This window comes from Myotis daubentonii, chromosome 18 (assembly GCF_963259705.1).
Source record: "Myotis daubentonii chromosome 18, mMyoDau2.1, whole genome shotgun sequence".
Classification (NCBI taxonomy): domain Eukaryota; kingdom Metazoa; phylum Chordata; class Mammalia; order Chiroptera; family Vespertilionidae; genus Myotis; species Myotis daubentonii.
Genome location: NC_081857.1, coordinates 38,559,475 through 38,694,379, shown reverse-complemented (window position 1 = coordinate 38,694,379; position 134,905 = coordinate 38,559,475). Strand labels below are relative to the sequence as shown.

At 53.2% G+C, this 134,905-nt stretch overlaps 8 protein-coding genes, 1 long non-coding RNA gene, 1 other non-coding gene and 1 pseudogene across 21 annotated transcripts; 6 read left to right on the top strand and 5 right to left on the bottom strand.

Moving 5' to 3' along the window:
- The first annotated feature begins 8,449 nt into the window (after nucleotides 1-8,449).
- Nucleotides 8,450-9,891, top strand: GPR61 (G protein-coupled receptor 61). The gene has a single exon (XM_059673670.1). It carries the CDS (start codon nucleotides 8,465-8,467, stop codon nucleotides 9,818-9,820), a length of 1,356 nt encoding a protein of 451 aa, XP_059529653.1. The 5' UTR covers nucleotides 8,450-8,464; the 3' UTR covers nucleotides 9,821-9,891.
- A 4,409-nt stretch (nucleotides 9,892-14,300) lies between these two features.
- GNAI3 (G protein subunit alpha i3) lies at nucleotides 14,301-52,018 on the top strand. Of its 2 annotated transcripts, none has more exons than XM_059673668.1 (9): nucleotides 14,301-14,548; nucleotides 35,298-35,340; nucleotides 35,456-35,597; nucleotides 38,017-38,174; nucleotides 40,505-40,633; nucleotides 44,409-44,538; nucleotides 44,962-45,115; nucleotides 50,554-50,767; nucleotides 50,857-52,018. In XM_059673668.1, exons 1-8 carry the CDS (start codon nucleotides 14,431-14,433, stop codon nucleotides 50,742-50,744), a joined length of 1,065 nt encoding a protein of 354 aa, XP_059529651.1. In that variant the 5' UTR covers nucleotides 14,301-14,430; the 3' UTR covers nucleotides 50,745-50,767; nucleotides 50,857-52,018. The 2 variants fall into 2 exon arrangements, with proteins under 2 accessions (XP_059529651.1, XP_059529652.1); XM_059673669.1 differs by having other exon boundaries at nucleotides 50,554-50,773; nucleotides 50,864-52,018.
- LOC132220511 (uncharacterized) lies at nucleotides 45,122-47,812 on the top strand. The gene is made up of 2 exons (XR_009449800.1): nucleotides 45,122-46,818; nucleotides 47,080-47,812. It is a non-coding gene; the product is annotated as an uncharacterized LOC132220511 (long non-coding RNA).
- A 5,098-nt stretch (nucleotides 52,019-57,116) lies between the features above and the next one.
- Nucleotides 57,117-57,250, bottom strand: LOC132221447 (U11 spliceosomal RNA). The gene has a single exon (XR_009449994.1). It is a non-coding gene; the product is annotated as a U11 spliceosomal RNA (small nuclear RNA).
- Nucleotides 57,251-58,680: 1,430 nt separating this feature from the next.
- On the bottom strand, nucleotides 58,681-66,941 carry GNAT2 (G protein subunit alpha transducin 2). The gene is made up of 8 exons (XM_059673671.1): nucleotides 66,824-66,941; nucleotides 65,119-65,161; nucleotides 63,817-63,958; nucleotides 62,747-62,904; nucleotides 61,366-61,494; nucleotides 61,045-61,174; nucleotides 59,565-59,718; nucleotides 58,681-58,917 (listed from the first exon to the last, which is right to left on the bottom strand). The coding sequence occupies exons 1-8, from the start codon at nucleotides 66,939-66,941 to the stop codon at nucleotides 58,727-58,729; spliced, it is 1,065 nt and encodes a 354-aa protein (XP_059529654.1). The 3' UTR covers nucleotides 58,681-58,726.
- Nucleotides 66,942-76,754: 9,813 nt separating this feature from the next.
- AMPD2 (adenosine monophosphate deaminase 2) lies at nucleotides 76,755-89,356 on the top strand. Of its 4 annotated transcripts, none has more exons than XM_059673621.1 (18): nucleotides 76,755-77,129; nucleotides 81,737-81,867; nucleotides 82,049-82,179; nucleotides 82,875-82,943; nucleotides 83,031-83,142; nucleotides 83,298-83,544; nucleotides 83,766-83,907; nucleotides 84,026-84,115; nucleotides 84,275-84,404; nucleotides 84,544-84,738; nucleotides 84,819-84,950; nucleotides 85,151-85,314; nucleotides 85,579-85,705; nucleotides 85,792-85,955; nucleotides 86,193-86,313; nucleotides 86,545-86,718; nucleotides 86,877-86,987; nucleotides 87,086-89,356. In XM_059673621.1, the coding sequence occupies exons 1-18, from the start codon at nucleotides 77,120-77,122 to the stop codon at nucleotides 87,293-87,295; spliced, it is 2,460 nt and encodes an 819-aa protein (XP_059529604.1). In that variant the 5' UTR covers nucleotides 76,755-77,119; the 3' UTR covers nucleotides 87,296-89,356. The 4 variants fall into 4 exon arrangements, with proteins under 4 accessions (XP_059529604.1, XP_059529602.1, XP_059529603.1 ...); XM_059673619.1 differs by lacking the exon at nucleotides 76,755-77,129 and adding an exon at nucleotides 77,813-78,076; XM_059673620.1 differs by lacking the exon at nucleotides 76,755-77,129 and adding an exon at nucleotides 77,816-78,076 and having other exon boundaries at nucleotides 83,358-83,544.
- Nucleotides 89,357-93,233: 3,877 nt separating this feature from the next.
- LOC132220484 (glutathione S-transferase Mu 1) lies at nucleotides 93,234-99,573 on the top strand. 2 transcript variants are annotated; one of them, XM_059673623.1, is made up of 8 exons: nucleotides 93,234-93,358; nucleotides 93,646-93,721; nucleotides 94,136-94,200; nucleotides 94,490-94,571; nucleotides 94,667-94,767; nucleotides 95,556-95,651; nucleotides 95,736-95,846; nucleotides 98,688-99,573. In XM_059673623.1, exons 1-8 carry the CDS (start codon nucleotides 93,323-93,325, stop codon nucleotides 98,943-98,945), a joined length of 825 nt encoding a protein of 274 aa, XP_059529606.1. In that variant the 5' UTR covers nucleotides 93,234-93,322; the 3' UTR covers nucleotides 98,946-99,573. The 2 variants fall into 2 exon arrangements, with proteins under 2 accessions (XP_059529606.1, XP_059529608.1); XM_059673625.1 differs by having other exon boundaries at nucleotides 98,468-98,842.
- A 700-nt stretch (nucleotides 99,574-100,273) lies between these two features.
- Nucleotides 100,274-105,871, top strand: LOC132220485 (glutathione S-transferase Mu 1-like). Of its 2 annotated transcripts, XM_059673627.1 has the most exons (9): nucleotides 100,274-100,423; nucleotides 100,670-100,748; nucleotides 101,144-101,208; nucleotides 101,477-101,558; nucleotides 101,654-101,754; nucleotides 102,811-102,906; nucleotides 102,991-103,101; nucleotides 105,223-105,317; nucleotides 105,653-105,871. In XM_059673627.1, exons 1-8 carry the CDS (start codon nucleotides 100,388-100,390, stop codon nucleotides 105,310-105,312), a joined length of 660 nt encoding a protein of 219 aa, XP_059529610.1. In that variant the 5' UTR covers nucleotides 100,274-100,387; the 3' UTR covers nucleotides 105,313-105,317; nucleotides 105,653-105,871. The 2 variants fall into 2 exon arrangements, with proteins under 2 accessions (XP_059529610.1, XP_059529609.1); XM_059673626.1 differs by having other exon boundaries at nucleotides 105,223-105,871.
- A 6,523-nt stretch (nucleotides 105,872-112,394) lies between these two features.
- LOC132220937 (U4/U6 small nuclear ribonucleoprotein Prp3-like) lies at nucleotides 112,395-116,651 on the bottom strand (annotated as a pseudogene).
- Nucleotides 116,652-116,786: 135 nt separating this feature from the next.
- Nucleotides 116,787-119,728, bottom strand: LOC132220939 (glutathione S-transferase Mu 5). The gene is made up of 8 exons (XM_059674689.1): nucleotides 119,576-119,728; nucleotides 119,145-119,220; nucleotides 118,823-118,887; nucleotides 118,061-118,142; nucleotides 117,869-117,969; nucleotides 117,448-117,543; nucleotides 117,249-117,359; nucleotides 116,787-116,981 (listed from the first exon to the last, which is right to left on the bottom strand). The coding sequence occupies exons 1-8, from the start codon at nucleotides 119,621-119,623 to the stop codon at nucleotides 116,883-116,885; spliced, it is 678 nt and encodes a 225-aa protein (XP_059530672.1). The 5' UTR covers nucleotides 119,624-119,728; the 3' UTR covers nucleotides 116,787-116,882.
- A 2,401-nt stretch (nucleotides 119,729-122,129) lies between these two features.
- EPS8L3 (EPS8 like 3) lies at nucleotides 122,130-133,945 on the bottom strand. Of its 6 annotated transcripts, none has more exons than XM_059674683.1 (19): nucleotides 133,801-133,945; nucleotides 131,556-131,620; nucleotides 131,375-131,439; nucleotides 129,809-129,967; nucleotides 129,385-129,534; nucleotides 129,211-129,266; nucleotides 128,737-128,876; nucleotides 128,546-128,661; nucleotides 128,192-128,315; nucleotides 128,044-128,105; nucleotides 127,741-127,815; nucleotides 127,236-127,384; nucleotides 124,609-124,690; nucleotides 124,342-124,376; nucleotides 123,859-123,952; nucleotides 123,569-123,694; nucleotides 123,243-123,316; nucleotides 122,578-122,763; nucleotides 122,130-122,405 (listed from the first exon to the last, which is right to left on the bottom strand). In XM_059674683.1, the coding sequence occupies exons 2-18, from the start codon at nucleotides 131,584-131,586 to the stop codon at nucleotides 122,580-122,582; spliced, it is 1,722 nt and encodes a 573-aa protein (XP_059530666.1). In that variant the 5' UTR covers nucleotides 131,587-131,620; nucleotides 133,801-133,945; the 3' UTR covers nucleotides 122,130-122,405; nucleotides 122,578-122,579. The 6 variants fall into 6 exon arrangements, with proteins under 6 accessions (XP_059530666.1, XP_059530670.1, XP_059530668.1 ...); XM_059674687.1 differs by having other exon boundaries at nucleotides 122,631-122,763; XM_059674685.1 differs by having other exon boundaries at nucleotides 131,556-131,615; nucleotides 133,801-133,941.
- Nucleotides 133,946-134,905: the final 960 nt, after the last annotated feature.

Here is a 134,905-nt window from a genome sequence, read left to right as displayed (position 1 = left end):
AATGTAAGTATCTGACCTCCTATGACCCTTTCAGCTCTGCTCTCCTGACTCCATTTTGGGGTTCAGAAGTAGAGGGGTAAAGCTCCCTGGGGATTTCACCCCCCCCCCCAGGCCTGAGCACCCGGAATGACCACACCTAGGTCCTGGAGGTGACAGAGTTCAAGGCCATGATGGGACACGTGGCTGAGTCAGCTGTGGCTGGGCTCAGAGGATGAGGAGGCGGCTGGCTGGGGGAGACAGCACCTCCAATGCAGAGCAAGTAAAGCGCCCAGTTCTCAGGCTCCAGGAAAGGGTTTCGGGGGCCCCCTTTCCTTTGCCGTTTCTTGTCCTCTTCCTTGTCCCATTCCCAGACTCAGTAAACATAGACCTGGGATTTGATCCCCGCCGATCGGCTGTGTGTCTCTGAGAAAGTCACTTAACCTCTCTGAGCCTCAGCCGTAAATAAAGTTACTGAAACGGACTCAGAAGACCCTTATACAACTACTCATGTGAAAGTGCCCGGTCCTGTGCCTACGGCGAGGTCTCCCTGCTGAGTGGGGAGGAAGACAGTGGGGACAGACCGCCTGGCAGGCCGCAGGACAGGTGGCTCATGGTGCCTGGAGGGGGGGTGGGCATTCAGAAGGGCAGGCCGACGGGAGGGCGGTTGGATGGGAGGATGGGCAGAGGGCATTGTCCCAGCAGCCCCTGCTGCCAGGGAGGAAGGGCCGCTCCGCTGCAGGCCTCTCCACTCTGTAGCTCTCAGGGACCCAGGAGCTGTCTGCGAGTTTTTCTTTGGGGTCCAGGCTTGAGCCCCCGCTGATGGATAGGGGCGGGCGGGCTGGGGAAGGCTCCCTGGTCTCATAGCGGCCTGGCCTGCACATGCACGGTGGGTGTTCCTGCCACTCTTCTGAGCCCGGTTCATCTGAGGCCCCCAGTTTCTAATCTGGTTGGGAAGGGTTATTTTTGGGTCCCTGTAACCTAGCAATGGGCTCACATGACCAGCGGCAGCTGCAGGCTGAATATACCGTTGGATCTTGGCTCCTGGCAGGGGGTGTCGGCCAGACTGTGGGGGAATAAAGGGGAAGAAACGGCTCTCACCTCTGCTTTCCTCATCTCCTCTCATCCTCAGCCCGGCCCCCAGGTGGCGGGCGGCAGGGTGGCGCCTGGGCAGCTGGGGGCTGAGCTGCAGGGGGGCGGTCCCAGCTGGGAGCCTGCTCTTGGCCGGGAGGGCTGGGTGTCCGTGGAGATGGAGTGGGTGCAGGGAGGAGCCGATGTTGGCATCCTGGGGGGAGGCCGGGCTGGGAGGAGGCGTTTGAACAGACAGTCTGGGCCATGGAGCGTCAGGGACCCTGGTCGGGGCCGGGATCCCAGCATCCGCTCCTCCCCTCTGCCCCCTGATAAATGGTTGATATTAAATTGTTAATATTCCTGGGAGAGAGGACACCTTAGGCTGCTCAGTGTGGACGGATGTGTCAGCCTCCTTCCTGGGAGCAGGCTCTGGCCGAGGCCGAGAGAGCGGAGGGGGGCGTGGGTGCCTCCAGCTGGCGAGGGCAGGAGGGAGGGGCTGTGGGCACACAAAGGGCGTTCCATAGGTATTTACTGAACAAATGGACGCGGAAGGATGAACTTGGTCCACTTCAGGGTCTCATCTGAGGGGACGGGAAAGGGTGGGGTGTGTGGGGCGGGTGGACATAGCCCTGTTAGGAGGTGCTGCTGGGCAGGGGCGGGCAGGGCTGGTCAGGAGGAAGCCTGGGGTGGAGAGAGCAGACCTCAGCCGAGGGCTGCCACCGCCCGGGCCTGTGACGGGCGCCCACTCCCGGGCATGCATGTAGTGCGGGCCATGGGTCTCTGGGTGGTTCTCTGGCTTGGTCTTTCCCCCTCCTCCCCGTGCGAGGCTCTGAAAGGACCGGCGGGGTGGGGCGGCAGGTTGTAATTTCAATAGCTCTCCAGATTGAGGTAATTTAATGAGATACAGTAGGAGGGCCTCCCAGATTGGGCCTTCAGTGACTCGTGTCACCATCATCACGATCACCCTCATCCTCATCGGCACCAGCTGCCTCCAGGCCCGGATGGGCAGTGTTTCCTCCCGCCAACCCCCACTCCTGAGCCACTGAGAGGACCCTCTAGGTCAGTGGTTCCCAACCTTCCTAACGCCGCGACCCTTTAATACAGTTCCTCATGTGGTGGTGACCCCCAATTTCATTGTTGCAAATTGAACATAATTAAAGCATAGTGATTAATCACAAAAACAATGTGTAATTATATATGTGTTTTCCGATGGTCTTAGGTGACCCCTGTGAAAGGGTCGTTCGACCCCCAAAGGGGTCGCGACCCACAGGTTGAGAACCGCTGCTCTAGGTGGCCTGGAGCCACCTGCCTTCCCGAAGGCTCGCTGGGCGGGACCTCAGGACCTGGAGGCTTCCGCTGGCCAGGGTGCCTGTCCGACCTCCCCAAGGCCACCTTTGTATTGCAGGGTCCCTGTCCCTATTAGATTAGCTGGAGAGCGAAGACCTTTGCCCATTTTATAGAGAGAAAAACTAAGACACAGATGGCCACCCACCGAGAGAGGAGAGCGCGATCAGAACCAAGGTGTTTTTGTTTGTTGGTTTACTTTTTAAATACATTTCTATTGATTTCAGAGAAGAAGGGAGCGGGAGAGAGGGATGGAAACATCAGTGATGAGAGAGAATCATTGATCAGCTGCCCCCTACTGGGGATCATGTGCCCTGTCCAGAATTGAACCATGACCTCCAGGTTCATAGGTCAACACTCAACCACTGAGCCACACCGGCCGGGTCAGAAGCAAGGTGTTCTGACCGGCCCAGTGCCCTTCCTCTAATCCTGTTCCGATGAGCCTGAGTCCACTCTGGTCCTGCTGGACCCTTGGGAGGGGCCTGCCAGTCGGGCTGGGCCCTGGGGGCGGATGGTGCTGATCGGTGACAGGCTTTCCAGGACCTCGGAGGGTTTGATTGACACCGAGATGATCCTGCCAGCACGACAGCACAGGGTTTGATGAAAGTCTCTGCTGTCTGCAGGGTTTAACTGGACATTTCGATTGGATTTCCCCGCGCTCAGGCATCTCCAGTTCTGGCGGAGGCTGTGCCCTGGACAGCAGCGGCCACCACAGGGCTTCAGCCGGAGCCTCAGTCAGGCCCCCCGAGAGGCCTGGGGCACGGAGGAAGGAGCAAATGCTTTGGCTTCAAACAGACCTGGGTTCAAATCCTGACTCTGGCATCTACCGCCGTGTGATGGGGGGAAGTCTCCTACCTCAGGCACTGATTCCTCTTCTGGAAAACAAGCGAGGAATGGCCACTCATGGAACCGGCATGATCACTGGATGAACTGCATGGCAAGGGCCTGGCGCTCGGGAGGGCTCAGAAAGCACGCCGGGCACGAGATCACCGAGCAGGTCGGGCTGACAGCGGCCGCTTTGCTGTTGGCCGGGCGCCCGGGCAGCTGCCTTGCCCCCCTGAGCTCCCTGAGCCATTTGTTGTTCTCTGGCCCTGTGGGTTGGCCTGAGAAGTCATTCTGACCCCCCTCCTTTTCTGTTAGAGACGGGCGGAGGCTCTGGGTGGGCATGTCGAGGGCAGAGGGCTCCAGAGTGGGCATTGTGCCCAATTCCTGTCTCAGCTCATGGCTCTGCCCTGTGTGGCTCTGGGCAATCTCTTCACCTCTCCGGCCTCAGAGACATGGCTGCCTTGGCCGGAGGATGTCCGGGGGGTCAGTCCTGTACTAGGGGCGCCGACCCTTTTCTTCACAGCTGGGGGAGCCACACCCCTTCCTCTCGCCTCCAAAGGCTCCTCACTGGGCCTGGGACCCTCCAGTCCTACAGACCTAGACCCATCGGAGCCTCCTGCCTGCGTGCCTGGCTCTGCCTTCAGGGAGCGGCTGGTGCCGACCACAGGGGGCTCCCAGGCTGTCAGGCCCCCTATCTGTCAGCTCTCGCAGCCCCGCACCAAGTAACATACATCCCGAGAAAGCCATGATGCCATGCTGGTGAGGGGCAAGCGCAGAGCTAGGAGCTAGGATGAGGCCTTGACACCCCCTCCAAGCTGCCTGCCACGCGGACCCCTGCCCTCTCCACCTATTCTGCAGCTTCCGAAGGAGCCAGCCCCGGGCCACCCCTGGAGCCTGGGCCCCGCCAGGCCTGGGCCGGGCTCTGCGCTGGCGCCTGCACTGACTGGCTGGCTTACTCAGAACCGCGCCAACCCAGCCTTCAGGAGCCTCGGGGAGCATCGCTCCTGCATCTCCTTGACCAGGCAGGACACGCAGGCCCGGAGTGGGAGAGGCCCAAGGTCACAGCGCCGGTCCGTGCGGGCGCCAGGCCTTCCACGCGGCTTTTCCGATGCCAGGTCCTCTCTTCACCTCGCCTGGCTGCCCGGGGCGGTCTCCCCTGCCTCCCATCACGCGCCCCTCTGGGCTTTTGAGGTGCCACCCAGCAGCCCGAGAGAGGTGGGCAGGGCAGGGCCGGCTCCTGGGTGCCCTGCGGGGGGCACTGGCGCCTGAGTGGCTCTGAGGGGCTGGGTGGGAAGTGGGAGGCCATTAGGACCCAGAAGCTCTGGGAGCATCCTCCCCGCCGCTGCCTCTCACGCTCACTGCAGTGGCTCCGGCGGCAGCAGCCTCGGAGCCGGGAGGAGCTATCACATGGGACCGGAGCTGCCGGGCAAAGGTAGGAGTTGCCGACGAGGCCAGGAACGGGGGCAGAGGGGGGCCTGGGGCTGGTGCCGAGGGTTCCGACGGGAGGCGGCTCTGTGTCCCGGGGACCAGCCCACCCTACCTCATGCCAGGGCTGGCTCCCCGGTATCCCGAAGGCAGCACTGGGGTGTGGGCATCTCCGAAGCCTAGAGATGGGGCTGACCTCCTGCCAACAGGAGTGCCCACAGTCCGCAGGCAGAGAGGGTTTCCCATCTCTCTCCCCCCGGGTCACAGAGACGGGTCCCCACGTCCCAGGAATGGGTCCCTGGGCATCCAGGCCGATGGGCAACTCTGCATCCTGGGTGTGGGCAGCTGTGCCAGGGAGGGGGCTTGCGGGTCCCCGGAAAGGCCGGTGGCCCAGGCGGGCGTGCCTGTCTGAAGCAAGGCCGGGCTCGGTGCTGGGGAGGGCAGCTCGGGCTGGGAGACAGGTGCCTGTGAAGCCCACGGTGCCCTGTGGCCTCGGGCTGGGCACTGCTGGGCGTCTTGCACCCAGCAATGAGGATGTTTGTGACTTGACCATGTCCTTGCTTGAGGCCCAGACCTCGGCCCCGGGGGTGGCAGAGCCCTCAGGTCCTGAGGTGAGGGCGGGGGCGGGAAGGGAGCGGTGGATGAGAGCCTCTGAGAGGCAGAATGATGTGAGCAAGGAGGGGACGGAGGCCGGCTTGCCTCCCACACCGGTGCCCCCCAGCCCGCTGCTCCCATCAGCATCAGCGAGCGATGCCGGGCAGGTCCATCGCTCCATCTGTCAGGAGGGGGACCCCTGGGACTTAGGAGTCGGTGTGGAGACCCTGGCGAGGCCGAGGGAGCTGTGGCAAAGAGAGATGCCCGAAGCTTTCTTGTCTAGGGCTCCATGATGTCTGCACGGCACCCACCCCCTGCCCCCATCTCCACGTGGCAACCATGTCTGCTTCCCTCCATCCGGGACCCAGGGGGGCCCTGCTGGCAGCCCCGATGTCCATCAGCCCCGGGGGGCCTCTCCCCCTTCGGCTCCCAGGGCCTGGGAGCCACGTCTCCTGGGCCCCTCTCCCAGGTGGAAGGGCTGGGAGTCATGGCCTGGGAGGAAGGGGCAAGCGTGCCCCCTATCTTTCCTTCTGCATTTTTCCGGGGAGACTGTCTTACGAGAAGCTGATGTCTCCACTTCGGGGCCCTCTCTCCCCCTTCTCTGCAGCCTCGGAATCTCTGTGGCCATTTTAGCTGTGAAGTGAGCTTCCGGAGGCCCCTGGGGACAGGCGCGTCTGCAGGCACTTGTCCAAAGTTGGGGCTGCCTTGCGTCCAGGAGCCCAGGGCACCCTTTCCCGGAGCGGCTCCTGGCTGCCACACAGCTCACTGAGCCTTCTTGGAGGAGGCATTGGCGGCAGGGATTCAGACGATCGATTTGAGTTTGATTCCATTCACAGATTGCACTGAGCACCCGGTGCCTGCACGGTGTGCTAGCCATCGAAGGGGTGCAAGGTTGGCGGTGATGCCCCAAGCCAGGGGTGGTGTTGGCTGCAGGGGGGTGGGGACCCATCTGTCCCATGCCCATGTGGTCCTCTTTACTACAGTCAGAGAAATGATGGTGCCGGTGGTGTTTTTTAAATGTTTTCAATCCTCACCCCAGGATATGTTTTTATTGATGTTAGAGAGGATGGGAGAGAGACTGAGAAACATGGATGTGAGAGAGAGACATTGATCAATTGCCTCCCGTACACGCCCCGACCTGGAATCGAACCTGCGGCCCTCCAATGTATGGGACAATCCTCCAACCACCGAGCCACCGGCCAGGGCCCAAATGATGGTGTTTTCACACTGAGCAACACCAGGCCCTCGGTAGCCCAGGAGCTCACAGTCATCACAGTTGTCACATGTGGAAACCTGGGAGGTCGGCTAGTCCAGTCCTCCCTTTTCACAGACGCGGAAAGTGGGACCCGGGCGACTGGTGACTTGTCCACAGAAAGCCCACCCGACGGCATGCCCACGGGCTGCCTCTCGGCTGCACACTCAACACACTAGACAGAGGGGTCTGGACTGCGGGAATAGCATCTGGGGAGGAAAACAATGAAACTTACATCGGGCAACGATCCCAATTGTGTGCAAACACAGCAGGGCACGGAGCACATGGAACCGCTCTGAGCTGCCATTGGATGTGGAGGCAGGGGAGATGCTGAAACCCCAGACTCCCTCTCCCAGTTTCTTCTCTGCTTCATGCTCACTGACCTTCACCATCTAAGTCATCTGCCCACTCTCGAACCTACCCTCTTACCCAGATGCCTGCTCCCCCTTGTCCCCCCACTTCTGTGATGTGGTAACAGTCCCGGAACAAGAGGGCTTTGGGCCTGGGGTCCTCCGGTGGTCATCTCCAGTGACCAGAGACCTGGGGCCCCGGGGGTTGGGCGGTTAGGGACAGCGCCCCTCCCACCTGCAGGGACACAGTGGCCTTGGGAAGTGACCGAGTGGGTGGGGAGGACAGCTTCCTAGTGACTTCTGCCCTTCCAGCTTTGGGGGTAACTCAAAGGGCTGAACGCCCAGCTTCCTTTTCTTTCTTTCTTTTTTTTAATGTATTGATTTTAGACAGAGAAGAAGAGAGGGAGGGGGAGAGAGAGAGAGGTTTGTTGCTCCACCATGTCTGCATTCTCTGGTTGACTCTCGTATGTGCCCTGACTGGAGATCAAACCTGCAACCTTGGTGTATGGGGACGATGCTCCAACCAGCTGAGCTGCCCGGCCAGGTCCTGCTGTTCCTCCTTACCCTCCCCCAGTATCAGCCCTTTGCCTTGGGGACGGCGCCTTAGAGCCGTCTGTCCCCTTCGGGGATCTCCTTCCAGCCCCAGAGCAGGGAGAGACGTTTTTAGAGACGGTTCCCATTCGACAGCTACTCACTGAATGCCCACACGTTCCGGCCGCCGTGGAGGCACCACTGAACTCGGCGTGGCTCCCGGCCTTGCCGCGTGCTCGCTGTGTGACCTTCGGTAAGTCACTGGCCCTCTCTGGGCCTCCATGCCAGCGACGGCAGAACGGAGATCAGAATGACCCCTCCCGGACAGGGCTGCGTGAGGAGCCCCTCCACAGCGTGCTCGGCACAAGGCCTGGCGGGCGGAAAGCCTCTTCGAACGTCACTGCTCATTATCAGTCTCCTTATTACCGAACCTCAGGGCCCCGGACACGGTTGTGAAGTCGGTGTGATTCCCTTCCTTTGCAGATGCCTTGACGAGGAAACTGAAGTTCGGAAGAGTCACTGCGTTAGCCATTCCCAGACCTCGTGTTCCTTCTGCCCCCAACTGCACCTGCCGCTGCGAGGAGACGAGAAGTCAGGAAACGGATGTGAACAGCCTTAAACCCGGGGCACTGTCCCGGCGCCCAGCAGGACCCTGGGAACAGGGCACGGATCCAGACTCTCGGGATAAGGCGTCCTAGAGAGGGGAGAAGGGTATGGACCACAGAGGAAAGAAGGTGGTGACGCAGGAGCCGGAGGCCAGTCAGCGGGTGGAGTGTTGAGCGGGCGAGGCCCCCCCATCCCTCACGTCTGTCTCCTCCGAGGTCATGGTCACCGAGGCAGAGCCTGAGCTACCTCCTGGCGGAGAGATGAGCTCCTGAGCCTGTTACCGGCCCGGGGCTCCCCACAGCCGCCCGCCCCCCTCCAAGGCTGGCCCCCGGAGCCTGTCGGAGAGACTCCAGCAGGGGGTGCCCTCTCCCGCCACCCCCGCTCACAGCGCTGGGAAGCCGGGGCCTGGGCCGGCCATCCCAGGGCCACTGGACTAGGATGGGGGATGGGCCTGTGACAGGAGGTGCCCTGGGTGTCCTCTTCCGGCCCCATGGAGTCCTCACCCATCCCCCAGTCATCAGGGAACTCTTCCACTCTGGGGAGGGCCCCCCAGACCCCGGGTCCCTCTACCGCCAGCGGGGCCCCGGAGGTGGGGCTGCAGGACGTGGCCTCGGAGTCCGTGGCCCTCTTCTTCATGCTCCTGCTGGACCTGACCGCCGTGGCCGGCAATGCCGCTGTGATGGCCGTCATCGCCAAGACCCCCGCCCTCCGGAAATTCGTCTTCGTCTTCCACCTCTGCCTGGTGGACCTGCTGGCCGCCCTGACCCTCATGCCCCTGGCCATGCTCTCCAGCTCCGCCCTCTTTGACCATAACCTCTTCGGGGAGGTCGCCTGCCGCCTCTACGTGTTCCTGAGCGTGTGCTTTGTCAGCCTGGCCATCCTCTCCGTGTCGGCCATCAACGTGGAGCGCTACTATTACGTGGTCCACCCCATGCGCTACGAGGTGCGCATGACGCTGGGGCTGGTGGCCTCCGTGCTGGTGGGGGTGTGGGTGAAGGCCTTGGCCATGGCCGCCATGCCCGTGCTGGGGAGGGTCTCCCGGGAGGAGGGGGTGCCCGGCATCCCGCCAGGCTGCTCACTCCAATGGAGCCGCAGTGCCTACTGCCAGCTGTTCGTGGTGGTCTTTGCCGTCCTCTACTTCCTGCTGCCCCTGCTCCTCATCCTGGTGGTCTACTGCAGCATGTTCCGGGTGGCCCGCGTGGCCGCCATGCAGCGCGGGCCGCTGCCCACGTGGATGGAGACGCCCCGGCAGCGCTCGGAGTCCCTCAGCAGCCGCTCCACCATGGTCACCAGCTCGGGGGCCCACCAGACCACCCCCCACCGGACGTTCGGGGGCGGGAAGGCGGCCGCGGTCCTCCTGGCCGTGGGGGGCCAGTTCCTGCTCTGCTGGTTGCCCTACTTTTCTTTCCACCTCTACGCGGCCCTGAGTGCTCAGCCCACGTCCACGCGGCAGGTGGAGAACGTGGTGACTTGGATCGGCTACTTCTGCTTCACTTCCAACCCCTTCTTCTATGGCTGTCTCAACCGGCAGATCCGGGGGGAGCTCAGCAAGCAGTTCGTCTGCTTCTTCAAGCAGGCCCCGGAGGAGGAGCTGAGGCTGCCCAGCCGGGAGGGCTCCATCGAGGAGAACTTCCTGCAGTTCCTGCAGGGGACCGGCTGCTCCACGGAGTCCTGGGTGGCCCGGCCCCTCCCCAGCCCCAAGCAGGAGGCCGCGGCTGTGGACTTTCGAATCCCAGGCCAGATAGCTGAGGAGACCTCTGAGTTCCTGGAGCAACAACTCACCAGCGACATCATCATGTCAGACAGCTACCTCCGCCCGGCCCCCTCGCCTCGGCCTGAATCCTGATGGGCTGCTGGACTCGCGGAGGGAGGTGGGGCCGGGCCGGTCAGGACTGCAAGGAGCGCCTGGCAGGGGCTGCGGGGGCTGCGCACACGGCCTTTGCTTAGTGTTTTCTGGTTTGGGAACAGAGCCAACAGGATGGACATGTTTGCTTTGGACATGGCTGTGATCCTTGACTACTGGGGGAGGGGACCTGGTGAGATGGTGACGAGAGTCAAGGGTCACGAAGGTGAGAAGATTGCTGTCTCTCCACCAGTGAGCTTTCCCCGCCTGAGGAAGCAGGGGTGCTGTGAGGGTAGGAGCGGGAGGAGGGGGGGCGGCAGGCCGGGTTTGGAGTCGTCCTGGGGACCCTTTAGGATATTTCATTTTTCAGGGTAATTGTCCAGGGCAGTAACTGTCCAAGCAAGGTAAGAAAATGACCCACGTGGTCTCCTCTCCTGGCTAGGTTTAAAAAGAACTATCGCAGCCCCGTGTTTCGATGTGAGTAAATAGACCTTTTTCTAGTTTTAGGCCTGCGGTTTCCTTAAGGTGAGAGGACCAGCTGGGCATGATCCTTCCCTGAGTTCGGCCAGAAGCAAAGGGAAACAGCAGTCAGGGTGCTGCTCTCTCCTGCCCTCTGGGAACAGCCCTTCTGTCCTATTGCTCCGTCTCTCTCCCGCCCGTGGGGCATCAAGCTGGGGCTTATCTCTGCAGAGGCAAGAACAAGACAGGATGGCTCTTCCTCCTTGTCTTTTAGGACGAAGAAGTGGGAAGATTGGGGGTTAGATGGCTGAAGGTGGGGGTTAGTATTTGAATTGCTAAGGTGGTTGGGTACAGAGAAGCTAGGTAATCTAATACCATAAATCTTTTTTCCCCCCCTAGGACTGGCCTCCCTGATCTCTCTCCTCATGGCCGTGACCCACCTCCAGCCCCTGGACCATCGGGTACAGAGCCTAAGTTTGGGAATGGGTTGGTCGGGTGGGGTTTCCGTGGTCCATTAAATGCCTCCCTGCTCCCATTCATCGCTCTCAAAATTAGCTTCAGTAACAAAGACTTAAATCTCTCTCCGATCGGCAGCCCCGGGTTGGAGAGAGGGCACAGGAGTGGGGCTCAGCTGTTCAGTGGTGGAGGCTGTAGGAACTGTGTTGGTTGGCATTGGTGGCGGTAGTCTCACGGGCAGGGGAAAGCATTGCACTTCCCTCAGCCGAATCAGGTAACATTACGGGGTGAGGCAGGACCAAGGGGTGGTGTGGTCTGTACTTGAACAAATGCCTGGCTCACTGAGCATCAAAGGGGAAGGTGGCCTGGTGGGAGTGGGATCGTGTCCCCTTTGAACAGCCAATAAATACTTTTTATTACAAAAGTTATACTGATATCAACATTGACTGCTTCGGTTCGATTCAGTGCATCATAGTTGAATACCCACACAGAGGATGTGAAGACACTGTCTTCAAGAAGTTCACAGTCTAATTTGACCAAGTACCTTGTATTTTTTAAAAAATATATTTTATTGCCGAAACCGGTTTGGCTCAGTGGATAGAGCGTCGGCCTGCGGACTGAAGGGTCCCGGGTTCGATTCCGGTCAGGGGCATGTACCTGGGTTGCGGGCACATCCCCAGTTGGGGATGTGCAGGAGGCGGCTGATCGATGTTTCTCTCTCATCGATGTTTCTGACTCTCTATCTCTCTCCTTTCCTCTCTGTGAAACATCAATAAAATATATTTAAAAAAATATATATTTTATTGATGTTTTACAGAGAGGAAGGGAGAGAGAGTTAGAAACATCAATGAGAGAGAAACATCTATCAGCTGTCTCCTGCACAGCCCCTACTGGGGATGTGCCTGCAACCCAGGTACATGGCCTTGACTGGAATCAAACCTGGGACCCCCTCAGTCCTCAGGCCGAAGCTCTATTCACTGAGCCAAACCGGTTAGGGCAGTACCTTGTATTTTTACAGACCATTTACCATCTGGTAAAGCCTTACAGAGTTCTGTGAAAAATATACTGGAGGCTAGATGCACATGGTTCTAACTTCTGAAAGTTCTGTCCGTTGCAGCAAGATACTGGCACAGAGGTTTCCTGCCGATTATGGAAAGTGTGTGGGTTTTAAATGAAAACTTAGTTGAAAAAAAAATAATAATTGATTAAATGAAAATGGGCAAACAACTTTCCCCCTTTAGATCTAGGAAAATTTCCAGGTTTTTGTCTTCCTAGTCTAGCGCCTATTACATTGAAGAAATCCCTTAGATACTATATACACCCAGGAGTCTTTTGTGATTGCAAAACATATCCTCCCCTCCCTTCCCTTTTAAGATAAACTCCTCTAAGGGTGGAATCTCGTTCCTAGGTGAGGGAAAACCTCTTCCAACATCACGATCTGCAGTAGGCCCTGAGCACTGCCAGCAGGTGGCAGTGTGAGCCAGTGGAAATAGAAAAGGTGCCTCTGTGTATGGCGGTGGGGGGTGGGGGGGGGCGGTGCAGGGCCGAGGAAGGGGGCATTAAACACTGTCTGGGAGCCGTCTTGTTAAATTATTTTGCCTTTTTCTTTGACTGTGCCCAGCAACCCTGCTTCCCCATACATCAAAGGAGAAAATTTTAAGTGCAACGATAACTCTAATTCAGGCCGAAATTTCCTGACACCTGTGATCTCACTGGCGTTTATTACAGACTTTGACATACGCTGGTTCGTTTGCCTTTGATTTTTCCCTGAGAGAATCATGAAGGAGATATACATTTCTCTTCTCTTTTGCTAAGAACTTTCCCAACAGTTTCTGCCCTGACCACCTTCCAGGAGTTTTCTCGACGCCAGAATTGCTTGGTCTAGTTCGATATGTAATCCTTAGCTGGGAAGGCTGTTCCTGGAAATATTTGGCCCCTAATCCCCTGAAGAATCAGCAGGTTGAGACAACCCATCGGTCGCTGCTTTTTCCTGCACCCTGGTGGTGCTGGGCTAGCTCTCAAGCCTAGATGAAGACCTTCTGTTGTCAGGTCTCCCCAGGCAACACCTTACAGAGGCGAGAGAGAAAAGAGGTGAATCTGGGAGTCACACAGACCTACGTACTCACTGTGTGAACTTGGGAAAGATGCTTAACTTCTCTGAGCCTATTTCCTCATCTGCAAAAGTGGGGACAACATTACCTACCTCACAGGGTTGTTGTGAGGATTAAAAGAGATGACATAGGGAAGCACCTAGCCATACCTGGCAAGTAGGTCCTCAATAAACACTGGTTTTTCTTCCCTTTCCTCTTGCCCTTTTCCCCCATTAGTACTGATTATGGGAAAACATGTCCCTTTTATTCTAACAGTCATTAGGGAATGAATAGGAGTCTTGTCAAACTTTGAAAAAACTGGTATAAAGTTATGGGGGTGGAGGCTAAGGTGGCTCTCGTGGAACCTTTCTAATTATTGAATCATCACCATAAAAACCTTTCTTATATTCTAAGGCTTAGGTTATATTAGGGAAATAATTTTTAACCACAGGGAAAAGTTTTTGGGGCTACAAGAGTTCCCCTCCCTAGACTGTGTGGTGGAGAGTAGGTGTGGGGCTCTTGGGAGAAGAGGTAATGTAGGGTCACCTTCGAGGTAGTACCCAGATTATGAGTGGAAAAGGCTATCAGCCTGGGACTTTCATAGGGGATTTATTAATTTTCAAGTGATCCTAGAACTGAAAGGCCAGTTTTACTAGAACTTCCCTTTTTGTGTGGCACCGCAACAGGAAATTTTAGGAGATTCACAGGGTGCACTGGTTTGTTTCGGGTGTGGGGCTGAGGTTGACTAGTCCGGGTAGAAGAGCTAAGGCCCCTAGCTGCGGGGCGACGACGGCTCATCCCGGGAAAGGCAGCGAGGACATGCTATGGAGGAACTACCCGCTTACCTTCCAGGGAGAGTCTGCCAGCGACTTCAAGGAGCCCTTTGCCAACAACGCAGTAGCTGGACAGTTCTCAGGTCCACACAAACCTGCACGTAACGGCCCACGGACCAGGAGCAGGAGGCGGCGGACGGAGGGGGAGAAAGGGATCGCTCAGGTCCCAGGCACGGTCGGCCTGACAGATCGCAGCGGTGAAGCGTGGCCAGGACCCGGCTCTGAAGTCTGCTCCCATCCCACAGACCTGGCTGCGCAGACCCGGCTGGAGAACATGTCCTACACTTGGCCAGGGACCCCGGGTTTGGCCAGTGAGAAATCCCCAGGCGGGTTGTGGGTTCTTAACAGGAGTCCACCTCCCCAACCCTCATCCAAAGCGGGGCTGTGCCCTGGGGAGGGCGCCATGAGCTGAAGCCAGTCCACGGTTTTTCTGCATTTATTTAAAAATGACAACCGAAAACATGCAAAGGGACTAAGGCGAGTTCCACGGGACCCGAGCAGCCGGCAGAACCACCGCCGGGAATCGCCATCCCCCACCCCTGTACTTCCGCTTCCGGTTGCTCCTCCAGTTTCCCCAGCAGGAACAGTTCTAGCCGTAACGGCCGCGGGGCGTTTCCGGAAGTGTCGTAAACGCAGGATATCCGGTTTCTCCGGGCGCTCCAGGAGCTGACCGAGAGGGCCGCCGCCCAGCAGCAGACGCCGACTCGGCCGGCCGACCCGCAGTCTCCGCGGTGCGTGAGTGAGCCCGGGCCTGGTCCCCTCTCCCGCCGCCGCCATGGGCTGCACGCTGAGCGCCGAGGACAAGGCGGCGGTGGAGCGGAGCAAGATGATCGACCGCAACTTGCGTGAGGACGGGGAGAAAGCGGCGAAAGAAGTGAAGCTGCTGCTCCTCGGTGAGGGCCTGTGGGCGGGGCCGGCGGGGCTTGCGGGGAGGCCTGGGCACTTGGGGGCCGTGAGGGGCGTCCGGCCGGGCTGGCGGGGAGGACCCCGAAGCGGGCGGAGGGCGTGGCGGGCCGGGGCCCGGGGTGGGGTCGGCGGCTGGTCTCCGCCGGGCGGGGTGCGGGAATCGGGCTGGCGAGGGTGTGACTCCGAGCTGGGCTGCCTTTGGCGGAGAGAGTTGGGAGCGCGGGGGAATGGGACGGTGTTGGGTGCAGAGGAAAGGCTCCTACCGGAAGGGAAGGGGCTGGGGAAGGCTTGGCACGGGGGTTGGAGGGTGGGTACCAGGAGGACGGGGCACGGTGTGGGGGGCTTGCATATGGCTTGAGAGTTCGGAGCGAGGGGATACTTGATGGCGGGGCAGAGCCGGGGGGCTTGAGCGGTGAGTGTAAATGGAGGGGCTGGGCCAGAGCGGTCGCAGCTGGCCCCGCGGGTGACGGAGAGGGGGCCTCTGAACAGCAGGGAAGGTGGAGGAACCCTGGCTTACCCAGTACGGCGAAGGTGTGCGGTCGAGCCAACTGACAAGTTCTCGGTACAAAGGAAGAGTTCGGTTGCAGAGGCTGTTTATGTTTTCCCACCTTTTCCCACCCTTTTTACCCTCCTAAGGTTTTATCACCCCTTCCCTTGGTTTTGCAAAGGGGAGATGGTGTGAGCCGAGGCTTGAGGTTGGTGCCCACAGACGTGGTGGACCGTCCAGCCCGCGTTGGCGGCCGCTGAGTAGTGGGTAGGGATGATGTGCGGTGGAAACGGGGTTACCTTAGGGTCCATTCAGGAGCCAGACACATCACATTTACTGTCCAGGCTGGGACAGGCTTCTGGTGAGCCGTTCTCTCTCTCTCTCTCTCTCTCTCTCTCTCTCTCTCTCTCTCTCTCTCTCTCTCTCTCTCTCTCTCTCTCTCTTTTGGTCCCTTCAAACTAAAAACATTGATTTCAGTTTACCCCACATTCGTTTTAAGTGGCTTTTAGGTGCAGTCAGATGCATTTTACTCAGCGTGATTAGTTTAAAAAACATCGGAGAGGCTGGCTTCTAGAGGCTCAGTAAACGCTATAAAGAACCCTAGCGTCAGCTTGTCAATAAATCAAGCCAGTTGTTTCCTTATAAGCATTTTCTAGGGATCTGTTGGAGAAGAAGTAGGAGTTGTGGTTTCTGTAAGCGGTAGAACTTTATTTTTTAAAACAATTGATTTTTGAGGAAAAGAAGTTGCTTTAAGAGAGGTGCTCCACCATCACCTAATTCTGCACTCCAGGCTGTGCTGGGTGCCCCGTTCCTCTCCTCCTGTCAACCTGTTTGGTGGTTTGTAGGTTGAGAAGCCCTGGTAACAGCTTTCTGGATGGAGGGCGCAAGTTACACATGAGAGCTTGAGCTTCCAGACTGCGTACCTGATCTTTCAGAAAGCATGAATTCACGTCGTAGTTCTAGACTGCCGCTCTCTGTGTAACAAGTATCATTGGGGAATGAGCATGGCCCCTGGCACATGCTCTTTAAATACTATTAATCCTGGGCAGACGTTGCTCCGTTGCTCGTTGCTCGTTGCTCATTGCTCCTTGCTCCGTGGGGCTTTTCAGGTGTTTGATATAAATCACAATACTCAGGGCATTAGCTGGTTGTAAAATTAAAGGTGTCGCTCGTCTTCTGTGTGTGTTTTGATTTATATTGCCCATCCGAGATCCCCTGAGGGCATTAGCCTATTGTAGTACAGTTGCAAACTGGGAGGCTTTCCTCCAAGTGGCTGGATTTGACAGGTGGAACTTGTCCAAATGTCTACAGAAATCTTTATTCAGGACTTTTAAATAGTGCATTTAATTAAGAACAAAATGAAACCTATGATGACTTAGGGAACCTCAAAAGCTGTAAGTAAAAATCGAAGTACTAAAGCATTTGCTTTCAATTTTTATCAATTTCATTGTTTTACGTGAGTTTTTTAATATTCTTGAGCAAGTTTAATCAACCACTTCAAGTAGGTGACAGAGACAGATGCTCTTGCTGGAACCATATCATAACGCACATATGAAATGCCGTTTTCTTCCTTGCTGTTTCTATAAGCAAAATGCACCCATCACAGTATACAAAGAAAGGATTTTCCTTTTGCTGTAGAATACCTCCTGGATGTCCATGTAAGTCGTTTTTACTTCATCACTGTGAAGCTGTCAAGTGTAGTCTAAGTTGTGCTCTATTTACTTGCCCCTGTCTCTCCTGGCACATAATAGGTGCTCATTAAATATTACTGTATTTTCTTCCTCACAGGGATATAGTTTAGCACAGTGATTAACAACATGGGCTCTGCAGTCAGGCTGTTTCATGTTCTAATTGTCATTCACCAGCTCTAACCTTGGGAAAGTTATTTACGCAATTCTCTCTCAGCTTCCCCATCTTTTCAAATGGAGAAAATAGAGGTATTTCATAGCATTGCTGTGAGGATTACATATCGTAATAATGTGAAGTAGAACACAGCTTGGTACACTGTATTAGCTCAGTGAATATTAGTTATTTTTGTTATTAAATCAAAATGAATGTTACAGATTACAGGTAGTATGAAATTCAGATTAAGAAACTAGTGTGGGCTGAATTAGTTAAGGAGCACTTCTGTGTTATAATTTTTTATTACCTTTTATTTGAATTTCCTTTAGATATATTATTGGAAGGATCTTGATAGTCCAGATTAGTGTTTAATCATAATATTCTATAGAAAGACAAAATTATATTTTGCAAAGCTTTCCAATCAGAGTGCAGTGCATAGGATGGCAAACAGGTGTGCTGTTTGCAAACTTTTAAAATAGTTTTGAAATTTTAAATCATTTTTATAATTTTTCATTACAACCGTTGAAATGGTAATTTTGGTATGATTTCCTCTGTAAATTTTCTGAATTTGGTATTGAAAATATTTCATTTGGAAGATTTATACTAATTAGTATTTAATATCATCTGTAATACTTTGTGTTTGATTTTTCATGTCATCATTTTATGATATATAAAAAACATACCCAGCTTACCTCAATAAGCCTCACAAATATTATCATTTTCAGTGTGTGCCATGAGGTGGCATAGTTGGGACGCACTGGTATAATGGACAAGAGCACTGCTTTTGGAGTCACATAAAACCAAACTCAATTCCCACCTCCATTTATTAGCTGTGAGACCCAGATCATGTAACTTAACCATGTGTGTCTTAATTTTCACACGTATAAAGTGGGAATGATGATGCCTGTTTCATAACATGAAATGAGATGAAGTATGTAAAATACTCAGCAAACAAATTTCAGTAAATGGTGACCTCTGTTATTACTATGTGAAGCTTATCATTTTAGCTACTTTTTTCAAAGGTGTTTCAGGCAGAAATCGAATTATTTTTCAAATATTAATATACCCTTTTTAAAGATCTCCAAAGAAATTTAGTAAATATCAATCCTTTATGGTGAACAAATTAAATATTATCACTTAGTTTTGTAAGTTCTTGCCTGATCTATTCCTGTACTATCTCCAGGTTTTCATTTCTTGTAGTTCCTCTTAGCAGATCTTGAGCAAACATACAAAATGAGGGTGATGCTTTATTCTTTAGGATTCTGCCAGTGGTGGCATGGCAGAAATTAAGTTACATGCAGATAGTTGGAATCATCTAATCCACTTAAACCCGTGTTATACAATCGATGATTCACATTTAGATATCTGCGTATCACTGGCTGAATCTGCTCATTAAAACTTAGGCAGTCCTTTGATAAGTACCATATTACATTATGTCCTCATAAGATGATATCCTTTGCAGTGTTTGCCATTTTTTGGCATAAGATTCATAGACAGTTGTTAAATTTCTTGTGAGGATGCATCTTGTTTCTGAGAAAGAAAAAAAACTGGCATAAAAAGTAGAAATTCACATTATAAAAATAGGTTTGTTTTTTTTATAAGCACTTACTGTTCTTTGTGTCTTTTATTTAAATGCACTCATCATTCTGCAGTCTGACAATGTGGTCCTTTTTAGGAATTACAAGATTGTAATCTTCCCTGAATAGGCTAATTCTGTAGTGATGACAGAGAGAGTAGGGTGCTTAGTACTTACTAGAATTTATAGGGTATGTAACCTTTTAATCAGGGCTGCATTGGTGTTGTTTTAAAAAGAATTTTTAGCCTATTAAACTTATTTGCAGTATTACCAAGAAGTCTTTTAGTTCTGTGGCAGTTGTCTCTATGAAAGTGGTTCCTCTTTTGGAGAAGGTTGTTGAAACCCGAAGACCTGTGTTCCTTACTCAGTTCCTCCTCATGGTGCTGAGCCTCATCCCCACTTGCTGGGAAAGGAAAAGGGAGTGGATGGGTCTTGGCAGGTACTTCCTCTTTTCCCCCAACCCTCTCTTTTCCTTTCTGGTTTCTTCCATGGCATGCTTTAACAAACAAACAAACAAACAAACAAACAAACCAACCTGGGGTTTATGTGATTTTCCTGGGGAGAGGAGCCATGGATTCGATCACGTTCTTTTCCCACAATACTGTCTGCCCTCCATTCTTTAAAGTCCCTCATTGGGACCAGGAGAATCAGTAGCCATGCAAAAATGGAAAGTTGAAAATGCAAAAGAAGAAAACTAGACACTGCGAAGAGTCTTTAGTTCCTCTTTTAGAGGACAGTTTTTTACTTGGAATTTTGAGAAATCTCTTTCCTGTACCTCAGATGGCTTGTCTTTCTCCTGTTTCCCCAATGAATTCGTTACCTACAGGCCCCCGCTTCCCTCAGGTGGATAAACCCCATATAGAACTTACCTCCCCACCCCCCTTCTCTCCCCAAGTCCACCTGTCGGGAACTTGCCTGTTCTGGCATCATCGTTCTCAAGTCTTCTTGGCTGAAAACAGATCTAGATTTTTAACTCTTCTCTTGCTCTCATCCTTATAACCAGTCAGTCACCAAGTCCTATGACTCATTTGTTAACCAGATATTGGAGTTACTGGACCTGTAAAATTTTGTTGTTATTGACTGACTTAGGGTCCCATCATTTTCTTTTTCTTAGTAAATGCATTTTAAAAATATCCCAAAGTTCCATCTGTTGTGATTACTATGCAGTTCCCTTTCCTCCATGAAACCTTTTTGATGTTCTGTCCATCTCTTTGAAATACCATAGTACTTTTTATGTCTCTTACAGTCTGTCTACCTTATATTATGATTATTTTTATACTTACCTGCTCCTAACTACATGGTCCTTGAGAGCCAACAGGACTAGGTATTTCTCATCTTTATATTATAAATAATGCTAAGGTGTTTTGCCTGTAAGGAACAGGAACTTTCTCACACTTGTCCCAATCAAGGAGGAGTTTATTGAAAGGATACAGTGGGCAACTTCATAGGCATGAGACATCCAAAGACAGACAAGAAATGAATAGAGCCAGGTCCCGTGTGTAAGGATTGTGATGCGTGCTCTCTCCCCGATTTCTCCTAGGACAGAATAGTCATTTGTTCTGTTTTGTTGGTAAGTCACCTCTTCAGATCAGCTTTCTCTGCTCACTTATGACTTCTTTGGCTCTGCCCATCCCCACCCCCAATTTTCAGCTTTGGCTTACTCTGACACCTCTGGCTCACACACTGCCTGACCTGGTGGTTAAGTGCTTCATGTCATCCGAGTCAGGTTCCCATGATCTCCATTTCAGGTTCCTGGGAAAGAATGTCAGATTGGCTCAGCCATGTCAGGTGCCCACCACTGTCTAGCCAGCTGTAGTGGGAATATGGCAGGATTGGTGAAGTATTATGAGTTCCGTAAGTCTTACCCTTTCCAAGGCTGGGGGGGGGGGGTCAAATTCTCTATTAAAAAGGCACACCTAGGACCCTGAGTCCTGCAGCTTGGTGGGACCCAGAAACCCGCCCACCTTTGCCCACCTGTGCCCACCCCGCGCGCACAGCCTCCTGCTGACTGGTCCTTATGGCGTGATGACCACAGGCTTTTTATATAATAGATGGATAGAGAGTTAATGATTAATAGATGACAATCCTACGATGTAGTGGACACTCATTAAATACAAGTTGGAATGAGATGAAATATTGAAGAACTAACTGTATCCCTGCTTTAGCCCTAGCTGGTTGCTGAGTGGTTAGAGCGTCGGCCCACAGACTAAAGGGTCGTGGGTTTGATTCTGGTCTAGGGCACATACCTCGATTGCAGGCTTGATTCCTGGCCTTGGTCGGGGCGTGTCCAGGAGGCAACCAGTTGATGTTTCTCTCTATCTCTACTCCTCCCTTCCACTCTCTCCCAAAATCAATGGAAAAAATATCCTGTTTTTCATTAATTCACAAGAACATGCCTGCTAATTCTCAATATTAAGTTGTCATTGTGTATGGTTGGCAGATGTAATTAAATTCAAACTTGAGGTAGGGTGCAGGATGTTAAACTCCCATAATCAACACATCCAACTCAGAATAGTTATTTAATTACTATTAAATAACCGAATTCACCTGAATTTAATTACTTTCTATTTTAATTCAGGAGCTAATTTTTTAATGCGTATAATCAGTACAGGACCTGTGCTTCATCATCCCTGCTTTTTCCTGACTTTTTCCCCTACTATTTTTATGAGCACCAGAAAATTGTCCAAAACTAAGGGAAGTGGTAAAACAGACGATTTTGCTCCTTGTTAATAATCTTGCTTATAGGTTTTTTGTTTGTTTGTTTGTTTAGGGAGCAGGTAAAAACATGGCAGGGCAGATTGCTCATAGATTTGAGCTATCATGCTCTGTCTTATGTTTTGTTGGCTTAGTGTAGTTTTGTTTTATTAGGGATTGGGACTTGTCAGGGAAAGTGGGGAAGGGAAGAAGAGATGCTTTAAGTACCCAGGAGCGAGAATGTTAGCACAGAGACAGATGTCTAGAGCAGTGGACTCTAAATTTGTTCAGATCACCGGAGCTTTTTTAAAATTTAAACAGAATACAGAAATAAAGAGACTGAAAATTTGGAGATCAGTCCTAATCGCTGAGCTTCATTTTCCTTGTTCTGCATGAGGTCTGATCTCAGGGTCCTTTGTCTGTGGAGTTAATATTATCAGCCAGAGGGGGTATTTTAGCAAATTATAAACAGGGCTGTTTTTTTGTTTTGTTTTGTTTTGTTTTTTTTAATATATTTTATTGATTTTTTACAGAGAGGAAGGGAGAGAGATAGAGAGTTAGAAACATCGATGGGAGAGAAACATCGATCAGCCGCCTCCTGCACATCTCCACTGGGGATGTGCCCGCAACCCAGGTACATGCCCTTGACCAGAATCGAATCTGGGACCCCTCAGTCCGCAGGCCGACGCTCTATCCACTGAGCCAAACTGGTTTCGGCAAGAGGGCTGTTTTTGCGTTGCTAGTTCTCTTATTCTTGAGTTTGATCAAACTTAGTTTAACATAAAGCTGTTTAGGAAGATAGTTAAAAACTGAGGTTAAAAACCTGAAAGACATAAATTACATAAAGTGCCCATAGTGTAAATGTTCAAGAGAATGTAAAGAAAAGAAATTGTTCTAGTATTTGATTTTAACCTCCAGTTTTTAAACTGTCTTACTTTTTGGTATATTTCTTTTTCAGTGTTTAGCAAGTTAGAGTTATCTTTAAGCATTTATCTATCCAGGCTATCCTGTTACCTGCTTAGCAATCATCTGTATCATTTCTGTAATTCAAGCTACTTGAACTGAGTAACATTGTGTTAGGATCCCTGTTTAATCATTCTAGTTTTGATACAGTGCTCTGTGTAAATGAAATATCCAATTTTCCATGATTTGCTATTAAGTTGTAACAGAAATGAATATATCTAATATGAACTAATCAAAGAAGCATTCCAAAAAGACCAAGTTTGTTTGACATGTATATGAAAAATGGCCTAATGATCTTAGACAAGTTTCAGGAGGATGTAGACTTCAGACATGAATTTCCTTTGATTTCCAAGTTAGACTTGGAAGATACTTAAAAGTTTAAGAAAGATTGTCCAAGATTAGCTGAGGTATTAGTGTTCATTGTTTGCTTCTTTTTGTCACCAAGTCTATTCAAATGGTTAATGTTTTTAATATTCACACGAAAGTCTTAGGGTTTTTTTTTTTAAGTGATGTTATTATTTTACATCTCAGAATTGCTTAACTTAAAAGTAGACAGTGCTCTAAATTTTTTCTAGCTGCTCATGGAAACCTACAGCTGTAGAGTCAGGCATGTCTCACCATGATCAAAACATACACTCTATTTATATATTTAAATTGTGCTTGTATCTTCTGTTTTGTGCCGGTGGCCTGAGGTTGACACTTACTATACTGGTGATATAGGAACCTTTACATCAGAGTTCTTTAAAATTAGTGGGGTAGCTTGATTCTTGTCATCTTATAATGAATCTTTCTGTAATGGTTGGGTTTTAAAACTAAAACAGTATTCCATTGAATTCCAAAAACTTATGATGGAATGTTGCACTGTCCATGGCTTTCGTTTTAGTCATGTATTGATATCCCTAGTTTAAAAATTTTTTTTCTTATTAAATGGATAGTGTTGTATGGAAATGGATTTTGCTGGGACCTTGGAAATTACATTTTACAAATTACTGTAAGTTATAGAAAGATGGTTTCAGAGTAACATACTTTTAGTAGAGCATGTTCTCTCTGTTTCCTTAAGTTAAAACATGGGAATCATTAACTTCAAAACAGGGCTCTGTTTGAGGCAATGCTGTAATTGCTACCATGACTTACATAGTTAATGTAGTTCTGATGTCTGCGATTGATAGTGCAGCCTTAAACACTCTATGGAAGTGATTTCAGTGTTGAGGTACGCATTTTGGGAAATAAAATATTGAACTCCTTCAGTTTAATGATGGAAACCTCTTTTACCATTTTGCTGCATTAATATAGTCTCACATATTTTAGTTCATTTCGGGTTGTTAAAAATAATTTCGTTTCTTCCTCTACTTCTAAGAGAAGTATATTTCTTATTCTTTTAGTATTTGTGTTATTATGGTTGTAAATTAAAATCCACATTCATGCCCTAACCGGTTTGGCTCAGTGGATAGAGCGTCGGCCTACGGACTCAAGGGTCCCAGGTTCGATTCCGGTCAAGGGCATGTACCTTGGTTGTGGGCACATACCCAGTAGGGGGTGTGCAGGAGGCAGCTGATCGATGTCTCTCTCTCATCAATGTTTCCAACTCTCTATTCCTCTCCCTTCCTCTCTGTAAAAAATCAATAAAATATATAAATAAAATAAAATAAAATCCACATTCATGTCCTCATCAATAACTGTAGTTCTTTCAACTTTTTCTAGACTACTTAAAAGTTTTTTTTAATACACTTTTTATTTTGGAATAATTTTAGATTTATAGAAAAGCCACAAGATGGTGCATAGAGTTCCCGTAGACTGTTCACCTGGTTTCCCTTAATGTTGACATCTTAACACAGCAATGGTACATTTGTCAACACTGAACTTCACACTTCATTGGGACTTTAGCAGTTTTCCACTAATGGTTTTTTTTCTGCTCCAGGATCCAGTCCAGGGCACCGCATCACACTTGTCAGGGCTGCTTTCAGTTGAGCTTTTTGGCTTTTGGTGAGGCACTGTCCAAAGGAGCCTTGTTTATTAAGCTACTATGATCAGCTATCTCTGATCGTCTTATACGTGCTCAGGTACTTTCCTAGCCAGGAGATTACAAATAACTGAGAAATAGAGCTCTGAAGCAATTCGAGCTGTGGAGATACACGAGTAAACAGTGATAATATATGTGGAATGTGGTTACAGAAGGAGTAGCCAAGTTCTGGAAGGAGGTGGGGAAGAGACATATCAGGGAAGTCCTCCCAGAGGAGGCGATGTTCGAGATGGGCCTTGAAGGGTAAATAGGAGCTCTTAAGGCAGAGACTGGAGAGAAGCACACCCAGACAGAGGGGTAATAGTGCGCACAAAAGCTCAGTGATATCTGTGAGCCAATGACTGGGTTTGCCTGGAATGAAGGGTTGGTGTAAGAATGGAAGAGGTGAGGCTGGAGAGGTATGCAGGGATTAGAAGGGTGCTCATTTGAGTATTTTACTGCCCTATCTCACAAGAAAATTTTGAGGTGGGGCTAGTAAGAAATGTACCTTTGCAAAATTCATTTTCAGTGGTGTATGTGTACAAACCATATAATTTAGGGTTAACATCAAATGGCTTTTTGTTGACCTGCTTTCAAAGAAGTGAAAGGAAACTTACTCACCAGAAGCCAAAATTAGAATACTGAGGCAGCCAGAGGCTAATCCCCTCCTTGCTCACAGGCGCCTGCTCCCTCAAGCATTCTCTTTATATTCCACAGAAGTGAGGAGGAACCCACACTTGTCCCACTCACATGGCCAGTTGCCCAAGGAGAACACCGGATCTTTAGCAGCACTCAAGTTACTCGTTCATGTTCTCAAGTGATAGTGTTTTGAGAAGAGCTATTCAGCTAAGTGAGCTGCCTCTTTTTCTCTCTTAAACCAACATCTTCCATAGGTGATTTATGAACGTTAAAGTGGCCGTTAGCTTTCTGCTTTATAGTTTACTAGTGGCCTGGTGCACGGATTTGTGCACATTAAAAGGAAATTAATTAGAAGGTGGCCAGTGGGGGGCCAGGCTAGCCGGGGCCAGACACGCCCTGGAGCCAACCTCCCACGGTCCCTCCTCACCAGATTTGGGTGACGGTGCCCAGCAACAACATAACTCATGACCGAAGGTGGAATCATGCGGCCCTGCGAGGAATCGGGCTCCCTCCTCTCTGGTTCCGGGGTGCGTCACCACCACAGCTGCCAAGTCACTGCAGCTCTGCAGCTCCTGCGTTGAGCGTCTGCCCCCTGGTGGTCGTGTGCGTCATACCTACCGGACAGTTGGACAGTCTTTTAGCCTTTTATATATATATATTAGAGGCCTGGTGCATGAAATTCATGCACAGGTATGGTCCCTAGACCTAGCCAGTGAACGAAGTGCAAGCATCTGCCATGGAAGGGCAGGTCCCAGCTGACCTCTGGGCCTTGGGCAACACCTGGGCCCCTGTGTGCCCCCGTCCGCCTGAGTCCCCACACGGAGATCCAGTAAGCACGGTTGGACGCTGTGGGCTGGGGCGCAACGTGGGCCTCTGGGTGCCGCACAGAAGCTGGGCAGGCAGCACGCTCTCTCCCAGCCAGCCTCAGCAGACCGGCTCCTGCGTGAACCCACAGGGAGCTTACTGGTCCCAGCGGTCCCGGCAGCTGTGGCCCTGCTCACCCGGAAGCCCACTGGGGCCAGCAGCACCTCCACTGCCGCCCGCTGCCAGTGTCTTGTCGCCGATGCCCGTCATGCTTTGCACAGTCCCCTGGTGGTTAGCACACATCATAGCAAGTGGTCAAACTCCTGGTTGAGGGGACAATTTGCATATTAGGCTTTTATTATATAGGATAAATAAGGCTTGTAAAATGATAGGATTGCCCATGTAATTGGAGAAAGATGTGAAACTGTACAAACCATATACTGTTGTGTAAGGCAGACATATTTTGGTTGTTAGGGTTTTGGTTTTTTTTAATGCCCTCCCCTCCCTTATTGCGTATTCACCTTCTAGAAATATTTCATGGAAAAGTAATTGATGATAGGAAGAGACTCAGGTGACTTCAAAGATGACTGGGCATCTTTAATGTTTTATGCTGGGTGATAGCTGCACGGATGTTTTTTGTTACACATATGTCACAATTACTCCCTTTTATGTATTCAATATTTAATCAAACCAACTTAGGATTTTTTTAAAGGCCAAAAAAAAGGTAATTGATTCTAATTAACTTAAAGCTACTTCCATTCAGTTTTTATTTTTATGTTTTGTTTTGCTCACAAGAAATAGAAAACGGATTGAAGCCAGCTCAGAGAGTTGGGAGGGAACTGTTAGACTGGAGAGAGGTTTTCCGGGAAAGCAGGAGGAACGGAAGAGTCGGGCCGTGGGAACTGAGGCAGCGCTGGCATTGGCCAGGCTCCCGTTGTCTTCCCTCTTTCGGCTTCCTGTTGCTTTCTTGTCTCTTCCTCTCCCTTCTGTCTCCTTGGTCCCATCCATTCTCTTTCCCCACCTTCTGTCTCTTCTCTTGTGTGCGCTCTCTCCTCTCTCATGGCGCCTGTACGGCTCTCTGCACATCTGTCTGTTCACTTTTCTCTAGGCCAGCTTCCCGAGGCCCTTCCCTTTCTGACGTTGATGTGCGTGAAGGCCCCCTAATGGCAGCCTGGGTTTCACACATTGCAGCCTAGTAGTTCAGGATTCCTTTTTCTCCATTTCCTTGTACAGCGTCCTCAGTTAATCTGATTGGGGGTCCTACTCATCTTTTGGAGCGAGGTCGAGCAGGGTGCAGGTCCTTTGTCAGCCTTGCCTGGGTGACTCCTGCTTCAGGTATTCACTTCCTGATCAATCACAGGGAGGGAGTGGCCCAGAACATGTCGGCCATTGCAAGTTTTATCAGAAATTTCTTATATACACTTCAAACCTTTTGGGCAATTGTTTCCTAGAAAAATCTTTTCAGAGAAGAGACCGTTTTCTCTGCCCCAGTCACACTCACTGCCATCTTTTACCCTTAAGTATTCATTCATTTACTCATTCACTGCACAGGTAGTTCATGAGGACTCACTGTGTTTCGGGCCCTCTCTTGGGTGTTGGGATACGGGGTGGACAGGACAGATTCATAGCAGCTTCACTGAAGTGGATGGTGGGTGCGCGGGAGCTGGGATAGGCCTAGTGAGATGTGGAGGGAAATAGGGGGAATAGGAGAGGTTTGTGAGTGAGTCCAAATTTATTGTCAGGTATAATTGTGGGTGAGAGGTGAGGGCATAGCCAGGAATGGGTGTGGGGCTGAGTAAAAATAGCAGAGGAATGGAAATCTGTTTCTGTTACCTGCCCACATTGAAAATTCCATCCATTGCAACTGGCATTTGCAAAATGTGATTAGGTAACCATTGAATCTCATGGAAACTCAAGCCACTCATCATGCCCGCAGTTATGTGCCTACCTGTCCTAGATGGAGGCTAGATACAGGGGGCGGGGGCGGGGTGTGTGTGGGGACACACAAAAAGAAGGCACTCAGTTGTGCTTTGTAAGAGCGCTTTTGAGCATAGGACTACTGGAGACCTAAATAAGTACAAACCCAATTCATTAAATTAATTTGACCAAATAATTAGTGTGACAATGTTTGACACAATCCTGTAGGATCAGGTTGGGCCTGGTCAGAGTGCCCTTGAGGGAGAAGTACAGTGTGGAAGAGTGTTCAGGTGGTACCGAAAAGAGTTTCATTGCCATTTCATGAAGGCCAAGGAAACCAGTTGGCAGCTTAGGAAAAGTGAGGAGAGTAGGAGCTGGGAGATAGTCGGCTTTTTAGAGGAGCCAAGAGCTGGCTAGAGATCAAGATAAGGTGAGGTGGCTGGGAGGGAGAGTTTGGAACTGAATTTTGGAAACTAACCTCTGGGACGGACACTGAAAAGCAATGAACAGTCTAGACCAGCCACCAGAGCGGGAGTAATAATGTGCAGAGAGGATGGCGCGGGCTTCAGCAGAGAGTGGAAGTTTGAACTAAGTAGGGTTTGCAAGGATTTTTTTTTTTATAATATATTTTTATTGATTTTTTACAGAGAGGAAGGGAGAGGGATAGAGAGTTAGAGACATCGATGAGAGAGAAACATTGACCAGCTGCCTCTTGCACACCTCCTACTGGGGATGTGCCCACAACCAAGGTACATGCCCTTGACCGGAATCGAACCTGGGACCTTTCAGTCCACAAGCCAACGCTCTATCCACTGAGCCAAACCGGTTTGGCTACAAGGATATTTATGTGCAGAGGATGGGCAGGCTTAGAGGGACAGTGGGCTGGGTGGAACAAGGCATTCTGACACTTTAGGCCAGTGATGGTGAACCTATGACATGTGTGTCAGAGGTGACACGCGAACTCATTTTTTTTGGTTGATTTTTCTTTGTTAAATGGCATTTAAATATATAAAATATCAAAAATATAAGTCTTTGTTTTACTATGGTTGCAAATATAAAAAAAATTCTATATGTGACACGGCACCAGAGTTAAGTTAGGGTTTTTCAAAATGCTGACACACCGAGCTCAAAAGGTTCGCCATCACTGCTTTAGGCTAAGGAAACTTGCTAATTTCACACGAAAAGCAGTTTCTAACTTCTCCCACGAGATCGTAAGTTCCTAAGCTTATCTGTATTTGAAGTCTCTGCCCAGCAGTTTCTGACACATACAAGAAATGCTTGTGAGGGGGGAAAAAGACTGAGAAACAATTTTTATTTGCTCTGTGACATTTTTCGCATCTGTAATTCTGCTAACCTTTTCTTTTACTGAATTAGGAAGTGACTGGTTGTTGTATTAAGAATGGTACCTTGAAAAGCGTTCTGAATGAAATGTCATTTTTACCTTAATCTGAATTTTTACTGTTAGCTACTCTATGCCTGTCAATAGAAAGGAATCAGTGGGAGCCATCGATCATCTTGTGATTGGGACGAGCATGGCCTGTGGTCCTGAGATCCTTAGTTAAGGATATTCATTCTTTAAAGAGCAGCAGCTAACTTGAATATTCTGCCAGTTGGAGATTATGTCATTACAGAGCCCCCTTGAGCATGAATAGAGGTTTGCTGCCAGACACCCTTTCCTCCATGTTCTGCACTGTCTGATGCTTTCTGTTCTCTGTCCCTTCTTGATCAGGAGTGCCTGTTGGAGACATGCTGATCACTGGATTATGGTCACTATTGTAAATGGTTGGGTTAATAGGATGATGTGACCCATGGTCTGATATCAAGCCTACGTGTGTCAGAATTAGAGATTGAGTCTGCTGTTAGCTTTATCGAGTCATTATAACTATAGTGTTAGAGTGCAACCACGGAGCACCTAGGCACAGCCCTTCACAGTTGCTATATAAGGAGACAGTGAGGCCAGGTGGCTTGCCAAAGGTCCTGCAGTTAGTCATGGCCGAGCTAGGACCGAAGTCTACTCTTCCACAGTGTTTATTATGCCATGGTATCGTTCACTAAAAAAAATATTTTTAAGTGCCTGAGTTGTAAATGAAAGGTGAGGATAAGTTAGAAAAATCAAATTTATTTGCTGGTCACGTTTTCAACCTTCCGTGGTACAGAAGTCAGGTGTTCCCATTTGTCTGATAATGGGACCTGTAGAGACCCAGAGAGTGTCTTGGTCCAGCACGGGCTGGTCATCCACATATAATGCCCTGTCGGGACTTAGCTACAGACCTCCAGAAGAGGGGCAGTGCTCTAGCTATAATCCGGGCTTTTAGACACTTCAAGATTTCTCCATGGAAACAGATACTTAAAAGGAAGGAGACAGAGATGTTTCAGGTGCCACAAGAATCGCCACTAGTACACGAGGTAGTGGTACAAGGACAAAACACAAGGAAACGCCGGATACTGATGGGTGAGAGGTATGGGAGAGAAGGTAGAAGGTAGTATCTAGAGCCGAAAGTGTATTTAAGGAAGAGAGTTTTTTTGTTGTTGTTGTTGTTGTTCCTCTGGGTGGGGTGGAGAAAATGACTCATGCTTTGACATAGTTTGCTGTAGTTTTTAGGTTATAAGTTGCTGTTTAAGAGTGTGAGTCCACGTTCCATCTAGGATTTGATTGTTGGGAAACAGCTGCTACTGGGATTTTGAGCCAACATCAGTGTCGAAGGAGTTTTTATTAAATTATATTCTTTGGGCCCTAACGTTACTTGGTGGTATTCTGACAGTGGAAACAGCATTCACAATGATGGCTGGTTAATGTTTACTGAATACTATCGTGTGTCAGGCTCTGTTCTAAGCATCATCAGTTGACCGTTCCACAGGTAAGTAAATCTTATCCCTGAGGGCACAGCAGTGTAAAGGAGCAGAATACGTATCGCTCATGCTCCCTCTGTGGACTGGCTTGATGTTTCCTTCTAGTCAAAATGAAAGAGGAAAAAAGAGAAGGCGTCAGGTGACACTGTTTTTCGAGGATCAGCCCTCTTTCAGGGTTTAAAATCAGTGTGTATATAAGCTAAACATGTTTATTTATGTGATAATTATTTATATATGTTAGCAATTCCCTGGACTTAAAAAAAAATCGTGCAAAGAAATCACGTGGGGAGGGGACGGGAGTGGGGAGGAGGGGAGTCATTGGTGGGGGAAGGAGACATCTGTGATACTTCAAACCATAAAGATAAATAAAAGAAAAAAGAGAAATCATCAGCATTTCTTATCTTCCATCCCCATAATGGAGTGTGTGTTGTGGGAAGAAGTGGGTGGGCGTGTACTATGGTGTCTCCTCTCAAGGAGCTCCTTAAAAACAGACTTAGAATGCGTTTAGGTAAACGCGATGATTCTAGAGCAGAGCGTGTGCTGGGAAGTTGTTTTTCATCTAACCGTCGGTGATTATGCCAACCTATACACACACTGCTTGTTCTGTTTGATTGTTTCTAAGCTGATTTTCTAAACAGTTCTACCCCTTTATTTGCTGCACATTGCCTTGCTTCTTGTATGAGAGCAAGACCATCTAACTTAGCTTCTTCTGCTCTTTTTCTTTCAGAAATCCCTTAGCTTTGGCCCTCATCCTTTCTTCCTATTGATATAAGATGACATTTAGCTATATACCTTTTCAAGTCTAAATCTTCTAAGTCAAACTGATCCCATTCTCTCCTGTCTCTGGGACCTTTCGGACTTTGCTCTCCTATACACCCTACCCCCTGCCCAGTTCCATCCCTTCTGCTACAGCGTCATCTCAGTTCTTCTCTCTAGGCCATGGATCCGGTCATTGCACTCCCTCTGTGTGGATCCCATTCTTTACATCCTTATGATTACTGCCCTGGTAGATTGAAGATGGGCAGATGAGTCTCCCCTTAAATTTGGTGAATTTTGAAGGAAGGTAGGTAAAAGGATGTAGATAAAATTAGGAAGTTCCAAACACCATATCTGTATTGGGAGGGGAAGGTGAGACATGGGAAGCATGTGGGGAAAACCTAAGAGAGATGTTACTAGAAGGGGACTCACTACTGCAGCAACAGAGCACAGAGGATTGAGGTAAAAATGAAGAGTCCAGCCCTAATAAAGGGTTACAGAAGATGTTAGAATTTGGATCATTATTAGATAAACTGGTGCCTTTTAGTGGTGTCATTTGGAAAGAATGAGAAGGAAGGGGGGCTTTGAGCTGAGATGTGAGGAGTAGAAAGGATTAACTTGAGAAATGCATAAGGAGGAAGAAGATTTGGTTACAGCCTGATGTAAGGAGAGAAGAGTGAGTGAGTTCCAGGTGACTCTTAGATTTCATACTTGGAAGAAAGGTAAGCTGGTGGCACTTTTCATGGTGATCTAGAAGTCGAATGGGTCCAAGCCTTTCGGTAGAAAGCAAATCAGTCTGTATTTGTATAAAATGCCCTGAAACGCCCACTCAATTCTGTGGTCGGTAAGAGGTGCCTTCTTTTAAGAGATGGAACTGGGTACCTAATAAAAGCTTGGGTGAGCACTGGCTGGTTTGGCTCAGCGGATAGAGCGTCGGCCTGCGGGCTCAAGGGTCCCAGGTTCGGTTCCGATCAAGGGCATGTACCTGGGTTGCGGGCGCATCCCCAGTGGGGGGCGTGCAGGAGGCAGCTGAATCTATGTTTCTCTCTCATCGATGTTTCTGACTCGCTATCCCTCTCCCTCTCCCTTCCTCTCTGTAAAGGAATCGATGAAGTATATTAAAAAAAAAAAAAAAAAAAAGCTTGGGTGAAAAAAATACATATACAAATACATACATTTATATATAGTGTTATAAGAGAAGGACAAACTGACATTTTATCAGGTAGCCTTGGAAAAGCATAGAGGTAGGGCAACATATAGCTGGTATGCTTTTTAATTTTCTTCCCCAGAATTGAAATCGAATCATTAGGTTGTGTGTGTTTTTTAAGATATGCAAGGGAGAAATCACTTCTTTCTTACAGTGTCCTTAGAAAGTTCTCTGCGTGCTACTTGAATATTAACTATTTTAGTGCTACCCCTGATAATTGATTAGGTGATAAGAACAGAGACAATGTCACAGGTAAAAATCCTGTTTGATTCTGTAAAAATGTAGATGTCTGAAATGTTTAAGTTATTTGAGTTTTATTTTCACTAACATTTTTGGTTGATAGAGTTGAGAAATATTTAGTAAAGGATCATACATAATAAACATTAGTCATTTATCTGTTCAGCAGTATTTATTTTCATGATCGACTTATGTTAGGTTTAGTTTTAGGTCCTGGGAATACAGGGATGCATAAACCATCATGGAGCTTATATTTTAGTGGAGAAGACATAAAGTGAACACGTCTGTAATGTGAAGAAGTGACAGGTGCTTCAAGAAAATACAACACAGAGTGAGGGGGGAGAGGGCGAATGGGATGGAGCTTTTTAGGTAGATTAGTCAGGGAATGCTGTTCTGAAGGAAGAAGAAGATTTTGTAAAAACTTATTCCAGGCAGAGGGAATAGTGACTGCAGAGACCATGAGTCAGTATCAAGCTCACTGAGAACCTGTTTGGTATGTTTCCTGACTGACAAGAGCAGAGAGAACAAAATGGAGAATGACGGGAGTCAACAATGAAGAGGTGGACGGGCCAGAGCGCAGTGGGCCTTCCTGCCCCGGGATCTTACTTTGAATGTAATCGGAGGCGGAGGAGAGTTTGAGGTGGAGTTGTGACATGATCTGATTTACATTTACAGATTTCATTCCTGCCACTGAGGGGAACACTGACCATAGGAAAGGCAAGGTCTGAAGCATTTAGGAAGTCTTTGCAGTAATCACCTGTGGTTTCCAGTGTACTCATCATGATCCATTGTGGGGCAAGAAGAACCTGTTAGAACTATGTATTTATTTATTTAAAAATTAGACTTTCCTAATATTTAATATACATATTGGTACTGGCACCCACATTTCATCTGTGTGTTAATTATATGTCACCATTTTTAGCTTGAGCGACTGAGTCAGTGATGGTGTCATTTACTGAGATAAGGAAACAGGATGGGGCGGGCTTTGGTGGGAAGGTAGGGAAGCAGTAGCTCAGTTTGGGGCATTTTAAGTTTGTGATGTCTAATAGGAAGCTAATGAGATAGATATACCAGTAGGTAGTTTCCATAGATGAGTCTGGAGCCAAGGTTAGAAGCCAAGATTAAAGATCTAAATTTGGAAATCATTAGCATAGAGGCAGTATACAACAACTTTGGAGCCAAACTGTGTGAGTGCACATTTTTAGCTCTGCTGCTTACTGACTGTAATTGTGGACAAGTTAACATCTCTCTGCTGTATGTACGTCATCTGGGGATAATAATATCTACCACACGGGGTATTGTATTCATTGGGTTAACACAAGCAAAGTGCATGGAATTGTGTCTGGCACTCAGTACTCACTAGCTGTTAACTATTATTATCACTTTATGACTGGTGTTTAAAACACCAGTTAGATGAGGTGGCCTAGAGAATGAATGCAGACAGAGAAAAGGGCCAAGGAAATAACCTTTAGAATTCAGACAGGAGGATGTGGGCTCCAGAAAATATTTCAAGGGGAGAAGTTATCAATGTGGACAAGTTCTGTTTAAGAGATTGAGTAAGATGAGGAACAAGAATTGGCCATTGGCTTTGTTAACATGGAACTTGTGAGACCTGGGGAAGTGGTTTCAGTCGAGTGGTGGGTATGGACATCTGCCTGGAGTGGGTTAGGAGAGAATGGGAGGCACAGAATTGGAGAACATGAGTGTAGACAACTCAAGTGTTTTGGTATAAAGAGGAAGAAAAAATGAAGAGGTGGCTAGAGGAAGATACATGGAGTCGGAAGGTAGGAGGCGGGGTATGTGTTGATTTTAGGATGGAAGATAATCGAGTAACTCTGTATACTGATGAGAGTGGCCCAGTAGGAAGAGAAATCTCGATATTTGAGTGTCATGGGATAATTGTAGCAGCCAAGACCTTGAGTAGGTACAGTGCAGTGGATAAGTGCACAATTCAAGAGATTAGTCTCAGACATTGGCAGAGACAGTTCATTGATGAAGGTAGAGAGTATTCATGGAGGTACACGTAGATTGGTAGATTTGGTTATGGGAAAATGTGTGCATGTTTTTCTTTTAGTTCTTTAATCTTTCCAGTAAAAGAGAGGCTGAGAGTCAGAAGAGGGGTCAGTGTTAAACAGGCATCTTGGAAGGTGGGAAAATGCATTGGCTGGGGAAATGCAGGTGGAATGAATCTCAAGGAGTTCAGCGGGCCCCCCTTACACTTGTGGTCATTAAAGTGGTTCTCGCTGGATGAGGAAGGGACCGTGGGGCTGGGGTATAGAGTGGAAAAGTGCTGGGGACAGTGCCTCCTCTGCTTCTATTTTGAACTTTAGTCCCATGGCTGAGAGGATTGCTCTTGGAACATTCCTCAGGTCCCTGGGGGTTGACAGAGGAATTAATCAACGTGATTAGGCCAACCATGAATCATTTCATTTTTGCCTGTGTTCAGTGTCTGTATCCTGTTTCTTGTAGAGGGTGAGTTCCTAGAGGTGTTGGCCTGTCTCCTGGAGAAGGCCTGCTTTTCACAAGTGGTATGCAGTAGGCCCTGGGACACTCTCAATGAATTTTACTTGGTTGCTGAGTTATGTAAAGAAAGTATAAAAAAAACTCTAATGGAGAAGCTCACTGGTTTTTCCTGATAGAAAGCCTGACCAAAGTTTTCCCCAGGGCCTGTGGTTTCCATTAATCTGGAATTACTACTCTTGTTGATTTCATGCTTTTGTGTTTGATTCCCGATGAGTTCAACATTTGGTTTCCCTTTCTTTCAGGTGCTGGAGAATCTGGTAAAAGCACCATTGTGAAACAGATGAAGTAAGTTGAGACATGGCCTTTTGTAAGACTGCATTTCCACACAATGCATGAAAGTTCACAGGGTCTTTCCATCTTAGGTCCATCGTAATGATTTGTGGTTTTCTTCTTTTCCAAGAATCATTCATGAGGACGGCTATTCGGAGGAAGAATGCAAACAGTATAGAGTAGTTGTCTACAGCAACACGATACAGTCCATTATCGCCATCATACGGGCCATGGGACGGCTGAAGATTGACTTTGGGGAAGCAGCCAGAGCAGTAAGTGCCTTTCATTTCCTCTCCCCCTTGCTCTTTTTCAGTAGGTGCAGTTAAGCAAAATTTGCTTCGCATTTTAGGGAAATGAATTTAAGCAACAAGGTAAGATGTAGCAAAGTACTATGTGCTCATTTGAGAAGTGTTAGCAATCTGTTAGGGAGGTGTTAGCTTGTCAGGTCTTTAGGAAACGGGATATACTAGGGTTCTGGGATAACTTTTATCCACCTCTTTTACAGCATTGTGTATTTTCTTATAGTAGCAAGTGAGAGTCAGTTGATGGGATGTAAAAGAGGCTGCCTGGACATGTAGCTCTGCTTTCTGAGGTGTAGAGACTTAAGGCAGATATCGCTCCCCCAGAATATACTTGATAAGGACTGAAAACCATGTCTAAATTTTAGAGGCAGTTTTCGGTATTCAAGAATACTGTGACCCTGTACTACATTGAACTATAAAATCAAAGTTTCTCTGTTTTATGTGTAAGAATTTATATTTATAGCTCCTCTACTGTCCTTCTAGTTATTTATGGTTGGTCAGAAGGTGAATGGGAAAGAATAGAGCTGGGTGTGGGGCAGGTTGTTTTTCATGTCTGCTTAGGGTGAAGGTATGAAGTTCATTGCAGAGAGGGGCCTCTTTACAGACCTTTATTAAGAAGGTCTATTGTGGAGACGCAGGATGGGTCAGTGGAAGAGATTAAGTGGTAGGAAAGTGTTTCCTCCTGAAACAGTGTTTACAAAGTCAGGACAGCAAAATTATGATACAGTAGCTCTCTCTCTTTTCAAGTTTCTAAAATTAGAACCATAGTATTAAATTTAAAAAGTAATGCTTATTGAGGTGTTTTTAATATCTGCATGAGTATGGGTCAGATTTCAGAACCAGGGGACTATAAAGTCTTCAAATGTTAAATAAAGACTCTACCATCTCTGTAGAAGGGCCTGCTCACTGTTGGGTATTTGCCAGTTTATGTAATTTTGCAGCTTTTCTCAGTCATTCACTCCTTTATGTTAAATACTTATCTCTGGAAAGAAAGGAGGGCAATGCAGATGTTAGATAAAGTTTCGTAGAAAGCGCCGAAACCGGTTTGGCTCAGTGGATAGAGCGTCGGCCTGCGGACTGAAGGGTCCCAGGTTCGATTCCGGTCAAGGGCATGTACCTGGGTTGCGGGCACATCCCCGGTGGGGGGATGTGCAGGAGGCGGCTGGTCGATGTTTCTCTCTCATCGATGTTTCTGACTCTCTGTCTCTCTCCCTTCCTCTCTGTAAAAAATCAATAAAATATATTTAAAAAAAAAAAAAAGTTTCGTAGAAAGGGTTGGGCCTAAAAATACAGTAAGGAAACAGGAAAGGATCTTACAGGAGGAGTAGTACTCGGCAAACACCATGAAGGCCGAAGACCTCGAGTTAGGCAGAATTAATGGGGTGCACTCGGGTTAGTTTTGTGTTGCTTCGCTTGCGCAGGTGGATTCACACATCTTCGGAGGTTTGGGCTGTGGTTGCCCCTGTGGTTGGAAATGCTCTCTGCTGGCCACTGTGATACAATTGATTGCTACCCTCCCCCCTTTTTCTTTACCAAGAATATGCTTCTTTCGTTTCTGTGTTTGTAGAGTCATTTGGAAATCTCCTGAGGCAGGTATTAGATTTGAGTGGGGAATCGTCCCATGAGACTGGTGTTCTTTTTTATACCATCTGACAACTGGGGCTGAGAAGAATAAAGCAGACCAGTCACAGTTCTCCTAGCCCCTTTCGGTCCTCTCCCCCCACTCCCGCATTTGAGGGTTAAAAACTCTGCTTGTACAGCTAGGTCCCTGACTCAGGAAGTTTTGATCAAATCTCTCTTTGTAGCTACTTTTCCTTTTGCTGCCTTTCCCCCTGTCTTATTAGAGGGTTAATACTGTGCTGGCAAATCCAGAGACTGCGTTTGCCCTGGGGGATTTGTGTCTCCCACTGGGCTTCCAGACTTCCAAAATGCCTCCTGCTCCTGTCTGACCTGAAGGGGGAAGAAGAGAACACTTTCTCCTTAAACTGATTCTACTTCCTTGGACGTGTGCAGGCTTCACCTCTTACATGCTAGTCTTCATTTCTATTTTTATTGGAGACTTCCTTGAACAGAATGCAAATGAGTTACATATGTCTGTCTCACAGGCCAGTTTTTTTCCTGCCAAAATGTATGCGTAACCAGGATGGAGATGAGTAGGCCAGTCAGAAGGAGATCTTTGCAGGGGATGGTGGTCTGTGGAGGGAGTGGGGTAGGGGTAGGGGCGTGAAACCATTCCTCAGTTCAGCTCTGCACTTGTGACTGTAGTGGAGAAGGGGTGAGACTCAGTGCCTCTTTAGAAATAATATAACGTATGATGCTCGTGTGTGTGTGAAAGTAAGAGACTCTTGTCACGTCTTTAAGAACTGGAGGACCATCTGTCTCTCTTCAGGATGATGCCCGGCAGTTATTTGTCTTAGCTGGCAGTGCCGAGGAAGGAGTCATGACCCCAGAACTGGCAGGAGTGATTAGACGGCTGTGGCGAGATGGTGGCGTGCAGGCTTGCTTCTGCAGATCCAGGGAGTACCAGCTCAACGATTCTGCCTCATAGTAAGTCATTTCCCTCCATCACAGAAAATAGCTCAGTTCAGTGCCCATCCTTACGGAAATGGGGAAGTAGCAGACACTCTTGAAGTCTATGGATTCCTTATAGAGATGGTTTCAGTTCAGTTGGAGACCCTTGGTCATTTTGTATGACCTGGAGAAAAACATTTCCTCTTGGAATGTAAGTGGGAGACTTGGCACCATGAAAGGAGCTCTATGGTAGTTGGTAATCAGCAGGGGAAAGTGGTGAGACATCTCCTGCAGCTGGCTCCTGGTTCTCTCCCAGCTCAGGAATCCCTCTGTGCACCAGGGCTTTGCATCGATTGCCAGCAAGCGAGGGAGTTTAGGATTGTGACTCCCTTTCTATGCATCCACCTCTGTGGCTGGGTTACAGTATGGATTTCCCGGGGACTGGTCACCACTGATAAATCTTTTGCCAGATAACGCAATAGCAGACTTTACATAGAAGGAGATGTTGAGTCTTGGAACGAAATTGAAGCATCTGTTTGTCAAGGAAATTCTCTTGGTTTATGTGCTTTTAGGAAATTTGTAATGAATACTTATATTAAGCTATAATGTGCTATCCTGTTTTGCTTCTTTTACATTTTTACTTATCATACCTATATTCAGAATGTTGTTTTTTTTAACATGCATTTTGGGGGCTTGGTGAGTTCTTGTTACTTGTATTCATTTTTTTACTAAATGAAGACACTTTTAAACGTTAAGGTATTTTCTCCAGTATTATATTGTCCTACTTTCCCCATTCTCATTCCAATGTAAGTTGTTATAGAAGAAATTAAATATTTGAAAACCTTATTCTTCAAGAGAATATTTGACTTGTGAACCATTTCAAGATTCTTGCCCATCTTTTTTTAATATTTTTAAATTGCAGCTATTGGTAATTTAAATAATTCTCCCAGTAGTCATCAAAGCTAGATTGTAGTTGTTTCTTCCATCATACATTCAATAATCTCTGAATCCTCCAGCCACACCTGAAGACATGTGATTTATGGAGGTGCTGTTTTTGTGGGGGTTTTTTCCATAATTGTTGATCTAAGCTTGACTGGCTCCTTATTAATGACTAGGGGCCCAATGCATGAATTTGTGCACCTTGAAAGGAACTGTGGGCTGCAAGGCTGTAGTGGGCACAGAGGTGGGTCTTGGCCCATCCTGTGCACCCCTGCCCGGCCCCTCCCACCATGCCTGGGTCCCCTCTGCTGGCAGCCCCGCTGCCACTCCCGTGCGCTGATGCTGATGGTGCGATTAGCGGTTGCTGCCTCAATCACCCCTCATGATTAGGGGGAGGTGGAGAAGCCCTTGGGTGATTGGGGCCAGCAGCCGTCACTCGCACCCGCTGACGGCGCCAAGTGATTGGGACCAGTGCCAAGCACCGGCAGTGGGTGCAAGCGGGGCCATCACTGGCAGCCAGTGCGAGAGGCAGCTGCTGGTCCCTATCGCCCCTCAGGAGAAGGGGGAGGTGGAAAAGCCTTGAGGGGCGATCGAGGCCGGCAGGCACCACAGTGCCGAGCGATGGGGGCTGACGCCAGGCGCCGGCAGCGGGGACAAGTGGCGGCTCCAGTGCTGGCAGCGGGTATGAGTGGGGCCAGCGCACAGCAGCAAAGAATTTTCAGTAACCACCAGAGTTTCACCCCAATGACAGTGCCCCGTGCCCCGCTTGGTCTGGTGCCTCCACTCACCTGCTCCACCATCCCGCCATGGCCAACTCCCGCCATGTTCCATGCTCTGCTGCCTGCTGCCGACGTCCGCCATGGGCTGTGCACGCCCCCTGGTGGTCAGCACACGTCATAGCAACTGGTTGTTCGGTTGTTCTGCCATTTGGTCTATTTGCATATTAGCCTTTTATTAAATAAGATTCTCTTACAATGGTTCCACCTGTTCTTCTTCATGTCAGGCCACAAATTTTTAGAAACCCTGAAATGAAAAATTTAATTTAGTTGTGAATCAGTCTTTTAATTATTGTATGACAAATTAAATTTCTTTGAAGGTATTTATAGTTTGTTTTGGCTTAGATTTTTTAAAAAACCCACAACTTTCAGTTTCATAAATAAAAACAGGAACTACTCGTTCTTATTGAGCATAGTTCTCTTTTTAGTAATTCACTGTTCTTTAAAGTCCTATCAGTTTTGTGTGGTGTTTATAGAACCTACTCTGTCCTCTGCTAGGCTCACATTTTCTTATTTCTGTGATAGGAAGATGTGATTCTGTTGGGCCACTTTAGCTCAGGATCTACTTTTGGCAGGAACTAGTTTAGTCTGTTGACTTGCTGTGCACATGGTTGGCCTCACCAGGTAAACATAAACGTGTATTTTATTTAGTTACCTAAATGATTTGGAAAGAATATCCCAAGCCAACTACATTCCAACTCAGCAAGATGTCCTGCGGACAAGAGTGAAGACCACAGGCATTGTGGAAACGCATTTCACCTTCAAAGAACTGTACTTCAAGTAAGTCACCAACACAAACATCATTCTTCACTTAGTTTCTCTCAATCAGAGTGAAAGTTCTCTAGGCAGGAGCTCTTGGTTTAGAAACTTACCGTATTCATCAGCCTGTATTTGAATGTTTCAACTATAAGAGTCCAAGCATTTCTTTTTTCTCCAAGTAGCATAAATACTTTGTCCATTTTGAGGAACTAAAATCAAAATTAAGTTATAACTTGGGTGTCAATAGAAGTAATCATATGACTACTACTGTGTTTTATTTTATTTTTTATTTTTATTGATTTCAGAGAGGAAGGGAGAGGAAGAGAGAGATAGAAACATCAATGAGGAGAGAGAATCATTGATCGGCTGCCTCCTGCATGCCCCCTACTGGGGATCAAACCCACAACCCGGGCATGTGCCCTGACCAGGAATCGAACCAGTGACCTCCTGGTTCATAGGTCAGTGCTCAACCATCGAGCCATGCCGGCTGGGTGCGATGTGTTTTGTTTTTAATTTTATTCTCTTCAGCTGCTTTTTGTTGGAACCACCAAAACAGGTATTGGGTGTTTATCGTTTAGAAGGGTAACAACAATTCTAAAAGGGCAGGAAACCAGTTATGTGGCTTTGTTCGGCCATTTTGGCATTAAAATGAAAATGCTTTTCTCACCAGTGTCAGTCCTCTCTTCCTGGTTGCATATCCCTTTAAGTTTAGTGGAATGGAGCTAATGTAGTCAGGACTCTTGGACTGATCTGTGCACAGTATATGCACAACTGAGTTTTTAATCCAGTGCAGAGTGGAAAATATTTCTGGGGATAAAGATACTTGGAGAGGTACGATGACATATAAACAGTGGTTGTTTTAGAGAAAATTTGAGTATTTCAATACAAAGGATTTTCTCATCAGCATTAGTAATTCTAAAATAGGCTTCAGCTCATCTCTGTGTTACTGGTCTTTTGTAAACATTAGAACTGTCTTTGGTTTCTGTTTTCTGCTTTTGTGACCTTTGAGATTAGAAGTAGACTTTCCCCCTTCGACGTCTGATGTTCTTTTTAGCTACCTCTTTATGCTTGTATGCAGGATGTAATAGTGAGCATTGTTGCATACAAATGTAACTTTTAGATCAGAACTTCTGTTTTCTTTTCTCTGAAAAAAAAAATTAATTTAGAGGATTTGTGAAATCCACAGTTTAAGTATTGGATTCCAGTTGAGGCCTTGAAATTTTAGTATACCTATTTGTAACCTGGAAATATAGGAAATAGCAGTCCAGCTGAATATTTATAGAAGAGTTCTTATCTTTAGAACTGGTGAACTTATTTAACAAGAGTGTCAGAGGCCCTGGCCAGTGTTGCTCAGTGAGTTGGATCATAGTGTCATGCACTGAAGGGTCACAGGTTTGATTCCCAGTCAGGGTCGTTGCCCAGGTTGCAGGTTCGATCCCCGGTTAGGGCACATATGGGAGGCAACCGATTGATCTTTCTGTTCTTCCCTCCCTCTCCCTCCCTCTCTCCCTTTCCCTTCCTCTCTTTTTAAAAAATAAATAAAAACACATCCTCAGGTGAGAGTAAAAAAAAAGAGTAACAGAGGCCACTTGGATTATCACCCATGAAACCATGTCTCTTTGTGTACTATAAGATTAGTAATCCATTTATAATTAAATGTCATGACCTTTATTTATTTATTTATTAAATATATTTCTTTATTGATTTCAGAGAGGAAGGGAGAAAGAGAGAGAGATAGAAACATCAACGATGAGAAAGAATCATTGATCGGCTGCTTCCTGCATGCCCCCTACTGGGGATCGAGCCCTCAACCCAGGCATGTGCCCTTGGCCGGAATTGAACCTAGGACCCATTGGTCCGCAGGCTGACGCTCTATCCACTGAGCCAAGCCGGCTAGGGCTCATGACTTTTATTTATTTAGTGTGGGAACTTTCTTGTTGATGTTGGCATAGACTGTTCTCTCATTAGGTAAATCCTACTGGTCTTCCAATGTCAGGATCAGTAGCCAGATCTAATTAAGGTGCTGTACCCACTGTATTGTTGGCATGTAGACATCTTGTTATGAAGTACTATCATTTCTTCCTTTTCCTCTTCTCTCTAGGCAAAACCACTATCCATTTATTCAAACATTTATTGAACATCTACTATATGCAAGGCATTGTGTAATTGCTAACTTGCCTCTCAGTTATGAGGTAATGTTTATAAAATGTCAATCTGTTAGTGAATGATATTGTAAATGTTAACATGTGCTAAAAGTCCACATTGGGAGCGTCATAGTGTTACACTAGTTTTATGAACTTTTTAGAAGAAAATGGAGGCGTAAACCAAAATTATTGGGGTACCAGTGTATGTCTCCCCTTGAAAGACGTCCTTGGTGAAATATATGTTGTTAGCGCTCCTAAAACCTATAGTATGACCTGTATTAAAGCCAACTTGTGATTGCGTCATTATCGGCATCATGACCAAAGTTCGGAAAAAACCACTATGAGATCAATCAGAAGAAAAAGTTGGTCATGAAGAGATAAATGACCGTTTTCTTCAAAACGCACATTCAAAAATTACTCAACTGCCTCAATGTCTTCAGGGGGAAAAAATCTCTGGAACTAGGTCCCTAGCCACTGTAGATCTGATAAACTAAACCAGCTTGGCAGAGTTTTAACCTTTAAACATTTTGTCGCCATCATCAAACATACATCTTCAGGATGTCTGACCTTTTGTCTGCCGACCTCCTCCGACCCTAGTACCAGCTGAGACACAGCTGTGCGGCTGCTTCTTGTACTGTAGGAGGTGGATGAGGACATTGTTGACAGGAGTTCAGCAGGTGACCTAGGATATCAAGTGAGCCCCCAGAAGGGAGCAGTGGACTAAAACTAACCGGGATGGAGCATGAAGTGTGCCAACACTTGCGGCTTTGTTAGTATTAATTAGGTTCAAATAAGACTGCGGTCGAGAAGCATTAGTTTTGTTTTTAGATACTGACTTGTTAAGCGTCCTACCAAAAAAACATAATTCCCTTTTTTCCATAATTAATCTCTAAAATATTTTTCTTTAAGAAAAATGTATCTCAATTATACCTAAAATTTTTTTAAAAGAAAACAAACTTTTGAATCAGTAGGGAGAGGTTATGGAGAGAATGCAAGTTGGGGATTTATATTTATTAAATTCTCAAAAGAGGTAAACCACTTGAGAGGTTGCAGTGTTTGTGGATAAGAGCCTGGGTGCTGGGGTCAGAGTGCCTGGGTTCAGATCCTCGGTCCCCATTTGTTAGCTGTGTGTCATTGGGCAAATTAGTTAACATATCTGTGCCTCAATTTCTTCATCTGTAAAATGGGGATACTTGTAGGAGTCAGGAGTGCTATGAGGGTTAAATCAGTTAATGCACTTAAGATGATTAGGATGGTGTCTGGCATCATGGTAAACACTCAGTAAATATTAGGCATCGTTATTATCTTAAGTTGTATTATTCAGCTCTTTATTTTCCCTGTCCTTTTTCCTCCCCTTCCTTTTATCCATTTCAGTGCTTACTCTGCTGGCTTGGCACATCTGGTACAAGCTGATAGCGAGGAGGCTCACTATCTCTAAAATGAGAATTTTTATTATTCCAGAGATTTATTTTCTCATGTTTTGTTTTAATTTAACCACAGATAATTATTTTGACTACACTTTATCTGCTTCTTTGTCTGTTTTTTTCCATTACACATGGGGTTTGGAATATGCAATAGTGGGAAATCCCTCACCATTTCAGTTTAGGGAGGGTGTGTGATCTTGCTGAATTTGTGCTTTCCCCCTTCCTCAGGATGTTTGATGTAGGCGGCCAAAGATCAGAACGAAAAAAGTGGATTCACTGTTTTGAAGGAGTGACAGCAATCATCTTCTGTGTGGCCCTCAGTGACTATGACCTTGTTCTGGCTGAGGATGAGGAGATGGTATGTTGGAGCCTCCATAAAAAGCCTGTCTTGTGCATCCAGGAAATGGAAACTAACTTTTAGGAAGACTTTGTGCATCCATGTGCTCATTGAATCAAAACTCACATCCCTAACTTTTTCCCTTGTCAGTGAAATTCGATTTTCAAAATATTCATTCATGCCCTATTGACTCTTAAGAGATATGACCATGAGCACATTGAGTATGTGGCAGGAGCAAGTCCTCTTATCAGCCAGTCCTTCTTCCCACCTCCTAATCTTCCAAGAATTACAAAAATGAGGACTGGCCCAGACTTTTTGTTATCAGTGTCTGACTTAATTCCACGGTTGCCATTCAGTGCTTTTAAAACTTGGTCTGTTTTTTCATGAGCAGTTGTCCACCTTTGCTTTTTGTGACTGACCCATCATCCTTTATTTCTTTCTTAGAACCGAATGCATGAAAGCATGAAACTGTTTGACAGCATTTGTAACAACAAATGGTTTACAGACACTTCAATCATTCTCTTCCTCAACAAGAAAGATCTTTTTGAGGAAAAAATAAAGAGGAGTCCATTAACTATCTGTTATCCAGAATACACGGGTAAGTGGTCATGAAAGATCTTGTTGGAAGCACCCGCCTGAGATCAACACTTAGTGACATTCCTACAACTGCCTTTTGTTTGGAACAAAGCCTGTTAGCCGTATGGGGAGTGTTTGCTGGTAGTGGAACAACATAAGTATGTGATTAGACCCCTCGAGTCTAAAGTGCTGTTCCAGACACAGATGAGTTTACAAGTGTGTTTTATATTTCTGTTCTTATTTTCTGAGGGATATAGAGAAAGAAAAAAATCAAAATTTGGCATAAATACATTCAAGAAAGTGCAAGGATAAGGTGCAATCTTTGCACTCAAGAAACTGACAGTCGTTGTAGCGAGAGATACACATGCCCACATGCAGGATTTCATTGCAGTATGAAATGTTGATGAAAGAAGAACAGAAGCAGTGGTTACCTCGATGGGGTCAGTGCAGTCTTTGTCTCGAGGAAATGACACTTAGGGTGAGACAGGAAGAGGATGAATTAGATACCACCAGGCAGACGGGGAATTTTAGGAAGAGGGAATAGCATGTATGGAGGTAAAAAGGGACATGATTTGTTCCGGAACCTGGGAGGAATTTGTTATGGCTGAGCGTTAAGTGGGGGAAGGACTGGTTGGAGAGATGGGATGCTCCTGCAGGGCCTGGTTTCTCATGCTGAGACCGTGGGGAAGGAACTATTAAAGGATTTTAATTGGGAACATGAAATCGTAGGATCTGTGCTTCAAAATGGCAATAAAGATAGATAGTAGGGGAGTTGAATTAGTAAGGACTCTCTTTGGGTGCAAATAAAAACTTTTGGTGAAGATATGGGGATATACCATAGACGTCAAGGGCAAGAGTGCAGGCATGTCTTAACAGTGCAGTTAGAACTAGGAATAGAAAGCTGTCACGAATCCCTATGTCTTTTCTCTCCTCTCTGTTTCCCACCCAGCCCCTGTGTGTTTTCTCTATTCTTCTCTCTTTACCAACTTCTTCTGCTGCTCAATTTATGTGATAAAAGATGGTTCTGCCACTGTTTCTGTATTTCCTCCATTTAAAAGACCAGGCTAGACTGGGTTCAAATTCCCCAGGTTCAGATTCCTAGGAGAGACATGGCTGCCAGGGCTGCACCACTATGACTTTTAGATCAGAGTGGGCATTTCCGAGGAAGGGGACTCTTCGCTGAGCAGACACTGTAAATGCCTTCTATGACAAGGCGAGGGTAGGGACGTGGGAAGAAGCAGAGCTACTCCCCAAGTTCTGTCTTGATTGGGTGCTGGTGCTGTGCTCTGAATTCGTATTTAGGAATGTTGGTTTTGAAGTGTCTGGAACACCCAGAGGGAGATATCTAATAGGCAGTTATTATGTTTGTCCTCTGAGCTTGGGGAGAGGTTGAGGGTTAAGGTATATTGATTGGGGATACAGTGTGGAAATGAAAATGATGACTCAGTGGATATTATAGAAAGAGGAGAGAAAAGGACCATGGATGAGATAGGAGAGTATCAGCTTCTCTTGGCAGGAGAGAAAGAAGGGTTTGTAGAGGATCCAAAAGGAAGAACCAGAAGAGCCAAAATATCACAAACTAAGAGGAGCGTTTAAGAAGTGAGGAGTGGGCAACAGTGTTGTATGCAGAACAATAAGATACACATTGGAGTGACCTCTAGTGTTGGCCGTAACTGAGAGCAGTGAGAGGAGTGATAAAAGTGGAGGATGGCCCTGGCCCGTTTGGTTCAGTGGATAGAGCGCCCACCTGTGGACTCGGGTCCCGGGTTTGGTCCCGGGTTTGGTTCCGGTCAACCGTACCTTGGTTGCGGGCACATCCCCAGTGGGGAGTGTGCAGGAAGCAGCTGATTGATGTTTCTCTCTCGTCGATGTTTCTGACTCTCTATCCCTCTCCCTTCCTCTCTGTGAAAGGTCAATAAAATATATATTTTTTTAAATAAATAAATAAAAATTTAAAAAAAGTGGAGGATGTTTGTAGGCATAGAGGTAAGAGCCTACAGCAAAAGAAAAGTTATAAAGAGTGGATGTGATGGATGGAGCGAGATTTGCAAGTGGGCAGGAAAAAAAGGAATCAAGAGTCTAGGTAGGGCCCTGGCCGATGTGGCTCAGTTGGTTGAGCGTTCCCATGCACCAAAGAATCGCTGGTTCAGTACCCAGTCAGGGCACATATCCAGGTTGTGGGTTTGCTCACTAGTCGGGATGTATGTAGGGAGGCAAACGATTGATACTTCTCACATTGATGTGTGTCTCTCTCTCTCTCCCCCTCTCCCTCTCTCTTCCCTTCCCCTCTCCCCCTCTCCTCCTCATCCCCTCTCCTCCCCCTTGCTCCCTTCCTTCTTCTCTCCCACCCTCCCTCTCTCCCTTCCTCTGTCTCTCTCAAATTAATAAAAAACATAAAAGAGTCCAGATAGGATGAGTGGGTGAACAAAGAATGGCATGTTCATGGAGCATTATTCAGCCATAAAAAGGATGCTAGCCCTGACCGGTTTGGCTCAGTGGATAGAGCGTCGGCCTGCGGACTGAAGGGTCCCAGGTTCGATTCTGGTCAAGGGCATGTACCTTGGTTGTGGGCACATCCCCAGTAGGGAGTGTGCAGGAGGCAGCTGATCGATGTTTCTCTCTCATCGATGTTTCTAACTCTCTATCCCTCTCTCTTCCTCTCTGTAAAAAAATCAATAAAAAATAAAAAAAGCAATCACTCTCAAAATTAATTTTAAAATGTTTTAAAAAAATTTAAAAAAAAAAAAAGGATGCTATTGCTGGGATGAGCTCCATAAACATTATGCTAAGTCATTGATGGCGAACCTATGACACGGGTGTCAGAGGTGACAGGCGAACTCATTTTTTGGGTTGATTTTTCTTTGTTAAATGGCATTTAAATATATAAAATAAATATCAAAAATATAAGTCTTTGTTTTACTATGGTTGCAAATATCAAAAAATTTCTATATGTGACACGGCACCAGAGTTAAGTTAGGGTTTTTCAAAATGCTGACACGCCGAGCTCAAAAGGTTCACCATCACTGTGCTAAGTGAAAGAAGCCAAATACAAAAGGTCACAATTGTGTGGTTCCTTTTATATGATACATCCAAAAAGGGCACATCCACAGAGACGGAAAGCAGATGGGTGGGCGGCTATCAGGAGATGGGTGGGGGAGTGGGATGTTTTTCTGGGGTTAACAGGCTTTGAAACTAGAGAACGGTGGTGGTGGCCTCACATTGTGAACACAGGAAACGCCACGTACTGCACACTTTGAAATGGTTGGTTATATGTTATGTGAATTTTACCTCAACTTTATAAAAGGAGTTTAGGTAGAGCAATTGAATTTGGAACCAGAGAGAAGACATCTCTAAGACCAAAGGTACAAAAATAAGTGCAGATAGCAGTAACTTTTTAAGCGAGGTGTTGAGCTAAAAGGTTAAGATAATAGTTTAAGCCCCATGGCCTCTGTTTCTCAGGGAAGTTGGAAATGTGGTCCTCTGTTCAGAGTGAGGCGGGAGGTGAGAGCTGGGTGAGTCTATATAGAAAGTAGGAGGTTGGGGCGGGGAGAAATCTTTCTTAAAGTTTCTTAGTACGTATTTTTATTGATTTCAGAGAGGAAGAGAGAGGGGGAGAGAAACATCAATGATGAGAGAGAATCATTGATGGCTGCCTCCCGCACGCTCCCTACTGGGGATCGAGCCTGCAACCCAGGCATGTGCCCTGACGGGGAATTGAACCATGACCTCATGGTTCATAGCTTGGCGCTCAACCACTGAGCCATGCTGGCTGGAAATCTTCCTTAAGACAAGTAAAAGGATTGACACTAATGTTCAGTTGGGAGTCTTCTTCACACATAGCAAAGAGCCCTGGATGTCACCGCTGTGTGTGTGTGTGTGTGTGTGTGTGACCTTCCAAGCCTTTTTTCTGTTTATTGTATCCTTCTGAAGGACTCCCAGTCCTGCTTTCCCAAGTACCAATATCTGTTCCTACCACACAGACATGTTTTTCAGTCCTCTATCGCCTTTAAATTACACAAGCCCACAGACCTGTGGGAAACCATTTCAAGCCCCTACCAAGCTATCTTCAGTTCTTTAAACATTCTGTTGAAATAACACCCTTTTCTTTGCTATTTCATGTTTATGTGCTCAGTGCTGGTATTTTTTGTTATGCTTGATGTCGGAAACAGTAGCCGCTGGTTCACAGGAATCAGTTTCTGTTGCCTTTCTCTGGCTCTGCAGCCATTTCCGAGGCTACTCTAAAGGCTCACAGGTAGAGAAGACGTGTAGGAAGCAGGTGATTAGGGTGTTAATTACAAATGTTGACAATGGGATTTGGTCCTCCCTCCCCCACCCACCTCCACCTTTAAAAAAATTACAGCATTATTGAGGTATAATTCACATACCATAAAATTGACTACTTAAAGGTGTACAATTCAGGGCCCTTTCCATTTGCATCTGTTAGTGTACCTTTGGTTCTTTAAATTATTGCATCAAGGCTCTGAGACTAAGCCCCTTAACACTGGAATGATTTTGAAAAGAAGCGTGACTTACCCTTTTGAATTATTTCACACTAGAGGCCCGGTGCACAACATTCGTGCACTCGGGGGTAGTGGGGTCCTCAGCCCAGCCTGTGCCCTTTCACAGTCTGGGAGCCCTTGGGGGAAGTCCAACTGACGGCTTAGGCTGCTGCGGAGGCGGGAGAGGCTCCCACCACCACCACTACACTTGCCAGCCGTTAGCCTGGCTTCTGGCTGAGCATCGTTCCCCCTGTGAAAGCGCACGGACCACCAGGGGCAGCTCCTGCATTGAACATCTGCCTCCTGGTGGTCAGTGTGCATCATAGCGACTGGTCATTCGGTCCATATTACCCTTTTATTATATAGGATCTCCTCAGGGAGTACAGGCTTTGTGACCGTCTAAACCAGCGGTTCTCAACCTGTGGGTTGCGACCCCTTTGAGGGTCGAATGACCCTTTCTCAGAGGTCACCTAAGACCATCGGAAAACACATATATATAATTATATATTGTTTTTGTGATTAATCACTATGCTTTAATTATGTTCAATTTGTAACAATGAAATTGGGGGTCACTACAACATGAGGAACTGTATTAAAGGGTTGCGGCATTAGGAAGGTTGAGAACCATTGTTCTAAACAATTGTGTTCTAGAAATATATGCTCCTACTCTCCTAGTTTCCTTTTATACTTCTTAGGGTTTTTTTTAGCCAAAAAGTCTAAATGAAAGGGGAAAGAGAAACAGTTTGTTTTTCTGGATCTTTGTGTATGATGATTTTGTTCAGTTTATAATGATATGAGTCCACTCTGAAGAAAAACCTAATGGTGATGATAGAAATACAAAAATGTGTCTGTATCCCATTGGCCCGCGTGCCCTCTCCTTGTTGGTAAATGAGGAGGCTCGACGTAGCTGAGTTCGGGCAGCTATTTAATTTGAACTGAGGATGTGGGGTGTCTGCCTCAGGTTCCAACACGTACGAAGAGGCAGCTGCTTACATCCAGTGCCAGTTTGAAGACCTGAACAGAAGGAAGGACACCAAGGAGATCTACACCCACTTCACCTGTGCCACCGACACCAAGAACGTGCAGTTTGTTTTTGACGCTGTCACGGATGTCATCATTAAGCACAACTTGAAGGAGTGTGGGCTTTACTGAAGCGAGTGGGCGTGGAACCAAAGGTAAAACTTGGGGCAGTGGTTCCCAGCGCTGCGGCCATGTCTCTCGACTCAGTAAACGTTCTCTAATGGAGAATGTTCTTCTTTTCCAGTTATTACATGTGGAGTATTGAGACCAGACCTCTCCTGCTGTCTCCTTGGCAGCAGCGAGCATGACCGGGACCAGGGAAGGCGGCAGCACGCAGAACTCTAGCGCTCTTTAGCACAATCTTCTGTAGTAGGGACTCTTAATTGACACGAGATGCTCAAGTCAAACATGGAATTGGACAGCCGTAAAGTATGAATCAAGACATCACTTGGATTTCAAAAGCTCAGATGTTAGAGCAGATGTGAAGTTGAGGTGCTGCATTCCAGAACTTCAATATGTAGCTTTTTTTTTCCTTGTTAACAGACCATCAGTTTATTTTTTAAGGTTTTTCCCCCCCATCAAGAATACAAAATTTTATTTGTTTGCAAAAGAATCTTTATTAAAACACACACAGTCTTAACTATGCACAAGATATGAGCAGATCATCTTGAAAATATTCCTCTTAGTAGGAACTGCTTGTTTTTTAACTCTTGGTATGGTCAGAATATAATATTTCTGTAATTGTGTAATTCTTCAGTTATCGGGACTATAACTACAGCTTTTTTGGATGAAATGTGTGTTACTATTCTGTTGAAAATACCATAATGATTTCTAAATGGTAATTACAGTGGAGAGTTCTGTCTAGCTCTTTTTTTTTTTTTTAAGCTTAGGGTGAGGGTTTACCGGGTTTATGCTGATTACCAAATTACTAAATAAATGCTTCTGTAGTATGATAAAGTCAACTTCTTGGATACAGACATACCCAGGGTAGCTGCCAATCAAATGCAAATTGCTAAATTTTATCTGTTTTTTTTTTTAATTGCTAAATTTTAAACAGAACCAGTGACTTTGCTGCTGCGTCCCTACTAAATTGACCGCTCTGATCCTTGCTTGTCTGTCTCGGTCAAAGGGAGTTTTGTCAACGATGCCCCTTGTTTTTCATCTCCTGTGGCCTTTTTTTCTGTTGGGAAACATCTAAAGTGTATGAACAGTGCATGCTTTTACTTTGTAAATGTGGTGCCAAAGCCGTTTACCATTGTTTTTATTGTAGCAATGTTAATTGTAATAATCCTTAGGACGTTCTTTTGCCGAAACCATTGCAGTTGGGGACCTTTTTCCACGTTGTCATGTGTACAGATTTTAATCTGTTACAGTGGCAGCAGTATTAAAATGATGAGTAAAGAGTCCAGGTCTGTTCCTGTTTGTCACTAGTCCTTTCTGGAAGTATTTTCTTTTGTTTCTTTTTGCCCCTGCTGAGTGTGCTTTGGCCTTTGTCTGAGTGGGTTTAGGTAAGGAGGTTCCCTGAAGGCTAGTCTTTTGGTGTGATTGTGTTGTTGAATCCTGGCCAGCCTGAGGGGCTTATGTCCCGTCTGTGTAAGTGACAGGCCGTCACAGTCCATTTCCCAGATTGACATTTTGGTCGTGGGGGGAACTGTAGTTGCCTCTGCCTGCAGGTCCTTTTGTACAATGTACAGCAAATGTCATTAAATAGTGAACGGTCCATTGCAGAGGCAGATGAAGAGAATGCATTTTGAGCAGTCCATGTCACTGGTTTAAGCAGTGCCTTTTGGAGTCCAATCTTTTAGGGTTGGATTCTGTTTCATCTTTTGATGTGATCTTTCACTAGTTTAAAAAGAAAAAAAAAAGGTTTGGTGGTCATCGAAGCTGGTTCCAAAAGTAAGCCACAGTAGTTCAGTGCCTTTATTGGTAGTTTTTGTTGTTTTTTTCTTTCTTATTCTTTTTGGAAAAGTATTACTATGTGGATGGTGAACTGTGTTATCTAACAATTTTATTTTAGTGTTGTGAAAACGACCTAAAAGAAAGAAAATTATCAGCTTTAATTGGTGATTGACTTATGCCCACAATGTAAATAGGGATGATAGTTCTTGTTTGTTTTGAATATATCTTTTCCTTATTGTATTTTGTAAATAGAATCATCTGGAAATGAGAATTGCTCCAGTGTTATTTTAACTGTAGTGTTTCTTTAGTCTGGGCTGATGGGATGGTGTTGTTGATAGCCCATAATAACAGTTAACCCCAAAAAGTTCATTATACTTTGAAATGCATTTTGTATTTTCATTTGAATATGTCTGTGTTCATTTTTAGTCCTTCTGTTAGTGAAAAGTAGTAGTTCTCCACTTTTCTGCCTCTCACACCATTTACACATGTTCTGTGTTTACATGAAGATCAACCCCCAACCCCTCCCCCATCCCAAATAACTTACCTGAATGTACATTCCTTGGCAGACACAGGGACACAGTTGAAGTCAGTGGTTTTCAAATATGCCTTAAGCCCAAATCACCTGGATCCATCTCAGAGATTGACTCCTGGCCAGCTGGCTGGCAATCCATAACTTTAAAAGGGTTATTCTGATCACCAGGCTTGCAGATCACTATTGTATCTTGAAATACAAGATTTTTTCTTATAGTTAGAATGTAGGAATGAAACATCCTATCTACTAGCCTGGAGAAAAGATTTGATATTTGTAATTAAAGAAACAAAAAGTTGCCTGTGTCTGGCGGTGAAGAATGCTGGAGAGTTGTGATGGATCGTGTTTCACAATTCAGGTTGCCAGGCTCTGGACCATCCAAGAAATCAGCACATCTAAGAAAATTAAATTGTAATAAATAAAGAACAGTATTTACTAGACCGTAGCCGGAAGGACTGCAGTAGTAGCTTCTTTTTGTTGACAGTCATATCTTTCTCGCCTGCTTAAACCTTAGACTCTATATAAAGAGGAAGCATTCTGCTTCCTGGCCAGTCTCCTCTACCTTATTAATTCAGCCTTGCAACAGATTTCACCTCCTGGCATGAAAATCCCGAAGACATTTACAGGTTTTGTAAGTGGATCTTGAGATGCCATTTTTATTTTGGACAGTTAGATTTCTAAGTGTAGTTCAGTGTATTGTTTTATTATTTCCACTAATGGATTGTTCTTTTCACAAAGTGCTGCATTCTAAGAATGGATGGACCACATTTTTAAAAACTGCTCTCTTGTCTTATTTATTTCTTATTCTATCTATTGGTTTTATTACATGCGCATTTTAGAGTATTTAAAAATAATCGCAGGTTCTTCCAATTCTTTTGCTCAACTTAATTGTGTCCGTCCATCCTTGCCATGGTTCTCCTTGTGGTGGCTGTGACTTGCTGTGGACACTGTTTGCCTGGCCTGGCTAAGCACTCCATCCGCTTATCTATCTGCTCAGCACAGCTCTGGAGTTTCCTGTTGCGGAGCTCCTTGTGGTCTGGCAGTCACATAGAAGCTAAAGTTAGTCTCATTCCAGTTAAACCCTGCCTTTGGTTGATTTTTTCCTTCCAGATGCTCAAAAAAATCACAGTGAGTCCTCTGCTCATTTATAAAACCTAAAACAGCACTTACTCCCTTCCCTCTTATCACTTGTGAAAATTTTTAGATGTGATACTGATGTGACTTAGTTGGGGTTTTTTTTTAATGTTTTTATTGACTTTTAGAGAGAAGGGAGAGGAAGAGAGATAGAAATATCGATGAGAGAGAAACATGATGGATCAGCTGCCTCTTGTATGCCCCCTACTGGGGATCAAGCTAACTCGGGCATGTGCCCTGGCGGGAATCAAACTATGACCTCTTGGTTCCTGGGTCGATGTCCACCACTGAACCACACCGGCTGGGTGTGGTACCGACTTTAACAACAAAGTTGTCTCAGTTTCCCAGTATTCTTCTCCAGGCTTCATAGTAAAATGAGAGATGTGATCTTGACCAACCACAGCTCTGGGCGTGGTTTCATGGCCATCCACACACAAGAGAAAGCCACCTATTGATCTTGCTGTCTGAGCTATTGGGAAGGAAAGGAAAGATTCGAGGCCCTGAAGAACTGCCTTCCAGGATGGTCAGGATCTTTGTTCGGTGCCTTTGTTTAGGTTTTAACCCCCTGCCCCCACCCCCACCCCCACCCCACACACACCTGCAATTTTCTCATAACCTTTTATGAGTTACTTCTACTGAGGAACACGTACTTCTGAACAAGTCCGGGCAGGACAGGGCAGTTTTCCTGGTTCTGCGTCAAGCCTGGGTCAGGCCTGTCTTCTCAGGAATAAGGTAGTGAGGAATGTCACACAGGAGTAGGTAGCGGAGAGGCACCATAAAGATGGGGACATTCCTTGGCCAGGCTACTTTTTATTTGCCAGTAAGCAGCACTTTTTGTACATGACTTAGAGTATCTAGTTTTTACACAAAATTAAGACAAAACAAGAAACTGGGACTTGTAAACATTTATTTCACTGCATTTATTTATGCGTTGGAAATGGAAAGATTCACACACCACACTAAAAATAAAATCCTGTGACAGAGCTAACTGTAAATGTAATGCCATGAATCTACCATTCATGGATGAAGAGCGCAGCTGGCCTGAACTGGAGTGAAAGTCTTTTCTGAGGCATCTGGGACAGGGTGGGTAAGGGGAGTGATGGAGGGTCCAGTAGTAAAGGCTGTGTGTGCCCGGCGCTGTTGTTTGCCTGAAGTCTCGTGGGAATCAGCAAGGTAGCAGCGATCATAAAATAATTAGCAAGGACACAGCTGGACACAGCATCTCAGTGTACGAGCATTCACTAAGCTGTGAGGTTTGAGAGCTGGAATATTAAATTTTGTACAATTGGATTTTTCTATCTCCTAACTTCTATTATCCTCCGTTGTGTACCCATCTTCCATGTATGAGAGATTCCCCCAGGAGACATAACAAGTCACAAGACATTACCTGTTCTAATTGTTCGTTCTTGCTCCTGTAGGATGAAGGCCCTGAGGCCCCAGAATCTTAGGAGGTTGGAGGGTTGTTCTGTGTGCCGGATTCTGTTTCCCCCGTTTCCAACCAGCTATGGAATCTTTGGGTCTTATATCCCTGTTCTGTGAACTAAAAGTGGGCTTAGTTCTAGCTCCCAACTCTGATGTTCCATGGTTCTCATCACATAGAAATGACATTTAAAGGTGCTTTGTAAATATTCGTGATACTCAAGCTACACTGCAGTCCGGAGCTGCTCATCTTGTCTCAGCATCTCAATGTCCCATATTCATTTTAAAGACCTGAAATGAAGTTCAACTATATGCGGAGCAGGTGAAAGGCCTGTTTTTTTGTGTGTTATTTTAACATATATTTGTATTGATTTCAGAGAGGAAGGGAGAGGGAGAGAAAGATAGAAACATCAATGATGAGAGAGAATCATCGATCGGCTGCCTCCTGCACCCAGGCATGTGCCCTGACCAGGAATTGAACCATGACACCTCCTTGTTGTAGGTTGATGTTCAATGAAAGGTCTTTGTTTTATTTTCTGTTCACACCATTGCTTACTTTTTCATGACCAGAGGGCATCAAAAGGTTGTCAGTTCAATTCTTGGTCAGGATACGTGCCAGGGTTGCAGGCTCAGTCCCCAGTCCGGGGAGCGTGCAGGAGGTGGCTGATGGATGTTTTGCTCTCACAGTGATGTTTCTGTCTCTTTCAAAAAAATCAGTAAAAAAATCTTTTTTAAAAAAAAATTCCACAATGTGGTATGATTGGGGGGAAGTGGATTAAGTGGGATACATTTGCATGGGAGGCCTGTGTGACAGGTCACAGCTGCAGCGAGGATTCTAACCCCATGCTTCAGAGCTGCAAAGACAGACCTGTACTCTGTGTGTTGGCTTCCTTTGTAAATCTCCGAACTTAATGCCATTTAAATATCCTGAGAAGGGCCCATAGGACTCATTAGACTGCCAGAGGGATCCATATTCTATATAATAAAGAGCTAATATGATAATTAGACTGGACGGTGGGCCAACCTTCTGGAACAACCAGTGGGCAGGGCCGCGAGGCAGCCGAGCTGCAAGGGCCGAGCCCCTTGCACAAATTTCGTGCATTGGGCCTCTAGTACAAAAAATCAAAAACCACAACAAAAACCTCAGAACCCCTGTATGTAGAATTAAAGCAAACAGGTAAGTCATGGTTGGAGCAAGCCATTTAGAAAAGTCCCTGAACAGCTCTTGGATACAAGAAGTCTTACCCAGATTTTTTCTTTGACTTGAGTTTTGGTTTGTTTCCTTTTTAAAAAATACTTCTTTATTGATTTGGGAAGGAGAGAGAGAGAGAGAGACAGAAACATCAATGATGAGAGAGAATCTTTGATCGGCTGCCAGTGTCGGGGATCGAGCCTGCACCCGGGCATGTGCTCTGACCCGGAATCAAACCGTGACCTCCGGGTTCATAGATGGACGCTCAGCCACTGAGCCACGCCGGCCAGGCTTTGGCTTAAGTTTTTTTGTGTGTGTGTGGGTTTTTTTTGCGGGCGCCAGGACCAACGATCACCAGCTGCCCAAGTACCAAGAAATTATGCTTCCGAAATCTCTCGATGTCGATTCCGCACATAGAGCAATCAGGCTGCTCTACATATGCCACTCACGACAAAAGCCCTTTTTTTGGCTTAAGTTTTTAAGTGGCAGTAGGCAGAGTCGTTTTCCTTCGTTCTCCCAAGTTGGTTTCTTTTCAAGGATTCAGACTCGTGAATGAATCCAATTTTAACAGCTGCAGTGTCGTCTTCAGTGTGTTTTAAGCTCATATGGTTCCCTAGTATCAACACTGCTGGTAGCAGCCTCGGTGTGAATGTGTGCTTCTGGCAAAGAGTGTATTTTCATTTTAATTGGCACGTTCTTCGAGATACTAAATCTTGCTGCCAAGAGCCTTCCTCACTGGTAGCTGTAAAAATGCTAAATCCACCCTTCACCGCTCCTGTCAAGATAAATGCAAGCTGCGTCTCCCCTCGAAGGCGTTCAGAGGAATAATTTGCTTAGTGGTCTGTTTGGGAAGATGTTTCCAGCCAGACGTTACAGGGACCCACCCAACTGCAAAGATGTTTATTGTCTAAAGCAAGATCCGCTGCCTTTTTCTTTTTTTCTTTTAATATAGTTTATTGATTTTTTTTTACAGAGAAGAAGGGAGAGGGACAGAGAGCCAGAAACATCGATGAGAGAGATCGATCACCTGCCTCCTGCATGCCCCCCAGTGGGGATGTGCCCGCAACCAAGGTACATGCCCTTGACCGGAATCGAATCCACTGAGCCAAACCGGTTCGGCTCGCTGCCTTTTTTATTATGAAACAAATAGCAGTTGAAATGAGAATTTTAGGATTGCTCACTTGTTCTAGATTCTATGGTAGAGGAGTAGCAGCAATAAAATCATTAATACTCCAAGCTTACTTAGAAAGTGTCCTGTATAGCTGAGAAACAGTTACCTATAGATAAAGGGAACTCGGTCTTTTGGGGGTCAGAGGGGTAGTCTGCTTAATAAAAGGATTGTTCTTCTATATGTGCCTTCAAAACTAACACCTCTATTCAGTGACCTGGATGTCTGAGCTAAGGCATATAGAGGGAGGTCAGTTAGTAAAAAGGGGTGGTAGGGTTATCAAGGTTTTGTTTTTAATTGATTTTTGCTGTTTTGCTTGGGCTAGTTCATCAAAAAACCTGGTATTGATTGTCATAAATGGCAGCATTTACATAGGATTTCTTTCTGTGACTCTAACCACAGAGCCTTTCTGTGCCTTCCCTGCAGTTAGGTTTGTGATCATCAGAAGAGCCCCGTGAAGTAGTAGAGGAGTTCCCTTCACTTTACAGGGAGGGACTCGAGGCCTGAGAAATGAAATGTTTAAGTTTTGCCGTGAGTTGCAGAACCGGTCCTGGAGCCTGGGTCTTCTGGCTCCTGGCCTCGGGCTCTTTAAACTCACTGGCTACGCTGCTTTGAAAAGAATGTGCGAGAGACCGTCCAGGCATGTATACCTCACTGCCAAGGGAGCACGCATTCATTCCCCATCTCACAGTGTCGTGACCGGACATTTTCTGCTCAAAATCGCCCAGATTCCAAGCCTGTTCGTGGAAGAGACACGTGGGAAGTGATGGAGATTAGAAGAGCCCGCAGTCCTTGAGGTTTTCTTTGATGATAATATCTGTAACTGCGTCAAAGACAAATTTGACGTTTTGCGTGTCCGTAGCGCAGGTCATGTGACTGTAGATTTCTTTGACATCTTTTCGCATGTTGAGGTCAAGGAACTGGCTCTTGATATAATTCCCTGCATCCTCATAAGAGTTGTTCCCTGGTTTTCCAGAAAAATAGTGAAGAAATGGGATAAATTAACCCTTAGTTGCTCACTTACTTTTTAGGTGACTGACTTGACCCTCAAAGTGTTACGAGTCAAAACAAACGCTGTTTTGAAGGCAAGGCCGCTCCTATACTGCACTCCAGTGTTTCTCGCTTGAGTTGAGCAAAGAAATCGAGGTGAGAGCTGCCTATGTCTCCACCCTTGGTTTCTGGTAGATTCCGTTGGAATAGGCAGTCGGTGGCCCTCCTGCATCTGACATCTGCTCTGTTCCAGAGACACCTGAATGTAAACCTAGCTCTATCCACTGAGCTTACCAGCTAGGGTGACGATTCTTTCTCATCATTGAGGTTTCTAACCCTCCCTCCCTCTCCCTTCCTCTCTCAAAGCAGTAAAAATAAACTTGGACAACCTGGAACTGGATGCCCAGGTTTCTCAGCTGAGACAGCCAAGTGTCACTTGGACATCACAGAGCTCCCGAGAGGAAGGAGAGCTAAGGGAGAAGGAGTCATCAACTTGGCACAGGCAGGGGGTTTACTGAGTGCTCCTCAGAGGCAAGTTCCTTCCTGTCTCCTTGCTGTGGGGATTGGCACCACCAGGCATCACTAAGAAAGCCTTACCTTGTCCCCAGCCCTGACACCTACCATCATACTCTGGGAAGCAAATGCTGAGATGCACCTTCTTGATTTTTTCCTCAAAGAGGTCCTTCTTGTTGAGAAAGAGGACAATGGACGTGGCCGCGAAGAACTTGTGGTTGCAGATGCTGTTGAACAGGTGCAAGGACTCATGCATACGATTCTAGGGGAGGAAATACAGCAGAGACACCAGGCTGGGCTTAGGGGATGGGTGTTTGCCCCCTGCTCTGGGAGACACGAGTGCCAAATGCCAAAAGCAAGATGGGGAACAGGCCGAAACCGGTTTGGCTCAGTGGATGGAGCGTCGGCCTGCAGACTGAAGGGTCCCGGGTTCGATTCCGGTCAAGGGCATGTGCCTGGGTTGCGGGCGCTTCCCCGGTGGGGGATGTGCGGGGGGCGGCTGGTCGATGTTTCTCTCTCATCGATGTTTCTGACTCTCTGTCTCTCTCCCTTCCTCTCTGTAATAAATCAATAAAATATATTAAAAAAAAAAAAAAGATAGGGAACAGCTTCTCCCTCTAGAACAGCCAACAGACTCTGGCTTCCTCCTGCTCTTCCTATCCTGGCCGTGTGACGGGAGGATCATCGCGCTTTTCTGGGTCTGTCTCCCTATCTCGTAGGGTTATTACACAGGTTAAATGAGGTCATGTGTGGAACGTGCCCGTGATCGTGAAGGCCATGAATGTCACGCAGGTCTTTGGGAGCCAGGGCACACTAAGGATTGTGACATCCGCACGCGCTACTACCCAGGGTTGAGACTGGGCCCTTGTTAGCATGTGCCCATTTGCGTCTCCAGGATGGGTTTTTGGGTTTTTTTTGTTTTTTAATATATTTTATTGATTTTTTACAGAGAGGAAGGGAGAGAGATAGAGTCAGAAACATGGATCAGCCGCCTCCTGCACATCTCCTACTGGGGATGTGCCTGCAACCCAGGTATATGCCCTTGACCGGAATCGAACCCGGGACCCTTCAGTCCGCAGGCCGACGCTCTATCCACTGAGCCAAACCGGTTCCGGCTCCAGGATGGTTTTGGTGGGCTTCTGTGATGGGGTCCTGGGTCTCAGTTTGGGCAGGAATGTAAGTGGTGCCGAACGGTGAGGGCGGGAGAGCCCGGTGCCGCACCACACGCACTTCCGCCATTTCCTTCTCTGGGCGCCTCTTTGAGCGAGGAGAACGGGGGCTGTGTGTCTGCAGAGCCCAGAGGGCCGGGCCAGCCTGGTCTCGGGGAGCAGGCCACTGGGGTCTTGAAGGGTGCTCTTAGCTAACTTGGCTCCATCTTTTCCTCTACTGAGAAAGAAAACAAACGTAACGTGCAGCCTTCTGTCATTGCGAAGACCCTGCAAAACCGTCAGGCCTCGTAGACTTGAAGAGCTCTTGGGAAATGAGCGGCCCCGTGAGACGTTTCGCCAGAAGGTATCTAGGGTGCCCGGATGGAACGTGATCTAAGGAGACGGGAGAGAACCTGGAGCAGGGGCTAGGAGCCACTCACCACCTCGTCGTCTTCCACCAGCACCATGTCGTAGGCGCTGAGGGCCGCACAGAAAATGATGCACGTGACTCCCTCAAAGCAGTGGATCCACTTCTTCCTCTCCGACCTCTGCCCTCCCACATCGAACATCCTGAGGGCGGAAAGCTGTCCTCCAGGCATGTGCGGGGATGGCCCCAGGTCTGGTGTCCACCCCCAGGGAGGCAGCAGGTGGCAGTGCGAGGGACAGGGCAGGACACTGATTCAGGTGGGCTTTAGTGAAGGTCAGGGCGCACGCCCGTGCCCTCTGATGTCAGAGGTGCTTTTGGGGTACCACGTTCTCACCTGAAGTTCAAGTCTTTGACGGAAAACTTGGTCTCGATGATGCCTGTGGTTTTGACTCTGGATCGCAGCACATCTTGCTCATTGGGGAGGTAGTCGGGGGCCGCAATCCGGTCTAGTTGGTTCAGGTAGCTAGAGAGCAGTGGTTGGCATCGGTGACATTAAATTTTCACAGCGAAGGCCAAGAAAGGTCAAGAACCTTACCCAGAGGCATACAACTAACTTGGCGGTAGAACCAGGACTAGAATCCATATTGTTAAAGCTCTTTAGGTCCTCGGGTCTCTCCACCAGAGACAGTGTGGTGTGGGCTGGGGGCCACGTCCGTTTGAGGCAGCGGTTCTGCCCCATTGAAGTCACGTCAGGTAACTTCCATGCATTTCCCCTGGCTAAAGGGCTTTCTAGACTCTCGAATGAGGTGTGGTGGTTTTAAAGGTGCCAGGAGTTCCATCAAAAACATAGGAGTGGGTTAGGAAACTAGCACACATGAGACGCGCGTCACCGCAACGTTTATATTCTGAATCAAGTTGGAACCGTTGGCATATTGGGGCAACTTGAATGAACACTGACTTGGCTACTTGATGACATTAAGGAATTTTAAATATTTAGTTGTGATTATGTTGTGATTTATTTTTAAAAAGAGCCCTTATTTTTAGAGATACATAATGAAATGTTTAGGATGAAACGGTAAGATATCTGGGATTTACTTCAATATAATCCAGTGGGGGATGAAGATAAAATGAAATAAGGTGGCCATGAGTTGACAACAGTGAAAGCCTGGTGATGCGTTGTATTATTCTACTTTTGTATATGTTTGCCAGTTACCATTTTTTTAAAAGTTCAAAAAAGAAGGTGGTGGCAGGAGGAAGGCAGATGTGAAGTGAAGGGACCGAGAGAAAGAGAGAAGGAAAGTTAACACCGGTTCCTACTGTATGCCAGGAATTTCATGTTTACATTCTCATTTGAACCTGACTGGCGTGGCTCAGTAGTTGAGTGTTGACCTGTGAACCAGGAGGTCACGGTTTGATTCCTGGTCAGGACACATGCCCAGGTTGGGGGTTTGATCCCCAGTGTGGGGCGTGCAGGAGGCAGCCGATCCATGCTTCTCTCTCATCATTGATGTTCTATCTCTCCCTCTGCCTTCCTCTCTGAAATCAGTAATAAATAAATAAATTAAGCAATAGGGAGCGTGGGAGCTGTGGCCCATGTCCTGACCTAAAGGCATTCCGTTCCGAGCACAAGTAAAATACCACTGAGGCCCAACAGGCAACAGGCCAAGTTCAGTCCCTGGGTCTCCCAGCTTTCAGTGCCTGGAACTTCAGGCCAGTGTGATGTCCCCTAGAAGGTGACGGACGCCTCGTCCCGCCCCGTCCCCAGCGAGCCTTACTAGGCTGCCGAGTCATTGAGCTGGTACTCCGCCGCTCTGTCGAAGCAGGCCTGCACCCCGCCGTCCTGCCACAGCCTCCTGATCACCTCCACCAGCTCGGGGGGCATGGTGCCCTCCTCCAGGGAGTCGGCCAGGTTGTTGAGCTGCCGCCCGTCATCCTGTAAGGCAGAACCCTGGCTGAGAACCACAGGGAGTCCTGGCTTCCCAGGAGGCCTCTGGGAATTCTGCTGGAAGGGCGGCACTTTGCATCGCTCCCAAAGCCCCCTGAGCCGGAGGCAGTGTCCAGGGCAGAGTCCACCTAAGAAAACACTAATTTCTGAGTGGGCTTCCGAGATGCAGAGGGTGGCCACGCACCCAGTCCTGGGGTGCCCACCGGAGGGCAGAGGGCCCAGGGGCTTCCTCTGGGTGTCTCCATCCTCCACCCTTGGGCCAGAGCATGCGCCCCAGCACGTGCCCTCTGCTTCGTGGAGACCGCGCATTCGCAGGGCAGACTGACGGAGAGGTGGGCACGAGGGAAGGCAGCAGCCTGTCACCTTTGTGAGGTGTAGGAAAAGGCCAACCCTGGAACGAGGGATCGAGCTTGTCACAGTCCCACGGCTGGGCGAGGAGCCCAAGGAGCTATTTAAATGGTAAAGTAAGGCAAAGAACACATTACGGTACAGGTAGGGAGTGCAGCCCAGCTGGCGTGGCTCAGGGGTTGAGCATTGACCTAGGAACCAGGAGGTCACGGTTCGATTCCCCGTCAGGGCACATGCCCGGGTGGTGGGCTCGATCCCCAGTGTGAGGCCTGTAGGAGGCAGCCAATCAATCATTCTCATCATGGATGTTTCTCTCTCTCTCTCCCTTACCCTCTGAAATCATTAAAAACACATTTTTTAAAAGGCAGGAATTGCCTGCTTCTCCAGATGTGCACCTGCCTTCCGAACTAAAAAGATTGGAAACTCAGCAGGTGGGATTCTAGTTACACCAACTTTTCGGACCCGGGGTTCCTCCCAGCCTGTTGGCCGCTGGTCTGCTCCTTGTTAGCCTACCTCTCCCTCCAGGCTTACCCCATCCCGTCGGGCACCTACCGCACAGCTCAGCTGGGCATAGTCGATGCCCAAGGTGGACATGGCGCGGACGATGGCCAGGATGGACTGCAGCACGTTGCCGTAGATGACGGACTTGTACTCCAGGCATTCCTCCGGCGAGTAGCCGTCCTGGTGAATGATCCTGCGGGAGTGGCCCGGCCCTCAGCGGGGCCTGAGCAGCCAGGCCTAGGGCTGCGGATCTGGGAGGCTCTACAGCAGTGGTTCCCAGTGTGGGCACACGCCCCACAGGGGGGCAATTCGAGAATGAGGTATTCACGGTGCATTTTTTTCATTTCTTATGGTTCTGGGGGCCTCATATACAGCATATAAATATATATATTGTGCCCTGGCCGGTTTGGCTCAGTGGATAGAGTGTCAGCCTGCAGACTGAAGGGTCCCCGGTTTGATTCCGGTCAAGGGCACATGCCTGGGTTGCGGGCTCGATCCCCAGTAAGGGGCGTGCAGGAGGCAGCCGATCAATGATTCTCATCATTGATGTTTCTCTCTCCCTTCCTCTCTAAAATCAATAAAAATATATAAAATATATGTATATATAGTATTGTGATATATTTATGCATTTCAGTTCTCTGTTATATATATGTTTTGAAACTGCTATTTTTTCATATCACTTCATATTTTTTTAAACAATTTTTTAGGGCTTTCTTCCTCAGTACTTCAGCTGTCCTTTTGTTCTTTTATTTTTGTCTTTCACGGGTGTCATGTTCTTTGGAAGCTTGTTTAGACCAAGTGAATGGCCTTTTAGGCTTCCTCCACGTGAGTAGGATTCACTTTTTGAATAGTAAGAATTCTAGCCCTGACCGGTTTGGCTCAGTGGATAGAGCGTCGGCCTGCGGACTGAAAGGTCCCAGGTTCGATTCCGGTCAAGGGCATGTACCTTGGTTGTGGTCACATCCCCGGTTGGGGGTGTGCAGGAGGCAGCTGATCAATGTTTCTCTCTCTGATCGATGTTTCTAACTCTCTATCCCTTTCCCTTCCTCTCTGTGAAAAATCAATAAAAAAACATATATTTAAAAAGAAAAAAAAAGAATTCTATGTCGGGAGGGTGGGGGGCATCAGGGTTTTAGAGATGATTAGGTGGGACGTGGCCAGAAAGGCTTGGAACCACTGCTCTAAAGGTTCATAAGAACCTGATCTCTGTTCCAGAGTGGAGAGTTAGAGGCAAGGGGTGCAGAGGGGCGTGGGTCCCTTCTATTGACATCAGGGTTCCTTAAGGCCCAGGCGCCCCTCCTGGCCCTGCCACTCCCGCGCCCACCCCGTCCTCCGGGGGCTTCGCTCACTCACTTCATCTGCTTGACGATGGTGCTCTTCCCCGACTCCCCGGCCCCTGCGGGAGAAGTGCCCTTGCTCCAGATGTGCACCAGCCTCACCCCCACCCCCACCCCCGTCCGCCCCTCCCCCCTACGGGGCACAGCACGGGGAGGAGGGCTGCCAGCCTGAGCTCAGGCCATGCACAGCGGGGTCCTCGCTCCGCATGGTGGGTGTCTGGGCTGGGGCTCTTGGTTGGGGAGGGGTCTCCCGCGCATTGAGAGTGTCCAGCAGGTTCCGGGCCACCACCCACTGGCCGTCAGTGGCACTCCATGCTCACAGTCGTGACAGCCACACGTGCCACCAGACATTTCCAGATGTCCCCATGGGCGGGGCGGGGGCAGCCTCCTTGGAACCCAGGTAGTCGGGGAATTCCTTGACCACCCCCTTCTCTCCGACCCTTTCACTCAGGAGCGAGAACTCGGGCAGGATTGGAGGGAGCTGGATCCCTTCACTGAAATGCTGTTTTTTTCCATCGTGGAGTTTCCTTTATTGACAAAAATGCCCTAATATCCTCCTTCACGCTCCGCTCTCCCTCCATCGACACCCACAACCCTCCGGCCCTCCCCCCCCCCCCCGCCTGGGCTGCTTGCTCTAGTCTAAGCGGCTTATCCTGAAGGTGGAAGAAACTGATTAGGCTTAAAAGATCCCAGCTGGCCGAAACCAGTTTGGCTCAGTGGATAGAGCGTCGGCCTGCGGACTGAAGGGTCCCAGGTTCGATTCCGGCCAAGGGCATGTACCTGGGTTGCGGGCACATCCCCAGTGGGAGATGTGCAGGAGGCGGCTGATCGATGTTTCTCTCTCATCGATGTTTCTAACTCTCTATCTCTCTCCCTTCCTCTCTGTAAAAAATCAATAAAATATATTTAAAAAAAAAAAAAAAAAAAAGATCCCAGCTGGCCATGCTCTTCCCCTGCCTCCCTCCTCGGGGCCCAGGGACAGAGGTGTGCTCCTCCAGGGTGTCCCCAGGGCCAGGCCACACGCCCGCAGGGTGGGGCGGGCCCGGGCTTGCACACCTGCCCAGCTGCCTTCTGCACGGCCCCACCCGCCCGGCGGCCACTGTGGTTTTCCTGAGCCAGGTGGCCGAGCTCTACTGTCTTGGTTCTATTTACAGCCGCGACTTGTGTCTGCCTGACCACCCAGGTGCTGGTCTCTCTTCAGCCCAAACCCCTCATCTGCTTAGGAGCTCCTCAGGGTAGGAGCCTCCAGCTGAAGGCCCGGCCTCCCCTGGGGCGCCTGCTCCTGCTGTTTTTACCGAGAGCGAGAAGGAGCCGGGCCTCGGCAAGTGGGCCGTCCCTGCGCCTACATGACACCGACGGTACACAAGGCAGGCCTTGCACGTCCGCCATCCTCCGGAGTCCTGGACGCCGAGTCCTCTGGCTGCGTGTGGGGCCCCGTCCGCAAGCCCAGGTGTTGGGTTCGGTTAGGTTCAGAGATGGGCGGGGCCATCCTGGCCCTGGTTCTGCTCCTGGTCCAAGGACTAGCAGAACCATCCCAGCGGGCTTCGGCACCTGCATCTAGAGCTCCTGACCCCCCAGCCCGAGACTGGAATGGGAGCGGGACAGGGACCTGCCTGTCCTCCCGCCTGTGGGGTGGGCTGGAGCCCATCTCCGCCCGGACTCCGGCTAAGCTGGACGGAGCGGGCCATCTCCTTCCCCGGCTCATCTCCCCACCGCCTCACCCAGCAGCAGCAGCTTGACGGTCTTGGCCTCCTTGTCTGCGTCCTCCTGCAGCTTCCGTTCTAGCTCCTTGGACCGCTTGGCCAGCTGTCTGTCCTCAGCACTGACTCCGCTCCCCATGGCCCCCTGTCTCCTCCGGCGGCTTCTCCTCTGGGGTCTCCGGGTCTGGGAGGAGGAAGGTAAGGGAGCAGTAAACTGGGGTGGAGTGTCAGATCCGCAGGCCTGAGAGGCGGGTCTGCAGGGGCCTGGGGAGGGAGGTCTCGTCCCTGCCCCAGCTGGAGAGCTGCGTAGGCTGGGGATTGCGGCCTTTACATCCAGCGCTGTGATGGCCAAGCCAATTAAGAGCTCAGTATGGCAAAGGGCAAAGACTCCGTGTTTCTGTGACCAGGGAGGTAGCCTGCTGGGTTCGGACACAGGAGAACAGGGTGCGGGTGCCCCTCCTTTTCAGGGGCTGACCCCCTAAAAGTCTCTTTCACAGAGATTCTGGGGTCTTGTTTCAGGCACCGAAGCACACCCCTCCGTCTTCCATCGCCGCAGGCGGCCCTGGGGAGCTGCCCTTCCTTGGGAAGATTAGAAATGTTCTTTCCAGCCCGGCTGGCGAGGCTCAGTGGTTGAGCCTTGATCTATGAACCAGGAGGTCAAGGTTGGGTTCGAGTCCCGGTCAGGGCACATGCCCGGGTTATGAGCTCAATCCCCAGTGGGAGGCATGCAGGAGGCAGCCGATCAATGATTCTCTCTCATCATTGATGTTTCTCTCTCTCTCCCTCTCCCTTCCTCTCTGTAATCAATAAAAATACATTAAAAATAAAAAAGAAATGCAGACACTGAGGCCGTACCCCAGACCTTCTCAGAAGCTCCCTTTTGGGCAGGATCGCAAGTGATTTCAAGGACAAAGGAGAGGGACATGCCCCCTGGGGAGGCCAGGGCCTTGGTGTTCCCTCGCACCTGCCTAATGATGAGACTCACCTGAGTGCTTGTATTTCATCAGAACCCCGGTGCCACCGATGGGAAGGAGATCATCTGATTTCAAAGATGTTCAAATGTTATACGTTTTTAAAAGGGTGTGCTTTAGGATCCATAAGTTCCAGTAATAATGCCAATTCCAGAGCCTGAGCAACTGTATTTTACACTAATATAAAGAGTTATCGTCACATGGCAAGTTTGAAAAGCCCTGATCCAGAACAGTGGTTCTCAACTTTTGGTGTGCATTGGAGTTGACATAAAGAGCTTTAAAAAAAAAAAAAAATACTGATTTAATTGGTCTGGAATGCAGTCCAGACATGAAGATTTTTCTTTCCTTTTTTAAATAAATATTTTTTTATGGATTTCAGAGAGGAAGGGAGAGGGAGAGAGAGAGATTGAAGAGAATCATTGATCAGCTGCATCCTGCATGCCCGCCCCCCCACCACCACCACTCTCCCCACTGGGGATCGAGCCCGCAATCTGGGCATGTGCCCTGACCGGAAATTGAGCCTTGACCTCCTGGTTCATAGGTTGACGCTCAACCACTGAGCCACGCCGGCTGGGCCAGGCATGAAGATTTTTAAATTTTCTCTATGATTCTAATGTGCAGCCAAAGCAGGGAACCATTGAGCTCAAAGGATCTCACTTTCTCTGTCCTTTTAGAGCTGGGACAGTGCAGCGGTGGCCTGTGGGACTGAGAGGGGGGGAGGTAGGACCTCGGTCTCCCACCTGCCAGGAACCCTGAGCACCTGCCGACCATCTTGCTCCTCCTGCCGCCCTGCAGCTGCGTATCTGGGGATCTGAGAAGCACTGGGCCTGGGCCCAGCCTCTCGCGGCTGATGGAGAACTAGGCAGCCACCAAGGTGCCGCTACGGTGACCGTGTTTTCCCAGCCAAAAATGGACACGTGCTCAGCGACAAGGGAAAGCAGGAGAGTGCCCTTGAAATGGTGACTGTCCTGGAATCTTGGCTATAAGGTTTCAGTAATACCTGCCATAGCCTACCAACAATATTAGTAACTTACACCGGGGCCAGAGCTGTGCTGTGCCCTGCACTATCCACAGCAAGGAGCAGCCAGGGACTGTACTAAACAGTTTATGGGGCTCAGATCAATTCATTCTCACAGTAACTTCAAGCTGAGTGCTCTTGTCCCCATTTTACAGGCCAGATAACTGAGGCTTGGGGGTTAAGTCACTTGTTCAAGGTCACAAAGCTTAGTAAACAGACATACCACCTTCTCTTCCTATTGCCCTCGAATGAGCGGCCAAAGAAAGAACACTTGGAAAAAAAAAAAAAAAGACCACGGCAAAACAGGCAAACACAGGATCTTAATCACAGCTGCCCGTGCCTTGTTAAAGGAACCTGACTTGTTTCACAACCGGGGAAAATGCTTAGCTTGTTCCTTTTTCAGCTGCCACGTCTGCAAACTTCCGTGCTGCTTCTGCATGCTTCCTGCTTGCCGGCTCCCCTTCCCCACGACTAAGCTGAGCAGGGGAACTCCTGATCCTCACCTGGTCAGCTTGCACAGACCCGCTACTGCGCATGCACCATGCGGATGCCAGTGACCTGCCTCGGTCTCCAGCTCCTGTGCCTTCCCTGTGGCAGCTCTCCTTTATCATCGCATTTGGTTTCAGTGCCCTGGGGGAGTCAGTAGAGCATGTAGGTGCCATTCCCATTTCAGAGGGGAGTGAACAGAAGCAGAGAAAGGTGATCCTCATAGTGCTAATGGCATTGGGGCTTGGGGGTTCCCCAAGACAGAAATCGAGAGGAAAACCCAGAGAAATTTCCAGACAGATTTTATTAAGCTTACACTTGAGCACAAGGGAAGCAGTACGGAGCTGGCTTCATGGCTGGCTCTGTTTGGCCACTTTTATAAGCTGGGGACAAAGCGGGCTTGTGCAAAAAGAAAGATGGGCTTGCTGGGAAAGGCGGCTGGTGAAGGGTTCAGGGGGTGGAATTTAACGGGTCAGGGTGGGGTTACTTCCTCCTTCTTTTGGGTTGCTTGGCAACTATCTCCGGCCTGTGCTGTGCGGGCAAGATGGTGGCATTGCTCATTATCGCCACTGCTGGAAGGTTGCATAGCGGACAAACCTTGATCAACTGAGCATGCCCCAGATGTGGTTTCGACATCGTCTGGCCACCTGGTTTTAACTTGTCTTCCTGGCCATCTGGTATTTTTTCATTCCTGGGCCCAAGTCCTTATCCTGCCTCATCTCCCCCGGGAGGTTTATTCCTCCTTATTCTGAAGGGATTAGGGTCAGAGGTCTCCGGTGACTGCTTCCTGCTGAGCGAGGGAGGAATACAATTCTCTCGCTGCCTCATTTGAAGAGCAGCAAGGGCTCGGGTCTTCCTTGTCCGGGATGGGCTGGCAGCCTGGCATGACCATCAGCTTCATGAACATGGAACTGTTGCCATCTGGAGGAGACAAACTACGAGAAGGTTAAAGAGACCAGGCCCAAATACCAGTGGGAGTAGAAGGACCATCTGGGCACAGAGGGGAAAGCCAGGTAAGTGAAGGCAGGTCACCATGAATGGATTCCCAGATTTGATTTGGGTTGTGCTTTTTTTTCTCTCTCTTTTTTTTAGCAAGATTTTGCATTTATTTTTCAGTTTTGAGTGGTTGCTTGCAACCAAATGAACAAATGTTTTCAAAATACCGAGAGTTTTATGTTGGGCAGGTCCTCAGTGCTCACACCATTTGTCTCAGCACTGGAGTCCTCTCAGCAGCCGATCCAGCAGCGTTGTGTTCTGACTGAGTGCTGGTGTTCAGGGTATACTCCTTTAAAAAAGAAACATTTTCATTGACTTCAGAGGGGAAGGGAGGGGACAGAGAGATAGAAACAGTAATGATGAGAGAGAATCATTGATAGGCTGCCTCCTGCACGCCCCCCCACTAGGGATCGAGACTACAACCCGGGCATGTAGTCCCAAAAGGGGATCGAACCAGAGATCCAGAGTCTATGTGTGTCTCTTTTAAACATGACATTCCAGTCAAAGCCTCTTCAAAACTTTCCAATTGTGTCCCATTATAAAGAGAACAGATTCCTATAGGATTTATGCCAGTAACCATATTCCCATGAAAATAATGATACTCATTCAGAATTTCCAAACTTCTCTGGGATTAGGTAGAGAGAAGAATATAAATGTTTCACTATTATCTACAGAGATTATAATTTACCAAACCGTTGTAAGTCATAGGTAGTTTAAGAGAAAACAAGCTTTCTTATACCCGGAAAGCAAAAAGGTTAAAAATCAATATATCCAACAAAAAGTTATAGAAATTACAATCATTTTCAGTTCATTCAGCCCCATAGAGTTAATTCTTGTTTATTTGGTCACCTGCCAGTGTTCCCTAGCGTTCTATAAATCCTCATCCAGTGTAAAGATCTGATCCAAAAATTCTTAGAAACCTGAATTTTAAAATAAGCCATTGTCCTCTCCATGTATCTTCCTGGAGATGAAATATATTTGCAAAAGCATCAGACTCAACAATGACTGTCATTAAAGGACAAACATGTTAATGAGGTGGTAACAGAACCCAGGGAGGTGTGGGTTGAACTCTGACCCTTTGCCATGTGGATTCCTCTCAGGCACTGACAGAGGCAGCCCCCACAGGCTCCCATGGCCAGCTGTCTGCCATGTCCCATGAAAGCCCCCCGAGGAGTGTGTGAAATCCCCAGGCCCCTGGGAACTTGCTCCGGGGACGCCAGGGAGAGAGCTCGGGGTCAGAAGGCTCTCACAAAGGAGTGTGCTGTGTTCACCAAGAAGCGTAAAAGTCAAACCATTTAAAACAAATAACAGGAACAAACAACATATTTCACTTACATGCCTACCTGCATTCACACCCCCACCCCAAACAGTCAATACTTTCAGGTTTCATTTGCCAGCTTTAGATCAAATCTAAACCCAGTTTCAAGTTAAAAACAAAAGTCTACAGCCTGGTTGAGACACAGACTTAACAAATAACAGATACAGTTCCAGGATCAATTACCTCATTTTCTCACCGTAAAATGAAAGCCCTGTTGGTCAGCCTGCAGGGTCAGCGGGGAGCACGCAGGTCTGGCTCTGGCACAGTCAGCTCAGGAGAACCTGGGCGATCGCCACTGGCCAGGGTCACTCCACTGCGGGCCGAGCGCTCACTCAGGACGACGTCCCTTCATAGTTACCATTTAAAAAATTTCTTTAAAATATATTTTTATTGATTTCAGAGAAGAAGGGGGGGGGGGAGAGAGAGAAAACATCACTGATGAGAGAATCATTGATCAGGCTTCCTACAATTCCCCACTGGGGATCAAGCCCACAACCTGGGCACATGCTCTCAACGGGAATCAAACCTGGGACCCTTCAGTCTGCAGGCTGACGCTCTATCCACTGAGCAAACCAGCTAGGGCCATCGTTACCATTCTTTTGGATCCCCAAGAGAATATTGGGGCCAGACCACATTGCAAAAGAAAACCAATATTGAATTTTTTTAGTGTTGAAGAGAGTAGCCCAGCAAGTAGCCAGGGTGTCAGCAAGTCCATCTCTTTGTGTGGAAACAGGTACACAAACAGAACACAAAACAATGTCTGGGACTCTAACCTGAGACCCTGTGGACGGACAGAGGGAAACAGTCTGTCTGCCCACCAGTATAACTACAGGGGGACTTGAACCCACTTTCAGGAACGCAAAGACAAGACAAAACAGTCACCAGGGGAGAGAAAAGGACAAACTGGCCAGAGGGAGAGGCCTGGGAGCATCGGAGACAGACTCAAAGGCCCGGGTTTGACCCCTCGTGACGTGTGCTCTGGCTCTGTCCTGCTGCTGTAGGGACACGAGGGGTCCCGCTGAGTTGCCACGAAATGTTACCGGTGTTGAGGTTCTCAGACTCCCCAAGACAGAAATTGGGAGGAAACCCCAGAGAAATGTTCAGACAGATTTTATTAAGATCATGCTCGAGCACAGGGGAGGCAGCACAGAGGAAAGGGAGGCCCTCTGACCTGGCTCCAGGCTGGCTCTTCGTGGCCCAACCTGACCAGCTGTGCAGGAGGAACAGTGGTTTTCACATCTTCTGACCACGGTCTCCACGTAGCTTCCGGGACACTGGGTATTTTTCCATTCCCAGGCCCACGTCCCTCAATATCAATAAACGACTTAGCATCAGAATCAGCTAGCGCTCAGGTGTCCTAGTTCACAGCCCTTATAACCAAATCCTTTTCAGTGAAAAAAAGAACCACCATTTCCGAATGAATTTGACCCTGTTTCCTGAGCTGAGGGGCGATCTCAGGATCTTCTTACGCCCCGCGGTGGGGACTTGAATACAGCTTTGTCCCAGTTGGAGTGGGACGGGGAGAGAGAGATGAAGAATGGGGAACTGCCTTCAGGTCCACAGGCAGAGGTGGGGTAAACTCACAGAGAAACAACTTGATTGAAGGAAAACTGTGCAAGTGCTGGAGAAGTCAGAGCTGCTGCAAGTTAGTCTCCAGCCCGGGAGGAAAGGCAGCAGTTCACACCGCGGACTGTCCGGCTGCGCAATTCTACAGCAGGAGGAAGGAGGGAGTGATGGTAAAGAGAACAGACTTTCACCAAAGAAGCAGAACACAGTGGAAATGGGGGACAGGCATTTCCGGGAGAGGAGAGCGCGTGAGAAAAGGAAGGCATGAGGCCCAGGGTACACTGTGTGCTCAGAGAAGCCTGGGAAGGCCCTCGCGGTCTGGCTCGGTGGATGGTGTTGGCCTGCAGACTGAAGGGTCCTGGGTTCGGTTGATCCCTAGTCGGGGCTGTGCAGAGGCCGCTGATCATCACTGATGTTTCTATCTCTTTCTCCCTCTCCCTTCCTCTCTGAAATCAATAAAATAATGTATTTTTTTTTTTTTTTAAAGAGAGAAGCGTAGGAAGTCTGATGTGACTGGATGGAGGAAAAGAGTGAGGTGGAGGGGAGGCTGGGAGTTTCGGACAGGAAAGGGAAATTGGGGCTAGCCGGTGAGGGCCTTGAAGGACAAAGGGTTTGGCGAAAACTCGTGGGAGACTTATAAACAAGCACAAATGGACACAGCTGCGAGGTGCCATAAACAACGCTGGGTGCCTGGGATGGGGGTGGGCAGCTGCTGGGACAAGCGGGAAACTGGAGCTGAATAGCTTGGTTCCAGAAGGTTCTAGGCATGGAGTATGGTTTGAGAGATGGTGCTGGCCCAGGATCTCCTTGAGGCCGAACGTGTTCTCTACCGAGTCTCCTATCTGCAGAGGGTGGTCTGGCCCAGAGGGAAGGCTGGCGCCACACATGAGCTCAGGCCAGACGGAGCGCAGAGAAGCAGATCTTGGGGAATGAAGAAGCACACTGTTAGGGCCCGGGGCGCGGGGGAGCCATGTCAGGGCCATCTGGTGGACGGGCTAGGAGGGGAGGAAGCTGTGCTTAGAGCTGGGGTGAGATCCCAGAGGCGCCAAGACAACATTGACGCCCCAACATGAAAAAAGCCCGGGCCATAGGGGATGGCTCACTCCTTCATTTCCCAAACTCTGTTCCACGCAGACAGGGACACCCCACGCAGATGCCTGCTGGTGTGTGTAGGTGGGGAGAGTGATGCTTAGCTGTAATCAGGGCAGACTTCCTAGCAGAGACAGCTCACCAGATGGCCTGGAAATGGGGAGGGTGACAGGGTGAAGGGTGTGTTGCACGTGGGACTAGGGAGGAGCGTGAAGGGACTAGTGAACCGGTTTGCCTGGGTAGGGTGGAGGCAGGGATTGCAAACTCTGGGCTGCTTAGGTAGGTAAATAGGTAGGTAGGTCTGGATTAAGGGGGAATCCTAAAGAGACCTGGCCCAATGCAAGGTCCCACCCCTTAAAACTATGTCGAAATTTGCATTTTATCAGAATAGAGTTGGCATTCTACGGGGTTACCTGGTGCTTGATTTTTAATTTTAAAACGTATTTTACTATTTATTGTTGGGAGCCCAACAGCCTTGAAATGCCTAAGGGCTCCAAGACCAGTTCAGTCTGGGGTTGAGACTCAGGAGAGTCAGTTGGGAGTGGGGGATAGAGGCTGTTAAAGATTGTTACAGACTTGGCTTTTATTCCCTTTCCCTTGATTATAAAAGTAATGAATATGGTCATTTTTAAATGCAGATAAGTATAAAGAAGAAAATAAATACAAGCCATAATTCTGCCACTCACAGGTAATCATTTGTGAATGTTTTGGTGTGTTTATTTCCTATGTCACGCAATGAGGGCCATACCATGTGCAGCGATTTTAACATCCATTTTTCCATTTCACTTTACATTGCAAACATTTCCACCTGGGTAAGACATTCTCTGAGAACCATTTGTCATGGCTGTATTTCACTGGATGTCTGTGACCTATCTGAACATCCCCTTACTGTCCCGCCTTTAAGCGGCCAGCCCTTCGTGTGATAACCATTGCAGTGACTAACACCTTCATGCATGTTTTTCTGGCAGCTCTTTTTATTTTTATTATTTTTAAAATATATATATATATATATATATATATATTTTTTTTTTTAATTAATTTCAGAGAGGGATTGGGAGACAGAGGCATCATTGCTTCTACTGGGGCACGTGCCCTGCCTGGAAACCCGATCTGCGGGTTCATAGGTCGATGCTCAACCCTCAACCACTGAGCCACACCGGCCAGGCACTGGCAGCTCTTTTTAGAAGCACAATCCCCTGGAAAAGGAGATTACTGGGTCAAATAAATGAATTTTTAAAAGGTTCTTGATCTTACATTACGATATGGCTTTCAGAAGATTCCGTCAATGTTTATGCCCCCAGCAGTGTATGTGTGTCTCTCAGCTCACTGACTACTCTTGCCTATGTCAGGACTTCCCCCCTTAACCTTTCCTGATTCAGTGGGTGAGTGCTCTCTCCTGGTCCTATTTTTAGTCGTATTGATTCTTTGTGAGGTGAGCTTTCTCCCCCATGTGTACTGAGGACTTTGTTTTTTTTCCGTTTGTCCAGCGTGGGGAGCAGTAGGCAGGGGTCAGCGGAAGTGAGGCCAGATGCAGGTAGGCTAGGTTCAGTGTCCAGCCTGCAGCCTGCAGAGAGATGGGGGCGGCAGAGTTTGGGAAGGAATTGGCTGTGGGGGTGGTGAGAACTGGGAGGAGCTGGACAAGCAGATTTATTACAACTGGGTGTGGGGGGCAAAGGGCTCCCACAAGGTGGAGAAATCGGAAAAAGATGAATTGCCTCTAATACACTTAATTACGCCCAGTGACATCCTGGGGAATTCCCCAGCAAGTCCCTTTAGGTAGGACTCTGGGCCACTTGGGAGTGAGGGTGCTGGTTGGGAGGGGGGGTGTCTGTAGTCCCCCAAACAGCCCAAGTCTACTTGCTTGTGGGCTGCGAGGTGAATCAACCCGTGCGAGTGTTAACAGGGAACCAACGCCAAGGCCAAAGCCATAAAACACAAATATTACGGGGTAGTAACTGCAGGCCAGGCCCTGTGCCAGGCGCTCACATCAGCTCGTTTATCCCACCCACCAGCCTGGAAAGCGGGGTCTCTTCCACTCGCTCTACAGACGAAAATAGTTCAGCTAAGTTAAGTGACTTTCCCGAAGGCGGCCAGGAAGCAGGCGGGGGAGTCCGGAATGGAGCCCAGGCGTGCTGGCCACACAGCCCAGCTCGTAACCTACAAATATAGAACCAAATGTGGGAAGGGGAGCCAGGACGCAGGCACACCCTGCCCGCCTCCGCCTGCCAGGAGAAAACAGACACCGGTGAGAACGCCGGGGGCAGGGCTCCTGCTCGCCGCGGGCCCCGGCACCGGAGGGAGGCCCGTCTGGCGCTGGGTGTGGACTTGGTGCCATCGCGCCTCGAGCGAGGTCGTGCGATTGCTCCATCCCGGTGCGCGGCGCGGAGCTGACGCACGGAACTCGCACTGAGCCCCGCGGGGCGGACGGCGGAGCCGCAGCCCACGTGGTGCCGGGAGCGGAGCCGATGGCGGGGGCGGGGCCGGCCGCGCGGGGGCGGGGCCGGGGCTGCGGGGACGCGGGACGGCGCGGGCCGGGTGTCGGTGGGGTCGCACCTGTTGCGTCAGTCCCCGGCGGGCCGCTGCGGGGGGCCGCCCCCCGGACACCCAGAGAGCCCGCCCCGCCCCGCCGGGAGCACGTGGCCGGCCCGCCTCTGCTGCGGGGCCGGGGGTCTCCCAGCCAGTGCAGCCGCCCGGGTCCGCCCCCTGCCAGCTGGCAATTTTGAAAGACCAGCCTTCCTGCCCCCATCTCGGTGCCAGGGCCGGGGCTCCTGGAGCGACTGGGCTCCAGCTGCCGTCCCCTCCCTCGCGACCCGCGCTTCCCGGCGGTGCAGACCCCGGCTGGCGGCCTCCGGGTCCGCTCCGGGCGCGGCAGCATGGCCTCGGGTGAGTGTGTGTCGGTGCTGGGGGGAGGGTCTCCGGGATGGAGCCGTGCAGGGGCCGGGGCGACGCGAGGATGGGGACCCGGGGAAGGCGGCCAGCGCCCCGCGGGGCCAGCCCGGAGCGCCGAGCCTGGTGCGCAGAGACGGAGGGAGAACGAGGGGAGATACCGCGTCTCCTTCCCAGGCGCCCGGGAGCCCGCCCCCGCCTCCCCCCTTCCAGAAGGTGGCGGGGCCGGGCAGTGGAATTTCCCCAGGACGGCCCCTCCCCACCGGACCCGGGTTCTGGGTTCTACCCCTTCCTCCCCGAGCTGGCGGCCCCGGGGCTGGGGTTCAGGGAGAGAAGGAAAACCCGGGACTCTGGCCCGGAGGGCTGCGGGTTCCGGACCGCGCCTGCCCTGAGCCAGATGCGCTCTGAGCGCGGACTGGGTTCTTGTTTATTTTTAATTCTTTCTCTCCCAGGCGGGCTGGACCAGCTCGCTGGACTTTGAGTCCTGGCCCCGGCGCCCTGGCCGGGGACGCGGGCTCCGGAGGGGGTTGGCGGCGTGCTGGGGGCCGGCCCTTCCCGGTCGTGTTCTCACCTCCACACCCCGGGCCCACGTCACCCCAGGGATGAGGAGGGGAGGGGAGGGGAGCGGAGGGGGGAGGCGGGAGGCGGGATCGCGGGCGGGATGCCGGCCCCCCTGCGGAGGTTGCCTAGACAACACGAGGAATCGTGGCCGGGGCCTCTTCCGCCGGCGGGGCCGCGGCTTCCTGCCTCAGTCACTCCCGCTGGGGGCGGGGCGGAGGAAGGGGTTGGATGTGGCCGAGGCTGGCCCAGCTGGTGCGGCTCTGACTCCCCCGCCATCACCGCGGCCAGAGCCATGGCATCCTATCCATCCGGCCCGGGCAAACCCAAGGCCAGATATCCCTTCAGGAAGCGTGCCAACCCGCAGGCCGCCCCTGCAGGGCCAGGTGAGTGCGCATCCTGGCCCCGGCGCCGGCCCGCTCCACCACCTCGCGCCCGGCCACTGGCCCCTCGGAGGGAGGAGGCCCCCCTGCACCCTCTCTGCGGGGATGCGCCTTGTCCTCAGCCCCAGCTGGCGTGGGCGGAGTGTGGGGAGAGGTGGGGTGGAGGGCCGCCGGTTCCCGTGCCAGGGACGCCGGACTCTGCAGGGAGTGGGTGTGGGTGCAGCAAGAGGTGTATTTGCACACGTGTCAGCATGGACAGTGCTGGGACTGTTTGCATGTGGAGTGTGTGAGCGGAGGGGGCGGGGGTGTGGACTGGCCAAGCTGCTGGCGGCTGGGCCTTTGCCAGGCAGGCTCAGGCTGTCTTCCTGAGGCTTGGCCCTCTTCCCAGGACCCCAGCTCTCAGCCCCCCCTCTCTGGGGGGCTGGCGTTAGGGCACACACATTGCTGCCGGGAGTCCCAGGGCTGGGGCCCCACGGTATGGATCGTTGGTCGTGTGCTCATTCTTGGTCCGTCTTGTGAGCTTCCTCAGAAGTGTGGGGTGTCCTTGGGCCCGGCCGTGGGGGGCTCAGGCCGGCTGTTGCCCAACCGCTGCGCTCCGCACCCTTTGGTTCGGCTCCCGCTCTGGTAGGCGTCTCTGCACCATTTGGAGCAGGCAGTGGTGGGGCTGCCTGGGCTGTGCTTGCTGAGGGATACCTGCCTGCTCTTTGCTGCCCCCAGGCCTTGTGGCTAAGGAAAGACCACCCCCACTTTGTGAGCAGGTCAAGCCAGCCCCCGCCCCCTCCCCCAGCAGCTGTCTGTACCTGTAGCCTGGCCATCCACCTTCCGTGTTTCCTTAGACACGGAGGATGCTGGCCCAGTCTGTCCTGAGGGTCTGTGTTCTCTGTGTTCAGCTCTCTGCAATCGGAGGGTGACCCTGGGGGGGGGGGGTCTGTATACCCTGGGGTGGTCACACGGGGGAGCATCTGCTACGTGTAGGTCAAAGCCTCTGGCACCTTTCTGCCCACGGAGGCAGTCCTTGCAGTGAGTGAGGGCCTCCCAGCTAAGAGGGTGGGCGGGATGCCAAGACTCTTGGAGTTGGTGGAGTGGCTGGCTTTTGGTTGACCCCCAGCCCCATGAGAGGGTATGTGAGACATATGGTGCCGTGGCTCAGACGCTGGGAGAAGGGAGTGCGGAGGTCACTGTCTGTCACCCCCAGTGCACCCCGGCCGCCCTGTGCGGTGGTGGCCTGGCAGGAACCGGTCCTGGTTACCCCCAGCATTTCTGTGGAGGCCTGGGCCACCCCGCCAGGAGAGGAGGGTGAGATTGGCGCCTGTGACTCACTCTGCTGACCCCTCACAGACCACGCCCAGGCCTGTGGTTGGCCTCCCTGGAGGGGTTAGAAGTGGGGAGCTGTGTAGGGTCAGAGTTTGTGGGCAGGCAAGGACCTTCGGCTCTTACATCTGGGGGCGGGATAGGTGCCTGTCTTCCCTCCTCTTCCTGCCCTGCCCCCTTCCAAGTTAGAGATAATGTCTCTCCCCCTCTCACCACTCCCCCCCATCTCCACCCCTGGCAAGTGTGTCCCCTGCTGTCATTCACTGCTCGGTTGCCTTGGCCTGCGCTGGGCCCAAGAACCCCCACCCTCCCCAGTGGGTGGACTGCGTGTGGGATGTGTTTGGAGGGTCCCAGGGGTTCCTAATCGCAGATCAGGGTGCAGCGTATCTCTGCGAGCCTTATGGCAGCTGTGGCTGGCAGGACGTGACCCGCTTATCACCCCCTCATAGACAGGACTGCAAGCCTGCGGGAGGTAGAGACTTGTGAATAAGCGGGAACAGCCAGACTCAGGTTCTCCAAATCCTAACCCCCTAACCTCCCAACCCTCTCTCCCGTCCTGGGCAGTTGTCCCCAACAGTAGGCTTGGCACAGGGGGTCGGAGGTCTCGGAGGTCCGCTGGGCATCGGGGAGGCTCAGCGACTTTCCTGCCTGGACCGAGCTGCTTCCCCGGCAGCCGCTCCTTCCCCAGGCCAGGCCTGTCCCCCCCGAGGGACCCCATAGCTGGGCCCCAGAGGACAGTGGTTAGGAAAACGGCCACTGGGCAGAGGAGGCTGGGTGTGGAGATGGAGGCTGCTTGCCCCCTGTCTCCCCCCGCCCCCCTTCCTTGGGGCAGCCAGGTCCCACCCACTCACTCACTCTACCCCAGGGCAGTGCATTTTAAGGAGGCTTGGCCCCTCCCTGCCAGCCTCTCCTGCCCGTATCAGCCCACCGTGCTCCTCCCCTTGGGGGCCCCACTTTGGGCTGGGCCCTGTGAAGGGCCTGTTTGGTTCTAAGGTTCCTCTTAGCCCCAAACTTTGATGATGCTCCTTCCCTTGATTCTTGGGCTCCCCTGAGCTCCCCAGCCCCTGCTCACGGGCATCCCAGGGTCTCCCCTGCCTGCAGCTGCACTTGGTACAGCCCATGCCGGCCCCTGAGCCGTCCTGGGGGACTGGCTGCAGCTCCACTCAGCAAACAGGCCGGCAAGGGGCACAGGGCTGCTGGCCCCTCAGCAAACAGGCCGGCACGGGGCGCAGGGCTGCTGCCTGCCCGGCCTGGACTCTGCAGGTAGGACCCAGGCAGGCGTGAGGCTGAGTGGGGGCAGGCACCTCCTCTTCCCTTTGTCCAGTCCTGGGACTCTGGGGCATCGGGGAGGGGCCTGGAGACGGGAAGGCGCTCTACCTGGGCAGAGCCTCCAGGCTGTCCCTCAGCCACCGGGCAGGGGGGAGGGGAGTGCCGGAGAGGACGCCCCTGGGCTGGGGGAGCCACTTGGGTGTGGAGAGCTTCCTGCTGGGAGGGTGGGGCTGGGGAGCCCAGGAAGTGGGCCGGGGTGGGCTGGGAGCTGGGCAGCCCCTCTGGACCAGCAGCTCGAGGCCTTCCTTGTAGCCTCCTCGTGTGCAGCTGAGTTCTGCCTCGGGGAGAGACCCTGCTCTCTGGCTCTCTCTTCCAGGCCCTTCCCGGGGCCTCCCGCCCAGATCCCGGCCTCGGAGTGGCGCAGACTGTTTGTGGCAGCTCCCTTTAGAGGGGCAGCCAGCAGTGGGAGGGGCAGGCGGGGCCAGGCCTCCTCTTGGCAGCCCTGGGGTCCTGGGGGAGAGGGCAGGCCTCCGGGGAGGCAGTAGGGTTCCTGCTGCAACCAGGTCCAACCGCCTGCACCTCCTCTTCCCTGGAGGGCTGGTCCCAGGTGGGAGCTGAGTGGCGGCTCCGTAGGTCCGGGACATCGGGTGTGGGCCCTGCCCTCCGAGAGGACGTGCCATCCAGAGGCAGGTCTGATCCCCACCTCGGCCCTGGGAGCTGCGGGCTGGGGATCGCCATGTTGGCCCCCAGGTCCTTCTGAGCTGCTGGGCGTGTGCACGCGTGTGTGCATGTGTGTGTGCAGACACACTTGTGCCTGTCTGTAGGAGGTTCATGGGGAGGTTCTCATGGCCCCTAGTCTAGGACTAGATTCTGATTCCTGGAGAGAATGAATCACTTGGTCTAGGGGCAGACTTGGGTGGGTGAGGGGTCCCCGTGCTCGAAGGAAGGTGAGGTCCTTTGGGAGCCTCACGCAGGCTCACCCGCTCCTCGGCCTCTGACACTGGGGCGTGAGGCTGGCCCCGGGCTTCCAGTGCGCCCCGGTGCTGCCCTGCACCCCGTGACCCTGGTGTCCTGTCTCCACAGAGGCTCGGGGTGGGCTGGGGGCCCCTCCGCTGCAGTCTGCCCGGTCCCTGCCAGGCCCCGCCCCCTGCCTCAAGCACTTCCCGCTGGACCTGCGCACGTCTATGGATGGCAAATGCAAGGAGATAGCCGAGGTATCATCTGCCTGGCACCTCACCCTCTGTCCCCCACGCTGTCCCCAGGCTGGGCTGTGCCGTGGCCCCTAGCCTCTTCCTGGTACCCTGGCTCCTGCCACCCTCACCCCCTCCCAGACTCTGCCAGGGAGGGCCCCAGGCTGAGGGCCAGGCCTCGCTGATCCGTCCTTCCTGCCGCCAGGAGCTGTTCAGTCGCTCCCTGGCTGAGAGCGAGCTCCGCAGCGCCCCCTACGAGTTCCCCGAGGAGAGCCCCATCGAGCAGCTGGAGGAGCGGAGGCAGCGCCTGGAGCGGCAGATCAGCCAGGATGTCAAGTGAGCCGGGGCCCAGCCCTGCAGGCAGGCAGCCCGGGGCGGGGCGGGGGGGGGGGCGCTCAGCCAGGCAGGTGTGTGTGTGTGTGTGTGTGTGGCGGGGGCTCAGCCAGGCAGCGGTGTGTGTGTGTGTGTGTGTGTGTGTGTGTGTGTGTGTGGCGGGGGCTCAGCCAGGCAGCGGTGTGTGTGTGTGTGTGTGTGTGTGTGTGTGTGTGTGTGGCGGGGGCACAGGCAGGAAGCTGTGTGTGTGTGTGTGTGTGTGTGTGTAGGGGGGCTCAGCCAGGCAGCTGTGTGTGTGTGTGTGTGTGGCGGGGGCGCAGGCAGGAAGCTGTGTGTTTGGGGGGAGGACGCAGCCAGGCAGCTGTGTGTGTGTGGGGGGGGGGGGGGGGACGCAGCCAGGCAGCTGTGTGTGTTTGGGGGGCATGCTCTCTGAGCTCCCTCTCTGTCCCTCTCCCACTCCGTCCCCGTTTGGGGCCCACGGGGAGGCAGCACAGGGCTGTGGGGTGAAGCACAGGCCTTGGGGTCAGGCTGCGGGTGCTGGTCTGCCTTCTGCCATCAGCGTGGCCTGGAAGTCGGTGCCTAACTGGGTGGGTGTGCGTTCTTGTCCCAACCTGGGGCCCGGACAGCACGTGCAGCACCTCGCGGGGCAGGGACCCGGAGCCAGGGCCGTCACCTGACCTCTCACCCCTCGCCTCCAGGCTGGAGCCGGACATCCTGCTTCGGGCCAAGCAAGACTTCCTGAAGACGGACAGTGAAACGGACCTCCAGTGAGGAGGGCAGAGGGCGGGCGCACGGGGCAGTGGCTGGGCCTGTCCCACTGCTGCTCCAGCCCCTTCCTGTCGCCCTCCCCGCAGGCTCTACAAGGAGCAGGCTGAGGGGCAGGGAGACTGGGGCCTGCGGGAGCGCGACGCGGTGCTGGAGCGGGAATTCCAGCGCGTCTCCATCTCCGGGGAGGAGAAGTGCGGGGTGAGTGGGCCGGGCTGGGGGCCAGGGGCTCCCGCAGTTTGGGGAGCTGGGGGTGAGGCTAGAGAGGGTGCTTCTCTCTCCGGAAGCTGCAGGGGCGGAAGGTCTGGGAGGAGCAGCAAGGGCTCCGCGTTTCAAGGTCAGGCCTCCGGGAACAGGTGGGAGTGAGCCTGGCGGGTGTGAGCCGGAGGGCAGTGCCCGCACGTCCTGGTCTGCAGGTGCCCTTCACAGACCTGCTGGACGCGGCCAAGAGCGTGGTGCGGGCGCTCTTCATCCGGGAGAAGTACATGGCGCTGGCGCTGCAAAGCTTCTGCCCCACCACCCGCCGGCACCTGCAGCAGCTGGCGGAGAAGCCTCTGGAGACGCGGACCTACGAGCCGGGCCCCGACACCCCTGTGTCCGCCGGTGGGACCCCCAACCCTGCCCAGGGCCCTGGTGTCCCCAGCTCCCTGAGCTCAGAGCCCAGGAACCTCTGCCCCCCTTGCTCCTTCCCACACCCAGCCTCTCGGCATGGGGGCGGAGGCAGGGGCGGGATCCATCCTGCTGGGGCCTTGCCATCTCCCCTCTGCGGGCCCCTGGGCTGGGCGGTGCGTGGTGGCCCTGACTCTATTCTCCCCCTTCCCCAGATGCCCCGGTGCACCCCCCGGCGCTGGAGCAGCACCCGTACGAGCACTGTGAGCCGAGCACCATGCCTGGGGACCTGGGCCTGGGCCTGCGCATGGTGCGGGGCGTGGTGCACGTCTACACCCGCAGGGAGCCTGATGAACAGTAAGAGGGGGTGGGGAGGGCTGGGGAAACGGGGTGGGGGGGGGCGCTGCATTGGCTGGGGGCGCCTGCCGGGCCCGCTTGGCTTGCTCTCCTCACCCAAGCTCCCCCCACGTGCCAGGTGCTCAGAGGTGGAGCTGCCGTACCCTGACCTGCAGGAGTTTGTGGCTGACGTCAATGTGCTGATGGCCCTGATTATCAACGGCCCCATGTGAGTCCCCGCGGTCCCCTCCCAGCCCTGCCCCGACACCTGTCGCCGAGTCCTAGACTCCTGCCGTGTGCTGCCCCCTTGGCAGCCTCTGCCCTGCACCCTCCCAGGTGCCCCCCCGCAGGCCCTGAGCCGCCCCCCCTCCGCCCCCCCATCCTGCAGAAAGTCGTTCTGCTACCGCCGGCTGCAGTACCTCAGCTCCAAGTTCCAGATGCACGTGCTGCTCAACGAGATGAAGGAGCTGGCCGCCCAGAAGAAGGTGCCGCACCGAGATTTCTACAACATCCGAAAGGTGGGTCCTCACTGGGGCCGGGCCCGCGCTCTGCCCAGCCTCCCCCCGTCCAGTACCAGGTAGGAGAGGCCGTCCCAGCCCGCCGCCGGGCCCTCGGCCCTCCCGGCCTCCCCGACCCAGCAGCCCCCGCTCCCCCCAGGTGGACACGCACATCCACGCCTCGTCCTGCATGAACCAGAAGCACCTGCTGCGCTTCATCAAGCGGGCGATGAAGCGGCACCTGGAGGAGATCGTGCACGTGGAGCAGGGCCGCGAGCAGACGCTGCGCGAGGTCTTCCAGAGCATGAACCTCACGGCCTACGACCTGAGCGTGGACACCCTCGACATGCACGCGGTCTGTCCCAGCGGCGGGGGCCGGGGGGCCGGGGCGGCATGCAGGCGAGGGGCCAGGGGTGACCTGCCCGTCTCCCCCAGGACAGGAATACCTTCCATCGCTTTGACAAGTTCAATGCCAAATACAACCCCATCGGGGAGTCTGTCCTCCGAGAGATCTTCATCAAGACGGATAACAGGGTTTCTGGGAAGTACTTTGCTCACATCATCAAGGTGAGGCTCTTGGCTGCAAGGGCCCAGCCATGCGGGCGGCCCTCCCCCTGCCTGAGTGAGAGCCTGGGTATCTGGTGCTTCCGGTGGGTGAGGCGGGTGGGTCGGGGGCTTGAGGAGGCCTGAGTGAGCACACGTGGTAGTGGGTACGGACGGGGCACCTGGAAGCCCGAGTGTGACAGCTGCCCCACGCGTGTCTCTAGGAGGTGATGTCGGACCTGGAGGAGAGCAAATACCAGAACGCGGAGCTGCGGCTCTCCATCTACGGGCGCTCGAGGGACGAGTGGGACAAGCTGGCACGCTGGGCCGTCACGCACCGCGTGCACTCCCCCAACGTGCGCTGGCTCGTGCAGGTGCCCCGTCTCTTGTGAGTGCCTTGGAAGTGGGCGGGAAGATGGGGCAGAGACCAAGGGCGAGGGCCTGCCTCCTGGGATGGCGGACGGTCTCCTGTCCCTGCTGGGCCCTCTCAGTAGGAGGCCCTTCCTGCGTCTGTTCACGGTCTGCCCAGCCCAGCCCACCCCGTAGGTCCACATGTGCTTCTGTGGTCTCGGGCCGGGCTCCGGCCCTTCCTGGCTGCTGGTGCCTCACCTGACCTGTCCTGCCCGCCCCTGTGCGCCCGTCTCGCCTGCAGTGACGTTTACCGTACGAAGGGCCAGCTGGCCAACTTCCAGGAGATGCTGGAGAACATCTTCCTGCCGCTGTTCGAGGCCACCGTGCACCCCGCCAGCCACCCGGAGCTGCACCTCTTCTTGGAGCATGTGAGGGGGCGCACGGCTGGGTGTCGGGGGGGATGGCCTGCCCAGGCCTGGGGCAGCTCGGGCCTGACCCCGGGGTCCCGTGCCAGGTGGACGGCTTTGACAGCGTGGATGACGAGTCCAAGCCCGAGAACCACGTCTTCAACCTGGAGAGCCCCCTCCCCGAGGCGTGGGTGGAGGAGGACAACCCGCCCTACGCCTACTACCTGTACTACACCTTCGCCAACATGGCCACGCTGAACCACCTGCGCAGGTGCGCTCCGCGGGGCCTCCCCCCCCCCCCCCCCCCCGCTCACCCCTCGAACGCTGACCCACCTCTAGGCCCACACACGGACCTGCGGCTGCCTCCCTGCCCTCGGGGCTCCATGGCTGTCGCCCAGCAGCAGGAATCTAGCCCCTGGTCCCAGGCCCTCGGTCTCGGGTGGGGGCTGGGAGCCCAGCGAGCTGGGGCGCAGGGAGCCGGGAGCTGACTCTGTCCTCATGCCCCCAGGCAGAGGGGCTTCCACACGTTTGTGCTGCGGCCGCACTGCGGGGAGGCCGGGCCCATCCACCACCTGGTGTCCGCCTTCATGCTGGCCGAGAACATCTCGCACGGGCTGCTGCTGCGCAAGGTCCGGGCTGCACCCCAGCCTCCCTCCCAGGGGGCCCCCTTCCCCGACCCTTTGGGCCCCCTCCCCTCCGCAGCCTCCGCACTGAGGCCCCAGCCTGGATCCTGGCAGTAACTGACCCTCCACTGACCAGGCTCCACCAGGACTCCCCCAACACGCCTGCAGCCTGTGTCCCCAGAACCTGGTGCCCCCCAGCCCCGAGGCACCTGACCGGCCTCGCTCCCTGTCGCCCAGGCCCCCGTCCTGCAGTACCTGTACTACCTGGCCCAGATTGGCATCGCCATGTCGCCGCTGAGCAACAACAGCCTCTTCCTCAGCTACCACCGCAACCCGCTGCCCGAGTACCTGTCCCGCGGCCTCATGGTCTCACTGTCCACCGACGACCCCCTGCAGTTCCACTTCACCAAGGTCAGACCCCAGGGCCGCAGGCAGGGACACCCAGCTCTGGGCTCTCAGGGCTGGTGCTGCCCCCTGCTGGGGGAGCGCAGCAGGCCAGGGCGAGTTCCAGGGGAGGGCTGGCGCCGCAGGGCCTGGGGCCACCGATCTGAGGGAGCCTGCCTGTGCAGGAGCCGCTGATGGAGGAATACAGCATCGCCACCCAGGTGTGGAAGCTCAGCTCCTGCGACATGTGTGAGCTGGCCCGCAACAGCGTGCTCATGAGCGGCTTCTCCCACAAGGTACCACCCCCCTCCCCGCCTCCGCTGGGAAGTCCCAGGGTCCTGGGGCATGGCCCCCCAGAGCCGGCTGCAGCTGCCGCTCCCCCCTCCCCCTGCAGGTGAAGAGCCACTGGCTGGGACCCAACTACACCAAAGAGGGCCCCGAGGGCAACGACATCCGCCGCACCAACGTGCCCGACATCCGCGTGGGCTACCGGCACGAGACCCTGTGCCAGGAGCTGGCGCTCATCACGCAGGCCGTGCAGAGTGAGATGCTGGAGACCATCCCGGAGGAGCCGGGCCTCACCATGAGCCCGGGGCCCCAGTGAGCCCGGCCACGGGTGCCCGCGTCCCAGCGCCTTGACCATGTTTTGTCCTCGGACCCCCCCACCTGTCGTGGCCTCTGCATGTGTTCGTTCTCCTCTGTTGCCCTGCATGTCTCCGTCCTCTGTCTCCGTGCCTCCCCCGGAAGCAAGGCCCAGGATGCGCTCCGCCCTTTCTTGGCTCAGGTGGCACCCCATGGCCCAAGTTTGAGGGCCGCCCTATTGGAGGCCCTGTTCCAAGATCCTCCGAAGCCTGGCTAGGGCTGGTTGTGGGGGGCTGGCCCCTCCGGCCTTTGGAGTCCTGCCTGGGCAAGTCTGAGCTTTGGCCGGGGGTGGAGTTGAGCCCCCGTCTTGTTTACGTGGCTGAAGTCCAAGGTGGGGCCTGTGCACATCTGCTGTGGGCACGGGGCTGCCGGGCCTGGGGGCTCGGGCGGGGGTTAGTTAGCTCTGGGCGGAGAGCAGGCGGAGCCCTGGCATCCTGGGCTTGGGCCTGGCGGCGTGGGACCACCGCCTCTGCCCAGTCGGTGCCCGGCAGCCTTCTCCGTCCTTCTCCCGGGCCCTGTGCTCTGCTGTCCGCTTCCTGGGCCATGTGTGGGGCCAGTGCCGCTGGAGGCCCCTGGATCTGCCACCAGCCCTGGGGGTGGCCTCTCCAATGTCCCTAGAGTTCTGACCAGACCTGAGTCCTGGCTGGTCCCCTGTGCTGTTGTGTGGACTGAGGCCTTCGCTGTGAAATGCAGTGTTTCGTACAATCCCGTCCCACCTAGTGCATGAGAAATAAAGAGTATTTAAGTAAAGAGGCAGGTGGGGTCTCTGTGGGGAGAGGGGCAGCCGGGTCCGTGGCTGAGGTCAAGCCAGGAGCACTGGAGGGAAGGACGGGATTCTTAGGGGAGCGACGGGGCCTGGCCGATGGGTGTGCTTGTGCACACGGAAACTGGGAGGGAGAAGAGGCCCGTGGGGGGACCCGCCTGCTATCGCAGGCCTCGTCCAGCCTGGCCCCTCTGAAGGGGACACTGCCCATCTGCTGCAGCCCCAGGGCACCGCCCGGGAGATGTGGGCCTGTGCACTGACAAGCAGACCTAGGGGAGCTTGTTTAAAATGCCACTTCCAGGCCCCACCCTCCAATCCCATCCCCATTCAGCGAGCGAAAGGTGCAGCGTGGAAAGTGAACCAGCTCGGCTTCTGTCCCGTGTTTAACACACAACATCTGGAGCACCTGCAGGGAGGGAAGTGAGTGTGCCCTGTGCCGGGCAGGGTCCCAGGTTGGCGCCGAGAAGTCTGTCCCTGCTGCTGATTGGGGCGGATGACGGGCTGGCTGTTTCGGAAGCAATTAGCCCGAGAACAGCGCGATCCGAGTAATTGAAGGCCTGGTGAAAGCTGGCTTCCTCCTCCCCTCTTGTCAGCTTGCTTGGCCCAGCCTGCGGCATCTGTGCCAGCCACCTCCTGGCATGACACTCGCCCAGTGTCCCCGGCAGAAGCTCTCCTCGTGCCCTTGCCTCCGGAGGGCCCCTGGAGGCCAGGCCTGCTCCTGGCCAAGACCCAGGTCCTCCAGTCTCCAGAAGGCTCGTGTCGGTTTCCTGTCGCCGCGTCAGGGCTGGCTGAGGAGCTAGAGGCTGGACAGCTCCGGCTCATTTCTGTTGGGGAAACAGCAGGTGCAAGTGGCCTGTGGTAGAACCGGTACTGGAGGCCCGGGGAGCTCAGCACCCAGGCTCCTCCACCCCACGCTGGGTCCCCTCTGCCTGAAGGACGCTGCTGTTCCAGGCTGAGGGGGGCTCCTTTCCAAGGCGTTCCATCCCTTTAATAACAACGTGCTCGGTCTTCTCTTTGCAAAACAAGGGAGCAGGATTGGAGGATCTTTCTAGAAGGTTCCTTGGAAGGAAGAATTGCCTGCTTCGTGTGCCAGCATCAGGACAGCAAGGACTCCATGTTTACTCACTGGGTTTGTCATGTGATAGAAGCCTTCATGCCATTTTCTCGTCCTCTGTACAGTCTTCTCGTGTGTGCGGAGACCCAGCCCTGAGAACACTACCAATTCCAAGCGTTTCTTTGCAAGCTCCCCACTTTTTTTTTTTTTAAACAACTTGCTTCTGGATTTTTTTGGTTCTTTGAAATCTCTTTCAAACATTTATTGAGAGAAAATATTTTTAAAACAGTCAGGCCTTAATACTTTTTCCTACTTGGAAAGGAAATAATTTTCATCCCAGAAATTTGGAAAATATACAAAAATTGGAACAACAACAGCAAAAAGCCCACTGGTTGACTTAATAGCAACAAATATTAGCTGATCATCTGCATGCCTGCAATCTACGTTTTAAAATATATTTATACATATCTTTCAGTTATTTTTAAAGAAGGTATTTTTGAGTTGAGATCTATGTATAATTTTGTGGTTTTCTAATACTTTAACAGATCTTTCCATATTTCATTAAAGTATTTATATAAATCTTAATTCCTGTTCACTGGCCTACGGTGAGCTTCACCATCCCTTGCCATCATAGCTCTTGGTTGAGAACAACTAAGGCCCAATGCTGTGAGTGACTTCACTCCCGAGCCACACACTGCCTTCTGGCTGTGTGCCCTGAGGCAAGTTACTTTCCCTCTCTGTGCCTCCAGGGGGCAGGGCGTACATCAAAGGCCTGGGAAATGGTGAAGACCTGAAAGAAAAACTGGGGGCTGCAAAATATGAAAAGGACAGTGTCACAATTGATAAGTGTTTAAATGCCTTCCGAACGCTGAGCTGCACGTCAACTTTAATCTTTGTTAAGTTCGGTATCCACAGAAATGTCATTATATTTGAAAACAATTTGTAAATTGGGTTTTTGGCAAAAGTTCCAGACTATGCAGGATGATTGAAGAGAAATCATAAGGCCAAAAAAGAAAAATAAATCCTAGCCAATGGTAAACTAAATGAGTTACTCATCGTCAAGTAATTTCAAAAGCAAATTCATAAAAGCCCTTGCACATTGAAAGCCAAAAAGAGTTCTATTTGATGAGGGAATGTGGGTGCATTTTAAGTTCTATTCCAAGGAGGGTGGGGCCGTGGGGCATCCGGGGTGAGGTCTGTGGAGGGCTGAAAATGGCCCGGCCATCAGCTCCGCCTGTGGTCTAGCCGGCCCCTTTCTCCCGCCTGCCTCCCCAACGTTGGGCAGGTTCAGAGTGCCTAGGCAGGGGTCTGTGCAACCCTCGTGTGGCTGGAGGTTCTGGCTCCAGTTAGAGAAGAAGCTGACCTGGATTTGAAACCTGAGCGTTTCCCGGGGCAAGCCCCCTCTCCTCGACTTCCCAGGTTTGGGGTGCTGTGCAAAGGAGAGAGTGCAGCCCATTTCCAGCCTTGTATGCAGAGCTAGGGTTCAAATCTAAGTCCACTGGACCCCAGATTCCAAGCGGACGCACAGGCGTGCGGCTCTGGAGGACCGGCAAACCCCAGACTCTTGAAAGACCACGCTGTCTGGGAGATCCGAATCCCACATCATCGGAGATGCAGTGAGCGCCACCCACTGAGATGACAGGCCTTTTGGTCTCGTCAAAGGGAAGAGAGCCGAAATCTGCCAACAGGCTGCCGGTGTCAGTCCTGGGTGGCCTGCAGGACCAATAACCAGCATGTTCTCTTCTGCTGGGAGAGCAGGGCCACCCCGTGTATAGCACCACCCACTGGTGAGGGGTGAACCTGAAGAACCGTCTAATAAAGTCATGTGCACTCTCCTGGCCTCTTTGTCCTTACCAGACTGCTCCCCTGCTCCTGCCCGCCCTCCCGAGTCTCCGATGGTCCCCACTGGTCTCTCCTTCCAAGGCCAGTTCTCTGTGTTCTCTGGTATTTCAGAGGCCCGTCAACTGCTCCTGTTTCCGGAAAATCTCTTGCCTCCGCGTGGGTCGACCCCACTCCCACTGGTCCTATTTCCTTGCTGTCTCCATCTCCCCCCTCCCCCACCCTCATGGGGCCCAATGCCGGCTGCTGCTCTGCTCACAGCCCAGAGTCAGGGAGGATTTGGGGACAGGCCTGTGCGGGCAGAGGTGGCGGGGAGGAGAGGAGGGGAAGCTCCTTTGCGGTTCTCCCTGGGCCTCAGTGGGTAAACGGATTAGCAGAGGTCAAGCTGCGGATGGAGACTGCTCACTGGCTGCGGGGGGAGGAGGCGGTCCTGCAGGCCACAGCCATCATCTGTCACCGCAGCCAGCGAAGACCTGGCAGTGAAACTGACCCCCTCCGACCCACTCACAGGAGATGCTACTTTCAAGCCTACATCAGGGAATCAAAACTCCAAGCACAGGATTTCCCCAAAGGCCCCCAGCAGTGGCTTGGGAGCGGGGAATTAGAACAAGTGCCCTAACCCTACCCCTAGCCCTAAACCTACCTCTGTCCCTATCCCTAACCCTAATCTTGTGCCTTTGCCCCAACCACCCTAGGGCTGGGGAGCACAGCTTGGCAAGCAGAGTTCGGGCTGGCGTTCGGTCCCTGATCACCGGGAGGCTGTTGTCAGTGCACACCTGCCTAATGTAGGTGACGGCCTGGCCCTGGGGCCCTGGGCACCTGCAGCCTAAGGGGGCACGTGCAGCTGCGTGATCACCGATGTACTGGTTCTCCCAGCTGGGAGGTCTTGGCGGCATCCTACAGGCCCATATACATCAGATCAAGCCACAGACACCCCTGCTCCGTCCCTGGCCTGTCCGGTAGCTGAACAAGGCTCCGTGCCCACAGAGCTGCCCGAGCGCCTCAGTGCTGTTGGGGGTGGTGGTGTAGGTGTTCATGCCTAGGTATCCTGTGTGTCTTGGGTGCTGGAGCCCCCACTGTGAAGCATCCAGATGCGTGGCTCTCTCCTTCCCGCCCTGCCACATCCTGTCTTTGTGCACAGGTACCTGGCCGGGCTGCGTGGGCACCTGGGTCATGTATAAACCCAAGACTGATGCTCATCGGCGTGCCGCCTTTGTGTGAGTTAGGAAAAGGTGGCCCTCTGAGCAGACACAGCCCTGTTAAGTCACAGAACCGATGGCATCGTTGGGGAGAGAAAAGTGTGTCCCTCCCTCCAGGTGGCTGCAGCTGTGCGAGATCAAGTTCCTGGGTGCAGGCTGCATTTCAGCTTCCACTTGCCCCTTGACTGGTAGCCTTTTGCAGTTCCCAACTTGTCCATTGGGTGGCGGTACTGAGACCTTAGACTTCTGCCTCAGCTGCTGGCTGGGCTGATGGGGTACCCGCTCCAGGCATCCAGGCTCACCTTTCATCCAGTCCCCTCCTCCTCTCTCCCCTCTGACCTCTGTCAGTCTGTTCCATGTTCTAATACTTGAATTGTCTTATTTCATGCCTATGAAATGGTATCCCATGCCTATACCACAAATATTGTTTAAGGTTAGCTTTAAAAAATACGTTTTCTCAGTGGACTCCAGGAATGTTTCTGTTCCAAGCTCAAGATGTGTAAAACTCAGAGTGGAAAATCCTAATGTATTATGACAAATATTAGAGGGCTATTTAGAAGGCCAGCACTTGTGTGTGTGCATGGCCAACATGGAGTCAGGATTCTAAAGTCTTGGAGGAGCTTTCAGACAGGCTGGTCTACCAGCGACAGGTGCCCATTGAAACTCGATTTGAGGGGCGCCACTCTGGGTGTAATTGCAGTCTGAGCCCCCTGGGCCTTGGGGACTCTGCAGCCGATGCCTGGAGGGGAAGGGAAGGAAGGGGAGAAGAGCCTCTTTTTTCTGCGACTCAGATTTGTTTCCCGAGCGCACTGTCCACTCCCTCTGACCGGCCGAGGTCTGAACGCGGACGGGGAGCCAGGCGAGCCCAGCCCGGCGTTCGGCGTCCTGGCGCCCAGACCTCGGCACCGCAATCCCCGCGGCTCGGGGCGGAAATGCGCTGTGCCAGTCGCTCGCCGCGCTTCAGACTCCCGGCGCCGCGTCATCAGGAGACCGCGGGGATTGGGTAATTGGTGGGGCGAGGGCGGGGCGCCGAGGGCGAGGGGGCGGAGCCTCCACCAGGCCCCACCCCCGGCCCGGGCCCACCAACTTGCAGCCCAGCTCTGCTTGAGTGTCCTGCAGGCAGGAACGCTGACCATGGCCATGACTCTGGGTTACTGGGACATCCGAGGGGTGAGCGAGGGGCCCCCGGCGGGTGGGGTGGAGCCGGCGGCCGGCGGGCGGGCGGGGAGGTGCTGAGCAGCAGGAGTCGGTTCCACCTGAAGGTTGCTCAGGGCTGCCTGGAGCCCAGCGCCCTCCCCCTGTCACCACCTGTCCTCTGGCGGGTCAGGGCCAGGGCTAGGGCGCCGGTGACGCCGGGATGTCTGTGTGTGGGGGGAGAGGATGGGGGTTGGAGTTGGAGCAGAGCGAGCCCCGAGTCGGGCCCTGGGTCCCTGACCTCCGTCCCTCCGTCCGTCCAGCTGGCTCACGCCATCCGCCTGCTCCTGGAGTACACAGACTCCAACTACGAGGAGAAGAAGTACACGATGGGGGACGGTAATGGCATCCCCGTCGCGTTCGGACTTGGGCCCAACTCCTGCTGATTTGGTCTGGGGAACCCATGCCGGCCACCTGTGGCTTCCTTCTGCCGCCCTCCACTGGCCGGAGCAGGCCCTGCCCCTTCCTTCACCCTCTGAGGGTGGACCTTGGCCTCAGGCAGGGCAGGAGGGGCCGGCTGGGCCCCTGTGTCAGTAGCGGCGATGGCCCCCTGGGTTTGCCGCACTCATGGAAGCCTGGTCCATGGGGCGCCTGGGACTTCTCAGCGTCCTTTCCCCCAAACCCGGGAGAGAGACTCCGAGCTCAGCTTCCAGACTCACCTGCTCAGGGGCGGGGCCACTGCCTCCCTGGTGGGTCCCGGGGAGAGGGGGCTGGGCTGGGGGTGGTCCCTTCACTCCATCTTCTCCACCACAGCTCCCAACTATGACAGAAGCCAGTGGCTGAGTGAAAAGTTCAAGCTGGGCCTGGACTTCCCCAATGTAGGTGCAGGGAGTGGGGGGCGGTGGGCGTAGGGAACCTGCCTCTACTCTGAGGCTCCTTTCCCGGCTTAGACAGAGGCTTTGGGACCCGGGGCCTCTGCTCAGCCCCCAGCTCCCTGGTTCTTGTCGCTGCTCCCCCACGATGCTCAGTGTGCAGCTCATTCCCTCATGTGACAGTACCTCTGCTCAGTGGGCCAGACCCTGGGCCCAGGTTTCATCTCTGCCCTCGACGCAGGGAGGGGCTTCAGGGTGGCCCATGGCCTCCTGACCTGCCTCTGTCCCCCTGCAGCTGCCCTACCTGATTGACGGGGCTCACAGGCTCACCCAGAGCAACGCCATCCTTCGCTACCTTGCCCGCAAGCACAACCTCTGTGAGTGCGGCTGGGGTGGGTGTAGGGTCACGGGAAGCCCTGGGCCTGGGCTAGTGGGGTGGGAGGCTGAGGGGGAGCCCCTGTTGTGTCAACAGGTGGGGAGACGGAAGAGGAGGTGATCCGCGTGGACATGTTGGAGAACGAGGCGATGGACACGGCCAATCTGCTGGCAAGGCTCTGCTACAGCCCTGACTTTGTGAGTCGCCTCCTGCTGAACGGGGTGGGCAGGCTTTGATAGGAGCTTCGACACTTTTGTCACATCTGCATGGTTCTACTTGCCATTGAACTCCTTGGAGCTTCGGATCCTCCACGCTGGTCCCTGTCCTGTCAGCAGAGTGGCCCTCAGGACCCCTAGTACCTCAAATGAAATCTCTGACTCAGTTCCCCTCAATCTCTGCACAGAGTGCAGACTCCCGCGGTCGAGGTTTAGTTCCTAACGGTGTGTGCAGCTCGTTAGCCCAGCCCCGCCTCCTTGGCACCTTTGGGCGTCAGCACACTTTCCCAGGAGGCGGCGTGGGGCACCCACAGGGCCTGCGTGCCCCTCACTCCTTGCTTTCAGTCTCTCAGATTCTCCCCATCTGTCCAGAAAGTGCTCACATGTCCTTCTGTCACCCACCAGCTGGGATGCCCTTCCCTTGGCCATTTTAGCTTTTTGCACCTTTCAATCTGCCTGCCATCTGGGTCCAGGTTCTGCAGGTTCCCCAGCTCCTGGGTCTGGCCCATGCAGGGTGTGGAGATGAGTGGAGACAGGGTCAGGCACAGGCTGGTACCGCTCTGTGCTTCCCAGGTGCCTGTCCCAGCGGGAGGTGGTGCCCAGGAGGAGTGCAATGACCACAGGTTGGACTAAATTATAACCTGGGCATTGACCTGGGTGCAGCTGGGGACATGGCTGCCCACCGTGGCAGCTGGGGCACAGCCCTGGGAGGCCTGCCCTCTGCCCAGGGAGTCCCTGGCGTGGGTGGTGACCGCTGTTTTGTGCCTCAGGAGAAACATAAGCCTGAGTACTTGAAGGTGCTCCCTGAAAAGCTGAAGCTCTTCTCAGAGTTCCTGGGCAAGAAGTCTTGGTTTGCAGGGGACAAGGTACGGGGAAGGCTTTGGGGTGGGGGAGGGGACACGCTCCCTGTTTCAGAGTTTGGTGCCCATTCACCCTGTGCCTGCCTGCAGCTCACCTACGTGGACTTCCTGGCCTACGACGTTCTAGACCTGCACCGCACGTTTGAGCCCAAGTGCCTGGACGCGTTCCCGAACCTGAAAGACTTCATCGCCCGCATAGAGGTGACCCCACTGATCCTCTTACTATGTTACCTCTTTTGTCTCCTCTTACTCTTTTTTAAAAATACATTTGTATTAATTTCACAGACGAAGGGGGAGGGAGAAAGAGAGAGAAAAACATCAATGATGAGAGAGAATCATTGATCAGCCGCCTCCTGCACATCCCACGCTGAGGATCGAGCCCACAACCCAGGCCTGTGCCCTGACCTGGAATTGAACTGTGACCTCCTGGTTCATAGGTGGATGCTCAACCAGTGAGCCACGCCGGCCCAGCTCCCCCTTATTCTTGATGCTTCTCTCGTCCTGCAGCTAAAATGAAGCATAACTAGCATTCATTGAGGACTTGCTTTATGCCAGGATCTGTGCACAGCGTGTTACATATATTGAGTTTAACCTTTAGAACATGCCTACATGGTAGAAGATTTATTACCTCCCTTTAACAGATAATGACATGAAGTGAGGCTGAAAGGGTGGGTCGTTTGCTCAAGGTCACAGAGCCAGTCCACTGGGTCACAGCCCCGGCACTGGTGCGGGACCCGCAGTCGGCGGGGGCTTCCATGGGCAGCAGGCAGAGGCCCCCCTTTCCTGTGCCAGGAAGGCGAGCTCAGGCCCTCCTCCAGCCTGTGTGTCACAGCTCCAGACTTTGTGGAGGAGGCAGAACTTTCCAGAGTGTGTATGTAGGAAATGAGTAGAGCTGGGGTGCGGTAGGGATGACATGAAGTACCAAAGACACAGTGTTTCCTCCCTGTCTCCAGACAGCTCTGCAGCCTGGGGTGCCCTCTGGGCAGTGCTGAGACCTCCGGGCTGTCGCCAGTGCTGGGGTCTGCAGTGTGGTTGCCGCTGCAGAAGGATTTTACCTTGGCACCTGTGGTGGGCACTTTCCTTCCCAGCCCTCTCCCCGTCTCTGCAGTTACACAAAGAACTGTCTCAGAGATGAGGTGGTTCATTTATTCTCGGTTGGATTCACTGACGTGCCCCTCTCCTCTGTATGAGGCACTGTGACAGGCTCAGTGAGGATGCAGAGGTGACTTAGCCCTACCCCCTGTTTCCCCCCCAACCCCGTGCCTCCTGGGTCTCAGGAGGAAGTGCAGGAGGAGTCGCCGCTGTGTGGTCCTGCGGTTCCACCCAGGTGTTGGAGGTGCATGTCCTAAATCTCATCTCACAGCTCATCATTGGTTACCTTAGTGAACTCACAGATAATCAATGAAGTCTGCTTTGCCCGGCGGCGTGGCTCAGTGGTTGAGCGTTGACCTATGAACCTGGAGGTGGTGGTTTGATTTCCAGTCAGGGCACATGTCCAGGTTGTGGGCTGGGTCGCCGGTGGGCAGTATGTGGGAGGCAGCCCATCACTGTTTCTCTCTCATCCTCGATGTTTCTCTCTCTCCCTCTCCCTTCCTCTCTGAAATCAATACAAATATATTAAAAACAAAGTGGGCTTTATCACAGATGTGGGAACTTGAGGCATCCTGAGGCCCAGACTTTTCAGCTCACAGTCTGTCTCCCTTTCCCCTCCCCATCAAGAGATCTGCTTTGGCAGCCAGTTCCCATCGACTCTGGTTCGGGTCCAGGGCCATCAGCCTTGGATATTATGCAAGAGCCGGCGGACTCACTGGCTGGGAGGGAAGGGGCACACTGTGGGCTGCAGCCGCGGCCTGTGGGGGCCAGGCCTTGGTTACAGGCCATCCCAGGCCCTTCGCATCCTGTAGAAGTGACTGGACACGCTCTGTCATGGGAACATGGCGGTCACACACACCGTGTGTCCCAGGCCTGGTTGGCTGCAGGCGGACAGGGGTGAGGCAGGTCGGGGCCCAGTGAGATTGGGCTCAGGAACCAGGCCAAGCAGCTGGACTTTCTCCTTTGAGGGGACTGGTAGGGCCTGGCTCTGCTGCTCCACACCCTCCTATCAGCTTTCACCCCCGTTTTGCTGAGTCATGGGTGAGCCCTGGCCTGCTCTGCAAGCTGCACAGGCACATCCTGAGCCGTTTGTTCTGCCTGGGTCCCTCCTGGGCAGCCCCTGGGCAGCGGGAGCCTCCCTGTGAGAAAGGAGACAGTCTGTACAGACGGGGAGGGCCAAGGCCTCCTGTGTGGGCGGGAGGAAGGGAGGAAGGGAGGAAGGGAGGGCAGCAGAGCACAGGGTGGGAGGGAGAGCCAGGCTGCCTTCCAGCCCCCCCACCCCCTACAGCTGTGTGAGCGTTTGGCAGGGGCTTCAGCGCTGTGTGCCTCAGTTTCCCTCCTGATAAACGGTGATAGCAGCACCTATCCTGTAGGCTAAGAATGTCAAACTTGCAGCCTGCAGGCCACATGCCATGTTTATTTAGCCCTTGAGTTTGACATGCTTGCTGTAGGCAGTTGTGTGGAATGTTGTAAACCTGTTTCACAGTCTCTAATGGCTAGGAGGCCCCTAGCACAGTGTGGTCACATATGTGGTAACTGTGACTAAGATATCACACCAGTCACAGGAAGCGGCAAGAGTTAACTCAGCAGAACTGGGACCCCAGGAAGACTGTCTTATGCCAGGATCCTGAACTTGGAGTGTCTGGAGTGAGGCTGTGTGAGCCCCGGGGGCGGGGGCAGCAGACCCTGAGGTCTGGCCTCTCTCCCTTCCCCACCCCCCACCCCTCCAGGGCCTGGAGAAGATCGCCGCCTACATGAAGTCCAGCCGCTTCCTCCCAGCACCTATTTACACAAAGGTCGCCGTGTGGGGCAACAAGTAGTGCCCGGAAGTGCAGGGCAGGGCCCGGGAGCGAGGAGCACACGGGGACTGGAGAGCAGCTGGGCCTCCCTGAACCCGCGGAACCAGCTGTCTTGTTCTTTTCGCCTTTTCTTTCCTTCACCCCCACTCAGGACCCCCAATCCCAGCTCACCAGGACTTTAGAGCTCGCCAGCACCCCTTGTTCCGTGAAGGCTTCCTGCACAAAGCCAATCGGACTGACCGTCGTTTCGGTGATCGCTCCGTTTGGAGGAGCCCGACTGGACCCCTGGCCTGTGGAGCTCAGCCCTGAGCTCCCACCTCTGCTCTGCAGACCAGGACGGCCTGGGGGTGTGCAGGCCCTGCTCCCCCGCGTGGCCCCTGCCCAGCTGCTGAGCCCCAGCGAAGCGTGATCACACCTGCTGTGTCCTGTCTTAATCCCTCCTGGCCACCGAGCTCACTCTCCAACAGGCCCTGCTGCGTCCCAGCGTCTGACTGGCGATGCTGGCAGTGGCGGGTCCTTGGGGATCCTGGGTGAGACGTGTTGTTCCCATTTCTGACACCGTTGGAGCAGGACGCGTCCTGGCTCTCTCTTGTGGAGGCGGTACTACAGGCCACAGATCACAGAGGGACTTCAAAAGCCGCCTGAGCACTCATATCCCCAAGCACATGTGTGTCAGGATCCAGGGTCGGGGCTGGAGTCCGTGGGCCCGGACAGCTGGGGGTCTGCAAGGCCCACACTGAGGCCCTGCGGGGAGTCCCCAGGCTCCTGGCGGAGCCCCCACCCCCGCTTCTGATGCCTCTGCAGCAGCACAGGCGGCTGGTCCCTCAGAGGCCACCTCTTCCCGCTGCACTCCGCCACTGCCCTCACCCCCACGCCCTGTGTGACCACTGTGCTCCCCGTTCTGTTCTTGTCAGCATCGGGAACACCTTGCTGGCGGGCAGGCCATTTCTGGGGCTGCGCTCAATACTCTGCCTCTTTGCAGGGGCCGGTTCTGGATTTTAACAACTGCGACCATAAAGCCAATTGATTAATTTTCATTTGATTCTTGTTCAGTTTTTTAAATTCCAAAGGGAGGAAGGGAGAGGGAGAGAGAGAAACATCAGTGATGAGAGGGAATCATTGATCGGCTGCCTCCTGCATGCCCCCCACTGGGGAAGAGCCTGAAACCCAGGCATGTGCCCTGATGGGGAATCCAACCGTCACCTCCCAGTTCACAGGTCGCTGCTCAACCACTGAGCCACACCAGCTGGGCTTCATTGGATTTTTATCTCTTGGACACAAGACTTAAGAGCTGGGTCCTCCCAAGTGCAAGAAGGGGAACACGGAGGCCCCATCTCCTCCCCTGTCCTTGCCCTGGGTGTTCCCACCCCCTGAGAGTGAGGTCTGCAAGACGCAGGGCGCCCGGGATTCCGAGGCCCTGGAGGCGCTGCAGCCCGGGGGGGCGGGGGGGGGGAGGCGCGCGGTGCCTGGAGGGGAACGGGGGTACGCGGGGGGGTAGTGGGGGGGAAGAGCCTTGTGTTTTTGTGATTCAGACTCGTCTCCCAAGCGCACTGCCCACTCCCTCTGGCCCCGCCGGCCGAGGTCTGAACGCGGGCGCGGAGCCCTTCCGCGTCCTGGCGCCCAGACTGTGCCCCACAACTTCCACGGCTGGGTGGCGGGCACGTTCTGTTTCACTGCGTCTCGGGGTTGGGGGGGTGTGGGTGTGGGCGGGGCTGGGGGCGGGGACCAGGGACGGAAACTCGGGGGCTGTGTGCGCGGCAGGCCCCGCCCCGCCCTTCCTCCCGGACTGAGCTTAAAACGCGAGTCCCGCTTCCAAACAGCCCCGCCGCTCAGAGCGCGAGAACCAGCACCATGGCCATGACTCTGGGTTACTGGGACGTCCGAGGGGTGAGCGAGGGGTCCCCCGCGAGGTGGAGCGGGGGGTGATGTGGAGCCGGGGGAGGGCGGGGAGGTGCCGAACCGCCGGGGCCCGTCCTACCAGAAGGCCGCCTGGTGCCCAGCCCCCGCCCGCCGCCTGTCCCCGGGTGGGCGCGCGCCCGGGTGTCTGTGTGTTGGGGGGAGAGGATGGGGTTGGAGTTGGGGCAGAGCGAGTCGGGCCCTGGATCCCTGACCTCCGTCCCTCCGTCCGCCCAGCTGGCTCACGCCATCCGCCTGCTCCTGGAGTACACAGACTCCAACTACGAGGAGAAGAAGTACACGTTGAAGGGGGACGGTAATGGCATCCCCGTCGCGTTCGGACTTCGGCCCAACTCCTGCTGATTTGGTCTGGGGAACCCGTGCCCGGCCACCTGTGGCTTCCCTCTGCCGCCCTCCACTGGCCGGAGCAGGCCCTGCCCCTTCCTTCACCCTCTGAGGATGGACCTTGGCCTCAGGCAGGGCAGGAGGGGCCGGCTGGGCCCCTGTGTCAGTAGCGGCGATGGCCCCCTGGGTTTGCCGCACTCATGGAAGCCTGGTCCATGGGGCGCCTGGGACTTCTCAGCGTCCTTTCCCCCAAACCCGGGAGAGAGACTCCCCTGCTCAGGGGCGGGGCCACTGCCTCCCTGGTGGGTCCCGGGGAGAGGGGGCTGGGCTGGGGGTGGTCCCTTCACTCCATCTTCTCCACCACAGCTCCCAACTATGACAGAAGCCAGTGGCTGAATGAAAAGTTCAAGCTGGGCCTGGACTTCCCCAATGTAGGTGCAGGGAGTGGGGGACGGTGGGCGTAGGGAACCTGCCTCTACTCTGAGGCTCCTTTCCCGGCTTAGACAGAGGCTTTGGGACCCAGGGCCTCTGCTCAGCCCCCAGCTCCCTGGTTCTTGTCGCTGCTCCCCCACGATGCTCTGTGTGCAGCTCATTCCCTCAGGTGACAGACCCTGAGCCCAGGTTTCATCTCTGCCCCCGACGCAGGGAGGGGCTTCAGGGTGGCCCATGGCCTCCTGACCTGCCTCTGTCCCCCCGCAGCTGCCCTACCTGATTGACGGGGCTCACAGGCTCACCCAGAGCAACGCCATCCTTCGCTACCTTGCCCGCAAGCACAACCTCTGTGAGTGCGGCTGGGGTGGGTGCTGGGGGACGGGCAGCCCTGGGCCTGGGCTGGTGGGGTGGGAGGCTGAGGGGGAGCCCCTGTTGTGTCAACAGGTGGGGAGACGGAGGAGGAGAAGATCCGCGTGGACATGTTGGAGAACGAGGTGATGGACCTCCGGATGTTTCACATCAGGACCTGCTACAGCCCTGACTTTGTGAGTCCCTCCCGGGGGCAGGGCTGCGTCGGTGTTGGCCGGAGGCTGGACTTTTGCGTCCCCTCCGTGCATGTCCTGTTTGCCATTGAACTCCTTGGAGCTTCGGATCCTCCACGCTGGTCCCTGTCCTGTCAGCAGAGTGGCCCTCAGGACCCCTGGTGCCTCAAATGAAATCTCTGACTCAGTTCCCCTCAATCTCTGCACAGAGTGCAGACTCCCGCGGTCGAGGTTTAGTTCCTAACGGTGTGTGCAGCTCGTTAGCCCAGCCCCGCCTCCTTGGCACCTTTGGGCGTCAGCACACTTTCCCAGGAGGCGGCGTGGGGCACCCACAGGGCCTGCGTGCCCCTCACTTCTTGCTTTCAGTCTCTCAGGTTCCCCCTGTCTGTCCAGAAAGTGCCCGCCCGGGTGCCCTTCTGTCACCCACCAGCTGGCACTTATTTTTATTTATTTCTTTATCCTCACCGAGGATATTTTTCCATTGATTTTTAGAGAGAGTGGAAGGGAGAGGGAGAGACAGAGAGAAACACAGATGTGAGAGTGGCCCATCCATTGGTTGCCTCCCGCATGCCCTGACCAGGGCCGACAGCCTACAACCGAGGTACATGCTCTTGACCGGAATCGAAGCCAGGACCCTTCAGTCCCCAGGTGGATGCTCTATCTACTGAACCAAATTGCTTGGGGCACCAGTTGGAACGTATCATTCCTGCCCCTGGGCCATTTTAGCTCTTTGCTTTCATTCTGCCTGCCATCTGGGTCCAGGCTCTGCAGGTTCCCCTGCGCCTGGGTCTGGCCCATGCAGGGTGTGGCGATGAGTGGAGACAGGGTCAGGCACAGGCTGGTGTCTCTCGGTGCTTCCCATCTGCCTGTCCCAGCGGGAGGTGGTACCCAGGAGGAGTGTAGTGACCACAGGTTGGATTAAATTTTAACCTGGGCACTGACCCGGGTGCAGCTGGGGACATGGCTGCCCACTGTGGCAGCTGGGGCACAGCCCTGGGAGGCCTGCCCTCTGCCCAGGGAGTCCCTGGCATGAGTGGTGACCGCCGTTTTGTGCCTCAGGAGAAGCAGAAACCTGAGTTTTTGAAGGTGCTCCCTGAAAAGCTGAAGCTCTTCTCAGAGTTCCTGGGCAAGAAGTCTTGGTTTGCAGGGGACAAGGTACGGGGAAGGCTTTGGGGTGGGGGAGGGGACACGCTCCCTGTTTCAGAGTTTGGCGCCCATTCACCCTGTGCCTGCCCGCAGCTCACCTACGTGGACTTCCTGGCCTACGACCTGCTGGGCGTGCTGCGCATGTTTGAGCCCAAGTGCCTGGACGCGTTCCCGAACCTGAAGGACTTCTTGGGTCGCTTTGAGGTGAACCCCCTGATCCTCCTACTGTTTTGTGTGTTTTGTCTCCTTCGTTTCCCTGAGGCTTCTCTCATCCTGGAGCTCAAATGAGGCTTAACCGGCATTCACGGAGGACTAGCTTAATGCCAGGGTCTGTGCTCAGCGTAATGCTAACAGTTGGTGAAATGTAATCTTTAAGACATTCCTACATGGGAACATTTTTCACGTCCATGTTAGGAAATGGAACTGAAAGGGTGGGTCGTTTGCTCAAGGTCACAGAGCCAGTCCACTGGGTCACAGCCCCGGCACTGGTGTGGGACCCGCAGTTGGCGGGGGCTTCCATGGGCAGCAGGCAGAGGCCCCCCTTTCCTGTGCCAGGAAGGCGAGCTCAGGCCCTCCTCCAGCCTGCGTGTCACAGCTCCGGACTTTGTGGGGGAAGCGGAACTTTCCAGAGTGTGTATGTAGGAAATGAGTAGAGCTGGGATGCGGTAGGGATGACATGAAGTACCAAAGACACAGTGTTTCCTCCCTGTCTCCAGACAGCTCTGCAGCCTGGGGTCCCCTCTGGGCAGTGCTGAGACCTCCGGGCTGTCGGTGCTGGGATCTGAGTACACATGTGGTGGCCCCTGCAGAAGCAGGTTTTTGTTGTTAACCCTCACCCTCGGATAGTTTTTCCATTGAATTTTCGAGAGGGTGGGAGGGAGAGAGAGAAACATTCATGTGAGAGAGACACATTGATTGGTTGCACCCTGACCGGGGCTGGGGATCAAACCTGCAACCCAGGTACATGCCCTTGACTGGGAAGGGAATCTGAGACCCTTCAGGATGTGGGCCGACGCCCTAACCACTGAGCGCACCAGCCAGCCAGCCAGATTTCATCCTCGGAGATGAGGTGATACATTACTTTCAGTCGTATTCACGGACGTGCCCCTCTCCTCTGTGTGAGGCTCAGGGAGGATGCAGAGGGGGCCCAGCCCTGGAGTCCCCTCCCCCCTCCTGGGTGCGGGAGTCCCCGCTGTGTGGTCCTGCGGTCCCACCTGGGCGGTGGGGGTGCACGGCCTGAACTTCACCTCACAGCTCATCAGCGGTGACCTTAGCCAACAGATGTGGCAATTTGAGGCATCCTGAGGCCCAGACTTTTCAGCTCACAGTCTGTTCCCCTTTCCCCTCCCCATCAAGAGATCTGCTTTGTCAGCCGGTTCCCATCGACTCTGGTTCGGGTCCAGGGCCATCAGCCTTGGATATTATGCAAGAGCCGGCGGACTCACTGGCTGGGAGGGAAGGGGCACAGCTGTGGGCTGCAGCCGCGGCCTGTGGGGGCCAGGCCTTGGTTACAGGCAGTCCCAGGCCCTTCGCATCCTGTAGAAGTGACTGGACACGCTCTGTCATGGGAACATGGCGCTCACACACACCGTGTGTCCCATGCCTGGTTGGCTGCAGGCGGACAGGGGTGAGGCAGGTCGGGGCCCAGTGAGATTGGGCTCAGGAACCAGGCCAAGCAGCTGGACTTTCTCCTTTGAGGGGACTGGTAGGGCCTGGCTCTGCCGCTCCACACCCTCCTATCAGCTTTCACCCCCGTTTTGCTGAGTCATGGGTGAGCCCTGGCCTGCTCTGCAAGCTGCACAGGCACATCCTGAGCCGTTTGTTCTGCCTGGGTCCCTCCTGGGCAGCCCCTGGGCAGCGGGAGCCTCCCTGTGAGAAAGGAGACAGTCTGTACAGAAGGGGAGGGCCAAGGCCTCCTGTGTGGGCGGGAGGAAGGGAGGAAGGCAGGGCAGCAGAGCACAGGGTGGGAGGGAGAGCCAGGCTGCCTTCCAGCCCTCCCCCCCCACAGCTGTGTGAGCGTTTGGCAGGGGCTTCAGCGCTGTGTGCCTCAGTTTCCCTCCTGATAAACGGTGATAGCACAATCTATCCTGTAGGCAGTTGTGTGGAGGCTGTAAACCTGTTTCACAATCTCTGATGCCTATAAGGCCCCTGGCACAGTGTAGAGTAACTGTGACTGAGAGAAAACATGTTTACAGGAAATTACAAGCGTTAACTTGGCAGAACTGCCAAGGAAGCCTTGCCAGGATCCTGAACTTGGAGCGTCTGGAGTGGGGCTGGGTGAGCCCAGCAGACCCTGAGGTCTGGCCTTCTTCCCTCCCTCCCCAGGGCCTGAAGAAGATTGCCGCCTACATGAAGAGCGGCCGCTTCCTCCCCACACCCGTGTACTCCAAGGCTGCCATGTGGGGCAACAAGTAGTGCCCGTAAGTGCAGGACGCGGGAGCGAGGAGCACCGGGGCCTGGAGGGCAGCTGGGCGCTCTGCATTCTTTCTGCTCCCCCCCCCCCGCCCCCCCCACATGCCCATTGGCTCTCCCGCCCTGCCTGCCTGAGCCCCAGCAAAGCCTGGTCATACCTCCTTGTCTTGTCATTCCCTCCTGGCCACTGGACTCAGGACTGACTGTGCTGGTTTTTTGGGGGTGTCCATTTCTCCTCTGTTGTCCGCAATGGCTGGGTTGTAGGGATGTATGTGTGGGGCGATGGCAGGTAGGATTGTAAGGTTTCTTGCTCATTTCTGTCTTCATGTTCCATGTGCCTCAGCCTGGGGTCTGCATGTGTGGAATGCCTCCTGTAAGCCTGCAGGACTCTGTGTCACGGTTCGGGGGCCCTTGGGGTGGGGAAGGGGGTTGAGCCGTCCGCTGCTGGTGTGGGATCCTAGTGGCCTACCTTCTGTCACCTTTCCCAGAAGTCTTCCTTGCCCTATACCCTTCCCCGTGCTCTTACAACATATCTCAATAAAACGCACCCCCTGCACTGTGATTGCCGTTTTGCTTGCTCTCCGACGCGATCGGAAATTCGTTGAGGATCCACGTCTCATTGGACTTCTTACCTCTGACATTGATCACACTGGCCGAACACTTACTCACCGAAAGTTGGAGATTTAATCTCTGATAAGACACTGGCAAACCCTACAACCATGCTTGGGATGAGAGCGCTGGATATAGTTCATCTCGGCCACCAGAGGCACAGAAGGAAGAACAGAGACTTTAAATGCACGGGCCTAGGAGAAGGCGCCTTGAGCTCTTTCTAACGCAGCGGTTCTCAACCTCGGCTGCCCATTAGAATCACCTGGGAATCTTTTTAAAATCCTGATTTCTGGGCCTCATCCTCGGAAATTCTTTGTTACTCATGTTGTGGCCACACCCCATAACAAAGAGACAGAATTTCCGGAGGATGAGGCCCAGAAATCAGGATTTTAAAAAGATTCCCAGGTGATTCTAATGGGCAGCCGAGGTTGAGAACCGCTGCCTTAGCTGCTCTTCCAATAACCTGATGTCTGACCTGGGCCCCGTGTGCTGGGCCAGAGGCCGGCAGGTGTGCGTGCTCAGGAGGAAGTGTGGCTTTGACGTTAGGGCGCCTGCACAGGTGTAGGGCTTAGGGGATCGCCGTGGGATCAGCGCGCCTCCACCAGTGGCTGGAGAGTGGAGTTGGGCCTTATTAAGGTGTTAACGTAAAAAAATCATTGAAACCTGTAAAGAATTTTTGTGAGTTTATTTGAGCCAAACTGTCGACATATGCCGGGAAGCAGAACCTCAACGAATTGAGATAGTGCTCCGGAGAATGGCAGGGTTACATCTGTATTTATACATGAAATTCATTGGTGACACATTTAAGGAGGTGGCATTAAGCGAAGTGGGGGAAACCTCTGTGATAGGATAAAAAGTAAAATGATGGACACATACTTAGGTGGGTGCAGGAACAATTAACATGATAAATGAAAGAATCTGCTGCATCTGTCCTGGGCTCAGCACACCTGGTTGTGCCCCAGGGGCTCCAGATACAGGGAAATCACAAGTTACCCAGACATTTCAAGGGTATGTTATCATAGATGCAAAAAGACAGATAGGCTCAGTTACAGTAAAGGTTGACCTTATCAGTGAAGATATCGGCTTAGGACGTAGCTGCCCACCGTAACTGCTTTTAGTTAAGGTTTAATTTCAGACCATCTTGTGTGGTTACTTTAGGTCTGCAAAACTGCCATGCAGGCCTCTCCTGAGCTTGTCAGGTCAGCATGTGGCCCCTTTCTTTCACAAAGGCACAGCCTAGACTCGGAGACAACTTGCAACTGGAGCTCTGAAGTGTCCTGTGGGGCATCCGTCCCGGTGATCTCTGCCTGCAACTGTACTTCTTGCAGTTAAGGAAATAAAAAGGGAGCCATGGGAATCACGTTCCAGGCCATGAAGAAGTCAATGACTAACTTAAAAAGATAAAACTGGTAAGGTAAAAGCTCAGCAAAGCTAACCAAAGTTTACGAAATGGGTAAGATCAAAGTTAAACCAAAAGCTTGTTAAACTTTACGTAAGCAGGGAGGGGTAAGGATAAAAAAGAGAAAGAAATGGAAATTAGGAGTGACACTACGATAAAAGATAAGCAGATTAAAAGAGAAAAGGTTTATTAACATAATAAAAATGTTAAATCCGAGTAAAACAGTTGTAGGTCCAGAACAGGGGCTGGCACATGTTCTCTGGAGAGGCCTAGATAGTAAATATTTGTGGCTTTCTGGCTCATGTGGTCTCTGTCAGTTACTCACTCATCATTGTCGTGCGAAAGCCGACATCGCCGATACAGAAGTGAATGGGTGGGCCCGGGTTCCAACACAGATGGCCTGCTTGCCGACTCCTGATCTAGAAGTGTAGATGAAAAGGAATACCTGTATTAAAGCTTAAATATTAGCTCTGAAATGTAACAGAACAAAAGAACTCAATCCTTAACAAAGAGGGAAGAGCCCTGGCTGGTGTGGCTGGACTGAGCATCCTCCCATACACTGAGGTCACCAGTGGGTTCCTGGTCAGGGCACATGCCCAGGCTCGATCCTTAGTCGGGGGCGTGCAAGAGGCAGCAAATCTATGTTTCACTCTCTCCCTCTCCCGTCCTCTCTAAAAATCAATTTTAAAATCTTAAAAAAAAAAAAGAGGGAAGATGTAACGAAGGAAACAGTCACAAATGAAAACTATTTGCTAAACATTGTGGTCAAAATGACAAAAGCTAAGCATTTTGAAGTGCGGGGCAGAAATAGCAGAATGGATGGACTTCACACAGTTGGGGCGGCGGCGGCTGCGGCATGGCACCAGGTGTTAGACTGTGGGGTGGGGGTGGGGGTGGGGGGAGGGAGGTGTCAGACCAGATCTGGGTGCAGCAACCTCGGTACTTGAGTTCTGGCTAGGAAATCACTCAGAACCAAGACTCAAACTACAAGAGAATACTTGTTCACAAACTCACAGAGGCGGAAGCAGTAACTCAGAAGAAGCGGGCGGAGGAAACAAGTTCCGGAGGCAAAGGAAGGCCTTGGGGCTGAGGAGCGGGGAAGGTGAAGGTGGCTTGCCTGGAGGAGGGGAGGGGGAGGGGAGCGGCCCTGGGGTGCCCCTGGGAGAGTGTGCTGGGTCCTGTCCTAAGGTTTTTTAGGGTGGAAATTTGAGGAGAGGTCCCAGGGGAAGATCACAATAGAATATTCCGCAGCTTTCCAGGTGGGTCCTTTCAGGGTCTAAGTCTCCACTCATGGATTGGTCCACGCCCTGGCAGGGGGGGTCATTATCCAATGCAGCTGGTCCTGAGGTCAGCCCTGGGGTCACTAGTCTGATTTTACTGCTTTTCTGGGGCCGGAGCTGAAATATAACTGAGGCCTAGAGGTTATCTCTAGGGAAGAAAGGTCAGGGGTCCAAACCGCAGGGCCAGCGATGTGCTGGGGAGCAAAGGTCGCCCCCAGAGGTCCCACCTGCAATGGTCCATTGTTGGACACCCGGGGCTTTCGCCCTGGTGGCCTGTGCCTGGTCCATCGTCCTAGCTCTGCTCACGTCCACCCCGAAACGGAGGCAACTGAAAGGTGATTTGATTGTGGCTGGACCCGGCAGAGGTCTCAGAACTTGGGATTCTTTGGTGCCTGGTGACAGTGCTCAGATGTCGTTTCGGGTGTATGTCCCCTTCTAGAATGGGGACACGAGCCACACTGAGAAGGGGGCACCGGGGTCCCCCGCGTGGGTCTGTAATCTCCGGTGTTAATTACAAGCTCCCTGCCTAGGGTTCCTCCGCTGCTATCGTAGTAGCAGAGAAAGGCAAAGCTGATGGAGACCTCAAGAGAGCAGCTTCTAGGAAAGGAAGTTTATTCTTTCAGGTTCCACGGCAAAGAGTTCGAGTGTTACAGGCGGTGAGCCAGACACGAGCAGAGCAAGGAGAGAACCTCTCCAGGCACAGACCTCGCCAGGGCCGAAAGCCCGGCTGCCTAGCAGGGGGCAAAACTGGAAAAACAAGACTCACACCCCCGGGTGACCTTTCCTCCCCCAGCACATCGCTTGGACACCCTGACTTTTTCCTCCCTAGAGGTAACATCTGGGCCTCGGTTGTATTCCAGCTCCGGGTCCAGAAAAGCAAAAAACCCAAATAAATGGCTGCATTAGGCCCAGCTGCGTTGACTAATGACCCCTGCCCTGCACCGACCAATCGGGAAAGAGCACACCTGCAAAGGTGCTGAATCTTCTCTTAGCCCCTCCCCTGGGGCCTCCCCTAAGGGTTCCACCTGCAGGAAAGAGATAAATATCCTCAGGATGAAGGGCCCGGCGCATTCACGCTCTCCCTCTGAAGAGTTTGCCCCTGCTATTCCCCCACAGGCGCATGTCCCCTAACCTCTAAGGGACTCCGCGAGACCTGCAACCAGGGGAGCAGTGGGCAGCAGCAGCTCGTCCTGGGAAACCCCCCTGAGCCTGTCTCCAAGGCGCCCTTCTCTCTGACTTTCCAGCCAGCCAAAGCGGCCCCACCTCGGCTCCTATTGCTTCTTCTAAGCCCTGCCTCTGTCAATGTCCTCAGTATAAATTCTTACTTTCCTACACTCTGTCTCTCGATTGAAATCTTTCCTTTAAAAAGACAAAGCCCTACCTGGTTTGGGTCAGAGATAGAGCGTCGGCCTACGGACTGAAGGGTCCCGGGTTTGATTCCAGTCAAGGGCACATGCCCGGATTGTGGGCTTGATTCCCAATAGAAGGCCTGCAGGAGGCAGCCGATCAATGATTCTCTCTTCTCTCTCATCGTCGATGTTTCTATCTCTCCCTTCCTCTCTGAAATCAGTAAAAATATACATTAAAAAAAAAAAAAAAAAGACAAGAACAACCCCAGCCAGTTTGGCTCAGTGTCAGCCCGTGGGCTGAAGAGTCTGGGGTTGAGTTCTGTTAAAGGCTTGTACGTTGGTTGCAGGCTTGACCCCCAGCCCTGGTTGGGTGGTGCAGAAGGCAACCAATTGATGGTCTCTCTCATAGCAATATTTCTCTCTCTGTGTCTCCCCCTCCCTTCCACTCTCTCTAAAAAAAATTAATGGGGAAAATATCCTCAGGTGAGGATTAAAAAAAAAAAGAGAGAGACAAGAACTAAGGTCTCACAGTCTCCCTGGCAACAAAGGCTGTTGGGTAGCCCTGGTCCCTGAAGTTATATGGGACGAGGCCCCTTCCTTCCTTCTTGTGGCTCCTGCGTCTTGTGGGGTGTTTCCCGTCTCTGGTGGAAGCTGTGTCATGAGCCTGGGAAGAAAACTAGAGGAAAAACCCACGGAAACAATGTGCTGTTTGCAAGTGAGGCCAGAGTTGCATAAGTCACGGTCGTTCACAGTCTGTTCGTGAGGTTCCCACGTGTGGCTCTACTTGGACACGGGGTAGACCCACGTTTCAAAAGAATGCATTTAGGTGGCCAGCTGCAGTTCCTCCCACACCCAGATTAGGTATAAAAATTAAGCCCCAGGTTAGAGGAGACCTTGGAGTTAAGCCAGCAGCTGAAGCCTGTGGGATAGAGGCGAAGGTATGCAGGAGAAGATCTTATTCTCAGATTACACCCCAGGGGAGCGGCATGTCCCTTCCTTGTGGCTGAAACAGGAAAAGCAGCGCCCCTGGGAGGCCAGGAGGTGGGCCTACCTGCTTGTTGGGAACAGACACCCACCGGGGGTCCTCCCCCTGACACGTGGTGTGGGGTGCACTGGCCAGGGAGGCTGGGCAGCCAGGGGGTGGGCCTACCTGCTTGTTGGGAACAGACACCCACCGGGGGTCCTCCCCCTGACACGTGGTGTGGGGTGCACTGGCCAGGGAGGCTGGGCAGCCAGGGGGTGGGCCTACCTGCTTGTTGGGAACAGACACCCACCGGGGGTCCTCCCCCTGACACGTGGTGTGGGGTGCACTGCTGCCTCTGAAATCCTGACCCTCACCAGAAAACCAATGCCCAGGGCCTGCTCCTTTGAGACCGAAGTGCAGCACCCTTGTGTGCAATTCAGGAATTCAGAGCCTGCAGGCCTGTGCCTGAGCCAAGGGGAGGGGATTTTAGGTGAATTAGCGAGGATTGCGTTCTGCTGGGTGTGGGTACAGCTGAATAATAACAGACGCCTAAATAGGACAGATCTCAAGGTGGACAGTTAGGCACCGGTAATGTGGGCTCTATAGGAGCCTTAAGGACTCGGCTTCGGAACTGCCTGCTGCCTGTGGGGAACATTCAGGTCAGGATTTTGAAAACGGCAGGCTAAAAGCATAATGCCGATGACCCCCAATTCGTCCGATAGAAGATGCTAAGGGAAGGGGAGTGGAAAAGGGAAAAGGGTGAGCTCTGGGATGTAGTAGGAAGCAGCCTGCGCGCAGACTTGCAGAGAAACTGTCTTGCACTTATTTGCAAAGCTACTGGGGTGCCCTCCTTTGGTGAGATGATTCAGAAGAGATGTGGGGAAATAAGACTCTTCTTTTTATTGACATCAGCCAATCTCTGGGTTGGCTCTTGTCTCCGTCCCTCTGGTGACCGCACTTTCAGGTTGTTAGCCGCTGTCTTTCTAACTCCTGACAGAGAGACCTTTACTGATGACAGACACAGAGACACCTGCCGGCTACCACCTGGTAACTCAGGACTTGGAAGCAGAGAACAGGAGGGGCGGGTCCTGATGGATCCCAACTCCTTCTGTAAATGCCGATGGTCATCCTCCTCCTTTAGCCGACCTGGCTGCTCCCACCTTGTGGGGTAGCCCCAACAGCCCCCCGATAAGGCAGAGTCCTGACCGAAAGGCCCAGCTTCCGTGGCTTGTCCTGTTTGAAACAAACGTTGGAAACGTTATTCTGCAGAAGATAAAATACAGATCTATTCTCATGTCCTCAGGCGTCTACCACGACACACGCGGTCCTGTGGATGCATTTCCTTCCCTCCGCACCCTGCGGACTCGCCCTTCTCATGGCTTCCGCTTGGCCCTCGGTCCCCAAGTGGGGCCACACAGCTGCGCCTGCTCACTTGAAATTCAATCACACACGCATTCATTTAATCTTTTTTTCTGGATTTTTTTTCCCCACAAGGAAGTAAGATTTAATTCTACAAATTTACAAGCCAAGAGGAAATAGAAACAAAATGTGGAAAACGAGCTCAGCAGTTCAACTCGAGGCCACGTCACCGCAGCCCGGGCCCCAGCAGCCCGTCATCCGGGCAGGACCGGTTCTGACCCACAGGCTTCCACTGCTGCTGCTCCTGCAGCCTGCACTCCCACTCCCGCTCCTTTCCAGCTGCTCCAGGCGGTCCCTCTCTCTCCGGGAATGCTCTCTCGCCATCTCCCACTTCTCCTACACCTGGCGAGCTCCCAGCTTCGTCCTGCTCCTCTCGGTGCTGCTTCCGGCGCTCATGCTCGCTCTCCTTCCCCTTCACTCTGGCGTGCTTGCCCCCTTCTGCTGAATGACTAGATGCCTACGTTTCTCTTTTCTCTTCTCATCTTCCCTGTGATGAGCTTTCTGTTTCCGTGACATTTGCTGGGGTGGTTTGAAAGCCAAAGAATCATTGTCCTCTCGTCTGTCCTCCATGGAGTCCTCCCTCCTGTAGGGCGAGTTCCTGATGGTGATCTCCATGCGGTGGTCCCTCAGCTCCCCCTCCTCAAGGGAATCCCGCTTGGAGTCAAGGTCATCAGAATTTTTTTTTAAAAGTGACTCTTTAATCATATGCACACACGGGGAGTAAAGGGCAGCCCCAGGCTGACAGGGCAAGAGAGCAATGTGCTCTCCCTTCGCCCCAATGTCAGCGTGGCGCCGTTCTGAGATCACACACAAGTGGGCTGGGCTGGGAAGTAGCCTAAGGGAGGACTGAAGAGACATGGGCAAGAGGGTGGAGGCAAGGGCTGGCAGCAGCCTCAGTCTAGACCAGGGGTGGGCAAACTTTTGGACTCGAGGGCCACAATGGGTTCTTAAACTGGACCGGAGGACCGGAACAAAAGCATGGATGGAGTGTTTGTGTGAACTAATATAAATTCAAAGTAAACATCATTACACAAAAGGGTACGGTCTTTTTTTTTTTTTTTTTAGTTTTATTCATTTCAAACCGGCCCGCGGGCCGTAGTTTGCCCACGGCTGCAGTAGACTCCAACACCGATTCCCTTAGCGCAAGGTCCCAGTAGTGTTCGGCCCCGTGCTTTCTGAAATGCTCCCGAGCCATGTTCTCTGTAGGGCACTGTTTGAACTTCATGTCCCCAAAGCTCCGGTCTTTGGCTGTACCCTCCCGGACTAGTACACATTTGTTGGTTTTCTTCACAGCTTCCTCATCGGATTCCTCCTCATCCTCTCCCTTTGTGGTAGATGTCTGTTCATCCCACTTTATCCGGCGCAGCATAAGATGCTTAAATTTCTTCTGGGACTTGGGGCCCCCTTCCACTACCACCACATTGACATTCTTGTGCAGTAGCACCACCCCTGTCAGGTACAGTTGCCCAGCATTGGCCTCAATCTTGAACTTCTTGGCTGGGTTGCTCAAATTTCCAACTCTATATACATACAGATATGTGTACCCCCTGTGAAATGTCTTCTTTAAGCTTTTTCATTTTCTTGACCTTTGTCTGTTCTGCTGTAAGTTTTTGGGCAGCGTTGGCCTCTTCATGCGCCGTCTGTCTTTTTGCCATCTGAGCTCTGACATGGGCTTCGACCTCCGTGGGGTCTCGAACGGCTTCTGTTCCTAATACTCGCATGAGATTAGAAATTCTCACTTTGGGTTCCGGAGGAGGTATCAGGCCCAGCCTGACTGCCTCTTGTAGCTCCTTCCGTGCTTCCCCCCTTGCCTTCGAAGTTTCTTCTGCTCCTTCTTGGTCAGATATACTCCCAGAGCAACTGGTGTGTCACTGTCGACTGGAGGGTCGAGCTGGGCTGGATGTGCTACAAGATTTGTGATTCCAAAATAATCATCTCTCTTGGGATTTTGCTCTGTCAGGTCAAAGCCATTGGGATTGATATAAGAACCCCACCACTCGGTTTCAGGAATCTCTCCTTCAACTCCTCCGTAGGAGCAAGGAGAGCCAGCCTAGTTGAAGTACGGGTGCCTGTTTTTCGAGCTGCTTGTGAGCTCTCTGCCTGCAGCTTTTCCAGTTGAGCCTTTGTCCGTGACCGCTGGGCAATCTTCTCAAATTTGCCCTTGTCATGGAATTTAAAAGTGCGTCTCTGCCGCTGGGAAGGGGCAACGGAAACTCGGGGGTCAAAAAAGGTATTGGATTCCACGTCTTCTGATGGCTTTTCTTTAAGCTGTTGCTTGAATTGTTCCCTCTTCACCGCACGAATATTGGCCTTCAGAGTAGGTATTTGGCGTGTCAGCTCAATCTCCTTGCCTGTTGCATCTACAGTGCGACCTTGCTCATCGAGAATCAGTGGTGTAGGTTTAGTTTCATCTTTTAATTCAACCTTCGGGCCAGCAATGCCCATGGCATGAAGATTGGCCAGGCCCACCATATTGGCATTGCCAATGAGCCCTGGCTTCAGTGCCAGCTGGGCTTGGATGCAGGCTTGTAGTTCAGCCGCTTTCCTTGCCTTCTCCATGGCATCATTCATGGAAGTGGCAGCCTGGGAGGGCTGAATAGTGCTGCCAATTGGAAGTCGCTCTGGGCAGGAGGAAGGAGGCGGCTTTGGCTGAGCTGTAGGGGGGCTCATGCAACTCGGTTGTTTCTTCCTCTCCTCGATTTGTCGAGTTGCTGCCTCCATCATCTGTGTGACCTGGAGCTTAGTCAGCATGCCCGGGCTCCCTGAAGGAGGCCCAGGGATCACTTCTGGCTCCTCGTCCACCTCCACCACACGGGGTATCCGTGGCTTCTTCCCTCCTGAGGATTCCTTGGAGATCTCAGAGTCATCACCAAACACTTTAGCTCTCGTTTTCTGCTCCCGTCACTGCCAGACTTGGAATGTCTAGAGCTTCAGCCTTCCCCTACAGCCTCAAACAGTTTGTCCACGAATTGGAGAGTAGAATCATCAAGAAAAGGCTTCAGATGGTCAGCTGCTTTCTCCTTGTCCATGCCCTTCCCCACGCCGTTCAGCGCTGCTGTGACCACCGTGGGCTCTGAGAAACCTAGTACCCTCTTCACCGTCTTCCCTCTCCATGGTTTTAGCTCCTCCCGCTCCCTCTCGGACGGCGCCATTCTTCCGGAAAAGGAGGACAGCTCAAAGGGAGCTCTATCCCGCACCTCACCAACCTCAGCCCCTGAGACGGAGCCCAAAGGTTACCGATCGGAATGTTTTAAGCGCTTTATCTCTGCCTTCTCCTCTTGCTAATGCCGTCGCTTCTTTTCCTGGAGAATCTCATGTAAGGTCTTCACTTTCCAAGAGCCCTTTTCATCCCGCAGTGGAGTGAAGCCACCCTGCGCCGACACCACCGCTGTCGCTGGTCCCGAGCCTGAAGAGAAACTGCCCTGAGTGTGCCCGGAGCCTGGTTTTATCCTGCTTCGGCGCAGGATGATGAAGTATTCTCCAGGTTTTGGCCGGAGAATAGGGCCCTGTGTGTCACTTCAGGCTTTGGCGTTCTGATGACAGACGGTAGGGCCAGTAGGGGGCGCCCTGCCCAGTTGTCCCTTGCGCCCTGTTCGCGTCTTGCCCCGGGTACTGGTCGCTGGCGCCCCCTGGCGGCTCTTCCCCTGCAGTGCGGACCTGAGCCCGCTGCTCCTTACACAGAGCAAGGCCGCCCAGCCAGGTGGTCAGTGGTTAGAGCGCAGTGCTCTGTCCGGGGCTGGGCGTGTGGTGATTGCGGGTTGGATTCTGGGTCGGTTGGGGCTGTACAATCTCTCCCCTGAGGCCAGGCTCCGGTGCTGAGCCCTAAGCTGGCTTGAGAGGCGACCCATGTCCGCACACGTCATGGCCCCCTCCACCCTCCCGTCAATGACATGCGCTGCAGCTCGTCTCTCTGAGTCACATAAGCGATTGCCTTCTGAACTGGAAATGCCTTAATCCAGTTGCTCAACCTTCAACAATGAATACCAATGAGCATCTCTAGTGCTTTTTGGAGAACGGCTCCTAACACAAGTTTTTTGTGTATTTTTTAATCCTCACCCAAGGATATTTTCCCATTGATTTTTTGGGGGAGAGTGGAAGAGAGAAACATCAATGTGAGAAAAACACATCGACTGGTTGCCTCCTGCATGTGCCCCAACCAGGGCCTGGGCCTGGGAGGAGCCTGCAACTGAGGCTGGTGCCTTTGGCCAGAACTGAACCTGGAATCCTTTGGTCCGCAGGCCAACGCTCTAGCCACTGAGCCAAACAGGCCAGGGCTCACCTTTCTTTCTAGTGCTCACCCTCAAGGCTTGGGCAAGACCCTCCATAGTAGCCACTGAACACACTGGGGGATGGGAGTGTCAGTGTTGCAGGGACTGAGCCACATCTTGGTAATAATTCTCCCGCATCCTCACTCTCCTCCGGCCTTTCCTCCCTAGAGAGAGCCAGTGCGACACCAGTAGCCTAAGGGCTATTTATTGAGCAGAGCAGAGAAGAAAGCACACAGGTCCCGGGGCAGGAGGAGGCAGAGGAAACGGTGGGAGGCAGCCTCCTGCTCAGCATAGTCTCTTGCAGCCCCACAGGGCCATCTTGTTGTTGACGGGCATCTTGAAGAAGCGGTCGGACTGCATGTAGGCCGCGATCTTCTCCAAAGCCTGCAGGGAAGCACGCCAAGCCTCAGAGGCCAGCACAGCCTGAAGGCCCGTTTCTAACTAGTGGCACTCACAGCTGCCTGGCCCCACCCCCCTTTGGGGTACAGTAGCTGGACCCTTCCCAAGAGGGAGAGGTCTGGAGGTGCCCAACCACGGATCCCTCGTGGCAAAAGCTGGTGCTGGGCAAGACCCACCACAATGGGGTCCCTGGGGTCCCAGGGAGCCTGTGAGTGTTTTCTGTAAGAGAAACGTGTAGGGGGCCTCCATCACCTCAAAACGGCACATGAAAGCCTTCAGGTTTGGAAATTCATCCAGGCACTTGGGCTCAAACATACGGTTCTGATCCAAGACATCGTAGGTGAGGAAATCCACAAAGGTGAGCTAGAGACACAGTCAGACGGTGAGGTCGGGGGAGTTCATGAGCACCTGCAGCGACAGAGCGGGATCCTCTCCCTTCCCCTCCTCCTACCTTTTCCCCTGCAAACCACGAGAATTTCCCCAGGAACAGGGAGAACTGTTTCAGTTGTCCAGGGAGCTGTTCCAAGTACTGGGGCTTCAGCTTTTCCTGGGGCGGGGGGCGGGAGGGGGGGGAGGAGAGAGGGAGAGAGAGAATAGCTGTCATCGTGTTCACAGCTAACCGGGGCTCAGGGCCCCTTCCCCAGGCACCTTCCTCTCCAGGTGCCTCAGGTTGGGATGGCAGGATGCACAGGAGGGGTTTGGAACGGAACAGGGCCAACACCACAGTTTATGACAAACAAACCCCCACCACGTCAGAGTTCTGCTTCCTATCCCGACAGCTCGGGTTGGCGGGAAGGTGGCAGGAGAATGGAGACTTGACCTTGGGTTCCTGAGGCTCCTTTCCCTCATGCCTGCCTGCCGGGGAAACTCACATGGTCCGAGTTGTAGCAGATTCGAACCAGTTGCATGCGGAAGTCCATGATCTGGTTCTCCATGATGTCCACGCGGATCTTTTCTTCTTCGGTATCCCCACCTGTAGGCCAGATGACAAGCAATCACCCTGGGCATATCCACCCCCCCAGAGAGCGGCCAGCCTTGTCCCGTCCCCCGCCCCACCCACTCACACATGTTGTGCTTGCGTGCGATGTAGCGCAAGATGGCGTTGCTCTGGGTGATCTTGTTCTTGCCGTCCATGAGGTAGGGCAGCTGGAAGGAAAAGGTGAAGTGAACAAGCTGCCTGTCTCCGGAGGCAGGTGAGAATTGCAGGGACATGAACAGTAGAGGGAAGATGCCCTGTCAGCAAGAAGCAGCATAAGTAGAAGGTGGAAATTGGGCCCCCACCTGAATGTAGGCGTGTGTGTGTGTGTGTGTGTGTGTGCGCGCGCGCGCCATGGACCCTTCTTGCAGAAGTTTTTTAAAGGCATAAAGCAAATTACACATATTTACACAATTTATAAAAACTAAGAAAACAAAATTGTAACAGTAATATGTGCCTATTAGTGAATTAAATAACAAGCAGGGGTAGTAATTACCACAATGTCCAAGTATGATGGATGTACATGTTTATTTCCAATACCTACCACATACCCAATAGAATATGAAAATACCCGATTTCTACTAGTGACAGAGCCACAAACATGGCCCATAACCAGCGTCACTTACTGCTCATATGCTCAATAGAAGCAACTGGCGGCTTTAGTCAGTGCTTTGTGGAAGTGAGAACTCTTCTCTCCAAGTTCTTGAGCCTCTGAAGGCTGTTCATTCTATCCAGGCGAAGAGCCCCCGCTGTAGATGCCTACCCCCCCACCCCCCGCCCCCCCAGAGAGGGAAGAAGTGGGGGTCCAGGTGACGCCTTCCCTCTGGGCCCCTTCTCCTAAACCACCTACGTTGGGAAAGTCCAGGTCCAGCTTGAATTTCACGTCCAGCCATTGGCTTTTATCAAAGTCAGGAGCTGCAAGAGAGAACGAAGTGGGACCGACCTCCTTACCGTCCCGCCCGGGCGGTGGGAAGCGCTGGGGGAAGAGCCTGTCCCAGGAGCGCATCCCCACCCCCTGCCTGACCCCTTCATCGCTGGGGCCGCGCTGGTGGAGGGTGAGGACGGGGTTGGGCGGAGGGAGAGCCCAGCTGCAGGTGAGCGCTTCCAGGTGACGGGGCACCCCTCGCCCTGGCTGGGAGCGGTGCCGCCCCCGGGGCTCGGACGCGCCTTACCTCCCCCGCAGGTGTACCGTTTCTCCTCGTAGCGGGTGCCGGTGAACTCCAGGAGCAGGCGGATGGCGTGCGCCAGCTGGGGGGACAGCCGGGTGGGCGCCTGCGCAGCCCCCTCCCCACCCCCATCCCACCCGCCAACGTCCCCGCGTCCCGCCCGGTAGTCGTTAAGCCGCCGCCCCCCGCTCCCGCCCCGCCCCGCCATCGGCCCGGCGGCTGGCCGTCCTCAGCCTCTCTCCGCCGGCCCGGGTCCCAGGGGCGAGGCCGGGGCCGCCTCGGCGGCGGGGACTCGACCGAGACTCCGCGGGGCTGGGGTCGCGGGGCGCGGCTGGGCTCCGAGGACAGCGCTTCCGTGGGGGCCGTTGGCCGGAGCCCCCGGCGCCTCTGCGTCCGTCTCCCCGCCCCAGCGGCTGGGCCGTGGGGAGCACACTCACCCCGCGGATATCCCAGTACCCGAGGACCATGGACTTAGAGCACGACATGGTGATGTCCTTTCCGTGCCTTTCGGAGGGAGGCGAGCGCGCAGCGGGCGGCACTTTATACCCGAGGTGGTGGGCGGGGCCAACGCGAGAGCCTGACTCCGCCCCCCGCCGGGTTCCCTCCTAACGTGTCCCCTGGGCCGCGCGCGGGCTCCGCTTCTGCAGTCCCGAGGCCCCGGGAGGGGTGCAGCGCGCGTGCTGGGGGGCTGGGGGGCTGAGGGCCTGGGGACCTGGGGTCGGGACTCTGCGCTCCCCAAGGGTGGGAGTTGCACTTCGTTAATGGTGCCCACAGGTGGGAAGAGCGCCCACAGCCGAGCAGTGAGGGTAACCCCCGGAGAGTGAGATATTTACTTGGTCGGGGGGCAAGGGGGAGGTGGGCAAGGCTGTGGCTCTGATCACCCGGGAACCCCACCCTTGTGTGTGCATGTTGGTGGGTGGGCAGGAGGCCAGAGCTACTCCAAGGTTCCTGGCCCCAGGGTCTACCCAGCCCGGGCCACTTAGGACCCCAAATCCCGCCTCGCCCGCCCGGATGTGGGAAATCCTATTTCTCCATTAGTCTGGCTGAAGCAAGGTTGGGACTTTTTAAGAGGACATTTCACTGAAAAGAAGAAAGAAAAGAAGTGCAACACACAGGACAGATACATTCCTAATGGCTGAATCTCTCCTCCCAAGATAACAAACGGCCAGTCGCAAATTCGCCTGAGGTATAGGCCTAACATTCAGTCACTTCCTATGAAATGCCAGGCAGTCATCCAGGTACTTCATATATGTTAAGCGTCACGACTTCGCGAAGTAGATTTTACGCCCATTTTACAGAAGGAGATAAAGGAGGCCTGGAGGGGTTGGGTGAGTTGCCATTCTAAGCTCTCAAATTCTCGTGAGAGTTTGAGGTCTGTCTAACAGCACAGCTCATGTTAGTTCCACTGAACTGGACATCCGGGCAGCCCCTCACCTTGTCTCAATCTTTGTTGGGAAATCTGGGGGGCACGGTGCTAAAGCCCTTTTTTCCTGGTTCTGGAGTGTGTCCCTTTTCCTAGGACCCCTGCAGGTCCACCGGCCCAGAGGACAGTGGCTTAATATCTCCCCATCCCAAGACATTAACTTCCTGATTAACTTTTGCCCTTGAGTGTCAGACCCCGAGGGTCTCGCCTGTTTTCGCTTGAGGGAAAAGAGATGATATTCTGAGGCTGGAAACTCGAGGGAGTGACGTAGGCGGTCTGTACCTCCGGTGATCTGGGGCCTCAGCCATGTTAAGGTCCTGGACAAATCCAGCTAAGAGATACTTACGGAAACCTCTAAGAACCCCAGGGTGCCTCTAGCTGGTTTGGCTCAGTGGTTGGAGCGTCGGCCTGAGACCTGAAGGGTCCCGAGTTCGATTTCGGTCAAGGGCAACGTACCTTGGTTGCAGGCTCAATTCCCGGCCCCGGTTGGGGCATGTGCAGGAGGCAACCAATTGATGTGTCTCTCTCACATTGACTTTCTGTCTTTCCCCCTTCCTTCCACTCAATCTCAATAAAAATCAATGGGAAAAATATCCTTGGGTGAGGAGTAACAAAAAGAAAAGAAAAGAAAAGAAAAGGAACTCCAGGGGCCCTTGATCCACAGCACCTCAGGCCTTATGTGTAGGCTGAATCCGTAGAAGTGCCTGTGCTGTGTCCCTCAAATCCGAGAAGCCACATTAGTGCTGAAACTCTTCACTAATCTTTGAGAAAATAGGGCCCAGAGAGTGAGGTGCCTTGCCAGCCAGTTGGTGGACTTTGAACGTCCAGTCCACCGTTCCCTACATTCTGCCTCTAGAGACAAGCTGGGGCGGCAGCTCAAGGTCGGCTCGCCCACCAGGAGGGGACAGAACTGGTATCCAGGGAGGCAGCTGCCAAGCAGACCAGCAGCCAGTGCGGCTGATCAAAGCCTCCCGCTGTCCGCAGCCCGGGCTCTGGTCCTGGGGAGCGCCCTGCCCTCGGCGTGGCGGGCGCCTTGGCATACACCGGAACAATGTGCGCAGAAGGGCAGCGATGGTGAGCATGGTTGGGAGTTTGTTCAGAAAGAGGGCCATAATCTCAAAGGCTGGCTCTGCGTTCCAGGTGGCGGGGACTCCCACTCCCACTCAGTCTGGTCCAGTGATGGGTGCAGGGCTGCTGCTGGGTCCCGCCCAGTGTCCCAGCTCCTCCTGCCTCCCTTCCCTTGCCCACCGCCCCCATCAGGCCCAGAAGAAGCTGCAAGGGGGGGCGCATGCCAGGCTTAGAGATGCTTTTATTGGGGAGGAGAGGACTCAGCGGCATCTTTTTTTTTTTTTTTAATATATTTTATTGATTTTTTACAGAGAGGAAGGGAGAGGGATAGAGAGTTAGAAACATCGATGAGAGAGAAACATCCATCAGCGGCCTCCTGCACGCCCCCCAGTGGGGATATGCCCGCAACCAAGGTACATGCCCTTGACCGGAATCGAACCTGGGACCCTTGAGTCCGCAGGCTGACGCTCTATCCACTGAGCCAAACCGGTTCGGCTCAGCGGCATCTTGACAAAGCTTGGCACGCGTGCTCCGGGTCTGGGACAGACACAATAAATAGATGGTCGCCAGAGGGCTCCCCACGCAGCGAGAGGGCACCACCTGCCCAGCCTCTGGGCTTGCTCGTCCTCTTTGCTGTGTGAGCTGGGTGTGGGGTTCGCTGCAATCTGGGGGCCTGCAAGAGGACTGCTCAGGGCTCTAAAGAGAATCGGATCCTCTGTCTGGCTGTGAGAAGGCCTCGATCTTGGAGACGTCCGAGTTGGTGCCTAAGGGCTTATCTGAGGAAAGAAGGATGGAGATGAGGGAAGGGACCCCCCAGAGGTCCTGTGGACACTCTGCTTGGACCTCCAGGCCTGCCTGAGCCCGTGTTGTCAAGTCCCTGGGGGAAGAGCCCGTGCCCAGAACCCGCCACGCTCAGTTCCTCCCTAGGGCGGGCCTGCTGGCTCTCACTGTCACCCAGGGAGCACCCCACATTTCCACTGGGGTTCCCAGGGTGTTCTCACCCCCAGCATCCTTCTGCTGGCTTCCAGCCGGGCCATGACCCGGGGGGCATCCTGTGGACACACCATCTGGAGCTCCCCTGGGCTCAGGTACAGCAGCTGCGACCCCGTCAGGGCCCCGAGGGTCTTCACGGTGCTGGGGACAGACAGAGGCCGTCAGTGTGGGCAGGGGACTTGGGCCGAGTCTGGCAGAGAGGGGCCGTTTGGGCTCCGAGGCTGGGGTTGTGGGAAAATTCATGGAACAGGGTGTGTGGAGGTGAAGGAGTAACCTATGCATTTTGGCTTAAACCAATTTCAGACTCCTGGTCTGGAGGGAGGTGTGCAGGGAAGAAAATCTTATCCGGGTAGGTGGGGGAGCGGGGGGTAGCAGCTGAGGTTCCTCCTGTGTTCCCCCAATCCTACTGCCTTCCCCATGGCAAGGGCTCCCCACTTAGGCATGAACACAGCCCCTCTTCTGCTGTGACCGGGCAACATGTGTGGGACTGTCATGTACCATGTAAGTACCGTGTAGGTAGCGGGTAGACAGGAGGCAGGTCCTGGGGTTCTGGGTCTCCTTGGTTACTGTCTGAACCCGCCACCAAGGCCCCCCACGCACCCCCAGGGCGAGGCGCTCACCCAGGGGTGAAGTTCTCTGCCTGCAGCCAGGCTCTGACCTCCTCGGGCCTGGAGCTCAGTCGCAGCATCGGGGCCTAGAATTGGGGGCACTGGGAGTCAGAGACCAACTCCTCCCAGAGCCCCCCCAGGACCCCCATCGCCTGGGCCCTGCTCTGGGATGCTGGCAGGTAGGGCCCAGGCTTAGCCTCGGCTCCGGCTCCTGATAAGCTCGGCCACGTGAGCACGTGATGACATTAAATCAACCAGGACGGCCTTCTCCACGGTCCCGAGGCCCCCGCCCCACCCGCTCTGGCCCCAGAGCTGAGGCTGGTTGGGCCCCGGAGTACCCGAAGGGCCGGGCTCTGGCTCCCCGGCGGCCCCGACTGCAGGGGCTCCAGGATGTTGCTGGGAACGTAGCCGCTGTCTCCCGTCTGGTCCTTCACCAGCCACCACCGCTTGCTGTGGTCCAGAACCTGCCGGGAGTCACCCTCAGTCACGGCTTTCCCTCCCCGACAAGGCTTTCTCCTCCCCGGCCCTCCCCACGTTCCCGCTCTCTCTAGGCCACCCACCCCAGCAGCCCCACCTGCACCCCCACCCCAGGCTGCCTGCAGCGCCCGCCCGCCCAGCCCGGCCTCACCTCCACCACCTCTCCTGGGGCCACTGTCAGTTCCTTTGGGTTCCTAGCTTCAAACTCGAATGAGACTTGCATTCTCATGGCTGGCTGCACTGGCCTTGGGGTGAAGGGCACAAGGTTAGGGGCCCCGCACGGAGGGCCATGGTGTATGTCTCCACTTGAGCCAGGTAGGGGGTGCTCCCCGACCTGATACCCCTGCTCCCCACCGAGGGTGCTGGAGCCAGGACCGGGGAAATGGAGCCCCTGGCCCAGCCCCGGAGCCCAGCTGTCTCCCACCCGAGCTGGGAGGCCACTGTTGGGTTTCCACAGGGTTGAATGACAGGGCAGTGTTAGTGGGGCTTGGGTGGCGTTGTCTGCAGGCAGCAGGGTCTGGGATGTGGCTGATCTCTGAGGACTCAGTTGGGGACTTCTCTCCCATAGGTCCACAGGGTCAGCCCCTTCTCACCCTCCCTTAACCATACGGCCCTGACTAAGCCCCAGGCTCACCGGAGGGAAGCAGAGTCCTGGTATCCTGAGGGTGCCTGTTGGGGCAGGACAGAGTGGGCGAGGGCAGAGTGAGGGAAGGCAGCATGGAGGCAGGGAGCTGGCCACAGAGCCACTCCCACACAGCCACCTCACGGCCCCTCCCCTGCCTGCCTGCCTGGCACCTACATGTGGGTTCTCGGTCGCCATGTAACCATGGCGTGGACTGAGAAGGCAGAAACTAGCCAGAGGCAGGGCTTTGAGTAGGGCTCCGTGCTAAGCTCCCCTTACCTGGTTGGAAGGTTCTGGAGGCTGCCAGCCATCATAGAACGTAGGTTGGTAGGGTGGGACCTCATGGCCTGTCCAGTTGTCCCTGGGGAGAGAACCAAGCTGAGTCCACTCCGCTCCAGGCCGTGGGACGGAGGAGGAGACGGAACCGAGCCTCGGGGCCCTCTAGGGCAGGGGTGGGGAACCTTCTTGCTGCCCAGGGCCATTTGGGCATTTGCAACATCATTCGAGAGCCACACACAATTATCAGCTTAAAAACTAGCCTGCGGTATCTGGCCCAACATTTAATTAACTCGCCCCTCATGCCTCAGCAGGGCCAGACGAAACGATTTCCTTAGATGGCCCGAGGGCCGGACGTTCCCCGCCCCTGACCATGCCCACGCACACAGTCCAAAGGCGCCAGAACACCCGCGAAGGGGCAGGGCTGGGCGTGAGCAGATCCCACAGGGCGGGGATCTGTGGCCAGCTTCGCCTCTGCCCACGGAGTTCAGAATATCAGCTCCAGGAGAACATGCCGGCCAATCGATCACACAGACTGGGGGTCGGACCTAAGGTGGGGGCAGGGCAGTGTGGATTTTTCCTCCTGCACTGTCACTGCACTTGGCCGCCTGGGTTTCCGCTTCTCACATGTGCTGCACGTGACTCCCACCTGTCCCCGGAGCTGCTGTCACCAGGACAGTGGAGGGTATATAGGCAGCAGCTAAGAATATGTGTTCAATGGGAACAAATAAATTGTTTATTTTCTGAATCTTTTTAAGCGGTCCCTTTGCCTTAAAAACATGCTCAGGCCTTCCCTTGACTGTGTTACTACTGCTTTTAATCTGTTATTCTAGTCCCTTCTCTGTACCAGCTTTTTTGAGAATGTGTCTATCCGCCCTTCCTACATTTCATTATTCCTTGCAACCCGATTCTTACCTCCACCATTACTCTATTGCTACCAGTTTTTCTAAAGTCCCCATAATCTCCTGATTGCCAAGTCCACTGGCTTCGTATGGCCCATGTCCTTCCAAACCACAGCACTTAGCATTGTTTACAGCTTGGGGTCAATTTGCGTAAAATCAAGCCGCCTAAATAGAACTTGCCTGAAATCCAACCCTTTTGAGGGCTTTTACACCCTCTTTAGACAATTTTCTGTATTTTTTGTCTTCCAACTCACTCATTCACTAACTTCTTGTTATTGTAAGAAATCAGAAAACATTCCAGGGCATATCTGACCTAGTTTTGTATTTAAAATGATACCCAGAGCCAGAAAGCAGGAGGAGTTCATGGGGGCTGGGGAGAGGGAGGCATCGGCACGGAGTCGTGTTGCTTGCTGAATGGGTACAGAGTTTCTGTTTGGGACCCGGAAAAAGCTCTAGAAACGGATAGTGGTGATGGTTGCCCAACATTGTTAAGTATTTAGCGCCACTGAATTATACTCTTAAAAACATTAAAATGGTAAATTGCATCTTATGTACATTCTGTCACAGCTCAAGAGACTACATTGAACTATACTTGATGTCGTGGGGTGGCTTGGACAACCACCCCCTAATGGGGCTGAGTTGAAAAGAACTCACTAGGCAAGATGCCGGAGCAAGTGGCTTGCTTCCTGGTGGTTTCTCGTTCTAAAACCCTCTTCTCTCTTGGTTTTTATGCCTCTGCTTTTTTGTTTCTTCTTTTAACTCTCGGGAATATCTCTTTGCCTCCTTAACCCTCTTTCCTTTCTCCAGTTACATATAGAAGTTCCCCTTCTCTCTCTGGGACAGGGCGACCTTGCTCACGAAGGTGAGTTCCAGGGCTGCCTGTGGAGGGCTCGCCTCTAGGTGGCACTGTCATTTCTGTGCTGACTGTTCTCACACCCTCATAGCCAGGTGGGACCTCTCACCTGAGGGGGGGGGGGGGGGCTCTCTGTGGGATGTTCACTGATACCCCAGCCCAGCACATCCAGGCTGGGTTTACCCCCCACTCCCCACGGCTCTCATCGGTTTGGCCTTGTTGTCCAACTGCCCATCTCAGGGTTACACGGATGTGGCACCTCATGTTTGATCTTAACTCCTCGGCCAGTTGGTTGCCAAGTCTTACAGATGTTACACTTGCAGCAACTCCTATGTCAGTAATTCTTAAGTTCTGGGCCCGATTGAGACACGTTTTCACTTTGTTCTTGACAAAAGTGAGAAAGTGTTTTGGTAGAAGGTTGCCAACTCTACATTCTTGAGAGAATTGTTCTTTTTTCCTGAGATAACGCCTTTCCTTCTGAGGCGGGTGATGGCAGGTGATGGTTTAAAAAGAAGTGTTTTTCGCCCTGGCGGTGGGGCTCAGTGGTTGAGCGTTGACCCATGAACCCGGAGGTCACAGCTCAATTCCTGGTCAGGGCACATGCCCGGGGTTGTGGGCTCGATCCCCAGCCGGGGGCATGTAGGAGGCAGCCGATCCATGATTCTCTCATCACTGATGGCTTCTATCCCTCTCTCCCTCTCCTTCCTCTCTGAAATCTATATAAATAAATAGTTCGCACTTGGTGTGGCATAGAGTTGGGAGCTCCATGCGGAGCCACGGCTTTGTTTTGAGATGATTCTGGTCTGTGACAGTGTAGAGCTCGCCACACCCCCTGCCCTGCCCTATGCCCCACGCCCAGCCTCATCTTCCCTCACCGGCTGGTGGTCCAGGCCGGGCCCAGGCTCTTCCAGAGGTTACTGTCAGGCGGGCTTAGGTAGAACTTGAGCATGTCGATGGCTTCGGGGGTGAGGAGGGGTGAGATCACTTGGCCTGCGAGGTCACGCTCAGGGCACTGCGTCAGGACCTAGAGGGAGGAGGGCGACATCAGGAAGCCAGGCTCCCGCAGGCCCAGCTGGAGTGGGCAGGGCCGGAGTCTCGTGCAGCCTCTGCGGTGCCCAAGGCCTCAGCCTGCTGCTCCTCCCGGCCCTCAGAGCCCTCAGAGCCCTCAGAGCCCCGCTGTCCTTGGCTCCACCCCCACCCCGCTGGTCTGCCGAGGGCGCTGTACACAGTGGGATGGTGTGTTGGGGTCAAGGAAAATGTGTGGGGGTGAGTGAGGGGCAGATCCCACAGCCTCCCTCTACCCTCTGCCCGCCACCCTGGCCTCTGCTTGGTCTACGCTTCAGCTTGTACCTCTTCGCCACTCTGACCTTCCCAACTCACCAAGTGCAGAGTCCGGAAGAGCCTGTGCAGCAGCTCGGGGGCACTGATATTCTGCAGATGGATGGCCAGCCTCCCCTGGGGACACAGGGTACCATCACCACCCTCCGTCCACCCCACCTGCGCCCGGACCACAGGGCCCATCCGTGTCCCGGGCCTTGGTTGGGAGCCTGGCACACCCCAAGGTTCTGAGAGGGGGGAGGGGAGGTTCCAGGGGAGAAGCCTGGGACGCCTGTGAGGCCCCAGCACGGGGGTGCTGGGGGCAGTGGTGTGAGGGAGGGCTGGGAACTTGTGGGAGCCACATACCAGGAGGTTGAAGCTGTACTTGAACTTCTGGAAGCAATCGACATACTGCGCCGGTGTCCTCCCTGTGGGGGCGGGGTGGGGAGAAGGCGGTGGGTCACAGGGTATCCCGGGGCACCACCCCTCCCCCCCCCCGGCCCTCAGCACTCACCCCCCGGGCCCGTGTTCTTTTTCTTCCCCTGTTTCTTCGTCTTCTTCGCACCGGCGTTGACCTGGGTCTTCATCAGCGGTTGCACGAACACCTCGATGTCCCTCAGGATGTGGTTCAGCACCTCCTGGACACGAAGAGCTTGGGCTTTAGGCGGGCAATCAGGCCCCCCTGGGACCCCCAACCTGCCCCAGCCCCAGCCCCTGCCTCTGCCCCGGCCCGCCCCCCCGCCCCCCCCATCCCTTCTCAGCCCCAGGCCCGCCTTGGCCACCCTGGGGCCTGCTTTCTGGGGGGAAGGGTTGGTGTCCCCCTTCGCCAGGCTCAGGAGCTCGGCAGACCCAGACCGTCTGCGGTTACCTCGTCCCTCACTGGGTCCTCGGGGGTCGGGGGGCGCCTTGGAGGAGGCAGAGCGAAGGCGCTTGGTTCTCGGGCACTGGAGTGTCGTGACAGGGGCCGTGGGGATGGTGGCACGCCTGCAATGTAAGAGGGCATGGCCTCTGATCTTTAATCTAAACCTCTCCTCCCCCGTCCCCGCACCCCACACTTACTGTGCTCTGGGGCCATCCAGGGGGGCTGTTCTGGAGGGGGCCCCCACTCCAGGGGGGCTGCCTGCTCCCTAGGGAGTGGCCTTTCCGGAGGGGCCCCCCTCCATCTGTCCTGGCCGGGGTGAGGGACTCCAAATCGGGGTCTGCCGAGCACACGGTGGGGACACAGGCTTGACAGTGTTTTGGGGACAGAGGCCCTGCCCACACTTCTCTCCAGGCCTCCCCCTGGAACCTTCCCTGCCTCCCCCCCAACTCCCTGCCTCATGTGCCCACCTCTGAGCTCTCTCGGGTCCCCGGTCAGGCTCTAGGGACAGTCTCCAGTGTCCTCTGGGCCAGGCCCCAGCCCTTCCAGCCTTGGCCCCAGCTTGGCCCCTCCCAGCTCCAGGCCCCGGTTCCTTGGGCTGCAAGCTCCTGGGCTCTCACCTGGGCTGGAGGGAGCTCTGCGCTCCTGCAGGGGGCGGGGCAGAGGCTGCCTACCTGGCCTCCAGCTCCTCCTTCAGGGCCTTCTGCAGGCTGGTCCTCAGCCGCTCTGCCTGGAGGAGTAGCAGGTGGGCAGGGGTGTGTGTGTGTGTGTGTGTTTGGGGAGAGTGATGGCTGTTGGGCCCCACACCCACTCTCTTCTCAAACCCCCCCCCCTCCCCGCCCACTCACCCCCGTTTCCGGGCACTGGAAGAGCAGAGTGCTGCCGCCCGGCGGGCCCGCCCCCTGCACGGTGATGGACAGGACGGAGTTGTAGGAGCAGGAGTTGAGCGCCACGTCCATGGCCTGGATGCTGTCCAGGCGGTAGGAGTCCAGCTCCTCCTGGGCCAGGTGGAAAGGTGGCTGTGAGGTCACCGAGAGCCTGGGTGGCTCGTGGGGGCTCCCGACCGGGGTCACCCCAGCCCGGCCGTGGCCTGGGGCTGCAGTGTCCACTCCCCCGCCCCCTGGCCTCTGTGCCCGGTCTCTTCCTAGGCCTGGGCACTGCCCACGGGAGGGCGGCTGCTGTCTGGGGCAGGGAGGGTGGAGCCAACGCCCGGGGCTGGCTCTCCCACAGCTGGGCTAGCGATGACCGGCTGCAGGTGCGCGGAGGGCTGACCTTGGTCTCGATGTCCAGCAGCTGGAGCCAGCCGTCTCTGACCTGCAGCAGCAGGTTCTGGCTCCACACCCGGCCCTGAGCGTCCAGCTGCTGCAGCCGCTGCACGGCGTCCTTGGGCTCCCGGACGCCCTGCGTGCCCAGCTTACACGTCATCAGGTGCTGAGGGGCGAGGAGGCCAGGGCTGGAGCAGGTTTGGAGAGGGGGGCAGAGGGGGCGCGCGGGGTGGGGGAAGGGCCGCCGAGGAGGAAGCAGGGCCTCCCCATAGAGCAGCCTTCCAGGGCCAGTGAGGCCGAGGGCTGTGCGAGGGGGTTTAGGCCTCCGGAGGGAGGACGTGGCCTTGGGCAGGTCCAGGGGGCTGAGGGGGCCGGATGCTGGTCAGTGTGGGCTTCCACCACCCAACAAATAAAGCGCGGACTCCTCTGGGGGGGTGCGGGGCCCTCACATTCCGTCCTGGCTTCCTTTGCTGCTTTGGGAACCCGCTGCCCCAGCCTGGGCCTTCTCTCTGACCTGCACTCCTGCCTCCTTGCCTTCGCTCATGCTGGTCCCCCACCCCCTTCCCACTGCTCATCCCGCGCCTCCCAGCGTCTTGGGAGGAAACCCAGGCCCCCCTCCTCCCGATTCCTGCCCCGTGGGGTGCGCAGTGATCTTATCTCGGTGCAGGCCCATCCCCGCTGGTCTGATCATCCCCCATTTTCACTGTTACTCTCCCTCCTGGCAGAGACCCCTCCGCCTCCCATCCAGGCAGCCTTCACAGGTCACAGTCCTGCCCTGGGTCCCCTCCGGGGGAGTGTCATCTGCCTCCTCCCTGGTCCCACTGCCCTGATTTCTGCCCAGGCTCAGCACCTCTCCTGGGGGAGCCGCCTGCATGCCCAGGGCCTGGCGTCGTGAGCAAACGCCCTGGCATCCTGGGCAAACGCTCTGGCATCCTGGGCGTGCCTCCTCTTGCTCTCACCCGCTGGGCCCAAGGGAAGCCAGTTCCCAGCCCCCGCCCCGCCATGAAGCCCAGGACCCTGCTCCCAGCCTCTGCTGCCCTGTGGAGCCTCCAGACCATGGCCCATGTCCCTCCCTCCTCCTTCCCGGGACAGCCCCGCTCTGCTGCTGCCCCGGGCTCGCTCTCCCCACCACGCCCTGCCCTCCGGCCTGAGCTGTGTTGGTAACCGGATGCCACAGGGCCAGAGCCTCCAAGCAGCTCCGCCCAGGCCCAGGTACCGCCCTTGTGGGACCGCTGACCTCACACATTCCTCCTGGCACCTGTGCCTGATGCGGGGCAAAGAGCAGTTCCCTGGGGCCAGGTGTGGCAGGGGGTGGGGCTGGAGACAGGTGGGGGTGGGAGTGGCTGCACGTGTCTCCACTGCTGCCCTGGCGTCCTCCAACCTCCAGCCCGGCCTCCCTCCCGCCCAGCTGCCCGGGCCTCCCGATGCCCAGCGAGGCTGCCGGCCCGAGCCCACCTGACCTGGCTGCTGGCTCCGTGGCAGGACTTGTCTGGGTGTCTGATTTGAGGCAGGGCCTTGGGCACCAGGAAAATGGCGTCGAATCAGGAAACTGTCTGGGCCCCGGGTTACTCACCTCCACCTGGTGCTGCGGGCAGGCAGGCTCTGAGGCCAGGCTGTGCAAGTACTCTTTCCGGTGCACTGCGGGGGACAGCGGGGTTGGGGGAGGGGGGAGCGGAAGGCCCAGGTGAGACCGAGGCAGTGCGGGGTGGGCAGTATGCGGAGGGCCAGGGAGAGGGGGTGGAGGGAGAACTTACTGTAGATGGCTTTGCTGCTGGGCCGGGACATGGTGACGCTGCTGAGCGAGCTCCTAGGACCTAAACTGAACCAAAGGGACTGCTGTCAGCCGCGGAGAGAAACCCCAGGGCGGAGGGGTCAGGTCGCGGATCCTGTGCCTGGTCCCTGACCTGCCTGAGGCCTGGACCAGGCTCCCACTCGGGGCCTCTGAGACCCAAAGCCCTGGCCCCAGGGGCCTCTCTGAACCATCACCAGCCATGCCGCCTCCACCGAGGAGCCCTCCATGGGAGCAGGGCCTGGGGGCCCTTAGGCAGGCTACTGGCCTCCTGTTATTTGATCAATAAAGCCATTTCGATGGGCCCTGGAAAGCTGGTGGCCGGGGACCTCGGCCCAGATCCCGTCCTGGGCCCGAGTGTGAAAGAGGCCGAGACTGGGCTGCCCCCAGCTTCCCGCCAAAGCCAGCCCCTGTGCGGCCGGTTCAGTTCCGCGCATTGGGAGGTCGATGTTGGCTCTTAAGCTGGGCACCGCTCACGAGGGTGTGTGGGCACGGTGCGCCCGTGCGTGCACCCTTCTGGGGCCCTGCATCGCTGACCTGTGCTCCCCGAATGCCTTCCCAGGTCTCCTGTCATTTCGTCTTTCCATACTCTGAACCCTCTGCCAGGTCCCTCTCACTCAACCCTACATCTCAGCTCGAGGACCACCTCCTGGGTGAAGCCCTCCATGAGCACCCCACCCCCCGCCCAGAGCGCCCTCCTCACGCCACCCGGAACCTGGTCTGTTCCTTTAAAGACAACAGCCACCCGGTGAGTGCCGAGAGCCCGGCCGAGGCCCCGATGAACACGGCGCCGTGGACTTCTCACCGCCACCACATGCCGTCCCTTACACCCAGCCTGCTCGCGGACTTTACCTTCGTCAGCTTGTTTAATCCTCAAAACGTCCTCGCCGTTACAGTGGTGCTGTTATTATGCTATTTACCAGGCGAGGTGCCGGAGTGTTTATGCGTGTGCCTCTGTCACTGCGGGCAGATGATGACATGGGCGAAGGCGCGTGTGTGAATGTGTGTGTTCATGCAGGGCGGGGCCTAATTGAGGGTGTAGGTCAAGCATGTCAAACTCAAAGGCTAACAGGGGCCAAATAAACAAGGTTTAAGCTTATGTGGCTGCAAAAAACAAAAGCTTCAATTTTCATAGAAACGTGGGTTTATTTAGAAAAGTATGGTGTAAAAAAAAGAACAAGAGCAGTGATAAAATTAATGCTTCCTTCCCGACACTTGGCACCGCTCCTCTCTGCTCTCTTTCCTACTTGGGGGGAGATCTTGTTCCTCCCTGGTCCCCCTTTCAAAACTGCCCCAAGGTGAATGTCGGCAATTCTGGATCTGACGGGAGACTTCCTTCCTTTCATAATTGTAAGTATCTGCTCACACCGTTATATTGGCTGGGCCACAAAAATATTCCTTGTGAGTTTGACATGCTTGGTGTAGGTCAAAGGTATGTGCTGTTGGAATGAGGCATCTAAGCATCATGAGTATGTCTCTGTTTTGTGGGTGTGTCCTTGCAACTGTGAGGAAGCGCCGGAGAATCCTGGGCAAAGGGTAAGAGAGCAGCCCACACCCCTAGTTACTGGGACTGGTATGAAAATAGCGTCTCCCGTGGTGACGCAGTGGGGAATGAGTTGCCAGTCAACAGCTGAGGTGCTGTGGGGGAGGTGCAGGTCTGTGCGTCTTGTTGGGGGGGACCCCCTTTCCTCTCCAAGGTAAGGGGTGCTGGCAGCTGCTCCCCTACCCCCCACCCCCCACTCCCCACCCCCGGCGCAGCGTTTCCTGCTCCTACATACTGTACATATGGCCAGCAGTGGTCAACACCTCCTCCTGCTCGCCCCACGCCAGGCTGGCCCTATGGGTCTCCGTGGGTCCCCCTGCAGCTTCTGCTGCTCAGATCCCGGTGCAGGAGAGGGGAGGAGGCTGGCTTTGGCCTGTCTTGCCCCTGGCTGGGGAAGGGGGGCTGTGGCAGCCCAGTTCCCTCCACTTACCCCTGAGTTAGGGGCGTGGAGTAGGGAAGGGGAGTCTGCATCACGGCCTCTGGGAGAAGCGCCTGGAGCCCTGGCTGCCCTGCCTTCTTCCCAGCCGGCCAGCCCATGGCTGAGCCCCTCGCCTTGCGTGGGCTGCACTGGGCTGAGACCCTGCCCTGGGAAGCTCTGAGCTGCCCCCACCACCCTGGGGTCCCCAGCAGCCACCTGGGCCCTGACCTTCCTGAGGGCCGGCCTTACCTGGCTTCCAGTGAGGCCTGGTCCCCCGAGGGGGCTGGCGCTGGTGGTGACCTGGCACCGGTGGTGGGAGCTGCGTCTGCTGTCTCCTCCGCTAGTGCCAGGCAGAGGCCCTGTGATGAGGCGGCCCTGGCCCAGCAGGCGGCCGAGCTGATGAGGCCAGGAGGCGGCCACACCTGTGCTCTTTGGACTCTGGTGGGTGGGGAGGCCTCTAGGCACCTGCCCACACCGCAGCCTGGACCGGAGGCGCCGTGTGCGCCCACAGGTGCCCCAGGCTCAGCCAGGGACCCTGACTCCCAGCTCCCAGCTGGCCTGTGGCTTTAGGGAGGGGCTCCCCTCCCTCTGACTTTTGGGCTCCTCTTCTGGGGCCCCCCATCAGCATCAGGCACTTGGCCTGGGACAGGAGAAGAGCGCACCTCGGGCCTCTGCGGTCAGGGGGCAGGCACTGTAGGGGCACCCAGGCCTCGGGAAGCTGTGGGCTGGCATGTGCATCTGTGTGCGCATGTGCTGCATGTGTGGATGCGTGACCGTGTGTGCCCAGGTGGTCCAGGACATGGACCACGTAGGAGCAGGCGGGTCTGGGCACTGGGACCTCGGCGGGCATGACATGGAGGGCTGGGAGTTCCTTCGGGCAGGGCCTACCTCATTCGTCCTTTCTTCTGTCGCCTCCCACCCAGCAGGGACCCCACCCCCATTCTCTTCTGCTCTCTTACCTCCCCCACCTACCCCATGCCCTCTGACCCTAGCTGGCTTCGGCAAAGATGGGGAAGCAGGCACGATGCTAGATGCTGGGAGACGCCTTGGAACTCAGTATGAGTTCAGTATCTCCCTCCAAACAACCCAGCCTCCCCTCCCACGTTCCCTGCTCATCAGGGGCACCACACCCAGCCACGCACCCAAGCAGGGGACTGGGACCATCCCGAGTCCCCCCTCAGCCCCCACCGCCCATCCTGTGAGCGTCACTCCCTTAGCAAGTTACTACAAGCCCCCTCCCACTCCCCCCACCGCACCGCAGCCTGAGCTCAGCCCCTCTGCCTGTGACCGTGGGGCAGCCCCAGCCTCCCTGCCTCCACTCTCGTACTTTTTGGTCCTTCCTCCTCCTGCAGAC

What these genes read in the sequence shown, in the direction of transcription:
- GPR61 (XM_059673670.1), top strand. Translation starts at nt 8,465, where the DNA reads ATGGAGTCCTCACCCATCCCCCAGTCATCAGGGAACTCTTCCACTCTG.
- GNAI3 (XM_059673668.1), top strand. Translation starts at nt 14,431, where the DNA reads ATGGGCTGCACGCTGAGCGCCGAGGACAAGGCGGCGGTGGAGCGGAGC. An exon ending in ACCATTGTGAAACAGATGAA is followed by an intron (nt 35,341 to 35,455) that starts GTAAGTTGAGAC and finishes TTCTTTTCCAAG; the next exon opens with AATCATTCATGAGGACGGCT. An exon ending in CTGTTATCCAGAATACACGG is followed by an intron (nt 45,116 to 50,553) that starts GTAAGTGGTCAT and finishes TGTCTGCCTCAG; the next exon opens with GTTCCAACACGTACGAAGAG.
- GNAT2 (XM_059673671.1), bottom strand. Translation starts at nt 66,941, where the DNA reads ATGGGGAGCGGAGTCAGTGCTGAGGACAGACAGCTGGCCAAGCGGTCC. An exon ending in CGTCAAGCTGCTGCTGCTGG is followed by an intron (nt 65,162 to 66,823) that starts GTGAGGCGGTGG and finishes CTTCTCCCGCAG; the next exon opens with GGGCCGGGGAGTCGGGGAAG. An exon ending in GTCAAAGACTTGAACTTCAG is followed by an intron (nt 61,175 to 61,365) that starts GTGAGAACGTGG and finishes TTCCGCCCTCAG; the next exon opens with GATGTTCGATGTGGGAGGGC.
- AMPD2 (XM_059673619.1), top strand. Translation starts at nt 77,986, where the DNA reads ATGGCATCCTATCCATCCGGCCCGGGCAAACCCAAGGCCAGATATCCC. An exon ending in AATGCAAGGAGATAGCCGAG is followed by an intron (nt 81,868 to 82,048) that starts GTATCATCTGCC and finishes TCCTGCCGCCAG; the next exon opens with GAGCTGTTCAGTCGCTCCCT. An exon ending in CGACACCCCTGTGTCCGCCG is followed by an intron (nt 83,545 to 83,765) that starts GTGGGACCCCCA and finishes CCCCTTCCCCAG; the next exon opens with ATGCCCCGGTGCACCCCCCG.
- LOC132220484 (XM_059673623.1), top strand. Translation starts at nt 93,323, where the DNA reads ATGGCCATGACTCTGGGTTACTGGGACATCCGAGGG. An exon ending in CTTGGTTTGCAGGGGACAAG is followed by an intron (nt 95,652 to 95,735) that starts GTACGGGGAAGG and finishes GCCTGCCTGCAG; the next exon opens with CTCACCTACGTGGACTTCCT. An exon ending in ACTTCATCGCCCGCATAGAG is followed by an intron (nt 95,847 to 98,687) that starts GTGACCCCACTG and finishes ACCCCCACTCAG; the next exon opens with GACCCCCAATCCCAGCTCAC.
- LOC132220485 (XM_059673627.1), top strand. Translation starts at nt 100,388, where the DNA reads ATGGCCATGACTCTGGGTTACTGGGACGTCCGAGGG. An exon ending in TGCCCGCAAGCACAACCTCT is followed by an intron (nt 101,559 to 101,653) that starts GTGAGTGCGGCT and finishes TTGTGTCAACAG; the next exon opens with GTGGGGAGACGGAGGAGGAG. An exon ending in ACTTCTTGGGTCGCTTTGAG is followed by an intron (nt 103,102 to 105,222) that starts GTGAACCCCCTG and finishes CTCCCTCCCCAG; the next exon opens with GGCCTGAAGAAGATTGCCGC.
- LOC132220939 (XM_059674689.1), bottom strand. Translation starts at nt 119,623, where the DNA reads ATGTCGTGCTCTAAGTCCATGGTCCTCGGGTACTGGGATATCCGCGGG. An exon ending in ACGGTACACCTGCGGGGGAG is followed by an intron (nt 118,888 to 119,144) that starts GTAAGGCGCGTC and finishes TCTCTCTTGCAG; the next exon opens with CTCCTGACTTTGATAAAAGC. An exon ending in CGTGGTTTGCAGGGGAAAAG is followed by an intron (nt 117,360 to 117,447) that starts GTAGGAGGAGGG and finishes CTGTGTCTCTAG; the next exon opens with CTCACCTTTGTGGATTTCCT.
- EPS8L3 (XM_059674683.1), bottom strand. Translation starts at nt 131,586, where the DNA reads ATGTCCCGGCCCAGCAGCAAAGCCATCTACA. An exon ending in AAAGAACACGGGCCCGGGGG is followed by an intron (nt 128,106 to 128,191) that starts GTGAGTGCTGAG and finishes CCGCCCCCACAG; the next exon opens with GGAGGACACCGGCGCAGTAT. An exon ending in TCTTCCGGACTCTGCACTTG is followed by an intron (nt 127,385 to 127,740) that starts GTGAGTTGGGAA and finishes TCCTCCCTCTAG; the next exon opens with GTCCTGACGCAGTGCCCTGA.